Raw genomic sequence first — 142,324 nt, forward strand, 5'->3', positions numbered from 1 at the left:
CAGGGTCAGGCCCAGAGGGTCTTTTGTTTGTTTTGTTTTTGCTGGCCCCCAAAACAGCAACGTCTGCCCCCCCCCCCGAAAAAAACTCCTTTTCCTTTATTTATTTTTTTGGGTCCAGTCGTGGGGCCTGAACTCTGGGCCTGGGCGCTGTCCCTCAGCTCTTCAGCTCAAGGCTAGCGCTCTACCACTTGAGCCACAGCGCCACTTCTGGCTTTTTTCTTTTTGCTTATGTAGTGCTGAGGAATCGAACCCAGGGCCTCAGGCTTGCAAGGCAAGCGCTCTACCACTGAGCCACCTCCCCAGCCCTCCTTTTCCTTAAAAAAAAGAAAATCCCGGGGGCTGGGGGGCAAACCAGGGCTTTGCACATTCTGCCTCTGAGCTACATGCCCCAAACATGGCATTTCTCTCCTAAATGCCCTGGATACATCACGAGGGGGACGAGTCATGAATCGAACCCACCAAAGCGCTCCGTGATGTGCGCACCCTCCCCGACTTCTCAGAGCCTCAGTATCCCTACCTGAGCAGTGTGAAGGGTTGTTGGGGGGGGGGGCGGCGAGGCGGTGTCATCCATCAAAGGACTCGACACACAGCTGTGCGGGCGTGCAGCACGCCCCGACTCCCGGAGGCCCCGCCCACTGCGGGTTCCTCCAGGCCGACACCCACCGGGCGGTCACGTGCGCAGAGCGCGCTCCCGCGGTCATGTGACTCAGTCAAGATGGCGTCGCCCTGCTGGCTGTGGCTGCTCGCTGTCGCTCTCCTGCCCTCGTCCTGTGGCGCCCCTGCGTTGGGGCATCTCGGCGCGCCGGCGCCGGTGCCGCTGGTGATCTGGCATGGGATGGGTGAGTGACGGTGGGCAGTGGGGGTGTCGCTGCTGTCTCCTCCCAGCGTAGCCTCGCGGCCCCACAGTACGAGTGAGTAGGGTCGGAGTGTTCCCACAGCACCCCATGGGTCCCATTTCGTATTTGGTGGCGCGGCTCTGCATTGGGAGGAGGGAAAAGAGCTGTGCCCTGTGTCGAGATTTTGTCTTTGTTTGATACCTGCAGAAGTGGCCTCTGGCGCTTCGTCAGGCTAGCTAGTCCAGTGCCCACCTGAGCTAGCGTGTCTATTCATTCGTTTACGCACTGAACAGAGATTTGTTACACTCCTGCAGCTGGTTTATACATTTAACACATAGTCAGCACTTGAGGATACAGCGGTGACTGCAACGAACTAAATCCTTCCTCCTCACGTTAAGTGGCGATAAGTATATGGAGGAAAGAGGAAAAAGGGGAATGCAGACTGAAGATGGGGTTTGCACTTTTATAGAGCACAGGTCAGGAAAGGACTCACGGAGGAAGGGGCATCCAAGCAAAGATCTGGAGTGGATGTGGAGGTGCCATTTGGATGAGTGGTAAAAGGAAAGACAAATGCTAAGGCCTTGAGCCAGAAGTTTGTCTTGTATGTTCATGGAACTGCGTTGAGCTGTGAATAACTAGAGCTAAGTAAGGATAGGAGATTAAAGTTTAAGTTAGAGAGCTGGGTGAGCACAGATGTGTTTTAGCCTACTAAGGCTAATGTGAGGACTTTGCCTGCTGTGAGGTAGACACAATCTGACTTGCATTTTAAAAGGATCATTCTTACTGCTGTATTGAGAATAGATTGTTGGGAGACTTGGACAGGTGTAGTGAGACAAGAAGCTATTGCTATTTAACTTTTAAGAGATGATGGCTTAGAACTGTAGACACAGTAGAGGAATTAAAGAAGTGGCCAAAGTTTGGGTATATTTTGAGGGTGAAACGTAAGGGATTTAGATGTAATTTGAGAGAAAAAGAAGGGACACCGCAGGTTTTGGTCTGGATAATTTGAAGGGTGATGGTGCACTTTACTAATGTGGGGTAGCTTGTAAGGTGAGCACACTTGATCAAAAGTGCCTTTTTGTTGTTGTTGTTGGTTGTGAGGCTTTAACTCGGCCTAAGCACTGTCCCTGAACCTCTTGTGCTCAAGGCTAGCATTCTACCACTTGAGCCACAGCACCACTTCTGGCTTTTTCTGATTAGTTTATTGGAGATGAGTGTCACGGGGACTTTTCTGCCAGGGCTGGCTTCAAACCTCAATCCTCAGATCTCAGCCTCCTGAGTAGCTAGAATTGCAGGTGTGAACCACTGGCACCCAGCTCAAAGTACTTTTAGAGGATTGGCACTAGTGGCCCAGGTCTATAATCCTAGCCTCCTGAATAGGAGGCTGAGATCTGAGGATTGCAGTTCAAAGCTAGCCTGCACAGGAAAGTCCATGAAACTCTTATCTCTACTTAACCACCAGAAAACTGGAAGTGGTGCTGTGGCTCAAAGTGGTAGAGTGCTAGTCTTGAGCTAAAAGAGCTCAGGAGCAGTGCCCAGTCCTGAGTTCAAGCCCCATGACCAACAACAACAAAGAGTGCTTTTTGATGTACTAAGTTTGAGGTCCTTGCTGTAGAATGGTCAGTGTTTCAGGGGCATTTTGAGTGGACAGTCTAGGAGAGACAAACTGGAGGTTTAAGGTGAAGCTTTTGGTATCTTGGCTAGCATTTAAAGCCAGCATTGATGAGATCACTCTAGGAGTGTGTACTCAGAGTACTGAGCCCTGTGGGAGGCAGAGGAGATGAGGAACTAGCAAAGGTGGCAGTGACAAAACACCTGTGGTGTCCCTGCCATATCCTGGAAGTCAAGTCAAGTAGAAGGGAGTGTCTCCTAGATCATATGTTGTTGATAGGTCAGTAAGATTGGGCTTGAAAACTGATTATTGGATTCAACAATGTAAAGACAGGTACTAATACTTACAAAAGCAGTTTGGGATTGGGGTAAGAACCACAGCTTTATTGGAATGACCAGAAATGTTCAGAAAGGAGTTTAGTTAGCAAATTTACACAAGGCTTTGTTGTGCTATCTCCCCTCCCTGCAATCTCCAACTTACTTTCAACTAGTCATGTTAAAAGAGTAGGTAAGATAGATGCCTCACCTTCTCCCAGCATTCATAGTTCACAAAGAAGCAGTATTTAAGCAGTAATTACAGTTTAGTGTGGTAGATGTTGTTAGCAGTGATATAGAAGATTCTCTAGGCCAGAGCTTTTCCTTCTTTAAACAGAGTCTTAAGCTTCTGCAGATATTAAAAATAGGATGATTAAGTGCACCAGTGGAAGCTTGTTTCCAGTTTTTGTTGTTGTTGTTGTTGTTGGTTGTGGGGCTTGAACTCAGGGCCTGGGCACTGTCCCTGAGCTCTTTTGCTCAAGGCTAGTGCTCTGCCACTTTGAGCCAAAGCTCCACTTCTGGTTTTTAAATGGCATTTGGAGATAAGAGTCTCATGGGGACTTTTCTACCTGGATTGGCTTCAAACTGCGATCCTTAGATCTCAGCCTCCTAAGTAGCTAGGATTACAGGCGTGAGCCACCGGCTCCTGACTTGGTTCCTTCACAAGACAAGGAGTAGTCTGAGAGCAGCATAAAACAAGGGCACACCTAGAACACAAAGTTAAAGAGGCTTTTACCCAACTTTGGGTAAGTTCAGGGTCAGCAGCACTTATAGCAAGCTGAGAGTGAATGCCTCTTTAAATTTTGTGCCTTCTCTGCTTCTCATAAACCATGAGTTGGACAGCTTTCCTCTGGTGCTACCACTGTGATGTTCTTCCTCACCACAGGCTCCATGATCCTGTGGGACAAAGTCAATGAAGACTTAAACCATGAATCAAAATAAATTGTCCTTAAAAATAGACAAACAACAAACCAAACATGCTTTAAGGCTTTACTTGATGCATCCTGGCTCTGGTTGTGAAGAGAAACCTTTGAGTTTTTTCACCCTAAATGGCCTACATGACAAAAGAAGGGAAAATACCCCTCTTTTTATGTTTCTCTTGTAAACTTTCTGTCCCGGTTATATCAGATGAGCTTTTTGGGGGTAGTACTGGGAACTGAACTCTGGGCTTCTGGCTTGCTAGGTAAATGCTCTACCACTTGAACTATACCTAATCCTTTCTCTCCCCCCCCTCCCGCCCGCACCCCCATTCCTCAGTCCTGGGGCTTGAACTCAGGGCCTGGGCACTGTCCCTGAGCTTCTTTTGCTCAAGGCTAGCACTCTACCACAGTGCCACTTCTGACCTTTCTTTTTATGTGGTACTGAGGAATCAAACACAGAGCTTCATGCATGGTAGGCAAGCACTCTACCACTAAGCCACATTCCCAGCCCTCTTTTCCTTTTAATTTGTTTTTTAGATCGTGTCTTGTGCTTTTGCCTAGACCAGCATTATAGGCATGTGCCACCACGATCAGCTCAGGTTTTTGAAGCTTGCTATTATTTGATGAGCTAATAAAAGTGTTGTTTTACTTGATAAGAAATGTACTCACTATCTTGCCCTTTTGTAACCCCTCTGTATGGTATTTTCACAATAATAAAAAAACAAAAAAAGTTGTTTTACATTTTTTTGAAAGTGAAATTCATATAATCTAAAGTGAACCATTTAAAGTAGACAATTCAGTAGCACTTAGTGTTTTCATAGTGTTGCTCAACCACTATTTCTCTCTAGCTTCAAAACTTTTTATCACCCTGAAAAAACATCCATACTCCTTAAGTAACCATTCAGGTCTCCCTCTTATCATCCCTAATAACCTCTAGCCTACATTCTGTCTCTAGGGAGTCTCACTTTATCCCTTGGCTGTGATCCACTTATTTGTGCTTCTCTGTATCACTGTGGATGACAGGCATGTGCTATTACAACCAGCCATTGTACTTCCCTTGTGGCTGGGATAATAAGTTGAGAAATAGTCTTGTGAACTTTATTTTTGTTGGGGCTGGCCTTGAATAGTCCCAAGTAGGTAGGATTACAGGTGTGAGCCAAGATAGCTGAAAAGTTATTAAAACATTCCAGATGGATATGAAATGGTATGACATTGCTTTTATTTGTATTTCCTTAAGAACTTGTAATGCTTATTGTTGGATATTTAATGTATTGTTTGGAGAAATGTCTCTGAGTCCTTTTTCCCATTTGTTAATTGCATTGTTTGACTTGAGTTGTAAGAACTTACATACTCTGGATGTTAAGTTTATGTTGAATCTATTTTTTTGCAAATGTTTTCCTGGTTCTATATGTTGTCTTTTCACCTTGATAATGCCCTTTCAGGCACAGTAGTTTTCAAAAATCAATACTATTTTGATTTCTGAATTTTCATCACTGTTTCTAGGAGACAGCTGTTGTAATCCCATAAGCATGGGTATCATCAAGAAAATGGTTGAGAAGAAAATACCTGGAATTTATGTCTTGTCTTTAGAGATTGGAAAGACCATGGTAGAGGTAAGACCCTCCACAGCTCTGTCCCCTTTAAGGTTTCACATACAGTTTTATAGAATGTACTATGAGAGCCGGGTGCCCGTGGCTCACACCTGTAATCCTAGCTATTCAGGAGGCTGAGATCTGAGGATTGTGGTTCAAAGCCAGCACAGGCAGAAAAGTCCATAAGACTCTTATCTCCAATAAACCACTCGGAAAACCAGAAGTGGCAGTGTGGCTCAAGTGGTAGAGCACTCGCCTTGAGCTGAAGCACTCAGGGACAGTGCCCAGGCCCATAGTTCAAGCCCCACAACTGACCAAAAAAAAGTACTATTAGAATGATTCACCTTACATTTTTTTTAGACATTAAGTCATATAATAGCTTGGCACTGGTAGCTTACACCTGTAATCCTGGCTACTCAGGAGGTTGAGATCTGAGAATTGCAGTTCAAAGGCAGCCTAGGCAAGAAAGTCTATGAGACTCTTCTGCAATTAACCACCAGAAAACCAGAAGTTGTGCTGTGACGCAAAGTGGTTGAGCACTAGCCTTGAGCAAAAGAGCTCAGGGACAGTGCCCAGGCCCTGAGATCAAGCCCCACAAACTCAAAAATAAACACACACACACACACACACACAGACCCTCAGATTGGCTTGGAACTCACTAGCCAAGTCCAGAAACTTGAGATCCCTTGAGATCCTCCTGTCTCAGCCTCCTGAGTGCTGGGATTATAGATGTGCACAGCTACATTGGCTAATTAGCCCCATTCTCCACTGCTTGAACTCCAAGCTTTGTGCTTGCTAGGCAGGAGCTCTACATTTGAGCCATACCCTTAGCTGGTTTTGTTTTCATCATTTTTTAAAATAGGATCTTGCTTTTTGCCTGGGTAGGACTATAGTCCTATTTATACTTTCCATGTAGCTGGAATGACAGGTGTGAATCACTATGCGCTTTTTTTTTTTTTCTTGTTGATTGAGATGGGAAGGGGTCTTAAAGCTTTTTGCCTAGGCTGGATTCAAATTGCAGTCCTCCTGATCTCAGCCTCCTGAGTATATAGGATTACAGATATGAATTACTGTGCCCACTTATCTCCACTCATGAGTAGTTTGTGTCAGGGAACCAACACCAACCTGAGTGAGGTCACATCTTAGAGAAAACACAAGTGATTGCTTTCAATCCAACCCTTTCATTTCTCTGTATCTCTGTGACTTCTTTTTTAGGACGTGGAGAACAGCTTCTTCTTGAATGTCAATACCCAAGTATCAACAGTGTGTCAGATTCTCGCTAAAGATCCTAAATTACAGCAAGGCTACAATGCTATGGGATTCTCTCAGGGAGGCCAGTTTCTGTAAGTCTCTTTCTGCTGTATAGTGGCCTTTGCATTTTGCAAATTGGTTTGTTTCTTGTTGTTGTTTGCCAGTCCTGGGGCTTGAACACAGGGCCTGGGCACTGTCCTTGTGCTTCTTTTGCTCAGGGTTAACACTCCAGCACTTGAGTCACAGTGCCACTTCCGGCTTTTTCTGTTTATGTGGTACTGAGGAATTGAACCCTGGGCTTTATGCATGCTAGGAATGCACTCTACCACTAAGCCACATTCCCAGCCTTGTTTATTTCTTTTATTCAGATAAACTGGACTCTTAATTCTTTGGGATCTTAGTTATTCTGAAATGGCCTCATGTACTCAAACAAATCATGTTAAGTGAGGTAAGCCAAGCTCAGAGAAACAAGTGGCTTATTTTCTTTCTGATATGTGGAAATTAGATCTAAAATACACTAGGATATGATAAATTATACAGGATTTTAGAGACACACAAAGTAAGACCAAAAGAGGATACTCATAGGAGAGAAACACAAAGGCTCAATGCATAAGTGCCTCATCATATGTATATAAAATAATATGCATTTTGAAATGAACTCTAAGATATGGAAACAAGAGACCTTTCTTTTTTTCTTTTTCTGTTTTGATGATTCTGTCTTCATTATTTATAGTATATTTAGTGTATGTCTTTGGGAGGGTTGGGGAAGTTTTGGTATGATCTGTAGAAATAGGGAAAAAGGGTGAAAAAGTAAAGCAGTAGAGCTCACTGGAGGTTGATGAAAGTGAACTATACAACTATACAACTCATGGGTGGAGATGGGAGGGAGGGCCTAGGAGAGAGTGAGAAACAGAAGACACTGCATGAAAGGAAATGTACTCATTATCTGACTCATGTAATTGTAATTCCTCCGTATATCACCTCTATAATAACAATAAAGTAAATTAATAATAAAAGAAAATGGCCTCATATTGGAACCTTTATGGAAACTTAATTTATTTTCTATGAAAGAATGATTTGTATATAGACAGAGCAGAGGAAAATCCTATAACTAACTCTATGGCTTTGGAAAACCACAGTGGATCAAGATGCTTATTAATCTGTAAAGCCAACTGTTGATTCTTTCCCATCGTTCATTCAGAGCTGATAATCCCTTTTATTTCTCCAGGAGGGCTGTGGCTCAGAGATGCCCTTCACCTCCCATGGTCAACCTGATCTCAGTTGGGGGACAACATCAAGGTAACATTGACCTCTTCATCTCCTTGTTTCTTTTTTATAATTCATGTGCCCCCTTGATTTATTTATTTACTTTTCTTGATCTAGCAGTTCTATTTGCATAGTAAGCCAATCACCCTTGTAAAATCCTATTTCTACAGTTCATAGCAAAACTAGGCAGCCTTAATGAGGAGATAGGAAATGACTAAGGATTCCAGAGCCCTAAAACAGAGGTTAGCATCTACTGAATAAGGTTAACATCCTCTTTTCTCCCATTTAATTGAATTGATTTGTGGAAGAAAAGTGGTTGCAGCAGTTGGTGGAAGTTAAGAAAACATAATGACTTGCCCTATTTTCAAACTCTGTTAGCAGATAGCATTTTTTAGGTGGTAGGATGGTGGAGTACAATGGGGGATTTCAGCTCAGGGCTTTGCATTTCTTAGGCAGGTGCTCAACCACTTGAAGCATGTCCTGAGTCCTTGGGAAAAATCATGTATAAGTACCTTGGTCTATAAATTTAAACAGTAGCCAAATAAACTGAAAAGTAGAAGCTTTTCTATTTACATGGAAGTTCCTCTGAGGGGAAAGAATGTATTATATTAGGTATTATAAATAATACCTAAGCTCAGTGGTAGAGCGTTTGCCTTGCATGCATGAGGCCCTGGGTTCGATTCCTCAGCACCACATAAGCAAAAAAAAAAAAAAAAAAGCCGGAAGTGGTGCTGTGGCTCAAGTGGTAGAGTGCTAGCCTTGGGCTGAAGAGCTGAGGGACAGTGCCCAGGCCCAGAGTTCAGGCCCCACGACCGGGCCAAAAAAAAAAAAAGAAAGGTACTGGGGTAGATGCTACTTGAGACTGGCTTACCATAATTGATTTTCCTAAGCAAAGACTTAATAAACAAGATGAATACAGCTACTTGCTGTAGAGTATAAGCAGTACTCCTCCAGTATGGGTTGAGGCAGGGTGGGGCAAGGCAGAGACCCAGCCTTCTTTTTTTTTTTTTTTTTTGTCAGTCATGGGGCTTGAACTCTGGGCCTGGGTGTTGTCCCTTAGCTCTTTAGCTCAAGTCTCTATCACTTGAGCCACGGAGCCACTTAGGGTTTTCTGAGTGGTTTATTGGAGATAAGAGTCTCTTGGAGTTACCTGCCCTGCCCAGGCTGGCTTTGAACCATGATACTCAGATCTTAGCCCTCCTGAGTAGCTAGGATTACAGGCATGAGCCATCAGTGCCCTGCTTAAGCAGAGACCCTAAGCAGCAAACAATGGGAGTGTGTAGAGGAAGCTGTTTACACTCTTTCCTGGAGGAATGAATGATTGGGATGTGGCTTTTGCCTGTTTTGGTTTTTCACAATGCTTTGCACTAGTAGATATCTGTTATGATGATTAGAGGAATGGATGTTTGTCTTTTACCACTTCAGGTGTCTATGGACTCCCTCGATGTCCAGGAGAGAGCTCTCACATCTGTGACTTCATCAGAAAAACACTGAATGCTGGCGCTTACTCTAAAGTTGTTCAGGAACGGTGTGTATTTATAGCTGAAAAAGATACAGATCTGCCACTGTGTGACATTCAGACTAGCAGTGATTCTAGGAGGTGCTACTGATATTTGAGTGACATTTATTTTTTTATTTTTATTTTTATTTGTGTCGGTTGTGGGGCTTGAACTCTGGGCCTGGGCTCTGCCCCTCAGCTCTTCAGCTCAAGGCAAGTGCTCTACCACTTGAGCTACAGCACCACTTCCAGTTTTCTGGTGGTTTATTGGAGATAAGAGTCTCATGGACTTTCTTGCCCAAGCTAGCTTTGAAATGCAATCCTCAGATCTCAGCCTCCTGAGTAGCTAGGATTACAGGCATGAGCGACCGGTGCCTGGCTTGAGTGACATTTATTGTAACTTTCTGTACTGTCTTCCCACTTAAACTTGCTCTAGAAAAAAGCTGTTATCAGAGAGAGAGAAAAGAGAATGAAAGGAAGAAAGAGGAAGAAAAGATGGAAGGAAGTAAGGGAAGAAGGGATGGAGGGAGGGAAGAAAGAAGGAAGAGATGGAGGGAGGGAGATAGGTCTATTTTTCTATGTAGGAAGAATGCAATTATAATGAATATTCAGGGGCTAGGAAGGTGGCTCAGTGGTAGAGCACTTGCCTTGCATGCCTGAAAGCCCTGGTTTCGATTCCTCAGTACCACATAAGCAAAAAGAAAAAAGCCGGAAGTGGCGCTGTGGCTCAAGTGCTGGAGCGCTAGCCTTGAGCTGAAGAGCTGAGGGACAGTGCCCAGGCCCAGAGTTCAGGCCCCACGACCGGACCCCCCCCCCCCCAAAAAAATGAATATTCATCCTTAAAAAACAAAAATAGGGAGATATCTGTAGGTATACAGAATGGGTGTGAAAATGACCTCCCAAAGAACCTCTGTTCTATTTTTTCCAGATAGTTCTGGGTCTTTTAGCCTCATTTTCTTCTATCTCTAATGTGAGTTGGTGACAGTACCTTACTGTGGGCTGTTGTAGGTATTAAAACAAATGGAGTATAAAGCATTTAGTGTAGTGTTTACTTCTTAGGAAGCAGGCAGATTTTGACTGTCAAAACCTGGTGATAGCAGGGCACCAGTGGCTATTCAAGAGGCTGAGATCTGAGGGATCGCAGTTTGAAGCCAGCCCAGTCAGGAAATTCAGTGACTCTTCAATAAACTTTTCAGAAAAAGCTGGAAGTGGCACTGTGGCTCAAGTGGTAGAGCGCTCGCCTTGAGCACAGAGTCTTAGCGACAACACCCAGGCCTTGAGTTCAAGCCCCAGGATTGGCAAAAATGAAACACAAACAAACCTGGTGGTGGCTGGGTGCCAGTGGCCCTTGTCTGTAATCCTAGCTACTGAGGAGGCTGAGATCTGAAGATCAAAGTTCAAAGCAAGAAAGTTGTTGAGAGTCTTTAACCACAAAAAGCTGGGAGTGGAGCTGTGGCTCAAGTGGTAGAGTACCAGCCTTGAGCAATAAAGCTAAGAGATAGCTATCAGGCTCTAAGTTTAAGTCTCAGCGCTCTCTCTCTCCTCTCTCCTCTCTCTCCTCTCTCTCCCTCTCTCTCCCTCTCTCTCTCTCTCTCTCTCTCTCTCTCTCTCTCTCTCTCTCTCTCTCTCTCTCTCTCTCGGTGGTGCTTTTTTAATACTCAGTTTTAATTTTCTGTGTCTAAACTTCCTTCATATTATAATTATTTTGTTTTCTCTGTCTTTTAGTTGCAGTTTTAAGGTATTTCATAATTTCATCAAACATTGACTCACTGCTGTTTGCTAGACCTGATTGCAGGTTCTCTAGGCATCGTGCAGAAGACAGTTGGGATCCCTGCTCTCATACTGGGCAGACAGGAGATCATATCTATTTAGCATAAACCCATTGCATATTTCTGTATATAAGCAGGATGCACTGATGGTGGTAGTGGGGCAGGGATCTACTTTCCTACTTTGGATAGAATGGTCTTTGAAGACTTCTTTTATCTGGGATGCAAGGATCAGACAGGAACATGAGAAACAAGAGGAGAGGGAATCAGCCAGAGGAACCCAAAGGCCCTGAGGCTGGAACAAGTTTAGCTTTTCTAGGGTAAGCAGATTTTAATGAGAGTTTCAAGAGTGGCAGAAAAGCACAGACGACACTATGCCAGAACTTGTCGCCACATAAGTTGAGATTTTATTGCAAATAGTGTGGGAAGCTATTGGAGGTTTGGGGAAGGTTTTCATTCCTTTGAAACAGGAGGCCAGTGCAGAGGCTGTTGCAGTGGTCTTTGGGAGAGACAGTGGTGGCTGAGACACTGGGTTGTAACAGCAAGATGGAGAAAAGAGGACATTGCAAGTAAATCAGACTCATGGATGACATATTATCCATGGGGACTGCATTCTGAGTTCTCAACAGCTCAGGCACAGATTAACTTCTAGGATACTTTTCTAATTTTGTAGAGGTGTTTGCCTTTTTAAATGGTCTTTATATGAGTGAAATTGTCTTTTTTTTTTTTTTTTTTTGGTCGCTCGTGGGGCTTGGACTCTGGGCCTGGGTGCTCTCCCTCAGCTCTTTAGCTAGCTCAAGGCTAGTGCTCTACCACTTAAGCCACAGCACCACTTCTGGCCTTTTATGTTTATGTGATACTGAGGAATAGAATCCAGAGCCTCATGCATGCAAGGCAAGCACTCTCCTCTGAACCACCTCCCTGCCCCATCCTTTCTTTTTGAGATAGGGTCTTGCTATGTAGCTCAAGACCTCAAAAGGCCTTGAAATCAAGAAGTGAGAGTTAGAAGGAGTCAAGGTATTATTGTCCTGCTGTTTTCATTGCTTCTCTCTGTGCAGACCAGCTTTTCCTGCTCCCCACATGGTGAAAGTTGTTTTGCAAAGCATCCAAGTGTTTAATCTTCTACATGTGAGGTTATTGTGATTTGAGGCTAGAATTTCTTCATCCCAATTCAGAGTTTTAGGTAAAGAGTCATGTCCCAGCTCAAATAGGGCCTCACCTCTGCTCTCCTTAGCTATGACCAGAGATGGGGGACTATGTTCCAACCATGCCCACCTCCATAGTAAGTAGGGGACAGGAAGCAGTTCCCACAGAAAACAGAGACCTCAAAAAAGATCTTTTGTGTTCTTTAGGCAATTTAGCGTTGTTAAAGCAATGTGACATCCTGATAAAAAAATTATCATCCTGATATCCTCAGTGTTTTTCAAGCCCCAGCCCCTGGCTACACAGCCCTCATGAAGGCCACGAGCACAGGTCATGAGCATAACAGCTCTCTATCTTCCTTAGTGTGAAAGCTGTACTTCTTTTTCCTTTCACCTTGCAGGTGCTGGCAGCCCTTTGTGGCCTTTTTCCATTACTTTTCTCCCAGCCATCTCTGTGTCTCCTTTCCAGCCCCACATTCCCTGTCATAGGGTTGCCTCTAACAGCCTTGGACTGTTCTGGGCAAGGTCTGTGTCTCTCCCAGCCCTCAGGCTTAGAGCACTTTTTCCTCACTCATCCTGTTTTTCTGACTTAGCTAATGAACTTGCCACTTCTTTTTCTGATAATACTGTGGCATCCACTCATGTGCTTAGAAGAGTACCTGGAAAATACTTGGTATATATCAGCTGCTATCATGACAATCAATTATTAGAATATGCACTTTAAACGTACCATCCCTACCCAGTATAGAGTTTGTTTTCTTTTTTTTTTTTTTTTGTCGGTCATGGGGCTTGAACTCTGGGCCTGAGCGCTGTCCCTCAGCTCTTCAGCTCAAGGTTAGCACTCTACCACTTGAGCTACAGCACCTCTTCCTAGAGTTTGTTTTCTATTCTTACCAACTTCTGATCTCACGTTTCTCTCTCTCTTTTTCTTTGTCTCTTTCTCTCTCTTTTTTCCTTTTGCCAGAACTGGGTCTTGAATTCACGCCTTGAACTTGAGCTCAGCTTTAGCTTTTTCCTCAGGGCTGCTACTCTACTACTTGAGCCAAGCCTCCAGTTCTGGCTTTTTGCTGGTTAATTGGAGATAAGAATATCTGACTTAGTTTGCCTGGGCTGGCTTTGAACCTTGATCCTCAGATCTCAGCCTTCTAAATAGCTAGGTGTGAGCCACCAGGTATCCTGAAGCCATTGAATTGTTAAGTCTCAGTGAAAGTAAACACTTAAAATATTTTAAACTGTGTGCAGGTGGTTCATGCTTGCAAACCTAGCTACTTAGTAGGCTAAGATCTGAGGACCACAGTTCAGAACCATCTTGGGCAGGAGATAAGTGGAGCTGTGTGATAGAGTGCCAGCCTTGAGCACAAAAGCTGAGGGACAGTACCCAGGCCCTGAGTTCAAGCCTCAGGACCAGAACACACACATGTATACAAAAAATTAAATATGTTTGGCCTGGAAATGTAGCTTAGTGGTAGAGTGCTTGCCTAGCATGTATGAAGCCCTCGGTTCAATTTCTCAGAACCACGTAAACAGAAAAAAACCAGAAGTGGTGCTGTGGCTCAAGTGGTAGAGTGCTAGCCTTGAGCAAAAGAAGCTCAGGGATAGTACCCAGGCCCTGAGTTCAAGCCCCAGGACTGGCAAAATAAATATGTTTATAAGCAGTTAGATTATAACTACTATCTGTAGTCAGAATGTCCTAGGCTAGGTTCAACCTCCATCATAGTCTGAGGAAGGTAGAATAGGTAAGGAGATAGATGCTTGGATCAGAGGAAGAGGCAGGGGGTTATATTTGAGATGAATCTTGCAGGATGAGTGGGAAGCAAAGGAAAGCAAGGAAGGTGAGGTTGTGGGAGGGGACAGCATGTACCACCTAACTGAAAGATGTAAGGGTAATGATGCTTAATGGCATATGAGGGGGCCAACTGTTGATGAATCCTTTTCCTAAGTCTTTGCACCATTCTGTACTGTGCTGAATAGGCTGTCCTTGTCTCAGCATGGTATCTTGGTAAACTGTCATAGATAGAAGTCTTGCATTCCCTGTTAAGAGAAAAAGTCTTGAAAGTCTCTTGGTGGTCCAGTGCACTGGGGCATGGCCCAGGCATGCTGAATTGATAGGCAACATGGTCATCTTCATTCTTTTTTCTCCCTGCAGCCTGGTGCAAGCAGAATACTGGCATGACCCCATAAAGGAGGACGTGTACCGCAACCATAGCATCTTCTTGGCAGATATAAATCAGGAGAGGGTAAGCATCCAGCCAGGCTCCCAGCATTAGATATTCATTTTTCTCTTTAGAGCATCAGAAATTAGCAATGGCTGTTTACCCAAACTATCCTGGGTAGAACTGGGAACTAGAAATTCTGTGTTTGGGGAGGCAGTGTTTGGGAATTCAGCTCCTTGTAGAGAGGCTGGCATTCATTGGCCTTCCTCTCTGTTTTGTTTTTTGCTGTCGTGGGGCCTGAACTCTGTGCCTGGGCACTGTCCCTCCGCTCTTAAGCTTAAGGCTAGTGCTCTACCACTTGAGCCACAGAGCCACTTCTGGCTTTTGTTGCTTATGTGGTGCTGAGGAATCGAACCCAGGACCTCATGCATACAAGGCAAGCATTCTACCACTGAGCCACCTTCCTAGCCCTGGCCTTCCTCTTTGAAGTCCTTTCCCTTCTCTTGTGTGGAAGCAGCAGAACAAAGTCAGTAGGTTGCTAGCTGGGTAAAGTAGAAATCCCACAGCAGCTGCCTCCTGAGGGAAGCCTTCCTGGGAGGCCTTCTGGACAGATTTTCTCAGAAGAGAGATTTACCTAGAAGGGATATTGCAGTGGGCACTGATGATGCCTCAAAAATGAGCATGGCTTGGGAAGATCCAGGATATTTGATTTATATTAAAGTTATGTGGGTTTTGTTTTGTTTTTTTTTGTTTGGTCATGGGGCTTGAACTCGGCTTGGGCGCTGTCCCTCAGCTCTTCAGCTCAAGGCAAGCATTTTACCACTTGACCACTTGAGCCACAGCGCCACTTTCAGTTTTCTGTCAGGGGTATTTATATGGTAAAGGCTGGGGGGTCTAAGTTAAAGATAGTTTTTGTTCTAATCACTCCTGAGTTTCTGGATGTTTGGGGCATTTCTTCTAGGTAAGAATGCGTCCTGCCATAAAACAAATGCTTGCCAGGTGCTGGTAGCTCAAGCCTGTAATCCTAGCTACTCAGGAGGCTGAGAACTGAGGATTGTGGTTCAAAGCCAGCCCAGGCAGGAAAGTCCGTTAGACGACTCTTATCTCCAGTTAACCACCAGAAAACCTGAAGTGGTGTGGTGTCTTAAGTGGTAGAGTGCTTGCCTTGAGCTGAATTGCTCAGGGACAGTGCCCAGGTCCAGAGTTCAAGCCCCATGACAGACAAAAAACCAAAAACAACAACCAAAAAAACACCAGATGCTAGCAGGGTGCCTGTGGCTCACGCCTGTAATCCTAGCTACTCAGGAGGCTGAGATCTGAGGATTATGGTTCAAAGCCAGCCGGGGAAGGAAAGTCTGTGAGATTCTTTTTTTTTTTTTTTTTGGTCCGGTCGTGGGGCCTGAACACTGGGCCTGGGCGCTGTCCCTCAGCTCTTCAGCTCAAGGCTAGCACTCTACCACTTGAGCCACAGCGCCACTTCCGGCTTTTTTCTTATGTGGTGCTGAGGAATTGAACCCAGGGCCTCGAGCATGCAAGGCAAGCGCTCTACCACTGAGCCACCTTCCCAGCCCCTGTGAGATTCTTATCTCCAATAAACCACCAGAAAACCGGAAGTGGCGCTGTGGCTCAAGCCATAGAGCTGCTCACCTTGAGCTGAAGACTACAGGGACAGCGCCCAAGCCCAGAGTTTAAGCCCTATGGACCAACTGAACAAACAAAACAAAACAAAACACCAGATGCTTATCCTTGAGATAAAGAAGGCTTCCTATTGTCTACATTTTGGGTGGGAGGTTGCTTACAATTTGGAGAAGCACTTCTCAGGAAGGCATATATCCTGCCATATAAATGTTAATTCTTGGCGTGAGAAACACATCTCTCAGGAAGGAATGCATTCTGGTTATTTTGAGCATAGATTGCTCTTCTGTTTTAATACCTCGTTTCTGAATTGCCTCACAGGCCTCATTTTCTTCAACTTATCCTGCATCATTTTACCCTAAAATTACTTTGGTCCCTTAATCTTAAGGGAAATAGATGAATGAATATCCATATTTGCTCTAAGCTTACCATGCCTCATTCCCTCTAATCTGTCTTGCCTCCGTATAATAGAACAACTCAGAAGCTTCAGTTTGTTCTGTTTTCTTCCTCTGGTTAGTTCCCTTGAATCTGTGTGACTTAATGCCTATGGAATGTAGACTGTTAGCCCTGGTTGGTGACATGCCAGTCACAAGATGGTAAGAAATGGCAGTGTAAGGTATATTCTGGGCAGAAATCTAGAAAAGGAGCATATTATGTTCATGGGTCAGGGTAATCAGAACGCTGAAATCCCCCTGCTGGAACCTGATGGTAATGTCACTACTGTCTTTTTCTTCAGTATGTCAATGTATCCTACAAGAAAAATCTGATGGCCCTTAAGAAGTTTGTGATGGTGAAATTCCTCAATGATTCAGTTGTGGACCCTGTAGAGTCTGAGGTGAGATACTACTTAAGCTATAGCATGTCACGAGCCTGTAGGAGAAAATAGTTCTGAAATACAGCTAGCTACCTGCTGGGCAAAAGCCTCCAGTCCTCTCCACCACCCTTTATATACATCAAGAGTTCTGAGTGAGGTTCATAAATGGGACATGGAATTGGTTATTGTTGGGATCCATCACAACAATCCTAGGGGACTACATGGAGGCAGGCAGGCACTGGAGAAAGATTATTTTTGTTAATTTTTGTTGGTTGTGGGGCTTGAACTCTGGGCCTAGACTGTCCCTGAGCTCTTTAGCTCAAGGCGAGTGCTCCACTACTTGAGCCACAGTGCCACTTTCAGTTTTCTGGTGGTTAATTGGAGATTAGAGTCTCACAGACTTTTCTACCTGGGCTGGCTTTGAACTGGGATCCTCAGATCTTAGCTTCCTGAGTAGCTAGGATTATAGGCGTGAGTCACTGGCACCCAGCTAAAAAAGATTATTATAAGGTTTATTAGAGGGGCCATATCTCCCTAGGGAGAGGGAGCATATGGCATCTGCCTCTACTCAGGTGGGTAGCTTTGGGGCTAGTGGCACAGTATGTACACAGGTAGGTCTGGGTGGAGAGAGGGAATGGCCAGCCACAAGGTGGGAACTCTAGGGCAGGGAGGAGCTCAGGTCTGGGTAGAGCGAAGGACCAGAGGTAGGGATAATGCTAACAGTTAAAACTCCCAATTCCACTCCAATATCATATGCAAAATTCTATCATTATATTCTGTTGGGGGGAAGAGTCTATCATTTTAATGATTTTCAAAGAAATCTAGGATTCACTAGCCCATTAATCCTTAAGTTTGGTATTCTAGGCTTTGACCTGTCTTTCCAGCTTCATTTACCTAGAGTTCTACATCACTCAATCTTTGATCAAACCGTATTGTAGTACTTGAAATTCCCCAAATTTGCATGTGTTTTCTCTCATGCCTGAGTTCCTTCATGTTTTTTCTTTAGGATGCCTTTCCTTGGCTTTCCCACCTGAAAAACTCCCATTCTTTTTTTTTTTTTGGTCAGTCATGGGGTTTGAACTCTGGGCCTGGGCACTGTCCCTCAGCTCCTCACCTAAAGGCTAGCATTCTACCACCTGAGCCACAGCACCACTTCTGGTTTTCTGCATTGTTTATTGGAAATGAGTCTCATGGACTTTTCTGCCTGGGCTGGCTTTGAACCATGATCCTCAGATCTCAGCCTCCTGAGTAGCCAGAAATACAGGCATAAGCCACCAGGGCCCAGCAAAACTCCCATTCTTATGACAAGGCCATATGCAAATGCTACTTCCTATAGGACACTATCCCTCTTCCAGGCACAGTTTGCTTTCTAGTCATTAGTATCTACTAAAGTTCTGCTCACATTTACAGACCACCAGGTGTTGTCAGGTGTAGAGTAGATGTTGCTGGCCACATTTTCTTTTTTTGGTCCAAGACCAAGTCTAACTTGGTACCTGATGCTTTCATTCATTGGCTGGTGCTCTACCAACCAAGCCATGCCTCCAACTCCACCGATGACATTATTGAATGGTTTGAGAGCTAAGAATTTTACATGTTTAAATAATTGGGGAAAATTCCAAGGCTATTTTATGATACAAGTTAGAATTTGTTTGTAATTGAAGTTTCATTGAGACAGTCATACCTATCTTTCATATATTTCTAAGAAATGAGAGGCAAGCGGCCAATATGGGCTCAAGGCTTTATTGGGACAGACCTGCTGGGCTACTCCAGGCAGGAATGGAGGCAGCAGCAGTGGACAGGTGCAGGTGGAATTTCACATGGGTCATATTACATGGACTTTGGGAATTTGGGGGTAGAGTTGTTTTGAGAAGTGTTATGAAGGTGTTATGTGGTCTACAGGAATTGGGGGGATAGTTACATTCCTAAAAGGAGTATGATGATACTTTTAGAGCTGGGACAGAAATTTGTACATCACACCAGGAAAACAATACAGCATTGGGGAAATAGAAACTGATTTTTGTAAACAGGTAGGGACACAGGGAGGGGATGTAATTGCGAGCTGAGTCCGAGGCCTGAGATTATTTTGTCTGGCTACTTTTGTGTTACAGTGGAAGCAGTGAGTAGTTACAGCCATATAGCCATAAAGCCTAACCTACTTTGGGTCTAGCCTTTTGAGAAAAATAGCTTGCTGACCCCATGCTAGACTGTGAATGGTTCTGTGACTTGCTAGATGGACTTGCTAGATGGGAGCTTCTTGGGAATCTCGTAGAAACAAGGATCATAATCACCCTAGAATGGCTACAGAGTTTATTACAAGGATCTTTAGGGTTGGTATAATAAAAGCAGCAGAAATTTTTGGTAAATGGTAAACTCTTTAGAAAAACCAACTCATTCCTAAGGAATGACTTTTAAAATGAAGTGACTTGAAATATACCCCCATTTTTCCTTCTTGCTTTGTGTTTGTGTGTGTGGGGGGGGGAGGAGGAGTGGAGAGGGAGAGGGAGAGAGAGAGAGAAAGGAGAATGAACATGTGCATGACTTAGGGCCTGACTGCTTTCCCTGAGCTTTTGTGCTCAAGGCTAGCACTCTCCCACTTGAGCCACAGCTCCACTTCCAGCTTTTATATGGTCTGTTGGAGATAGACATTCTCTCCTAGCCTCCTGAGTACCTAGGATTACAGGTGGTAAGCACTGGTGCCGAGCTGTGTATACTTTTATGACAACTTGTTGGTGATCCTAGAAGGTAGTCAGTCTCAAATTGTGTGCTAGGTATCTTTAATATTTTCTTCTTTTCCTCCAGTGGTTTGGATTTTACAGAAGTGGCCAAGCCAAGGAAATCATTCCTCTACAGAAGACTGCTCTGTACACACAGGTAACTGACAGGCAGAGCTATTTCTGGAGAGGCTGGTGCTGTTTGTCAGCTGCTGGTTTCTAAAGGTGCTCAGTTTAGCTGCTAGGCTCTATGGTGTTACAGCTCTGCTTCATAGGCCCCACAATACTAGGTGCTTAGGAGCCATCTAACTCAATGAAGTCTGGTGCAAATGAGGCTTGTTAGACTGTTCCTTCTAACACTTATTTCTTAGGCACTGGTTTACAGACTTGTATCTTTGACTGGAGATGTGGCTCAAGTATTAAGAGTGCCAGCTGAGCAAAGCTGTGTTCAAGCTCTAGTACTGACACACACAACTCAAGCAAAATATAAGAGAAACATCACCTCTAAGATTTTATTTTGAAGGAAAGTTGTGGAACTGGCATCCTTCATGGTTTGTTACCAATGCAAGAGTGAAAACATAGATTACTTTACATCAGTCACAGATGTGGAGGTTCTGATTTTAAATTAAGGTAGCTTGGTGACAGACTCTGTGCTTAACATGCACAAGGCCTTGAGTTTGATTCTAGCACCAAAAACAAATTTGTCATTGACAAAGGGAGCTTCTGCTTCCTCTACACGAGCCTGAACAGAAGCAGAGATGTGAATTTTGTTTAGCAGAAGTTGCAGCATTTTACCACATCTAGTTGTAGGCCTGCCACATCCTAAGGAGTTTATATTGCAAGTAGACTGAAAAGTGCACAAGTGTACTGGGCACTGTGGCTCACACCTGTAATCCTAGCTACTCAGGAGGCTGAGATCTCTGAGACTTTTTTTTGCTGGGTCGGTGTGGGGCCTGAACTCTGGATCTAGCTATCCTTCAGCTCAAGGCTAATGCTCTACCACTTCAGCTACAGTGGCACTTCTTGTTTTCTAAATGGTTTATTGGAGATAAGAGTCTCACCAACTTTCCTGCCCAAGCTGGCTTTGAACTGCAATCCTCAGATCTCAGCCTCCTGAGTAGCTTGGATTACAGGTGTGAGCCGCTGGTGCCCAACTTCCATAAGACTTATCTCCAATTAACCACTAGAAAACCGGTAGTGGTGGTGTGGCTCAAGTTATAGAGTGCTTGCCTTGAACTGAAGAGCTCAGACACAGTACTCAGGCCCAGAGTTCAAGCCCTGCGACTGACCAAAAAAAAAAAAAAAAATAAGTTCACAAGTGCTACATCTGAACCATTCTAGTAAATATTCCACAGAGTTTCTGAGACCATTTTCTTCTATCTGAGCTTTTCCTCTTGGATTTGGTGTCCCAGCTTGGATAAAATAAAAAGGGAAGCTAGATTCTGTTAAGAATTTTAGGGATTACAAGAGCTGGGCATGTGGCTTAGAAGTAGAGTGCTTGCCTAGCATGCATGAAGCCCTGAGTTTGATTCCTCAGTACCACAGAAACAGAAAAGGCCGGAAGTGGTGCTGTGGCTCAAGTGGTAAGAGTGCTAGCCTTGAGCAAAAGAGGCTCAGGGACAGTGCCCAGGCCCTGAGTTCAAGCCCCACAACTGGCAAAAAAAAAAAAAAAAAAAAAGCAAACTGATTCACTTTCTGTGGATTGGGTGTTTTCTCTTAAAACATTAGCTAATTTTCCCTTGTCTTTTGACTTTGTCTCACTTTGCTGTTTCAAGGCAGATTTATCTATAGCTTGTCCAATGTATAGGTAGTCCTCTACCTCTGGGAAACTTTGCAGAAAGCTGAATATAAGCACCGGGAGGAGGATTTGTGAGGCCCTAGGTTCAATTTCCAGCACCACAGTGGGAGCAATATAACCATACAGGACAGTGTAAACTGCACGTTTAACTCTTAGATACACTGGCATTTTCAACAATGCACTTCTATTTCATTTTTTAAAAGGGAAGAATTGCATTTTAACGATGTATCTTATTAATATTTTATTACTTCACTGTTTTACTCAAAAACCTTCCGTTAAGCCTCAAGTAATTATAGTCTTTCTCTCTGCAGGACCTTCTGGGGCTAAAGCAAATGGACAAAGAAGGACGGCTAGTGTTTCTGGCTGTAGAAGGGGACCATCTTCAATTCTCTGAAGAATGGTTTAATGCCAACATCATCCCCTTTCTTAAATGAAGCACTTGCAGTTTGCAACAGAGCTTGGGAACCCCTAGCTCTTCCAAACGAAGTAGAAGATAGTTTTCTTCATGCCGGACCGAGCTATGATCCAATATGCAACTAATCCTTCTCTCCTGTTATCATCTAACATGCCCTACTTGGAAAGATCTAAGATCTGAATCTTATCCTTTGCTGCCTCCTATCACCATATGGTGTTGAATTCAAGTTTAATTAGCTAATAACCAGGAGATTGTTTTACAACCTTGTGATGTGGTCAAACTCAAGTCTTAGGAAATGTCCAGGCCCAGAGGAGACTGATCTAAAGCAGCAAATAGATTGAGGACCATACCTAGTCACATTTCAAGCAAACCTGTCAAGCAAATCTAGGCTTAAGGCACTCACATAAATTCTGTGTTGCTGGTGCAAATAGTTTGAGAAAATACTGCTTGGAGGGTGTTTTTGCATCATTTCTTAAGGTTGCTTTCCTCTCTGACTATGTTACCTTCTTGTGGAACTTTAGCAATTATTAGATTGCACCGGCCTACTATCTTGCCTCTGTAGAATTCCTTGTCTCCTCTGATGATGAATTAATTTGTCCTTTTCTGTCACAAAATGAGGGAAGTAGCATCACACTAGGTTGGCTCACGAAAGGTACATCTTGGATAACTTAGGGCAGTGGGGATGGGGAGAATAATAATGGGAGTAGAAGTAAAAATGAGGCAGCTAGCTCTTTCCTCTTAATACAACAAGTGGCTTGGATGCCAATCACTCCATTGCTGGCTTTAGAAGAAAATGTAAGGAAGAATGTGAAGAAACTGGGCTTAACTTCTAGCCCCCCAGAATCTTTTTTTTCTGGTTGGTCATGGGTCTTGAACTCTGAGCCTGAGTGCTGTCCCTCAGCTCTTCAGCTCAGGCTAGTGTTCTCACTGAGCCACAATGCCATTTCCAGTTTTCTGGTGGTTAATTGGAGATAGGAGACTTACCAATTTTCCTGCCTGGGCTGGCTTTGAACCATGATCCTTAGATCTCAGCCTTCTGAGTAGCTAGGATCGCAGGCGTGAGTCACCGGTGCCCGGCCCCCCAGAATCTTAATTACGTGTACACTGAACTCCTGTTCATACATTCTGTAAGATTGCTTAAAAAGAAAATTGAGTACATTGTCTACTTTCCTCCTCCTGGAGATCACTCCAATCCACATTAGACTAAGGACTTTAAGCATTCTTCATAGTAAAGAAAATTAACTCAATCTGCAATTTCATGTTTTTGGGTTTTGGAATGGAGGACTGAACTCAGGATCTTGCACTTGCTAGGCAAACACTACCATTTCATCTGCCAGCAGACCTTTTGTTTTTGAGACAGGGATCTGACTACCAGGGCAGGCTACAAACATGTAATCATCCTTCCCTTGCTTCCAAGTAGCTAAGATTATAATTTTATGGCACCATGCCTGACCCTGTTTCTTACATATTTGAGCATGGAAGTACCTTGTTAGTGTTACAGTTTACCCTTTATCATTTTTCCTTTTCCTCTTTCAAGCCTTATTCTTCAGCTAAAAGATAAGGCTTACGGGCAACAAATAGAGTGTGTGAAAATAATTTTATGAGGCTGAAAATAAAGAGTACTTTCTGATTTTTAGTGTTATTTTCTTTTCAGTAGCTCCACATGTCTGTACAGTAAATATCGTAAGTAATAGGCAAGTTTGGTATTAACTTTATTCTATTTTCTGTATAACTTTAAGTACATAAAGGTTTATTTCCACAGGCCTTAGGAAATGGGTAGAAGTCACAGGACAATCTCTCTTCCCACCAAAAAAAATTTTTTTTGCATATTTTGGTAAGTCTTCAAGAGGGGAAAACTGAAATTTACACTTGCAGTGCTGTGCAAGATTCTTACATCAACACCTAAACCAGCCTGCAGTGGAAGTTTTTAGTCCTCTGTTCAGGTGCCTAGACCAAAGCCCTAAACTGTTGAGCATAATCGGCAGCCACAAGGACAGATGGCAGGCATCTAGCAGGAAGGGAGAAATGTGATTCTTGGAATGGCATGTTTTGTTATTCTAGTTTCCTGCTGGTTCTGGGGGCTTTAGCTCAGGGCCAGGGTGCTGTGCCTGAACTTTTTGCTCAAGGCTAGCATTCTACCACTTGAGCTAGAGTTCCACTTCCAGCTTTTTTAAGGGTAGTTTATTGGAGATAAAAGAGTCTTTTGGATTTCCTGCCCAGGCTAATATCTAACCGTGATCCTCAGATCCCAGCCTCCTGAGTAGCTAGGATTACAGGTGTGAACCACCAGCACCCAGAGTCCTTTTTCTTATTCTTAAAAATCACCTCTGTAGGAAGGTGGTAGGCAGGGATATCAGAGGAAACAAAGGGCACAAGACCCAGGGAAGTATGACTGCAGTTGGGACCCAAGAACCTAGTGTGTCATGGTTGATGTGGACTCAGGATGGAATGCAAAGTATTGGAACGCTGCTAGGAGACAAGTCTGCTTGGAAGGAATGCTAGATGGGCAAGCCTCAGCTTTTGGTCCAGGAAACCCTCCCCTCACTTGTTAACTTGAAGTCAGTATGATTGAAGAACCACCAGAAATCACACCAGCTTCTGCTATCTCCACTGTTAGAAAAAGATTCACTAGTGTGCACATTCTGTATTAATTCCTGGGACTGCTGTTCTTCCCAAAGGATGAGTTTGTTGGTAGAATAACCCTTTCCCTAAAAAGCTGAGAGCTGAAACACCCCAGAGTCCAGGTGTGCAGTCCCTTAAGACCAGAATGGTGGTATGGCCGCGCTGATGTGGAGAAGCTGTACCTTCCTGCAGAAGATCAACTGCCCTGCTGTCCCACCCCAAATCTCAGCCTGAGGTATATTCAGTGAAGGCAGGTAGCTGGGCTTCTCAGAGCAGAGAAGCAGTTAAGAGCAGAAAGGTAGAGGAAATCTAGAAAAGAATCGTCTTGATACAGATTTATCCCATGGTGTGAAGGGAGAGGGCAAAGAACCCACTGGCACTTGGCTTATCCAGCAATTTCTGTCACTGTGGTGACCAACTTTTGCCCATTCCATAAGGTCTTGAACTGCTCAGGGACTGGGAATTCATTCTGTAAAGAGAGAATAGGATGAAATCTGAGCTACAGAATGTACTAGCTCTACATTTCACACTTCCACTTAGTACTAAGAACATAGTAGGTTGAAGCAATACAAACAACCCACCCCATCCTGCTGTTGTACTGTTCTCTATTAAGTGATTTCAGATAAGACTGTTAGAAGAATACACATGGCTTTAGAATACCAGTTTGACAGAGTGCTAGGACTCTCCTTTGCTATCCTGAGCTCAATCTAAGAAACCCTTTAGCACATCACAAGACTGGATTACTTTGCTTTTTTTCTGTGTGCTGCTGCTTTTTTGGTGTGGAGTTTTAGGTTTACCTACTCATTGCAAACTGCCCATTGTAAGATGCTTCTATGTAGCTCAGGCTTGTTTTAAACTTCAAATCCTACTGCCTTTGCCTTCCAAATATTAGGATTACAGGCACTTGTCTAGCTAATCCCTTGTTTTTAACAAAAGAAACAACTTACAAAGTCACCGCCTTCTGTAGGAATGAGAACATTCATCTCAGAAGATTTGGCACTGACTATCTCACAATCCAGAGAACTCTTGCTCAGGTAAGCATGGCAGCCATCTGTTTTGTTAATGGAAATGGTTGGCACTTTACCCATTACCTGCAGAGAAAACCAAAAGAACTAAGTAAGTCCCAGCAGGTGGGAGAAGATACATGAGTAAGTTGCTGGAGACTCCAGCTTTCATTGTTTCACAAAATCCTATAACTACATGAGAACCTCCAGATGTACAACAGACATTAGATCCCAGGGGCAGGCTGGGATCAGTGTTGGAAGAGCCTCCTTGAAGAGCCAGCTCCTTTTCTGCCACAAAGTAGCCTAGCTCCTAAGATCAGATTGCTACTAAGCAACATCTGTGGGTCTACTGTAACTCTTTCAATGAATTTCCTCAGGGACCAAAGAAGGGGCCAAGATATAAAGTTACCTGAACTTTGACATCTCTACTATTGATTATCTCCACAATGCCCACCACATCATCGAATACCAGACCAAGTTTCTTACAGTTATCTAGAAAAAAAGTAAGCAAATTGACAGCATAACTTTAAAATAATATATATACTTAAGAAATCTTTAGGAAGAGAGAGGATAGGCAAAATGGTTCCAGCCCGTTCAGGCTCTTGAACAGAACTTGCCTAAGACAGTGATAAAAACTCACCTACTGTAATGGAGTTAATCTTGCCCTTGATTTGCAATGTTGTGTTGACACACTTGTATATGTAAACCACCTGCTTCAGCTCTGTGTCATCAATTACCAGGTTGGAAACATTCTCCTGATTTTCCTGTTAAAGAGATAAACCCTTACCATGAAAAACATGAAGACAAAAGTTATCCCAAACCTTTATTTTTGCACTGTGAACCACAGCTCTGCGCTCATTTGGTTGAACTCTCTTTGATCCCTTGTCCCCACCCCACTCCAGGTATTTTCAACTCACCACTCTCCATTTCTTGCCCTCCAATTCAAGTAGAGCTGGCTCCTTCTTTGTGGCTGGTTTGGGAGATGGGCTGGTTTGGGGTTTAGGTGCAGAGAATGGTTTGGGACCACTGCGTACTGGGCCACTCTGAGCTTTCAGGGCAGGGTTCTTGTGAGTCTTCATATCATCAGATACATGCTTCAGGGCTGTAAGAACAACAACTACCTTGCTCCTGTCCTTCATACAAAAGCTTTAGGCTGAGGCAACAACCAGCTCCTGTAAGCACTGATCCTTAGCAGAAAATTCAAACCAAGAACATGAGCAAGCAGTTTTGGATATTTTATCATTTCACTTGTTCCCCTAGATTACATAGCTCTATTAAAAAAATATAAAAAATGCGTATGTTGGAGATAGAAAGGTAATGCACAGAAAAAGATCTAAAAAGATATATACCAAATATATACCACTCACAAAATCTGTATGCAGTTTTTAAAGTAATCAAGGAAGAAAAATACATGGTAAGTAATGAAAATTTGGGAGAAGTAGCTTCACCTACAATTAACCCTCCTTCCCTTTCCCAAGTACTGACATTTGAAAATCTGTACTTTTTCCCCCTAGTAACTAGGATAATGAAATTTTTAAATTTATTTTTGGGTGCAATACTGAGGCTTGAACTCAGGACCTGGGCACTGTCCCTGAGCTTTTTTGCTCAGGGCTAGCTAGCACTCTACCACTTGGGCAGCAGCTCTACTTCTGACTATTTGGTGGTTAATGGAAGTCTTTAGAGTCTTACGGACTTTCCTGCCCAGGCTGGCTTAGAACCATGATCCTCATACCTCAGTCTTCTGAGTAGCTAGGATTACAGGTGAGTGTCACCAGTGCCCAACTAGTTTGGAAAAAAAAAAAAAAAAAAAAACTGGTTTACATTAGTTATACAGGAAGGATTTCATTGTTACATCTCCATATCCTGTATTTCTAGTGTGTGTGTGTGGAGGGATTTCATTGTTACATCTCCATATCCTGTATTTCGTGTGTGTGTGTGTGTGTGTGTGTGTGTGTGTGTGTGTGTGTGTGTGTGTGTGTGTGTGTGTGTGTGTGTGTGTGTGTGTGTGTGTGTGTGTGTGTGTGTGTGTGTGTGTGTGTGTGTGTGTGTGTGTGTGTGTGTGTGTGTGTGTGTGTGTGTGTGTGTGTGTGTGTGTGTGTGTGCTGTTAACAAATTCGGCCCAACCAGTTTGTAACTATGTTCTTTCTTTTCCGTTGTCCAAGGCTCAGAACTCTATCTGATGCTTGCTTTCACTCAGTGGATGATGCTCTACAACCTGAGCCACACCTCCAACACCCCCCCCCCTTATTTTTTTTTTTGCCAGTCCTGGGTCTTGAATTCAGTGCCTGAGCACCATCCATGAGCTTCTTTTGCTCAAGGCTAGCACTCTACTACTTGAGCTACCATACTTCTGGATTTTTCTATTTATGTGATACTGAGGAATCAAACTCAGGGCTTCATGCATGCTAGGCAAGCACTCTACCACTAAGCCACATTCCTAGCCCTCTTTTTTTTTTTTTTTCCAGGAAAAGATTCCATTACCACCTTTAGCAGACTGGCACTATCTATGTTGACCTATTTTTTTTTCTTTTTTGTGCTGGCCCTGGGGCTTGAACTCAAAGCCTAGATGCTGAGCACATTGACCTGTCTCCCCCACACCCCCCCCGCAATGTATGTGTGCCAGTACTGGGGCTTCAATTTAGGACCCTGAACTCTCATTCAGCTTTTTTGTTCAAGACTGAGGCTCTATCACTTGAGCCACACCTCCACTTCTGGCTTTTTGCTTATGAATTGGAGAAACCAGGGATTATCTGCCCAGGCTGGCTTTGATGATCATCAGATTTCAGCCTTTTTGGTAGCTAGCATGAGCCACCAGAGCCCAGATATATGTCATCTATTGGTACCAAATCACCTTTTTATTTTTTAACTCTACCACTGCTGATCGGTGGTTGTTTATTTTATCCCCCTCTCCCTGCCCCCGGGGTGAGGGAGGGGATTTGATTGAGAGATGATTTTACTGAGATTTATATTGGCAAGGACAATGACATATAACTTCTTCAGCTGGGTTGGCTCTACTCAGTCACACTGTTACTAGTGGGTATGGTTTACTAAATTTTTTCTTTACATACTAATGGAGGGACAAAGGGTGAACAAGTGCAAGAGTACTCACAGATCACCATGTTGAAAATGCATTAACTTTTGGGTGAGGATGAGAGGGAAAAACTCAAGAGAGAGTGAGGGAAGAGTTGACATTGTCCAAAAAAAAATGTACTCTTTACCTGACTGATGTAATTTTAACTTATTTTTTTTAAGGTCCAGTTGTGGGGCCTGAACTCTGGGCATGAGTGCTGTCCCTCAGCTCTTCAGCTCAAGGCTAGCGCTCTACCACTTGAGCCATAGCGCCACTTCGGGCTTTTTTCTTATGTGGTGCTGAGGAATCGAACCCAGGGCCTCAGGCATGCAAGGCATGCGCTCTACCACTGAGCCACCTTCCCAGCCCCCCCATTTTAATCAAGGCAAATGACACCTCAAATAAATCTTCCCATGTGCCCACCAGAGTTCTGGTTCTTAGAATGCTGTTGTGTCTGAATGGTGAGGTCTAGTCCAAACAATTTGCTGAACCAACTGTTCACATCACACTACTTACCATGTGTGATGCTCTCCCCCTGATTTATCTGCGCAAACAGTGCTGAGCGGGAGGCAGAGTCATCAGAGCTTGAACTGGTAGGAACAGGTGGGGGAGGTGGGCCTGGTGGAGGTGGAGGGGGACCTGATCCAACAGAGGGTCCAGATGGCAATCCACTCAGTTCTTTTGCCACGGGCCCCTAGAACAACAAGTTTAAGTAAAACGGTTACTGTCTCCACCCCTCTATATCATTCCCAGTGGGATGTCCAACATACATGAAGTCCCTCCATAGCTCTTGAGGTAATGATTAATGCTCCCTCACCAAACCCAACATGGCTTTAATTCCTTCTCATTCTCTTTCAAGGATCCAACTCATACCTTCACATTTTCCTTCTATTTCTCATTGTAGATCTAAACTCCTATTTCTAAACATCTACTTTTCATCATCCTTGGTGTGTTACAAGAGCCTCAGAATCAACAAGTTGGAAGTTGATTTCATCATCTCTTGCCCACTCCTCATCTTGTAACAATTTTACCATCCAAATTTGACTATTTAATCTTCTTTAAAGCTTCCCACTTCCTTGGCCTTCAGGAATCTATTATCTTGGTGTAAGTGCTTTTCTATCAGCCCCTAGTATCATGACAATGGTCATGGTCTGAGCATGAGAACTTACTCTGAACCTATGCATAGAGACAGATCTGGCCATTATAATATCCTTAACTAAAAGACTTAGTCTAAAAATCTCAGCATATCTTCCTTCCAGACTTTTCTCCTAAAAATCTCTGACCACTTCCCCTTATTGAAGCCATTGAAGGGCACTATCTACATTTACACTGCATGTACTTTGTTAGGGTTGTTCTTCTTAACATCTCATTTCTCCCATGTCTCATCATCCTGTACTCATCTCTCTCATCACCCGTTCAAGCCGGTCCAGTTCGGAGTATACCTTTCCAAAGTATAAACTCTTCCCATGACACTCACTCTTCTTCCTCATACTTGAAGGAATGTCTTTTTTTTTTTTTTTTTGGTTAGTCATGGAGTTTGAACTCAGAGTCTGGGCACTGTCCCTGAGCTGTTTTGTTCAAGGGTAGCGCTCTACCACTTGAGCCATAGTAGTGTTGTGGCTCATGTGGTAGAGTGCTAGTCTTGAGCAAAAGAAGCTCAGAGATAGTGCCCAGAGCTTGAGTTCAAAACCCAGGACTGGCAAAAATCTCAGACTTTCCTGCCTAGACTGGTTTTGAACTTTGATTCTCAGATGTCAGCCTCCTGAGTAGCTTAGGATTACAGACATGAGCCAATGGCACCTGGCAACAGGGGAGTATATCTTTATTATAGCATTCAGCTTGGTGATTTGTACTGGGAATTTGTATCCGTATTTTCGAGAACTAGTGTAGTGTGATTCATCTGTGTGTCTTCCCTCCATCAATCCTTGACCTTTGTTTTTGATTTTTGTCCCTGTACTGGAGCTCAAACTAAGGATCTTAAGCTCTTGTTTAACTTTTTCACTTAAGACTGACACTCTACCATTTGAGCCATGCTTCCTCTACTTCCAGATTTTTGTTGGTTAACTGGAGATCAAGAGTCTTACAGACTTTCCTGCCTGGGCTGGCTTTGAACTACAATCCTCAGATCTCAGCCTCCTGAGTAGTTAAGATTACAAGCACTTAGCTCATAACTTTTATTTTTAAAAATTGAATATAACTCAAGTCTCTGACCCTAGGTTTCTGTATTCTCTTCTCTTTTTCCCTTTTACTTCTAACCTACCAATAAATAACTAGCATTCTTTTTCAGGCCTTGGTGATTGTGAAGTCTAAGAAACTTGTGGATAATTTTTTGGAGAGATAAAGAGAGAAACGAAAGACTCACTAACCGTTTTGTTCCAGGCCAATCCAGTGGTATGGAACTCCTTGATATATGCCTGCAGCTCTGTCCATATACTCAAGTAGGCTTTGACCCAGTCCACATGTTTCTTATCCCTGAGAAGATTAAACAACTTGTTAAGAGGCAGTCAGGCTACATTATAGTAATACTTCCAGAGCCTCTCTTGTTTGTGGACTCAGATCTCCCTGTTGATGGCATTTCTTAGGCTCTGCTCAATAGCAGTTGTTCTATTATCACTGGACTTCAAACAAAACACAACAACACAAAATCTATTATTCTAATTAGACCAAACTCTTTTAGGACAGGAAAACTGAATTATATCTCCTTATATCTCATATCATCAGTGTTTCCCAAACTTTTTTGGTACCTTGATTGTCCTACCTACCATCACCTATATATCTGGGATTACAGATACCTATCAACAGACTTGGCTTATTTGTTGAGAAGGGTCATATGGTAACTTTTACCCAGGCTTCCTGGAGCCATGATCCTTCCCATCTCTACCTCCTCAGTAGCTGGGATTACAGGGCATGGACTACCATGCACAGCTCTTACTATTTTAAGAGTAAAACTTAAAACATTTATCTTTTAAATTTTTATATCTTTATATATAAACAAGCTTTATGTATAGAGCTGATAAAAGAAGACATTTTGTGTGTGAAGTCATGGAATAGCAGAGCTTATTCATGTATTACCTGGAACTCAAAGACTTCAAGAAACTCAACTACTTTATGAGCCAGTTCCTATGTCAAAACATGTCCCTCCAAGAAATTTTAAATAAATTAAGAGGAAATAATAAGCATTAAATTACAAAATAACACTGCACTATGACTCAGAATAATCACCTCTCTTCCTACATGTTAACTTCGAAGACCTATTTTCTTCAACTGTAATGAAAGGGTAAATTCAAAACACTTAAAGAGTGTTTAATTAGGCCTGGGAAGGTGGCTCAGTGGTAGAGCGCTTGTCTTGCATGCTTGAGGATCTGGGTTCGATTACTCAGCACCATATAAGCAAAAAGAAAAAAGCCAGAAGTGGCACTGTGGCTCAAGTGGTAGAGCGCTAGCCTTGAGATGAAGAGCTGAGGGACAGCACCCAGGCCCAGAGTTCAGGCCCCACGACCAGACCCCCCCCCCCCAAAAAAAGTGTTTAATTAGATTGCTTGAAGGATCAAAGAATGTAGTATCTAGGACACTTTTCACACAAAAGAAGAGAGTAGGTCCTCTTGAACAGTAATTACTCAACAAATGACCAGAGGAAGGGTTTGGATAACTATGCAACTAAGTAATTGCCACCTACAGTCATATCCAGTTCAAAACTAGCACACAGAAATCAGAAAAGAATAATGTACACATGCACTTAGAAAGCAATGACTTCCTTTATTACTTGCATAGGCTCGCTCTACCTGACTGTAGGAAGAGTCAGGGTCATTTTCTAGTGAAGACCTACTGAATTCCTGCCATGGTACCAATAAGACATTTTTAACAGGAACAGGGAATTAAAAGGCATTAATCCATGTTACCTTCAGCAAAACCTCCTAAACCTGGAAGGATAAGAACTTAAAATATTAAAAGGGCCTCTACCAACCCACAGATAAATAAGAAGTGGGTGCTTACAAATGTAGGCTCTATGAGCCAGCTTTCCACAAAGCAGTCTGAGATGAAGGAATCTACTCAGAAGCCAAGCACTGCCTTAATTAACCCCTAGTGCTATTCCAAGAAGTAACAAGCTGGTCCTTTACCCCCCAGGAAAGGCAAGACACAAGACTTACACATCTTTGTATTCTTTGAGGACTCGGTTTGTATAAAACATTGCAGCATCATTCATTTCTTTCACATAGGGGGCAGGTTTGGGAGCCTGGAAAAGAAAGAAACTGACTCACAGCCTCTCCAGTCATATATCTATACATCTATCTATACATCTATCTATCTATCTATCTATCTATCTATCTATCTATCTATCTATCTATCTATCTATCTATATCTATCTATCTATCTATCTTTTGTCAAGTCATGGGACTTGAATTCAGGGCTTGGGCGCTGTCACTGAGCTCTTTCACTCAAGGTTAGTGCTCTACCACTGTGAGCCATAGCACCACTTCCAGTTTTCTGGTGGTTAACTAGAGATAAAAATCTCAAAGAGGGGCTGGGAAGGTGGCTCAGTGGTAGAGCACTTGCCTTGCATGCATGAGGCCCTGGGTTCGATTCCTCAGCACCACATAAGAAAAAAGCCCGAAGTGGCGCTGTGGCTCAAGTGGTAGAGTGCTAGCATTGAGCTGAAGAGCTGAGGGACAGCGCCCAGGCCAGAGTTCAGGCCCCACGAAAGGACCCAAAAAGAAAAATAAATAAATAAATAAATCTCAAAGACACTGGGTGCTGATGGCTCACGCCTGTAATCCTAGCTACTCAGGAGGCTGAGATCTGAGGATCACAGTTCAAAGCCAGTCCGGGCAGGAAAGACCGTGAGACTCTTGTCTCCAATAAACCACCAGAAAACCGGAAGTGGCACTGTAGCTCAAGTGGTAGAGCTCTCGCCTTGAGCTGAAGAGTTGAGGGACAGCGCCCAAGCCCAGAGTTCAAGTCCCATGACCGACCAAAAAACAAAAAAGAATCTCAAAGACTTTCCTGCCTTGGCTGGATTTGAATCTGATCCTCAAATCTCTGCCTCCTGAGTAGCTAGGAATACAGGCCTGAGCCACGGGTGCCCAGCTAGCCATACATGCATCTTTCTCTCCTTCCTTCCCTCTCCATCCCTGCTCTCCCTGAAAGATGCAATGCTTACCATAGCCACCCAGCCCAGGGCCTGGATGCTCTCGCTGACAGCTGACAGGTGATTGAACAACTTGCTGCCTCGGTTCTTCTCCCGAAAGGTGATCACTTCTTGGATCTGCTCTGAGATGGGTGCCAACAAATCTGTAAGCTTATTCTGGGAAAAGAGGTAAGAGGAAATTCTGGTTAGAGTCCTATAAAAGCTATATATGAGTTGAGCATGGTAGCACATGCCTGTATCCCAGAGCTTGGGAGATAGAGGCAACCTGGGCTACATAGTGAGATGTGTCTCGAAAAACCCTACATGGGGCTGGGAAGGTGGTTCAGTGGTGGAGTGCTTGCCTTGCATGCCTGAGGCCCTGGGTTCGATTCCTCAGCACCACATAAGCAGAGAGAAAAAAAAGCCGGCAGTGGTGCTCTAGCTCAAGTGGTAGAGTGCTAGCCTTGAGCTGAAGAGCTGAGGGACAGCGCCCAGGCCCAGAGTTCAGGCCCCTAGACTAGACCCAAAACAAACCAAAACACACACACACACACACACACACACACACACACACACACACACACACACACACACACACACACACACACACACACACACACACACACACACACACACACACACACACACACACACACACACACACACACACACACACACACACACACACAAAATAAAAAGACAAGAAAAGACAGAGGCTAACCAGGCACTGGTGACTCACAACTATAATACTAGCTTCTCAGATAACTGTGATCTGAGGATCACCATTTGAAGCCAGATCATCAGGAAAGTCTGAGAGACTCTGCTCTCCAATGAGGTATGACTCAAGTGATAAACTCTAGCCTTGAGCAAAAATTCTATCCCTGTTCAAGTGCCACTACTAGGGAAATAGAGAAGGAGGGAGGAGAGAGGGAGGAAGGAAGGAAAGAAGTAAGGAGAAAGAAAAAGAAAAAGTAGAAAGAGAAGACAAAGGTTTGGGGGAGGAAAAAGATTTAGATAAAACACCTTAATAATTCTGGACAAACTAAAGATCAAACACTGATGTATTTAAATTATATTACATTATTTGGGCATGCCAAGAATCAAGGGCTTTAATGCAGAATTACCAAGAAAAAATTTTTATTATTCCTCTATGACTAAGAAAGCCTAATATTAGCATAAGAAACAAATCTTTTTTTTTTTTTTGGGTCGGTTCGTGGGGCCTGAACTCTTATTCTGAAGTTAAGAATTATGTATGGAAGAAAATAAGCATAGAAAGAAATTTTGAATTTATCCTGCAAATTACTGCTCATCTTCTCACCTCTATATAAAGTTCCAATTCCTTCAGCTGATTTTTGTGGTTCCCCATGATTAAGACCCATACGTCAGTTACACCACAAAATCCCACAATTTGAGCCACTTGTCTGGTTTCTGTCCCCCTAACAGGAAATACTAGTCTATTTCTGTACCTTTACTTCGTATACTCCTTTTTGTAAATATTATAGGAAACTGGTATGACTGGCCCTCCAACCCCAGCCATACCAGTTTCCTATAACATGTATTGTCAGCATAACCAATTCTGGCACTTTATCAGGCAGCAGTACAAACTATTAATGGACCCACATGAATGTTTTTTTTTTTCTCATTAATTTTTCAAAGGCAAGGGCTTTGTCTTGCCTCTCCTTTGTCATCATTATAAGCGCTCAATGCATTGTTAGCCATATAGCAGCTGCTGAGTAGAGATCTGATTAATCAAATGCAATTATCAAGGCTGGCACTAAAGCAAGCAGCTCAGCAAAATGGATAAATCTTGTGTCTCTGTGTTTTTGATCCTTCCTTCAAAGCTTAGTTTTCTGACCATTTCAGTTCTCAGGCCTTAGCATGAAAAATTTAGCCAGGAATATGCCAACCTTTCTTCTTAAGTAAATGTTTGTTCCAGAAAAACTTAATTTACATAAATGGGTTGCAAACCAGATTTGGCTTGCAGGCTATGGTTTGCCAAGCTCTGGTCTAATACAAAAGAAAGGCAATAATGTCTCAGCAGCTTGAATTATGGGGAAAGAGTAGGTTTAGGGGAGGAAAAATATTTAGATAAAACACCCTAATAATTCTGGACAAACTAAAGATCAAACACTGATGTATTTAAATTATATTACATTATTTGGGCATGCCAAGAATCAAGGGCTTTAATGCAGAATTACCAAGAAAAAATTTTTATTATTCCTCTATGACTAAGAAAGCCTAATATTAGCATAAGAAACAAATCTTTTTTTTTTTTTTTTTGGGTCGGGTTGTGGGGCCTGAACTCTGGGCCTGGGTGCTGTCCCTCTGCTCTTCAGCTCAAGGCTAGCAGTCTACCACTTGAGTCACAGCGCCACTTCTGGCTTTTTTCTGCTTATGTGGTGCTGAGGAATTGAACCCAGGGCCTCAGGTATACAAGGCAAGCGCTCTACCACTGAGCCAACTTCCCAGCCCCAAGAAACAAATCTTTTATTGTGGAAAAAAATCTAAATTTTCTGTAATCCAACTTTTCATACCTTGCTGCAAAAAAATGTTTAATTAGTTAAAGGGAGGGGAGTTAAAAGTTGAAGGAAGATTCCATTCTTTAGGCATTTTAGGATTTCCATAGCTGTTTTTTGCAGGAAGGAGCAAAGTCCCAATGGTAACTAAGGACCTAAGCTTAAGATGACAGAAGGAAAAAAAGGCTACTGGAGACCAATCAACACTCAAAGCACATTCATTCCCATGAGGACACTGTTAAGTCTCCTCTAACCCTGAGACTTGGCATAAATGTACATAATCATGAGCCTGTTCATTTTAATATGTTGTGACAGTTCGGTAGAAGTTTCTCAGCTTATTGCTGTCACCAGACCAAAACTACACCATCTATCAGTCAACTTACATTGGCTGGCTGCTGGCACTGAGAAGCTGTAACTAGGAGAGCTCGTTCCATCTTCAGACCTGTATGGACCATCTCCGCCTGAGAGAAAAAAGCAGAATCAGCTATCGATGACACATTACAACTGGAGAGGTCCTGATAAGAATAACTTGAAACCTCCATGTCTGTGTACTCTGGTAGCACCCAGGCACTTGTGGTGTTTTTCTGATGGAATTAAGATTCCAGGGACTGATACCATAATCACATATACTATTGTTCCTAATGGAACTAAGCAGGGATGAATTAGAGTTAGAAATAAAAGATAATTAGGGCTTAGGGGAAAGTCAGGTTAGCATTCACATGAAGTGACCTTTTTTTTTTTTTTTTAAAGCAGTGTTGGAATACAGAGCCTTATACATGCTAGGCAAGTGCTACCCTAGAACTACATCAACATGAAGCGTTTTAGACATGCACAGAAAAGTCTAATTTCCTATGTACAACAAACTGGTTTTCTGTAACACTAGAAGTAAAGGCAAAAGTCGAAATTTAGGCCTAAAATTCTCAACGTATTTCACTTTTTTAGATTAGAGCTATTTCTCAAATGCTGGATCATGTAGATTATTAAATAAATTTAGTAACCTCTAACTAGAATTTGGTCATGGTGACAATGTAAGAGGCAGTGCATGAAGGGAGGTGGGTGGACAGGCACCTGTCACTGCCTACTTCATATTGCAGTGGGCTAAGTGTGAAAATAATCCATATTAGCATAGTTAATAACTATCAAGCCAAATTTTATAAATGTTAAGCAATGATAATGATTCCTTTCAATAAGCCACCCTTGGCTTGGTTATATAACATATTGGGATCAAACTAGTAGCATATTCTTTACCACTAAGATGTTTGACAGCCTTATTTTTTGCATAAAAGAATCACATATAGGATATAATAAAAGCAGGGGACCTCGCCGGGCGCTGGTGGCTCACGCCTGTAATCCTAGCTACTCAGGAGGCTGAGATCTGAGGATCGAGGTTCAAAGCCAGCCCGGGCAGGAGAGACCGTGAGACTCCTATCTCCAATAAACCACCAGAAAACCGGAAGTGGCGCTGTAGCTCAAGTGGTAGAGCGCTCGCCTTGAGCTGAAGAGCTGAGGGACAGCGCCCAGGCCCAGAGTTCAAGTCCCATGACCAACAAAAAAAAAAAAAAAAGCAGGGGACCTAGAAAAACAAAGACTCCCCCAACCTTTTTTGCCAGTCAGGGCAAAAACTCAGGGCCTGGGCGCTGTCCCTGAGCCTTTTTGTGCTCAAGGCTAGCACTCTACCACAGTACCACTTCCGGCCTTTTCTGTTTATGTGGTACTGAGAAATCAAACTCAGGGTTTCATGCATGCTAGGCAAGCACTCTACCACTAAGCCACAGTCTCACTTCACAAAGACCCATTTTTATGGCCTGACTGTGCTCCTTAGTGCAGTATAGGTAGAGCAAAAAAGTCAGAAACCTCTTAAAAAGGTTTTTAATCAAGAATAAATGGGACTGAAGAAAGCCCTCAGTCCTTAGAAGCGGGAAGCAGCAACTTACATGTTTCTGCACATCTCCTCCGATCTCTTTACTGATCTTCAAGTACTCTGCCACAGGACCAGCAAGCAGGGAGTCAAAGGCTTGCACATATGGAGCTGTTCCTAAAGAGGCACATCAGAAGGAAAACAAAAAAAGCAGTCATGCACTGGACAATCTTCTTTTTTTATTTGGTGCCAGTCCTGGGGCTTAACCTCAGGGCCTGGGCACTGTCCCCAAGCTTCTTTTGCTCAAGGGTAGCACTCTGCCACTTGGGCCACAGTGCCACTTTTGGCTTTTTCTGTTTTTGTGGTACTGAAGAACTGAACCTAGGGCTTCATGCATGCTAGGCAAGCACTCTACCACTAAGCCACATTCCCAGCCTGGACAACGTCTTTTAAGTACACTTCCACGTAAAAATGGGAGGCAAGGGAATACAGCACCCAGAATAATGGACACCAGGGTCTACTTCCAATACCAACACTAACTGGTTATATGACCTTTTTCCCCACTGAGCTTAATTTCCATTGATCCTCCAAGATTCCTTTTAGTTCTAACATTTTATGTTTTGATTAATACATGTACAAAATGGCTGTCTTGTCAGTCATTAGGAAAGGAAATTCTAACTTGTCACTTGACTTCAACTGGAAAATTTCAGAACAGGAAATATCACACAACAGGAAGTTCTTGTGTTAAAATAACTTACCCGCAGGCCTCTCTATGCAAGTCACTTCCTTATCTGTTCTGTTTCTTTTTTATCTGTTTTGGAGCTGGGACCCAGCTCCAAAAGAGAAACTTCACCATGATTACAGAAATAAGGCCAAGCCAGGTGCCAGTAGCTCACACCTGTAATCCTAGCTACTCAGGAGGCCGAGATCTGAGGATCGTGGTTCAGAGCCAGCCTGGGCAGAAAAGACCATGAGACTAATCTCCAATTAACTACCAGAAAACTGGAAGTGGTGCTGGCTTAAGTGGTAGAACACTAGCTTGAGCTGAAGAGCTCAGGGACAGTGCCCAGACCCAGAGTTCAAGCCCCACAATGACAAAAGAAAAGGAAATAAGGCCAAGACTCTCTATAGGCATTATTGGGCTGTGGACTGCTTACCTTTTGAAGGATTGTCTCCATACCCACGGTGCATGTCAGAGGTATGGGATACTGCTTCCAGGCGGCCCACTGCCCTCTCCAGTCTTTCTACAAGATTTTGCATATCAGCCATTATGTACCACCTGCTGAACAGATCAAATGTTATTTGCTATTTTAATATTACACACAACACCTAGATAGGACTAGAGAGGATGCCAATTCTGTGGAACAGAATTTAATAATAAAATAAAACGGAAAAGTAGTTTAGCTAATTTGCAAAATCATACAGATCTCATTAAACCAAAGATCTACTCAGGAAAAGGTGTTCACTAAAGCAAATCTTATACAAATACTTACTGAACATTTATTACACACTAACAAATATTTGTATAGGAATTTAGAATTTACAAACTATGGTCAGGAATTTCTTCCAACTATTCAGCAATCAAAGATAATGACATTTGTTTTTCAGTGATATAAAATAGAACCTGCATCTTCATGAATGCTAAGCAAGCACTCTATCACTGAGCTATATACCATCCCATGAATATATTCTTTTTTGGGGGGGTGGGAGGGAGGGTCTGGTCATGGGCCTGAACTCTGGGTCTGGGCGCTGTCCCTCAGCTCTTCAGCTCAATGCTAGCACTCTACCACTTGAGCCACAGCGCCACTTCCAGCTTTTTTTTTTTTTTTCTGCTTATGTGGTGCTGAGGAATGGAACCCAGGGCCTCATGCATGCAAGGCAAGCGCTCTACCACTGAGCCACCTTCCCAGCCCTGAATATATTCTTAAAGATAAAAAAGTTAATTTCAATGACATTAAATAATTGCCTATAGTTAACAGAGAATTCAGTACTTAATTCAGGTCTGGCTTTAAGTTCACTTTGGTTCTTCCCAGCCCAACTTGCCTGCAATAGGAAGCCTCAGAGCAAAATAAATAGGTTACTTACCCTGCCCTGACCTCAATTATTTATAGTCTAATGGGAGAGAAGGGGCAACGCTTACACACCAACAACTTACACACACCACCTATAACATAAAAGAGGAAAAGTTTAAAGTGATCTAAGAAAGCTGCAGATAATGGCATGCGGTTTCAGAAAGAGGAAGAGTATATCTGCTGGAAGGATCAGATAAGGACATCTTGGAGAAGCTGCCACCTGAGCCATACTTCAAATGAGGATGGGTAGGACCTAAACACCCAGAAGACTAGAAGGAGACCAGATATATCCTAAAGGGGTTGTTACAGATCTTTCTCAAGTACTAATTCATCTGAACTGCATTCAATGTATAAAGTCCTAAAGAAAAGTAAGCTTGAGAGAAAAGGACCTTATCTAATCTGTTTCTTGTTATACTCTACTATGTAGACCTCTACTTGATAGGTGGTAGGTGGTCAATTAGTATTTAAAGTTAACGAACCAAAAGTATATAGTATTTGAAAATTCCACAGGGAGTTCTGAAAGCTATTAATACTATACATACAAGTGTAAAATGTTACCAATATGCATCTATATAAAGTATGAGCAATGAGTGATTTATAAAAATCACTTACTATAACTGAAAGCCTTGGATTAGATTCCATTTAGAATCCATAAAAAGGGATTGGAGCTGTGGCTCAAGCACAAGGCTTTAAGTTCTATCCTCAGTACAGCAAAAAACATATTAAGTGTACCTAATATTTGGGGCTGGGAAGGTGGCTCAGTGGTAGAGTGCTTGCCTTGTATGCATGAGGCCCTGGGTTTGATTCCTCAGCACTACATAAGCAGAAAAAGCTGGAAGTGTGGCTCAAGTGGTAAAGCACTATCTTTGAGCTGAAGAGCTGAGGGACAGCACCCAGGCCCAGAGTTCAGGCCCCAGGACTGGCCAAAAAAAAAAAAAAAAGTATCTAATATTGGATTGGGAATGTGGCTTAGTGGTACAGTGCTTGCCTAGCATGCATGAAGCCCTGGGTTCAATTCTTCAGTACCACATAAACAGAAAAGGCTGGAAGTAGCACTATGGCTCAAGTTGTAGAGTGCTAGCTCTCAGGGACGGTGCCTAGGCCCTGAGTTCAAGCCCCAGGACTGGCCAAAAAAAAAAAGTATCTAATATTTAAAATAACAATAAAAATTTTAAGCATTCAAGAAAAATACAAGAATAAGAACCCAATCAGCTTTTCTATTCCCTTGAATGGAAGTAAGCAGCAGCAGCCTCTAGGCCTATGGACTCACTCACTCACAAAAATAGAGAAGCCTTCCCTTATGTTATGTAGGATCATTATTAGTATCCACATTGCTGCCATGTTTCATTCTGGGAACTGACCAGAGACAGACTCCAAAAAATTCAAGGGGGAAGGCAAGTGATATAGTTACCTTTCATGATGTATAGATACCCAGTTCTGTTACAAAATGTGTTCCTTCATACACAATTAAGACCAGTGTTGTATGGCAATACAAGTTGTATAGGTTGTATAAGTTGCCAGGGTTCTGAACACTTACCTGTTTTTGTTTTGTTTTTTGGTGGTGGTACTAAGGCTTGAATTCAAGGGCTTGTGCTTGCTAGGCTCTACCACTTGCTCTACCGCTTGAGCCATACACCACCAATAATCTTTTGCATCAATAATTTTTTGGATAGGTTTTTGTGCTTTTTGCTTGAACTGAATTTGGGATTGCAATCTCCATCTCCACCTTCTATTTATAGATATGTTCCATCATCCCTGGCTTACCAATCTTACATTTCACTTGTGCTTATAGACTCTCACTACTGAACAAGCTACAGTTCTGAGGTCTGAATTAAGCAGAATGAGGGAAGTATACAGCTACTATTGATGGTTAGTGTCATTCTATCTCAAACCAAATATAGAACAAAACCTGTCCTTTTGTTTTATGGTGAAGGTAGAATGAGATTGGATATATCATTGGAAAGAATGTACTGAGCTGGGCACTGGTGGCTCATGCCTGTAATCCTAGCTACTCAGGAGGCTGAGATCTGAGGATCATGGTTCAAAGTCAGCCCGGGCAGGAAAGTCCGTGAGACTCTTATCTCCAATAAACCATTAGAAAACCGGAAGTGGTGCTGTGGCTCAAGCGGTAGAGCGCTCGCCTTGAGCTGAAGAGCTGAGGGACAGTGCCCAAGCCCAGAGTTCAAGCCCCACAACCAACAAAAAAAAAAGAATGTACTGAAAGACACACCTCTGGGGCTGGGAAGGTGGCTCAGTGGTGAAAGACACACCTCTTTCTCACCCTCTACACACATACACATACTCTTTAGGTAATAAAGTTCACTCCTCCCAAGATTCAGCTACCATTACTGCAGTAACACCCAGCCCACTTTCAGATGCTACCACTGCAACCACTTATAGTCTAGAGACTCCTGAAGTAGCATATCCAGCTCAAACTATTCTTCCAGAATTCTGAATCTCTTTTTTTTTTGTCGGTCGTGGGGCTTAAACTCTGGGTCTGGGCGCTGTCCCTCAGCTCTTCAGCTCAAGGCGAGCACTCTACCCCTTGAGCCAGAGCACCACTTCCAGTTTTCTGAGATGTTTATTGGAGATAAGAGTTTCACAGACTTTCCTGCCTGGGCTGGCTTTGAACCGTGATCCTCAGATCTCAACCACCAGCACCCAGCAAGAATTCAGAATCCTGAATCAAGTTTTTACTTGACATCTCTTCACTCTTCACATCATTTTATTTAGACATCTCTCCCTTATTGTCCCCAAAGCACCTTAAATTAAAATGTCTAAAACAGAACTCCTCTTACTAACAACATTCCTCATAATCTAACCCCACCATCCTAGTGGTGTAGAACAGCCAGCGATCTCATAATTAGCCAAACCAATAACCTGGAAACCACTAGGCAATAGAGTAACCATAAATAAGAGTGGTTTTCAGAAAAATCACAGAGATGGGTGTTATCAAACTTTCTAAGCCTTAGTTTCCTTATCTACATAATGTAGAGAATGAAATACAAAATCCAGGGGGTGAGAGGAAAAATAAATCCAAGTGGAAGTACTTGGTAGTTCTGAAAGATAGTAAAGATTCCATAAAAATTTAAAAAGTTGCTGGGCGCCGGTAGCTCACACCTGTAATCCTAGCTACTCAGGAGGCTGAGATCTGAGGATCACGGTTCAAAGCCAGCCCAGGCAGAAAAGTCTGTGAGACTCTTATCTCCAGAAAACCGGAAATGGCGCTTGGCTCCAGGCAGAGCACTAGCTTTGAGCTGAAGAGCTCAGGAACAGGGCCCAGGCCCAGAGTTCAAGCCCCTCGACCAACCAAAAAAAAAAAAAAAAAAATTTAAAAAAGTTACCTTATTCCTTATTCCCCACATCTAGTCATCAAAATCTATGGCTTGATTTTTTTTATTAATTTATTCTTATTATAAGAGATGATATACAAAGGTGTTAAAATTACACGCGTCAGGCAAGGTATATATTTCCTTTCATACAGTGACTTCTATTCCCTCATTCTTTCCCAGTCCCTCACTCTGGTCTCCACCCACAAGCTGTATAGTTTACTTTCATCAATGTCTAGTGAACTCCACTGCTGCACTTTTTCCCTCCTCTCCCCGCAAACCTTCTGAAGATGTACTCTAGAATATACCGTACATAAAGACAGAATCATCCAAAAGTAAACAACTAAGAAAAAAAGAAAGGGGAAAAAAGAAGCTTCATTTTCCTATCTTAGAGTTCATTTCAGTTACATACATTATTTTATATAAGTATGAAGAAGCACTAAGGCCCTGCAACTTAGTGTTTCTACCCAGAGTATCCTCTTTTGGTCTCACTGTGTTTGAGTAGCTACAATCCTGCATAATTTATCATATCCCAGTACATTTTAGATCTAATTTCCTCATATCAAAGAGAACATGCACTGTGGCTCTATTTTGCATACCATACAAATAGATACCCCTTGCCACTATCCTGACATTAAAAAAAAAACAAAACAGGTTATCAAAACTTTGCATAGGTACTACAAAAACTTCCCAGCTAGTGTTTGTTAATTTCAATAACACATCTTTCTTTGCCCATTCTTCATATTATTGCCAGTGATCTGTCTCAAATGTCAATATGATTAAGATTTTTTTTTGGGGGGGTAGGTCACAGGACTTGAACTCAGGGCCTGGGTGCTGTCCCTGAGCTTTTGCTCAAGGATAGTGTTCTACCACTTTGAACCACGGCTCACTTCTGCTTTTTTTGTTGTTAACTGGAGATGAGAATCTCATGGGATCTTCCTGCCTGGGCTGGCTTTGAATCTTGATCCTTAGATTTCAGCTTTCTCAGTAGCATGAGCTACTAGCACTTAAGATATTCTTTTATTTGATACTGTTAAATACTTCCCACAGAGTTCAGAGTAAAGTCCAAATAAGGGTTTCCATAACCCCCTCTCTTATTTCCTAAGCCCCTGTCCCATTTTAATTCTTACTGTACCTTTCCCTAAAGAAACCCAGGACCTACTTGCATATTCCAGAAAGAGTTATGCTTTCTCATACTTCTGAGCCTGCTGAGTGGCAATCTGCCCCATCTCTGGAACTCTTAATTTATTTTATTTTTTTGTTGGTCCTGGGGCTTGAACTCTGGGCCTGGGCGCTGTCACAGTGCTCTTCAGCTCAAGGTTTTCAAGTGGTTTATTGGAGATAAGAGTCTCACAGGCTTTCCTGCCTGGGCTAGCTTTGAACCATGATCCTCAGATCTCAGCCTTCTGAGTAGCTAGGATTACAGGTGTAATCAGCAACCAGCGCCCAGTAAAGCATTTCATAGATTTGGTAAAGCATTTCATAGATTCATGGGGATTTTTTTCTGAAATTTTTTCTTTTTTTGGTTGTTCGTGGGGCTTGAATTCTGGGCTTGGGCACTGTCCCTGAGCTCCTCAAGGCGAGCACTCTACCACTTGAGCCACAGCACCACTTCCTCTTGAACTCGTATAGTCCTCAGCTAAGATATCACCTCTCCAAGAGGCAACTCTAGTATGCGTTTCTATGACAAAGTGCAGTAGTCTCTACCACATCAGAGGTTTAAAATAATTTATAGTCAACAGGCAATTTGCCATCCTAGGGCAGGGATCTTGTCTTGCCTTTGTAATTGCAGTACTCTAAATGTAGTAGGCACTAAAGTAGAGGATAGTAAGGGTCTTTGGATTGGATGAATGGGTAATTAGGATGAATTTATGTATTAGGTCTACCCAGGAGAAAAGCGCCACCCTGCCACCCCACCCCCACCCCCAACACACACTTTACCTGCCTGAAACTAGTAATCACCAGACTGTCAATCACCTGACTGAGAGTCAGGAAATGACCCAGGGGTAGGGGCTGTTTTCCCTGGCAGACCTAACATTATGCATGTATATAAATGAGCCTTTATCATTTCTTTTTTTGTTTTGTTTTTGTTGGTAGTAGAGCTTGAACACTGGGCCTGGTTGTTGTCCCTGGGCTCTTCAGCTCAAGGCCAACGCTCAACCACTTGAGCCACAGCACCATCTGGTTTTCTGGTGGTTAACTGGAGCTAAAAGTCTCATGGACTTTCCTGCCCAGGCTGGCTTTGATCTGTGACCCTCAGATCACAGATGAACCACCAGCGCCTAGCTTTATCATTTCTAATTGATAACACTTCAACCCAAGTCTGGCTATCTATTTTCTGTCAATCCCAAAAGGAAGTATCTGTTGCCCTTATTTTCTAATTTTCACCTATCTGCTTTTACAGATCCTTAGAATACTTTCATCTTCTCAGGAAGATAGGGAAAATGATCTTTTTATTAGAAAATGTATTATTATTTTTGCCAGTCCTGGGGCTTGAATTCAGGGCCTGGGCACTGTCCCTGAGCTGCTTTTGCTCAAGGCTAGCACTCTACCACTTGAGTTACAAGGCCACTTCCAACTTTTTCTGTTTATGTGATACTGAGGAATCAAACCCAGGGCTTCATGCATGCTAGGCAAGCACTGTACCGCTAAGCCACATTCCCAGCCCTATAGTATTAATTTAAAAACAATGATCTTACAAAGCTATGCTTTACTTTATTAGTCTGTTGCTTCTTACTTTTCCCTTTGAACCAGGGTTTTGCATGCATCACCCAGTCCCATCTCAACCTGCTGCTTCTTTTGTACCTTAAAATAATTCTTTTTTTTTTTTTTTTTGTCAGTTGTGGGGCTTGAACTCTGGGCCTGGGTGCTATCCCTCAGCTCTTCGGCTCAAGGAGAGCGCTCTACCACTTGAGTCACAGCGCCACTTCCGGTTTGAGTGGTTTATTGGAGATAAGAGTCTCACAGACCTTCCTTCCTTCCCAGGCTGGCTTTGAACTGCTATCAGATCTCAGCCTCCTGAGTAGCTATGATTACAGGTATGAGCCACCGGCGCCCGACTCTTAAAATAATTCTTGAGGTGTGTTATGCAGATGTTGGTTCTGTTTTTATTATTTTACTTTTGGCAGTTTCAGGCTTCAACTCGGGGCCTCAGGGCTCAACTGCAGTGCTTCCACTTGAACCATGCCTCCAGTCCGATTCCCATTTTCAGAATGAAGAAACTGTTATTAATAGAAGTTAAAAATCTTGCTGGAGGGCAACCAATGTAGTGGAGAACCTAGGCCTTAAGCACAAATACTATGAAGTTGGGCTCTTCCTACCAGTCCACACAGCTTTTAAGCAATTAAGTGACTGGTTTATCAGTTGTTTGCTAAACACAGCACTGTGGGGTCAAAGTTACCTTCTTATCTCTTTATATTACTATGAGAAGCCTTTAAATTTCCCTACTTTCAATTCTCTCTATAAATTAGTTTCTTCCCAATCGCATTGAAAAAAAATCATGTATTTTCAGGATAAATGACATATTTGTTTCAAATAAGGATTTTTCCCCAAGAATATAGATCAGAGCAGAAAACTAGCTCTGTAGAATCTTGTTTGTCGCTTTTTCTAATTAATAACTGCCAAGAGCTGTCTGAAACTTCCATAAATGAATGTACAAATTCTTACCTAAACAATCATAAAAGCTTCAGGAATGTAGGTTCCAGGAGGTGGGTATTCATTGATTCTGCCTGCACTCACTCTACCTCCTACCTCCTAAGCATATAGAACAAGGAATACAGAAGATGCTCATAAAAATCAGTGATTAGCACTGTAATGGCTACTTTAAAAAAAAGCAAGGAAGATACATGGTCATTCCTATTGAGAAGGCCAGCAAAATCTAACATCGATGGACTACAGGAAACTACATTTTTATCAGTTTTCTAATTATCTAACTTCAGCTGGAATAAAGTACCAGCCAATATATTAGATTTTTCTTTGTAAAATGCTGTAGCTGTGGGTTATCAATTATACAGAATAAATGACTCTTCCCTGAAGAAATGAAGGTAGACTGTAAGTAGTTTACTTTCAGGAGACAAGTGAGTTGTCATGATTGAAAGAACAGTAAGAAGAAAAAAAAAAAGAAATTCCAGAGCAATAAAAAGCAAAATGGACACACAAAGAGTGGTAGAAGAAGGTTATGTATAGAAAGGGTAGTTTGTACTGAGCATTACAGAAAATAAGGCTAGATAAGCCAGCTTAGCCAGATAATGAAGGGTAGTGAAAGCTGGGCAGTATTTTGATTTGATGTTGTGATGAACAGCAGAACCCTGTCAAGGAAAAATGGTTTACAAAGTACTACCTGATATACAGGATGGGATTTGAAGAGAAGTGAAAGTATTATGGTCTGAAAGTTTAAGGTAAGAGTTACTACTCATACAGCCATAAAATAAAAAGGCTATTGCATGGGCTAGAAATGTGGCTTGTGGTAGAGTGCTTGCCTAGCAGGAATGAAGCCCTGGGTTGGATTCCTCAGTACCACATAAACAGAAAAAGCCAGAAATAGCACTGTGGCTCAAGTGGTAGAGTGCTAGCCTTGAACAAAAGAAGCTCAGCGACAGTGCCCAAGCCCTGAGTTCAAGCCCCAGGATTGATGGGGGAGACACAGATTGATGGGGGAGACACACACACACACACACACACACACACACACACACACACACACACACACACACACACACATACACACACACACACACACACACACACACACACAGAAAATTATCAATTAACCTACAAATAATTCCCTTTAAAGTGACCATCACCTAAATGAAATGCCATGTAGAATATGAAAGAAGGATGAGCTGGGTGCTGCTGGTTCCTATCTATCATCCTAGCTACTCAGGAGACTGAGATCTAAGGATCAAAGTTTGAAGCCAGCCTAGACAGAAAAGTCTGTGAGACTCTTATCTCCAATTAATCACTGAAAAAACTGGAAGTAGAGCTGTGGTTAAAGTGGTAGAGCACTAGCCATCAGCAAAAGAAGCTCAGGGACAGCATCCAGGCCTTGAATTCAAGCCCCAGGACTGGCAAAAACAAAACAAAACAAAAAAGATGAAATAGCTTCCTTGCTCTACCTTCTATTGAATCAGTTTCTTCATTAGAAGTGCTTCTAAAATCATCTCAGAAAATCTGGTAACAGAATAGTCCTTTCAATATTCTGGGCAATTCATTGGGGTGTTATCTGATCAAACACCTTAAGCAATGGAGAACCTGAGATTTTTGAGACAGCCCATTCCATTCAGACAGCTCAAAGTATTAAAAAGCTCTTCCATATATGGAGGCAAATCTGCTTCCCTGCAACTTCCACCCACTGATCTTAGTTCTGCCCTTGGAGGTCATACAAAACAAGTGTGAGTTAAATGGAGAATAAGTATAACTGTGTGGTACTGACTGAGAGCACAGTAGTATTCAGAGAAGGGAAATAAAGATGAGTTCACAGTTGCCTTTAGAGAATGACAACATTATAAGCAGGCATAGGTTCTAGCATGTTCTAGTTAGGGCAAAAAGATTAAATCAATTTTGGATGTACTGAGTTTGAAGAGAAGATGAAGCTTTTTAAATGAAAATAGCCAGCAGTATTCAGAAATAAAGCTTAGGAAAGGATCAAGACCAAAGATAATGTTTGCAAGTCATCCTGAGAGCAAAAGGAAACTATGTGCTTGATTCTCCAGAAATTATTTTGTGGTTTGAAATGTGTATGTGTGTTTAATTCTCATCATTCTATTTTTTTTAATTAAAAACTTTTTCTGCCAGGTACCCATAGATCATGTTGATAACAAAAAAGCCAGAAGTGGAGGCATGGCTCAAGTGGTAGTCTCAGCCTTGAGCAGAAAAAACTCAGTAAGAGCTTGAGGCTCTCAGTTCAAGCCCTAGTAATGGCACAAAAAAAAAAAAAAAAAAAAAAAGGGACTGGGAAGGTGGCTCAGTGGTAGAGTGCTTGCCTTGCATGCCTGAGGCCCTGGGTTCAATTCCTCAGCACCACATAAGCAAAAAGAAAAAAGCCGGAAGTGGCGCTGTGGCTCAAGTGGTAGAGCACTAGCCTTGAGCTGAAGAGCTGAGGGACAGTGCCCAGGCCCAGAGTTCAGGCCCCACGACCGGAACCAAAAAAAAAAAAAAAAAAATTTCCCATTTTCCAAACTTTAAGATAAAAAAATTTACTTAATGAAAGAAAAAAAAAATTAAGGCAGAGGCTGGGAATGTGGCTTCGTGGTAGAGTGCTTGCCTAGCCCTGGGTTTGATTCCTCAGTACCACAGAAACAGAAAAAGCCGGAAGTGGCACTGTGGCTCAAGTAATAGAGTGCTCACCTTGAGCAAAAGCAGCTCAGGGACAGTGCCCAGACCCTGAGTTCAAGCCACAGGACTGACAAAAAAAAAAAAAAAAAAGGCAAATAAACCATCTCTTCCAAGCTATCATTATGTACATATTAGTTCCATCCCTAACAATATAGAACTCCTCATTACTAGGTTCTTCTTTTTTTTTTTTTTTGGTCAGTCATAGGGCTTGAATTCTGGGGCCTAGGCACTATCCCTCAGTCTTCAGCTCAAGGCGAGCACTCTTACCACTTGAGCCACAGTACCACTTCTGGTTTTCTGAGTGGTTTATTGAAGATAAGAATCTCATGGGGTTTCCAGCTCCAGCTGGCTTTAAACCTTGATCCTTAGATCTCAGCATCCTGAATATCTAGGATTATAAGCATGAGCCATTACTAGATTCTTAACATGTCACAGAGCAAAAACTTAAACATGCTAACAGGAAATATATATTGGCTGGTTTAACCCAAAAACTGTTAAGAATAGACATCACAGCTGGGCACCAGTGGCTCATTTGTGTAATCCTAACTACTTAGCAGGTTGAAATCTAAGGACTGCAGTTTAAAGCCAGCTTGGGCAGGAAACTGTGACTCTTACCTACAAAAAGCCAGAAGTGCAGTTGTAGTTCAAATGGTAGAGTGCTAGCCTGAAGCAAAAAGAGCTCAAGGACAGCACCCAAGCCCTGAGCTCAAACCCCAGGACATACACCCACAAACCCATACCCACACCCATACCCCCCCCACACACACACATTCTCTATCTCTGTCTGTTTCTCACTCTCTCACAGAATAGATATTACTTTGCCCCAGTAAAGATGTCATCTGAATCTAACCCAAATCAGGAGCCACTGTTCTTCCCCAAGCATTTGGTTTCACTGATAAAACCAATGACATTTAGTGTCTAAGTCACAGCCACCTGAGATTTAGATTAAAAGAGAAAGAAAAACCTATCTTCTAGGGAGGAAAAGAATCCAACACAGTATCTGTGCTTGTCTCCTGTTCCTGGCTTACACACAGTCTTCTATCTGAAACTCCAAGAGTGAGTAAAGTGAATAATGTACAAGCTGAAGTCAGACTTGGGAACTAGCTATTTAAACAGTCTAGAGCAAACAGATAACTTTTTGTGGCCATAGGCTCCCCTCTTCCCTAAATTCAAAAAGATTATTGGGAAGGCTAACTGCACTGAACATTCTCCATGCTTTACAATGCATAAGGAACAACTATAGCAATTGCTTTTAGCATGGATAGTTGATTCAATAGAACAGCATTATCTACTCTCATATGTAAAGATAGACTCAAGAATGACATTTGTCCTTAGCTATGATTCAGTCACAACTAGAGGTATGAAAAGATCTGTGATTACAAGACTATAATTAACTTAAATATAGCAGTTTTAATGGCCTCTGAAGGAAAATACAAAAACAAAAACAAAACCTCAAAACAAAAACAGCAAGCCCACTCATTCCTTCCACTAAACATTTCAACTATTTTTCCAGCCAAATGGAAAAGTTTAGCACAACATGTCTGGTAATACAAGACAAACAAAGCTGCATTAAAGCAGAGGAATATTTTGGGGGTTTTGATTTCAGCTTTTTTTTTTTTTTTAGGTTTACATGATGGTATATCATAATGAAGTCATGTAGCTGCAATTAAAGACAATGAAACTATGGCAAGTTGATTAGCTAAAATAAACTCTATAAAAACTCTATATACGGGCTGGGAAGGTGGCTCAGGGGTAGAGTGTTTGCCTTGCATGCATGAGGTCCTGGGTTTGATTCCTCAGCACCACATAAGCAGAAAAAGTCCGGAGTGGTGCTGTGGCTCAAGTGGTAGAGTGCTCGCCTTGAGCTGAAGAGCTGAGGGTCAGTGCCCAGGCCCAAAGTTCAGGTCCCAATACTGACCAAAAACAAACAAACAAAAATGCTACATAAACTCCATAAACTATAAATTAGACTATACAAAAGTTAAAAATAAATAATACTCATCTACTAAAAGCAAGCAGATTATATGCAAGCAATAGAAATGGACAGAATAGAAATTTACATATCCACAATGCAGGGAGGGAAATCTGCTTATATGCTGTCAACTAATACAAAGCTTGCTTCTATGCCAACCACTGGAATTTCCACAATAATACCACATCCGAAATTTGGCCATGCATGTATGTAACTATCACAATGAAACCACTATGTACAATTAATTTATGTTAACAAAAAAATTTAAGCAAGAGTTTGAGTGGGGAATAAGAATAATTAAATGTGATCAAAGTACATTATGTGAATATATGGAAATAACACGATACTCTTTTGTACAATTAATATATGCTAATAAGAAAGTTTAGTGGTGGAGGGAGAGGGAAATCCTTTAAGGACACCAAAGGAATTTCTTGACAGCACAGTAATTTCTTGCTGTCCCAATAAAAACAAGTGATTCCCCCTCATTGTAGGATAACTGAGTACTTATACATGCACTGTGCTAAGTATGTCTGTGGAGCCTGTTTTTGGATAACTTAGCTAGGGAAGTACAATCATAGCTACTTCTTTGTTTTATTTTTTTGATCTGTCATGAGGCTAGAACTGAAGGCCTGGGTGCTATCCTTAAGCTCTTTTTGCTCAAGGCTAGTGTTCTACCAATTTGAGCCACACCACTACACTTGATTTTCTGGTGGTTAGTTGGAGATAAGTCTCATGGGGATTTGGGTCCAGGCTGGCTGAGATCAGAGGATCTCAGCTTCCTGAATAGCTAGGACTACAGGTGTGAGCCACTGGCACCCAACAAAGCTGTAATATTTCTAATCCAATAGTTCTCCAAAGAGGCAATTTTGTCCTCCTGGAAACATCTGGCAATATCTTAAAGACATTTTTGGTTGTCACAACTGAGGAAGTTACAACTGAGGTGAGGATGCTACCACCGTTGAATGGGTACAGGCTAGGGATGCTGCTAAACATCCTACAACGCACAGAACAATCCAAAGTGAAGAATTATCTGGCCCAGGATGACAAGTGTACCAAGATTGAAAAACCCTGTTCTAATTAGGAAAATAAAAGAAGTGCAAATGAGTTGGACAAAATACTATTTTAAATTAGATAGTCAATCTGTACCACCTAACCAAAAAGGTTATTTTATTTTTTTTGTCGGTCGTGGGGCCTGAACTCTGGGCTTGGGCATTGTCCCTCAGCTCTTCAGCTGAAGGCTAGTGTTCTACCACTTGAGCTTCAACCCCACTTCGTTTTTTTCTGTTTATGTGGTGCTGAGGAATCGAACCCAGGGCCTCATGCATGTAAGGCAAGCACTCTACCACTGAGCCACCTTCCCAGCCCCCAAAAAGGTTCTTTTTAAAGACCTTCTAAAAATCCATCTAGTTGCATGGTGCCAGTGGCTCACACTGGTAATCCTACTACTCAAGGAGGCTGAGATCTGAGGATCGCGGTTCAAAGCCAGCCCGAGTCTGTGAGACTCTTATCTCCAATTAACCACTCAGAAAACTGGAAGTGGTGCTATGGCTCAAGTGGAAGAGTGCTGGCCTTGAACTGAAGAGCTGAAGGACAGAGCCCAGGCCCCATCACTGACCCCCTCCCAAAAAAAAAATCCACCTAGTTATGGAAATCCAAGTATTAGGTATGGATGACAGGGTAGTAGTAAATAAAGAAAATGATATTTCAAAGGAATAAATCACTAACACCAGGTAAAATACAATTTAAGAATCCTCAGATTTCAAACGGCAGCATTAAATTTCTAATCAAGGGTTCAACTTCCAAAGACATGTTGCATTTGCTTTTTTAAGCAAAACAAATTCTGGACTCAAAGTCTCACAGAAAATAGAAAGGAGGAAGTCACTTTTTTTGTTGGTGGTGGTGGTAGGGCCTCTGTTGGGCGTTGTCCCTGAGCTCTTCAGCTGAAAGCTAGCATTCTACCACTTGAGTCACAGTGCCACTTCCGGCTTTTTCTGCTTATGTGGTGCTGAGGAATTGAACCCAGGGCCTCAGGCATGCAAAGAAAGCACTCTACTACTGAGCCACCTTCCCAGCCCTGCAAGTCACATCTCGCCTGTAATCCTAGCTACTCAGGAGGCTGAGATCTGAGGATTGTAGTTCAAAGCCAGCCTGGGGAAGAAAGTCCATGAAACACTTTTTTTTTTTTTTTTGGCAGTTGTCGGGCCTGAACTCTGGGCCTGGGTGCTGTCCCTCAGCTCTTCAGCTCAAAGTTACCGATCTAAACACTTAAGCCACAGCACCACTTCTGGCTTTTTCTGCTTATGTGGTGCTGAGGAATAGAACCCAGAGCCCCATGCATGCAAGGCAAGCACTCTACCATGAACCACCTTCCCAGCCCCATCCATGAAACTCATCTCCAATTAACCACCAGAAAACTGGAAGTGGTGCTGTGACTCAATGGTAGAACGCTCGCCCTCAGCTGACCACAACAGACCAAAAAAAAAAAAGGCAGGGTTGGGAAAGTGGCTCAGTGGTAGAGTGCTTGCTCTCTGGTCACAAAAATAATTATAACTAAACAAATGTATACATAACCAAGAAAACAGATGAAAAGAAAAGGTGACCTCTATGGATGAAAACAAAACATTTTGCAAACTCAATAGCCAATCGCAGGAGGCTGAGATCTGAGGATCATGGCTCAAAGCCACTCTGGGCAAGAAAGTCTGTTTGAGAGTCTTTTCTCCAATTAACCACTTGGGAGCAGAGTTGTGGCTCAAGTGGTAGAGAACTAGCCTTGAGCAGAAAAATCTCAGGACAGTGTCCAGGCCCTGAGTTCAAACCCCCAAGATCCCCAAACAGACACACACACACACACACACACCCCACCCTGGCAAAGCCATTGTTTCTGTCGAACTTCATGCTCCAGTAATTCACTGAACAATACAGGCCTTCTTGCTTTCATATCTCCCCTTCTTGCTTTCATATCTCCTGTGTTTTCTCTAGCCAGAACCTTATTAGGTATCTTTGCTATATTCTAAGAACACCTCAAAGCATGTCCAAAATCCATATTCTAATGTCATCTCCCTCATATTACTTATTACCTATCTGAATGGTACTACTTAGTTCCCTAGGCAAAACAAACAGGTTGTTTTTCTTGGGTGCTGGGATTTCTTATGTATACTAAGCAAGCGTTCTATCACTGAGCTAACACCCCAAGCTTACTTCTTCATTCCCATAAATAACCAGTATTTAGTTCCTTAGAAACCATCTTTTATTTTCATGAGGTTTGAAATCAGAGCCTGGACACTGTCCCTGAGCTCTTTTGCTTAAGGTTAGTGCTCTACCATTTTGAGCTATAGTTCCACTTCCAGTTTTCTGGTGGTTAATTGGAGATGAGTCTCACTCACTTTATCCAGGCAGGCTTTGAACTTGGATCCTCAGATCTCAGCCTCCTGAGTAGCTAGGATTATAGGCATGATCCTCCAGCTTCTGGCTCACTAGATAGCATCTTCTTAGCATTACTCAAACACAATTCCTCCTGGCTATTTACACTTCCTCTTAGTTCAGACCATGACTATGCAATAGCTTTCCAACTTCCAAACACAGGTTCATTTTTCACTGTGGGAACTGAGAATCCTCCATGTCCCATAGATTCCAGGGTAAAAACCCAAAGTCCTTCGTAGTCTTTAAATCTCTCCACAGCAGACACTTTTTACCACTTCTCCAAGCATTACTGGAATTCCAGATTACTAGTTGTATAGACTTCCACATGTCTAAGTCTCCATGACCTTGTACATTTAATCCTGGGAATCCCTTTCCTAGATTTGGTAGGTAAATAAATATTGGAAGACTTAACTTCACATTTCTGCCTGGAAGCCTGGATCAGGTATTTCTCTAATGCTCTCAGGCTTGCGTTCACACAAGTACACACTGTAAGCCATACTTCTCTGCTCTCTCCCATATTGTAAACTCCATGGGAACAAATCTTTTCTTTCTTTCTTTTTCTTTTTTTTTTTTTTTTGTTGGTCGTGGAGCTTGAACTGGGGTTGGGCGCTGTCCCTGCGCTCAAGGCAAACATTCTACCACTTGAGCCACAGCGCCACTTCCGGTTTTCTAGTGGTTTATTGGAGTTAAGAGTCTCAGGACTTTCCTGCCCAGGCTGGCTTTGAACCGAAATCCTCATATCTCAGCCTCCTGAGTAGCTAGGATTACAGGCTTGAGCCACCAGCGCAGGGCCAAATCTTTTCTTAAAAGACTTAAGTGCCTTCTTTAATAAGTGTTTCACACATATTAAGGCCCAATAAAAGTGTGGGAAATGATAAATGTGCTAGTCCACCCTCCACCTCTGATTTGCATTTAGAAATTCCTATTGAAGAGCTACAAATGGCACAATTCTGATGTTCACTGTCTAAATAATTTTCCCATTCCTTCTTCATCGCACTTACTTTATCCTTCAAATTTTTTCCAAACCCCTTGTACATACTGTCACAGTAGCCTCTTCTTCCCTAACACTCATCGCAGTTAAATTTTTTTTTTTGATAGTACTCCGGATTGAACCCAGGGTCTTGCATATGCTTGACAAGCACTATACCACTAGCCCTTAGCCTATATAATTACTTCTTCAAAGTCTCTGCAAACACTGTTAACTCCATGAGCTTGTTTTGTTTCCAAGCCGCATTTCCTGATTCTGCCAGAATGTGGCACAGAATAAACTCGGTTACCCACTGGATTTAACTCTGTGAGGTGAGAGCAGAGTTCACTTAAAAGATGACCAAAATGAGGCATTAAAAAAAATTAAATAAGGGCTGGGAAGGTGGCTCAGTGGTAGAGTGCTTGCCTTGCATGCCTGAGGCCCTGGGTTCGATTCCTCAGCACCACATAAGCAAAAAGAAAGAAGCCGGAAGTGGCGCTATGGCTCAAGTGGTAGAGCGCTAGCCTTGAGCTGAAGAGCTGAGGGACAGCGCCTAGACCCAGAGTTCAGGTCCCATGACCGGACCCCCCCCCCAAAAAAAATTAAATAAATGACCATTGCCAGATATCAACAGGGCCGGTCCTAACTTGAGCCATCTGATTTCAGGTCCAGCTATAGACAACATCGCCAATAAAGTTACCTTGGTTTTTCAGAATAAAAGCAGTAGACTAGAAACAAGAGGAGGCAACCTGAATACCTGGACTTGCCTGCTTCACTCAAACAACAACAACAACAACAACAGAAACCCAACTCTCTAGGTGTTCCAAGCAGCTGAACGTTCGAGCAAACAGAGTGCCTTTAACCTAAGCTGTCTGGCCAGAAAATTACCCCCCAAGTTAAAGAGGCTGCAAGGAAACGAGCGAAGGAAGTATCTGGGATAGTCATTTGAAGAAGTGGGACGGGACAATAATGGCCCATTCTTTTCCTCCCAGGTTATCCTCTTCCCGAACAATTTACCCATCCGTGCAATGGGAGCGAGACCGAGAACAGCTTAGACTCTAAAGGTCTCCGAGGTTTCTTTCCGTCAGGGCACTGCAGAAATCAGGCCTCCACTACAGCTGATGGACAGGGAAGTGAAATCGAGCCCAGAGCCTCCCAGGACCGCTGATCACCCCGGCCCCACCTCAAGAGACCGCACCCAGGAGTCTGGGTCGGTCTAAGGGCCCCAACCCGGACCCCCTCCCCACGCAGAGCACACCACAAGCAAGTAGGTCAAGAAGGCCAAGATCAATGCCAGGAGCCCGTGGGACCCAGAGGCGACCCTGGGGTCGCCGCACACCCTCACCTTAAGAGTTGTGCCTCACCTCGGTTCAGCGATCAGCGGCTCTCCACTTCCGGTAAGAACCGCCCAGCAATCTCCGCGCGACCCACTTCCGGGCCCTCCCTGGGCGCGGTAACTCCCCCGCCCCCCCCACCGGAAATGAGCCGCGGGATTGAAAAGGCTGGCTAGACTCAAGCTCTGGGAGAAAGGCCGCTGAGATCCTGACTCCACCCCTACTCCCCACACCTAGGAGACTCGAGGCTGGCTCAAAGGTCACAAGGGAAAGGGATCTACCTCCTAGGCGAGAGCGCTCCCCAGAGGGGCTTGTCCACTAGCAGGTCCCGCCCCTCGACGGGCAGTACCCAACCGAAATCGCCCCCTGAGGCCAGCTGCAAAGAGGAGCCGGAATCACCGGCTAAGCTCCGCCTCCTCCTGGAAAGCGGACAGATAAGTGGCTGATGCTCCTGTCAGTTTGATTCCTGCAAAGGCCAGTTCATGTTCACTGAAAGGGTCTGGGTAAGGCTTGGTGGCGGGCGGGAGTCTCTGAGGGCGGAGAGGTCCCCTCGAGGCAAGCTCCGCTTCTCCCCAGGCTTGCACTCTTCGGTTGCCCCGCCTGCAAGGTGGAGGGCGGTAGCGGGTGGCCGCACGGTGAGAGGACTCCCGGGGGCTGGACGCTGGAGGCCGGCCGCCGAGCGCGCGCCGTGGGCCCCTCCCGGAGCGTGTGTGCGTGCCCGGCCCGCAGGGCCCAGGGCTGGAAAGGTGGAGAAAGCACTCCACTCTCGCCCCATTTCCTGTTTGCTCAGTGCGCTTTGTGACCATAGATGGTCAGGTCAGGGGACCGCGCGGAAGCCTCTGCTCTGCGGCTTCCGTGTCCTCCTCCCTCCCCGCAGGGCGCGCGGGGTGTGGTCCCTGTGAAATGAGACTTACGCAGTGAGTCGGCCTCGGATCGCAGTCTTCTGAAAAACGGCTCTTGACGCGGCTTCTCCCTGGGCGAGGCTTTCCCTCCAGGCTGCCGGTCAGCCCAGGGCTCCTTTCGATCGGGGGCTGCAGCCCGCCGGGAGACCTCGCTTCCTTGCCCTTAGACTGGAGACCACATCTTTGTTTCGTCAGGACTGACTCCTTCCAGCTGGTCATTATCTTCCCACAATGATTTATTTCTAGAAAAAGATTGGCGTGTGTTACAAACCCCCACCCACCCCGGACTATGACAGCACAGTGTTCGAGCTGAATGCAGGCGTTATATGCCAGAGTCAATCATTCAAATACCGTTCTTATAATAGCTACCATTACAAGCCAGGCTTGTACTGAGCACCCGAGCGCATTTTCATTTAATACTAACAGCAGCTCTGCGGTAGGTACTATTATATCCTCCGGGTTTCAAGCGAGGAAGCTGAGCCAAGGTCGCAAAGTACATGCTGGAACTTTGAAGGGAACACACTTCTGACTCAAAACACCATGAACTTAATTAAATCCTATAATAGACCATTCTGGAATCAATTTGAGGTAGAATGGTCCAGTGCCTTTGGCCCTGAAGACAAGCTGGGTTCTATTTCTGACTTGGGTCAGGCTTTGGTCAAGCCAAATGGGAAAACTTACCGGGCCTCTTGCCAGTTAAACGACTTCCAGTATCTGTAATGAATTGAGCCAGGTGCTGGTGGCCCTGCCGGTAATCCTAGCTACTCAGGAGGCTGAGATCTGAGGATCATGGTGAAAGCAGCCTGAGCAGGAAAGTCCATGAAACTTTATCTCCAATAAACCACCCAGAAAAAGGCAGAAATGGTGGTGCTGTAGCTCAAATAATAGAGTGCTAGGCTAGCTTTGAGCCAAAGACTCCGCTCCCTGTCCAAGTTCAAGCCTCAGCACCAAGGAGGGGGGAGGAGGGGGTTGAAATCCATTGGTGCAATCGTTTAAAGATAAAAATAAATTTCATAAAAAATAACATTAAGTATGGTACAAAAATCACTATATTTTAAAATATTTGCATCTTAAAAAATGCTCTCACTGGGCTGGGAAGGTGGCTCAGTGGTAGAGCACTTGCCTTGCATGCCTGAGGCCCTGAGTTCGATTCCTCAGCACCACATAAACAAAAAGAAAAAAGCCGGAAATGGCGCTGTGGCTCAAGTGATAGAACACTAGCCTTGAGCTGAAGAGCTGAGGGACAGTGCCCAGGCCCAGAGTTCAGGCCCCACAACCAGGGACCCCCCCCCCAAAAAAAATGCTCTCACATGTGCATTCATGTGTGATTACAGTCTTAGGCCTGTGATTAAACCCTCCAGACTACAGGCTCATCTCTGTAATCCTAGCTACTCAGGAGGCTAAGATCCAGCCCGAGTCTGTGAGACTCTTATCTCCAATTAACCACACACACACACACACACACACACACACACACACACACACACACACACACACACACACACACACACACACACACACACACACACACACACACACACACACACACACACACACACACACACACACACACACACACACACACACACACACACACACACACACACACACACACACACTAGCCTTGAGCAAAAGAGCTCAGGAACAGAACAATGCCCAGGTCCCAAGTTCAAACTCCAAGTTCAAACCGCCCCCCCCCCAAAAAAAAAGAATGTATCTGAAACCTGAAACCAGCAGTCAGTTAACCTTGATGTTAGGCTGGACAATTGAGGATTTTTTTTGGGGGGGGGTGTCATTCTAAGGCTTGAACTCAAGACTTCTCTCTTGCCACTCTACTTTGTGCCACCCCCTCCCCTCATGCACCTCCTTCCCCTAACCTTCAACTAGTCCTCCTAAATCTCTTTGGAGTACTGTGGAGAAATGCATAGAGAAAGGGAGAGGGTGTGGGGCAGGGAAGGAGGATGAGAAAGAAGGAAGTTTCCTTACCTATAAAATGGGGAAGATAACTCATGGGATTATGATAAGAAATGGGAGCAATAACCTCTGAAGTCCCTTTGTAAAACTGCAGTAAAGTGTGCACACACAAGTCAGCCCTTTCCCCTAAGGTTCTTCTTTTAAGGATTCTAGACACCCATGCTTGTAAATTAATTGTGCACTTCTTATGTTATAGGCACTATAATATTTTATACCGGGCACAACTAGGGATACAGCAGGAGACAAGGGACACTCTGTCAATATCATCATGGAACACACAGCCTATTTTGGAAACAGGTGTGACCATCAGAGGTGGTTGAAGATGTTCTGACTTCTGGCTTCCAGCATTTTTTTTCCCTCATTGGCCTTGCCCTGTTTCCAGTACCAAGTACCTCAGCTATAGTGAATTTTCATTTATCATGTGTTCATTAAGTACCTTGAGTTCAGAAGACTCATTTCCTAGGCTGATATGGATGGGTAGATGATGAAGAGAGGGCTGGGCATGTGGCTTAGTGGTAGAGTGCTTGCCTAGCATGCATGAAGCCTGGGGTTCAATTCCTCAGTACCACATAAACAGAAAAAGCCAGAAGTGGCTCTGTTGCTCAAGTTGTAGAGTGCTAGCCTTGAGCAAAAGAAGCATAGGGACAAGGCCCTGAGTTCAAGCTCAGGTCTGGCAAAAAAAAAAAAATGTAGAGAATGGATAAATAGTAGTGAGTATGGGAAGAAACTGCGCCAAGTTCAGATGAGAGGTTTCTATAGGAGAGGAATAAGAGATAAGGCTAAGAAAAAGAGACATATTTCTTTTTTTATATACTTTTATTTTATTATAATGGTGATGTACAGAGGGGTTACCATTTCATAAATCAAATAATAAATTCTTTTTGGACAATGTCACCCTTTCCTTTGCTCTCTGTTTTTCCCTCCCATCCCTACACACACCTCTTAGCTTTTTTTTTTTTGGGGGGGGTCCAGTCGTGGGGCCTGAACTCTGGGTCTGGGCACTGTCCCTCAGCTCTTCAGGTCAAGGCTGGCGCTCTACCACTTGAGGCACAGCACCACTTCCGGCTTTTTTCTTTTTGCTTATGTGGTGCTGAGGAATCGAACTCAGGGCCTCATGCATGCAAGGCAATCTCTCTACCACTGAGCTACCTTCCCAGCCCCAAAAAGACATATTTCCTATATGAACTTTGGAAGAGACACAAACATTCAAACTATAGCACTTTGGGGACAGATCTAGTTTGAAGGGTCATATTAAATCACCTCTTTTCAGTTATCCACTTTATCATTCCTTTCATAAAATAGTGTCGGCTGAGCTGGTGCTAATGGCTCATACCTGTAAACCTAGCTACTCTGGAGGATGAAATCTGAGGATTGTGGTTTGAAGCCATGAAAAGTTCATGAGACTCATGTCCAATTAACCACCAAAAAGGCAGAAGTGGAACTGTGGCTCAAGTGGTGGAGCAGCAACTTTGAATGAAAAAGCTAAGGGACAGCACTCAGGCTCTGAGTTCAAGTCCCAGTACTAGCACCAAAAAACAAAAACAAAAAACACTCAAACAACAACAATAACAAAAGTCTCAGATGTTTTGTTATAGTTTTAAGAAGTGTTAAGAAATCAGGCAAACATTCTCATTCAATTCAATACTACTTTTCCTTCTTAGCAATATTATAATCCTAGTTATTTGTGCAGTTATATTTTTTTTTTTGTGTGTGTGTGTGTGTGTGTGTGTGTGAGAGAGAGAGAGAGAGAGAGAGAGAGAGAGAAAGAGAGTGAGAGAGAGGGAGAGTGTTATGGGGCTTTAGCTCAGGTTTCCTGGTGGTTAATTGGAGTCTCACAGACTTTTCTGCCTAGGCTGGCTTTGAACTGTGATCCTCAGATCTTAACCTCCTGAGTAGCAAGGATTACAGGAGTGAATCACCAGCACCCAGCGTACAATCATCTTTAATGTCTTTCTCCCTTATAAGTTCCTTTTTCCCCATGAATCCTTATGTATCTGGCATAAAATTAACACTTAATAAATATCTGTAAAAAAATGGATTAAATAAAAGCATGAGAGAGGTCAGGGTATCTGTAAGACTTGGAATGTGGATGATAGAAAGTGACAGGAGCTCTGGATCCAAGTTTGGGGACTTTATGAGTCTCAGACCTCAAAATCCAGTTTGATAAGGAAAGGCGAGAAAGGAATGCAGTTAATCAGTTTACAAGCAAGAAATGCAACAGAGAGACCATTGATTCTCACATATGCCCCCTGTTCCTATATATCATTACCTTTTCTTTTTTTTTTTCTTTGCCCGGATTTCAGCACATTCCAAACCTGCAAAATTGTTTTGTCTTAGAGGGTGCTACCCTAGTTTCCTCCTTATCTCTCAGGGTTTCAGACACTAAAGTCTGGCAGTTCATCTGGAGCATTTCCCAGCCTGGCTGAGAGCACTGTGTGCATCTGTGCAGCTTGGCTCAGAGCCTGACTGCATTTGGGCAGATCCTATATCCCCTGCCAGAAGGAGCTGATGACAGTAGTCTATAAGAGCCTGACTTTGTTCCCTTCCTAAGGTAGGGATCCAAGCTCCAGCCTGAGCTAGGGATCCTGGGCCAAAATTTAAAAGTTGTCAAAAGAAATAGCAACAATATAGTTTGGTAGTTAAGGACTGGCTTTGAGGTCACCCTGACCTAAAAAGAATCCAAACTCTGCTACTTACTAATGTAGGATTATCCTCATTTAACCTCAAAGTAGGAAATTAAAACCCATCATGAATGGTTGACATGAATTAAAAAAAGATTAAAAAAATTATTTAAAAAGCAACTCACAGCCGGGCGCTGGTGGCTCACACCTGTAATCCTAGCTACTCAGGAGGCTGAGATCTGAGGATCGCGGTTCAAAGCCAGCCCCGGCAGGAGAGACCGTGAGACTCCTATCTCCAATAAAACCACCAGAAAACCGGAAGTGGCGCTGTAGCTCAAGTGGTAGAGCGCTCGCCTTGAGCTGAAGAGCTAAGGGACAAGGGACAACGCCCAGGCCCAGAGTTCAAGCCCCACGAACGACAAAAAAAAAAAAAAAAAAAGAAAACCCAAAACCAAAACCAAAAACAAACAAACAAACAAAAAAGCAACTCACAGAAAACAATGAATTGTAACAATTATTTTTCTTTTCTTTTTTTTTTTTTTGTCGGTCATGGGGCTTGAACTCTGGGCTTGGGCGCTGTCCCTCAGCTCTTCAGCTCAAGGCGAGCGCTCTACCACTTGAGCCACAGCGCCACTTCCGGTTTTCTAGTGGTTTATTTGAGATAGGAGTCTCACGGTCTTTCCTGCCCGGGCTGGCTTTGAACCGCGATTCTCAGATCTCAGCCTCCTGAGTAGCTAGGATTACAGGCGTGAGCCACCGGCGCCCGGCCTTTTTTTTTTTTTTTTTTTTTGGGGGGGTCCGGTCATGGGGCCTGGGCGCTGTCCTACAGCTCTTCAGCTCAAGGCTAGCGCTCTACCACTCGAGCCAGAGCGCCACTGCCAGCTTTTTTTTTTTTTCTCTGCTTATGTGGTGCTGAGGAATCGAACCCAGGGCCTCATGCATGCAAGGCAAGAGCTCTACCACTGAGCCACCTTCCCAGCCCTGTAACAATTATTTTTCAATACAGAAAATCTATTGTCTGTGTCCCTAATGAAGACCACTAGAAGTAAAATAGTCTGAAGTGTCAAAATACAATATGGTATCACTTTTGTCCCCATCACTAGAAAATTCCCCCAGAATCCCTGTTTATTAATTAAAAAAAAAATTTTAGGTCATGGAGATTGAACTCAGGAACTGGGCACTGTCCTTGCTCTTTTTTGCTCAAGGCTAATATTCTACCACTTTGAGCCACAGCTCCACATATGGTTTTTAGGTGGTTAATTGGAAATAAGAGTCTCACAGACTTTCTTGTCCAGGCGGGCATTGAACTGTGATCCTCAGATCTCAGCTTCCTGAATAGTTAGGATTACAGGCGTGAGCCACCAACACCTGGCCGTAAATACTTTTATTGCTAATGTTTTGGTTTAAAGTTAGGACCTATGTCCTTGACTACAAGGACATGAGTTAGTAACATGGATGCTTTTCCCTAAAGATAACAGAAAAATTGACCTTAATGACATCTTCTAAAGTATGTGTTTCACATATAAAAATGTGAAGGCTGGCAGTTGTGTGGCTCAGTAATATCAAAGATGAGCAGCTCTGATACAATGTTAGTGACTCCCTTCCCTTCTTTCCTATACAGTTGCAAAATGGTTGTTGAAGTCCAAGCTGTCACATCCTCTTTCAGGAAAGAGGAAAGAAAGATCCAGTATCTGAAATTGGGAAGCTAAAATTTTCTTGAGAACCCACAAAATGTACTCTCCTTCCTGTCTCATAGCCATAAAGAATTCAGCTTCCTTGCGGGGCGCAGATGGCTCATGCCTATAATCCTAGCTACTCAGGAGGCTGAGATCTGAGGATTGCTGTTTGAATACTACTCAGTATTTATTAATAAACTACTCAGAAAAAGCCAGAAGTAGCTCTATGGCTCAAATGGTAAAGCACTATCCTTGAGCACAGAGGTTCAGGGACAGCATGCAGGCCATGAGTTCAAGCTCAAGGACCGGTTCAAAAAAAAAAAAATTCAGCTTCCTTGTCTCTTAAAGGGGACTTTTCTTTTCTTTTCTCTTTCTTTCTGTCTGTCTTTCTTTCTTTCTTTCTTTCTTTCTCTCTCTTTCTCTCTCTTTCTTTCTTTCTTTCTTTCCTTCCCGTCCATCCATCCTTCTTTCTTTCTTTCTCTTTCTTTCTTTCCTTCTTTCTTTCCTTCTTTCTTTCTTTCTTTCTTTCTTTCTTTCTTTCTTTCTTTCTTTCTTTCTTTCTTCCTTTCTCTCTCTCTCTCTCTTTCTTTCTTTCTTTCTTTCTTTCTTTCTTTCTTTCTTTCTTTCTTTCTTTCTTTCTTTCTTTCTTTCTTTCTTTTGTGGTCGTGGGGCTTGAACTCTGGGCCTCAGCGCTGTCCCTCAACTACTCAGCTTAAGGCTAGCATTCTACCACTTGAATCACAGCACCACTTCCAGTTTTCTGGTGGTTTATTGGAGATAAGAGATTCACAGACTGCCGGGCGCTGGTGGCTCACACCAGTAATCCTAGCTACTCAGGAGGCTGAGATCTGAGGATCGCGGTTCAAAGCCAGCCCGGGCAGGAGAGACCGTGAGACTCCTATCTCCAATAAACCACCAGAAAACCGGAAGTGGCGCTGTAGCTCAAGTAGTAGAGCACTCGCCTTGAACTGAAGAACTGAGGGACAGCGCCCAAGCCCAGAGTTCAAGCCCCACGGCCGACCAAAAAAAAAAAAAAAAAAAAGAGATTCACAGACTTTCATGCCGGGGCTGGCTGTGAACTGCAATCCTCAGATCTCAGCCTCCTGAGTAGCTAGGATTATAGGTATTAGCCACCAGTGCCCAGCTTAGAGGGACATTTCTAAGGTGCATTTCACAATGTTTCTGGGAGTCCCAAGAGGGCCTGAGACCAATTGTCCATAGCAGTAACCTCTTATTAACAAATCCATATAAGCTCTTCTCCCTTGCCCAGTTCACTTATCCCTGGAAACCAAACTAAAGAGATTGGAATTGGCCGGGTTTGCTGCCCTAGACAAGTAACAGTGAGCACTGTCAGCTCTGATAGCAAAAGATTCTTTTCATCTGGGATATTTCCCAAACCTATGAAGAAGATGCAGAGAGGCTGGGAAGGTGGCTCAGTGGTAGAGCGCTTGCCTCGCATGCATGAGGCCCTGGGTTTGATTCCTCAGCACCACATAAGCAGAAAAAGCCGGAAGTGGGGCTGTGGTTCAAGTGGTAGAGCACTAGCCTTGAGTGAAGAGCTGAGGGAGAGCGCCCAGGCCCTGAGTTCAGGCCCCACGATTGACAAAAAAGAAAGAAAGAAAAAAAAAGATGCAGAGTGTCCAATGAGAATGACAGATGTGACCTTTGTTACAATCCAGTATAGATCCAATATCAACATGTACACTATTAGGGCTTGAACTCAAGGCCTAGGTACTGTCCCTTACCTTTTTCACTCAAGGATGGTACTCTACCACTTGAACCACAATTTAACTCTGGCTTTTGAGTGGTTGATTGGAGATAAGAGTCTTATGGACTTTCCTTCCCTGGGTTGGCTTTGAGCAGAGATCCTCAGATCTCAGACTCCTGAATAGCTAGGATTACAGGCATGAACTACTGGCACCCAGCTTGTACCCTTCTTTATAAACTTCAAAAACTAAAACAATTCTGAACTCAAACACCTTTTTTATAATCTAAATAGTATTCCCCACCCTTACCTCCTACCCTGAATAGGAATCAACATGAAATCTCTTAAGCTATTTTACCCAGGAACAAATCTCTGCATGTTTGTTCTTCTTCCAGTTCCACAGTGACCTGCCTCAATATTCTGTTGCCTAAGGGATACACTTTAAAGTTAACCACTACAACATTCCATACCCTACATTTATTGAGGGCTGGAATGGGAAAAAAAGAAAGAAGCTTAGACATGTAAATATTTAACTGTCATGACAAGAAACCTTCCAGTGGTTGATCACAAGCCTTTAGTTGGTAGCTTTTTTTATTTTTTGCCAGTCCTAGGGCTTGAATTTAGGGCCTGGGCACTGTCCCTGAGCTTCTTTTGCTCAATGCTAGCATTCTACCCTTGAGCCATTTCTGTTTTTTTCTGCTTATGTGGTATTAAGGAATTGAACCCAAGGCTTCATGCATGCTAGGCAAACACTCTACCACTAAGCAACAGTTGGTAGTTTTGACTACACCAATCTACTACCCATTCTACATTGTGTGTGTGTGTGTGTGTGTGTGTGTGTGTGTGTGTGTGTGCTGTACTGGAGCTTGAACTGAAAGCCTTGGCTTCTTCCTTCCCCCCACTCTCTCAAAAATAGTGCTCTGGGTGACATTGTGCAAGTATATATATACATATATATAGATATGTATATATATATACATATCTATATATATACTCTTTACCTGAGTTATATAACTGTAATTCCTCTGTATATCATGTTTATAATAACAATTTTTTTAATGGAAAATGGGCTGGAAATGTAGCTTAGTGGTAGAGTGCTACCATGCATGAAGCCCTGGGTTTGATTCTTCAGTATCATATAAACAGAAAACCCCAGTAGTGACGTTGTGGCTTAAGTGGTAGAATACTAGTCTTGAGCAAAAGAAGTTCAGGTACAGTGCCCAGGCTCTGAGTTCAAGTACAGGACTGGCAAATAAAATAGGAAAAAAAAATAATGCTTTTACCAGGCGCCAGTGGCCTACCCCTGTAATCCTAACAACTCAGGAGGCAGAGATCTGAGGATGGCCATTGGAAGCCAGCATGATAGGAAAGTCTGTGTGAAACTCATATGTCCAATTGACTACCAAAAAGCCAGAAGTGGAGCTGTGACTCAAGTGGTAGGTAGAACTCTAGTGGGTTTTGTTGTTGTTTTTTGCTTGAACTCTGGACCTGAGTGCTGTCCTTCAGCTCTTCAACTCAAGGCTAGCTCTCTACCACTTGAGCCACAGTGCCACTTCCAGTTTTCTGGTGGTTAATTGGAGATAAGAAAGAGTCTTCTGGACTTTTCCTGCCTGGGCTGGCTTTGAACCACGAACCTCAGATTTCAGTCTCCTGACTAGCTAGGATTACAGGCGTGAGTTACCAGTGCCTGGCTAGAATTTTAGCTTTGAAAAAAAGCTCCTGGACAGTTCAAGCCCCAAGACTGGCGCACACCACACACACACACACACACACACACACACACACACACACACACACACACACGCGCTGTACTAATATAGTAGGCAGAAAAATGCTTACCCAAAAATGTCCCTATCCTGATCTCCACACTTGTGAATATATTACCTTATATGGTAAAAGGTATTTGCAAATGTGATTAAATTATAATATTAGATGGGAAGATTAGTATGGATTATCCAAGGAGGCCCAATATTATCACAAGGATCCTAATCCAGGAAGAAGGGGGATGAGAGAGTCAGTCAGATGTGGCAAAGAGGTATAGCGATGTGGATTAGCAATCCATTAGTGTGCTCAAGGCCCTAAATTCACTCCTCAGCAATAAAAAAAGAGATAGATGGAATAATGGAAATAGAGGTCTGGCAGCAGATACTACCAAGATTGTTGGAAGTCTCTAGAAGCTGGAAAAGGCAATTAACCGATTTTTTCCTAGAGCCCCCTGTAGGAACACCATGGAACTGTGGCATGGGGAGTGAGTATTATAAATGATGTGGAGCAGGTAGGGAGAAAGTGAATAATGATAAAACAAAAGAGCCAAGGAACAGGTGCAGCACTCTATTGAGGTACATATTGCCAATTATTCTGCTGTATCATTTATACTGAAGTAATCATTGACTATAGTTAAGGCTATCTCTTGCTACTGCAACCAACACTCCCCAGCAATGCCATTAACAGGGACTCTTCCAACTCTAGAAGCTAGACAGTGACCTCATTTGCATCTCATTATACTGAGATTATACACACCTCTGCTCAAATGGCCATCTTGGCTTTGAGGATATCCTATTAGGTTGAATCTCTCCCCAAATCCTGGTTCTTGGAGATACTCCTATTTCTTGGGAAACTCAATAATTATGAATATATCCTTGGCATAATCACTAAACCCCATTCATAAAAGTGTCTTAAGGCTACAGGCTTGGGGTGCTTAAGTGCTTGGTCAAGCCGCCAACCCTCAGTTTTCTTAGGGCATGTACTATTGCTTTATAATCAATTCTGCTTTAATAAAACTTTGCTTTTGCTTAAATAAATAACACTGTTAAAGATACTTCTAGGTGTCCATCCTTAAATGTGTTCTTGAGTGAAACCAAAGAATTGCCATATGTCTTTTCTGTTATAAGGATGATCATATTGGCTGGATTTGCTAATGGCTTTTGAAATCTTGAGAAAGAAGTGATAGGGGCAGCTTAGCTGCCAACTCAAATATATGTCAACCTTGAGTGATAACACTGGTTTGTCTCTCCTTCATTAGTTACTTCTTTCTTTGCTTTCCCTGATTCTCTTCTGGATGTGATGGTTCCTAAAAGTTCTACCTTAGGTCCTTTATTCCTTGCTGTTTCCAGTGATGGGTTAACTTTGTCTCAGGTTTTTAGTTATCTTTATTCAAATGACCCTTTGGTGTGGCTGTAATTCTTTTGTGTAGCTTTAGTATCTTGAACATCTTTCACTCCACATTGGACAGTATGTCCGTAAGTCACCACAAGATGGCAGCCTTGCCAATTCTGGCTGCTTTTAATTGGATTTTCCATTTCTTCAAGGGTATCTGAAAAGTTTAAGACTTTAATCTTACTTAGCATGTCTTGAGAGCCTGTTGAATCCTGAGTTTTTAGTACATTAATGATTTTTTTCTAAAGTTGCAAAAGTTGAGTATTATCCTGTTTTCACATGAGAAAAACGAAAGTTGATTTTAGTTAACTTGCTCAGTCAGGACATAAATTTGAAACCATAGCTTACTTATTCCAAAGCCAATATTCCTCCCATTACATAAGTGAATCTCAGTCTGCAACAGTGTTACTTAGTGGGTTTTTTGTTTTATTTTGTATTACAATTTTAAAAACCAACTTGAGCCAATTTGACAGCAACAACAGGACAAAGCATTTGTGAATGCCTCATAGAAATCTAGGACAGAAATGATGCTCTGGCTTTAGAAGAGCGGGTAGAGCCAGAAACTGGAAGGCCTTCAAGTCTTGGGAAAAGAGGGACAGAAAATGGGGGAGGGAAAGGAAGAGGAAAAGCTAGAGAGGCCCAAAAGATTCAGCTCTTTTCCATCCCTCATTCTACTAGGAATGCTCTATTTATTTATGAGTCCTGTTTATATATGAGTCCTGTATGAGTCAAGTGTGGTATCATATGCCGGTAATAACAACTCTTAGAAAGCTGGAGCAGGAGAATCATGAGCTTGAAATCAGCCTGGGCAAGATTTTGTCTAAAAAAAAATAAAACAAGGATTCATTATATCAGCTAATGCTTTTAAACCACAAGTGTAATACATTAAGGTATTCCTCCATTTTTAAAAGACATTCAGGGCTCTTGATTTAGTTTTATTCTTTTTTTTTTTTTTGGGTCCGGTTGTGGGGCCTGAACTCTGGGCCTGGGTGCTGTCCCTCAGCTCTTCAGCTCAAGGCTAGCGCTCTACCACTTGAGCCACAGCACCACTTCCGGCTTTTTGCTTATGTGGTGCTGAGGAATCGAACCCAGGGCCTCATGCATGCAAGGCAAGCACACTACCACTGGGCCACCTTCCCAGCCCCAGTTTTATTCTTTTTAGTTGTTCATTTTGTGTATTTTTAATTTGAGTTTGTTTGTTTGCTGAGATCAGGACTCCAACTAGACAAATGATGTTTTCATTCATTAGCTGGCATTCTACCACGTCTCCAACCCCTAGTTGTTTATTTTGGATTGTTTTGGACCATTGCCTGGCTATATATCCCAGGATGGCTTAGAACTTACTATGCAGCCCTGGCTGGCCTCAAAGCTCAATCCTCCTGCCTCAGACTCATGTATGCTAAGATTATAGGTATGTATCACCATGCCCAACTAGGATATTTTTCTTCTAATTGTTCTTTTTTTTTTCCCTCCGTGGTGGTTACTGGGGCTTGAATATAAGGCCTCAAACTCTTGCTCAGGGGTGTGTGTGTGTGTGTGTGTGTGTGTGTGTGTGTGTGTGTGTGTGTGTGTGTGTGTGTGTCAAGGCTGGTACTCTACTACTTGAGCCACATTTCCATTTCCAACTTTTTGTGTGTATATATGTCAGTCATGGGGCTTGAACTCAGAGCCTGGGCATGGTCCCTAAGCTCTTTTTGTTCAAGGCTAATGCTCTACCATTTTGAACTATAGCATTACTTTCAGTTTTTTAGGTGGTTAATTGGAGATAATCTCACAGACTTTCCTGCCCTAGTTGGTTTTGAACTGAGATCCTCAGATCTTAACCTCCTGAGTAGCTAGGATTATAGGCTTGAGCCACTGGTACCCAACCCTTCTAACCTTTTGATGGTTAATTGAAAATAAGAGTTTTGTGGATTAGTCTGCTCTAGCTGACTTTGACCCTTGATCCTCAGATCATCTCCGGCTTCTGAGTAGCTAAGATTGCAGTCATGAGCCAACAGTGCCCAGTTTAACATTTATTCTTCTTTTTTTCTTTTGTTGGTCATGGGGCTTGAACTCTGGACTGGGGCGCTGTCCCTCAGCTCTTCAGTTCAAGGTGAGCACTCTACCATTTGAGCCACAGCATCATTTCTGGTTTTCTGGTGGTTAATGGGAGATAAGAGTCTCACAGCTTTCCTGTCTGGGTTTGAACTACTACCCTCAGATGTCAGCCTCCTGAGTAGCTAGAATTATGGGTGTAAGCCACCGGCACCCAGCTAACATTCTTTAAAAAGTTTTTTTTTGTATTGTTATTATAAAGGTGATATACAGAGGGGTTACAGTTATATAAGTCAGGTAAAGAGCTTATTTCCTGCTGGGTGCTGGTGGCTCATGCCTGTAGTCCTAGCTACTCAGGAGGCTGACATCTGAGGATCATGGTTCAAAGCCAGCCCAGGCAGCAAAGTTCTTGAGACTCTTATCTCCAATTACTCACCAGAAAACCAGAAGTTACACTGTGGCTCAAGTGTTAGAGTGCTTGCTTTGAGCTGAAGATCTGAGGGACAGCACCTAGGCCCAGAGTTCAAGCCCCACAACTGACAAAAAAAAAAAGAGTATATTTCTTTTTAAAAAATGTTACTCCTTCCCTAGTTTTCTCCTAGTTTTTCCCTTCCATCCCTACCTACAAGTTGTATAGTTCATTTTTAACATATTGTCCAGTGAGTACTGGGCTGGCTTTGAAGCTCAATCCTCAATTCTCAGCCTCCCGAGTAGCATATACCACCAGTGCCTGGCTTAATGTTTATTCTAATGAATAAAATTGGCAAACATTTTTTCATGCTGTAATAGTGCATGAAGTCACAATATAATTGTTGGCTCTTACACTTTCCCTTAAGGAAGGAGGAGGTATAATTTCAGACAGTTCTAGCCTGCCCCCAATCCAACACTTAAAAACTTTCCCTGATTTTCAATTAGTCCAAAAATACTCAGTAAGAATCTAAACTACATGCCAGGTACTAGCAGACACTATGGAAACAATGGTGAATAAAATAGGCACAGTCTGTCATCATAGAGCTAACAAAAGTAATGAAGGCAGACACAAAACAGACACTTTTTAAGTAACTACCAGCATCATAAGGAAACTACTGCCAACAGAAGTTTGGGAGGTTAAGTAAGGAGGTTAAGTCAGAATAGGCTGACTTAATCTGGGATGATTAGGGCCTGCCGTCCTGAGGAAATGTTATTCAATATGAGACCTGAAGGATGAAGAAGAGTTAGCCAGATGAGCAGGATACAGAAGGGTTATATGAGGAGAAAGAGAAAAAGTATGAATTCTTAGAGGTGAGAGAAAGCACAGTAGATTCAAGGACCAGAGGAAAGATCAGTGTGGCTGGGCTCAGAAAACAAAGGGAAATGGTAATGAGGTGGAGGTAAAGGGAATGGCAGCATCCAGATGGTGCATTCTTATGGGCTGCATTAAGGCTTTGGGAATATATTATAAGGGAGACAATTGAGAGACTTTAAGAAAATACATGTTCCTGATGATGATTGAATCAAACATCACAGTGGACACATGGAGGCCAGCAAAGGGAGCTGAAGCAGAAATCGAAGGAAGAGATGACAATGGCTTGGAATGTGATGAAAAGAAATGAATATATTTGAGTTTGAATGATTTAAGAGGTGGAGATGACAGGAGCTATGATTGATTGTTTCTGGGTGTGTGTGAGAAAAAGGTGAAAAGTTCTGTAGACTCAGCTTTCTGGCTTGAACAATAGGGTGGATGGTATTTCCTTACCAAGACAGGGTACATTCAAGGAACAGTAAGTTTGGTGTGGGAAAAAAGTGATGTTTTATTCAGGACACGTTCCATTTTAGGATTCCCTGAAAATGTAGGTTAATATATAGGGGTTGGAGCTCAGAAAACAAATCTGGTCAGAAAGTATGGACTGGACTTAGGGCTAAAAAGTATAGAGTAACAGGGCACCAGTGGCTCACACCTATAATCCTAGCTACTCAGGAGGGTGAGATCTAAGGATTACAGTTCAAAGTCAGCCCTGGCAGGAAAGTCTGTGAGACTTCTACCTCCAATAAACTACTCCAAAAAGCTGGAAATGGCGCTATGGCTCAAGTGGTACAGTGCTAGCCTTGAGCAAAATCTCAGGAACAGTGCCCAGGCCCAGAGTTCAAGCCCCAGCCTGGAGAGAAGGACAGAGAGAGAGAGAGAGAGAGAGAGAGAGAGAGAGAGAGAGAGAGAGAGAGAGAGAGAGAGAGAGAGAGAGAGAGAGAGAGAGAGAGAGAGAGAGAGAGAGAGAGAGAGAGAGAGAGAGAGAGAGAGAGAGAGAGAATAAGACAGAAAAGGATCATTCTGAGATACTAAAAAGAGCCTTATCAGTAGTAAGTTAGTAAAAGTGAATTAGAAGAAGGTAACAAAATACTGGGTGTCAGTGGCTCACGCCTGTATAATCCTAGCTTCTCAGGAGGCTGAGATCTGAGGATCACGGTTCAAAGCAGCCCGGGCAGGAAAGTCTGGGAGACTCTTATCTCCAATAAACCACTAGAAAACCAGAAGTGGCACTGTGGCTCAAGCGGTAGAGCACTGGTCTTGAGCTGAAGAGCTGAGGGACAGCGCCCAGGCCTAGCGTTCAAGCCCCACGACCGACCAAAAAAAAAAAAGAAAGGTAACAAAATTAAAAAAGTTCCTGGTTAAAAATTGTCAAAGGAAGAAAACAAAACAAAACAAAAAAGCAGTGGGTACCTGTACTAAATATAACAGAGTGAAGAGAGGACAGAAAGTGTCCATTGGATTTAGAAATGCTGTAACCATTGAGAATATCACACTTTTTTTTCTTGGTAGAGTGGTGATAGAGATACCTAGAAGGAAGTAAGAAGATAGAAGCAGTAGTATTTGTCACTCTTCTAAAAGTTTTTATCTGAAAGGGGACAATCTTAAAGATTTAGAGAAAACCAACCTTCATTACCTAGTCTTTCAAGCTAATACTTGTGGAGTCATATTCAACCTTTCATTTACTCTCATGTCCTATTTCCAATACATCAACATAGCCTGTCTGCTCTAATTTCAAAATATGCTCTGAATTTTGTCAGTTAACCCTTTTAGCCATTGCTGCCTACTACAAGTCATCATTATCTCTCACCTATTTACCTAGACCTATTTTCTTTTCTTTTCTTTTCTTTTTTATTTAGTACTAGAGCTTGAGCTAGAGCCTTATACTTGCTAGGCAGGTACTCTACCACTTGAACCATGTTTCCAGCACTTTTCCTGTTGATTGTTTCCAAGGCCAGCCTGGACTGTCATCCTTCTATTTTGCTATCCCATGTTGCTAGCCATTGATTGAGATGGAGTCTTTCAAACTTTTATACCTAAATGCCCAAGTTGGTCTCAAACCAGGATTCACCTCCCAAGAAACTCAGATTATAGGCTTGAGCCATCACACCCAGCCTGCCTAGATTATTTGAAGAGCCTCCTAAGTGGACAGCTCTTCCCTTCATAGCAATTCTGTGAACAGAACATGCAAGTCATCTTCCCTCATACACAACCTACAAACAATGATGGGAAAGGTATTGAATAACCTCTCTTGTCATGCTCTAAGGTAAAATAGGAGGCACACAGCAGAGACAATTCTGAAATCCTAGAGCTTAGTTCAGTTGCCTGTCATTGACTGTGGTTTTGGCTCCTGTGTGTAGGTTCTTGGTTGTACCCTCTGAATCATCCTTCCTTTTATATAAGAAAATTGAGCTTGCATCTGAGCAGCATTCTCAGCCTGCTTCTTGCCTGTAAAAGGATAGGGGTCCCTTTTATATTGTTTATGCCTCAGCTGGTCCCAGATGATGAAGCTTTTGCCACAGCAATTCTCCTAAAAGTGTTGTGGGGTTTTTATGTGGGCTTTTTTTTTCTGTAAGGAAGATTTAGACACTTTAGACATTAAAGTCCTCCCATAAGCACATACTAAGGATAAACTTAGAAGTGCACAGGGAAATGACTGTGAAAGGTAAGCTGAGCAGAAGAGAGAGCAGGCAGGAACAGTCTTTGGATCATGATGCAGGACTGATACTTATGAAAGGAGAGAAAGAAAAAGGAGGATCTGGAAGGAACAGGTTTAGAGGCCACAGAAGACCTGAAAAAGCTTTGACTTGGCTATTCACTACTGATGCCCACATTAAGTGGAAATGGCCCAGTTGTCACATGCCCACTGAGCTCAACCACTGGCTGGAACTAATCAAGGGAGAGTATGCTTGGCAAGAATGTTCTATCTGTGGAAAATCCCAAAGATATGGTGATTGGAGGCTATGAGCCACCTATACACCTCCTAGCAGATGTGTGTGTGTGTGTGTGTGTGTGTGTGTGTGTGTGTGTGTGTGTGTGTTGGTACTGGGCTTGAACTCAGAGCCTACCATTCTTGCCTTACTTTTTTGCCCAAGGCTGGTACTCTACCACTGGAGCCACACCTCAACTTTTAGTTTTATGCTTAACTGAAAATAAGAGCCAGGGGCTGGGAAGGTGGCTCAGTGGTAGAGCTCTTGCCTTGCATGCTTGAGGCCCTGGGTTCGATTCCTCAGCACCACATAAGCAGGAAAAAGAAAGCCGGAAGTGGCGCTGTGGCTCAAGTGGTACGACTGGACCAAAAAAAAAAGAAAAAAGGAAATAAGAGCCAACCTGGGCAGGAAAACCGGTGAGTTTTTTGGTTTTTTTTTTTTTTTTTTGGGTCCGGTCATGGGAACTCTGGGCCTGGGTGCTGTCCCTCAGCTCTTCAGCTCAAGGCTAGTGCTCCACCACTTGAGCCACAGCGCCACTTCCGGCTGAGGAATTGAACCCAGGGCCTCATGCATGCAAGGCAAGCGCTCTACCACTGAGCCACCTTCCCAGTCCACCGGTGAGATTCTTCTCTCCAATTAACCACCAGAAAACCGGAAGTGGAGCTGTGGCTCAAGTGGTGGAGCACTAGCCTTGATCTGAAGAGCTGAGGGACAGTGCCCAGGCTCAGAGTTCAAGTCCCATGACTGGAAAAAAAAGAAAAAGAAAAAGAAGAATCTCATAGACTTTTTTTTTTTTGTCGGTCATGGAGCTTGAACTCTGAGCCTGGGCAATGTTCCTACAGCTATTCAGCTCTACCACTTGAGCCACAGTGCTTCTGGCCTTTTCTGTTTATGTGGTACTAAGGAATCAAACCCAGGACTTCATGCATGCTAGGCAAGCACTCTACCACTAAATCACATTCCCAGCCCAGAATTTCTCAGACTTTTCTGCCTTATTTGGCTTCTACCTGAGATCTTCAGATCTCAGTCTCTGAGTACAGGCTGTTAGGTAGGAATATATGTGAGAGCAACTAGTGCCTAGCTCTTCTGTCTATTTAAGTGAATATGAAGATGTAGTTCTTTGTGGTTCTAATTTGCATTTCTCCCATGACTACTATGATTTGTAGCTTTTTATTGTGTGTATATGTATGTATATTGGTGGTGACAGTTACCTTATTACAGTGACACAATATTTCTATAAAATATGTTTGAGTAAAAGAATAAAATATGCTGGGCACTAGAGGCTCATGCCTGTAATCCTAGCTACTCAGGAGGCTGAGACCTGAGGATCATAGTTTGAAGCCAGCCAATTAATCACAGAAAAATCCACAAGTGGTACTTTACCTCAAGTGGTAGAATGCTAGCCTTGAGCAAAAGGAGCTTAGGGACAGTGCCCAGGCCCAGAGTTCAAGGCCCTGGACAGACAAAAAAAAAAAAAAAGAAGAATGCAAAAACAAAAAAGATTCTGTTCCCTCCCACCTTTTTCATTCCTTGATCTTTCTCATAACAATCAATTTTCACTTCTTTATGTAGTTAGATAGGAGTAGTCTGAAGCCAGTGCTCCTGGCAAGTGAAATCTTTTTCTGTCCACTTCCACATAGCTATTTAAATCTGTTTGATCTGAAATAACAAAACATCACAGACTTTGTGGTTTAAACAACAGCAATGTATTTTCCTTCTGTTCCGGAGGTTGGAAGCTTCTTGATGAGGCTTCACTTCCTGGCTTGCACACCTCACCTTCCTTTCTCAGTTTGTGCCTGTGTGGAGGTGGGCATGTGTCCCCCCCCCCCCCCCCCCCCCCGCTCCCCGGGCTTGAACTCAGGGACTGAGCACTGTCCCTGAGCCTCTTTGTACTCAAGGCTAGCATGTGTTTTACAAGGACTTTAATCCTATCAGAGTAAGGCTCCAAGAGTGTGACTTTTTTTTTTTAAGTACTGTACATTGTACCTAATATGTACTCATGCTAGGTAACTGCTCTACCACTAAACCTAACTCCTTTGTAATCATAGATTACTTCTTTAGAGGACCTGTTCAACCACATTGGGGTTAGGACCTCAACCTATGAATTTAAGAGTACCTACCAATTTCCTATGACCTTCCTAAAGCAATCTTTTTGAGCACTGGGGTTTAAATTCAGGGTCTTACACTCCCTCTGCTTGCTTGCTTAGCTGGTACTCTATCTTTTCAGCCATACTTTTTTTTTTTTTGGTGGGTCGTGGGGCTTGAACTCTGGGCCTGGGCGCTGTCCTTGTGCTCTTTAGCTCAAGGCGAGCACTCTACCACTTGAGCCACAGCACCACTTCCAGTTTTCTAGCAGTTTATTGGAGATAAGAGTCTCATGAACTTTCCTGCCCCGGCTTGCTTTGAACCTCGATCCTCAGATCTCAGCCTCCTGAGTAGCTAGGATTACAGGTGTGAGCCACCGGCACCCGGCTCAGCCATATTTTCAAGCCTGGCTGTTTGCTGATTTTTGCAAGATGGAGCAAGATGGAGTCTCATGGATTTTATTGCCCATGTTGGCTTTGAACTTTGACTCTCAGAATCTCAGTATCCTGAGTAGCTAGGATTGTAGGTATCTGGCTAAGAAATAGTCTTAATGTTTCTTCACATTTTGATTCAGGCAGATAGAAATCAGTATGGACTGATGTGGTCCTGACTGCTTGCAGGTAAGCTCAGCCATGTGTTTGAGAAAACATTGAAAAAGGAGGCACAAAGCCAAATTCAGCACCAAGGACTGCATTGAAAAGGCAGACAGAGAGGAGTGTTAGGGCACCATTCACATTGTAATCTATGTGGATGCATTTCCTTCAAAACTTGTAAGGCCCTACCTTAAGTAGTAGTTCTGAAAAGTATTTGTTGGAAACTATTGGCACCTTTCCTGAAATCTGCTTCAATTCAGACACTCAGGGATATGTCTAGGGAGAAAATTGCCATATGCCTATGTTGAAAGGCTAGATTATTAAGCACCATTTCACTTTGTTAGGCAGCTCTTCCAATCAAGCTAATACCAAGAGATTGCCCACTAATTAAAGTTCTTGGCTACAGGCAACAGAAACCAACTCTGACTAACTTAAGAAGGAACATAAAGGAATTTATTGAAAGAAAATATGAAAATTCATAGAATCAAGACAAAATGAAAAATTATCAATAAGAATACTCAAGTAATAAGATACACAGGAATCATGGCAGTTTTGGATAAGTGGTAACAGAAATGAATATAAAATTACCTGATAAATGACTTTATCTGGTAATTACCTTTTTCGTGTTTATATTTCTCTATTGTGACAACCTTTTGCCCCAGAATTAATCAGCTTCAAGAATTTTCCGTCTTTCTCTCTTTCACACACACACACACACTCTCTCTTTTCCCAGAGAAAGTAGTTCAGCCTGGTTAGGATAGAATGTCATCCTCTGACAAGGGAAGGGCATTGAACCGTGATTGACAGCCCTACTAAGCCAGTGGGTGGTGGGGGAGGGGATTTCTCCAAAAGAAAGAGATAGAATGCTGATAGAGAAAAACAACAGATGTCCTCTGTATTCCAACCATGGGTTGCCAAGCAACATCCTCCCACTTTTAAAATACCATATACAATTTTTAAAATGCCTCTGCCTAACAAAACATAATGATTGCAAAGGCAAACAAAGGATACACTCAACTCCTTCCAAAAGAACACAGCCCATGTCCAGTGATGGTATTCATTCTTTCCTGGGTTCCATCATAATCATCTTCCAGAGTTTGCAACTTGTGGACATAATGACAAACAACCCTCTATAGGGGCAAGATTGTGTTCATAATTGTGTTCCTCTGTTTTCACCTCGAGCCTGCTATCCAGTAGATATTTATTACATGTTTGTTGAATGAATGAATGTAACCAAAGAAGGAATAAATGACAGAACTGGACAGGGGTTGTCTCCTTGTGGAAAAAGTGGATTGCATTTTTTTGTTTGTATGTGATAATTACATGAATTAATTAACAAATCAGAAGGCACACAGAAGACTTTGCTCACCGAACAAGATTCTTTTCAGAATTGTCTACAGCTAACCATTTAACTTTCACATTTGTCTTTTATATACCTTTGTTTGGCCAATGAACATAGTGGTCATTTGAGTTTTACTTCTATTTATTTTAAGCTTTGCAAGTCTCTAGGGGAAGGAGAAATTTGTTATGCTAACTTAGTTCTAACACTGACAGGACATGGGTAAATCATGTCTGGGGAAATGAAACAAACTTTATTTGTACAAATATATAATTTGCATTAGTGTTTATAGAACTTTTTATTCTATGTTATTTACTTATTTTTGGTTTCTTTAGAAGAAGTCTTGTTATATAGCCTAGGCAGCTCTCAGACTCGGGATCCTCCTGCCTGTCTTTCCCAAATGCTGGGATTATAGCTGTGCATAAACATACCAGGCTAGCCGGGCGCTGGTGGCTCACGCCTGTAATCCTAGCTACTCAGGAGGCTGAGATCTGAGGATCGAGGTTCAAAGCCAGCCCGGGCAGGAGAGACCGTGAGACTCCTGTCTCCAATAAACCACCAGAAAACCAGAAGTGGCGCTGTAGCTCAAGTGGTAGAGAGCTCACCTTGAGCTGAAGAGCTGAGGGACAGCGCCCAGGCCCAGAGTTCAAGCCCCACGACCGACCAAAAAAAAAAAAAAACATACCAGGCTACAGTTTGTGTCTTAATGGGTTAATATTTAGTGACTAACTTGAAAATTTGCATTGGTTAGATAGATATCTCATTAAACTATCAAGTTTGACCTGAACCATTTCATAAGCAGAGAAATAGTTTAGTTGGTTTGGTATAATTTCTGCATTCAAAAGGTTGAGGCTGGAGGATTGAAAATTGAAAGGCAGTCTGGACCACATAGAAGATCTAGTCTGGAAAAAACCCCAAATATTAACAACAAACAATAACCAATAAACAAAAAATTAAGTTAATTTTTAATGGACATTTTAAAAAAGTGAAGACATTAAAAGTCTATTGTGCCACTTGCTGGTGGCTCACACTGTAATCCTAACTACTCAGGAGGATGAGCTCTGAGGATCTTGGTTCAGAGCCAGCCTGGATAGTCTATGAGACTCATACTTTCAATTAACCACCAAAAAGCTAGAAGTGGAGCTGTGGATCAAGTGGTAGAGCATCAGTTTTAGGCTAAGGGACAGTGTCTAGGCCCTGAGTTCAAGCCCTCAGGAGGGGGTAGAGAGGTCAAGGGGGGGAGGGGAGAATCCAACCTCTTCTCAAAGTCCTTGATATCAAATTAAACCCCATTCTCTCTACATGATGACTCTAGTAGATGACTCATACCTGCTTTCACTCTCATCTCCATTTGAGTTCTCCTCACAGCAGCCAAATATAAATCAGCTCACGTTAGATTTAGTCATGGGCCCATCAAAAAGGCAGCTGGATGGTTTCCTTGCTACACATTAACTATGATACTTTTATTTTCTACTCTGTGGCTCTGTTCATGTTGTTCCTAATTTTATTCAATAATGCCTTAAGGAACACAAAAAAGAAAAAGAAAAAGGCAGCTGGAAACATAGCTCTGTGTCAATCTCTTGGCAGTGTAATAAACCTGGGGGCCAATCTCATTTAAATTAGTGTAATGTTCCATCCCTAGCAAATTGTTTGTTTGTTTGTTTTGGTACTGGAGATGAATTCAGAGGCTCACACATGCTAAGCACATGGTACATGGGCTCTACCACTGAGCTACACCCTCAACCCCCAGCAAATAGAATTGAAAAATAAAAAAGGAAGAGGATGTGGCTGCTATGGAAAACTATAAATAACTGAGCTTGGCCAGATCACCTTGGCTCTTCTCCACACTTCATTGTGTATCACAATCTCTGGGCAATCAGTGTAAGAATGCTGGGGAAATAGTCATAATAACCCGGATGTTTTCCACTAGGTGCTTGCCATGTCAACTTGCTTCTCTCATTTCAAAGTCGACCTTTGGTGAACTAATGAAAGGCTGGTTTCTATGACCCAGGCTTGTGCTCTGATGTTATGCCATCCATTCAACAGAAATGAATATTGTGAATTTTGGTTCTTTTCCATGCTGTCTTCCAGAAGGACTGATGGCCAGAAATACAGTGGACAGAAGACTTTCTAAATCTCAGGCATAATTATTGTGAAGTTAATGAAGTTTAAGATTTAAAACCACCATCACCCCTTCCTTACAGAATACCCTTCCAAGGCCCTGCAATTAATTTTGTATTCATACTTTTGTATTCTTTTTTTCTTGTGCTGATCTTGGAGCTTGAACTCAGGACCTGGATGCTGTCCCTGCCTTTTACCCTAAGGCTAGCACTCTACCACTTAAGCTACAGCTCCACTTCTAGCTTCATAGTGGTTAATTGGAGATAAGAGTCTCATAGACTTTCCTGCCAGGCTGGCTTCTAACTGCAGTCCTCAGATCTCAGCCTCCTGTGTAGCTAGGATTACAGGCCTAAGCCACTGGCACCCAGCTTTGTTGTTGTTTTTAAAGGACTTCACCATTTGCAACCAAGCTTACAGTTCTTTTTCTGAGGTTGTATGATGGCTACCAGGAATAGGAAATTCAGGATGTGGGTGACATAAGTGTAAGGGTTTTCTAAAGACGGGCTGGGAAGTGGCTCAGTGGTAGAGGGCTTGCCTTGCATGCCTGAGGCCCTGGGTTCGATTCCTCAGCACCACATAAGCAGAAAAAAAAGCCGGAAGTGGCCCTGTGGCTCAAGTGGTAGAGTGCTAGCCTTGAGCTGAAGAGCTGAGGGACAGCACCCAGGCCCAGAGTTCAGGCCCCACAACTGGACCCCCCCCCAAAAAAAAAGCGTTTTCCAAAGAAAACACCAGGCAGAAGAGAGTTTATTAGGAGAACCAAATCACTGGCTTGTACCCAATGTTGGTGTGCAGAGAAGGAACTAATGGTACAGAGAGATTATAAAGGAAAAGGGAAGTATGAGATGCAGAAGTGACCTCAGAGGATGAGGAAATAACCTCAGAACCTGGGAGACCTACCTCCCACTACCCCAGGTGCCAGTTACCAGGGTTACAGGTGCTGGGGATGGGGAGGGGGACTTCTTGCAAAGACCATGTGCAGTCTTGAGTGGAGAACAAAGGGGGAGGTGTCTATGTGTGGGTTTTGCATGGAGAGTAAAGAACAGAAAGGGCATTTTTCCTGGGCATACTTAACAATAAGCAGCTTAGGAGAGGACACAGTAAGTGTAGTTTTCCTGTGGCCTACCTATTTACTAAACAGAAGTTATGATTCCTCTGAGACACCTTCTTTCTTAACCAGTCCAAGGCACTCAGCATCTTCACCCTTCACTCAGCATATACTATTTTTCAACCTTGCTAAGACTCCTGAGAGATGGCCCATTGCATGAACATTGGCAAGATCTCATTGGAAAGGCATTTCTAAATATCTTGGCTATAAAACTGTATGGTAGCTTGATCTTCTCTTCTCTGCACAGCAGTGAGGAAACTGGTACAATCAGCAGTTCCGCTTAGTATTCGTTCTACCACTAGGATAGGAGATGTGATTCACTGAAGTCTGGGCATGACAAATTTAAATTTCTTAGAACATAGCAAGGTATCTGGCTCATTGGATTCATTGTAAGTGAGATCTTTGGCTTCGATCTCTGAATGATCTAAGATTTCAGGATTTGTAGTTATTTTAGGTGGTAGTTCCACTACACTTTAAGGTAAAGTTACACAAAGTGGCTAGTATGGTGAGTGTCCCCTAAAGGTCTGTGTATTAAAAGTTTGGTCTCGGGGCTGGGAAGGTGGCTCAGTGGTAGAGCACTTGCCTCGCATGCCTGAGGCCCTGGGTTTGATTCCTCAGCACCACATAAGCAAAAAGAAAAAAAGCCGGAAGTGGCGCTGTGGCTCAAGTGGTGGAGCACTAGCCTTGAGCTGAAGAGCTGAGGGACAGCGCCCAGGCCCAGAGTTCAGGCTCCACAACCAGACCCCCCCCCCAAAAAAATAAAATAAAATAAAATAAAAGTTTGGTCTCCAAAATGGCACTAGTAAGGGGATGGTGGAACCTTTGAGAAAGTGGGACTCAGTGGGCGTGTACTCTTGAAGGGGCTTATGGGCTCCTGGGCAGTTCTCTTTCTCATGTGTTTCCTGGCTCATGAGGAGGGTAGTTTGCTCCACTACTTACTTGTTCCTGCTATAATATAGTGCCATCAGGAGAGGCTACAAGCAATGTGCCTTGGAATGGGACTTTCAAACTGTGAGCTGAATAAACCTTTTTCTTTCTTTTCTTTTCTTTTTCTTTTTTTTTTTGTCAGTTGTGGAGCTTGAACTCAGGGTCTGGCTGGGTGCTGTTCCTGAGCTTTTCTTCTCAACATCACTTCTGCTTTTCTGGTGGTTAATTGGAGATAAGAATCTTGGGGCTTGGGGCTGGGAAGGTGGCCCAGTGGTAGAGTGCTTGCCTTGCATGCATGAGGCCCTGGGTTCGATTCCTCAGCACCACATAAGCAAAAAGCCGGAAGTGGCACTGTGGCTCAAGTGGTAGAGCGCTAGCCTTGAGCTGAAGAGCTGAGGGACAGTGCCCAGGCCCAGAGTTCAGGCCCCACAACTGGACCCAAAAAACAAAAAAACAAAACAAAAAAAAAAAGAATCTTGGGGCTGGGAAGGTGGCTCAGTGGTAGAGTGCTTGCCTTGCATGCATGAGGCCCTGGGTTCGATTCCTCAGCACCACATAAGCAGAAAAAAGCCAATGGCTCAAGTGGTAGGGTGCTAGCCTTGAGCTGAAGAGCTGAAGGACAGTACCCATGCCCAAAGTTCAGCCCCTAAAAAGACTGACAAAAAAAAAAAAGAATCTTATGGCCGGGTGCCAGTGGCTCACTTCTGTAATCCTAGCTACATAGGAGGCTGAGATTTGAGGATCATGGTTCAAAGCCAGCCTGGGCAGGAAAGTCTGTGAGACTCTTATCTCTAATAAACCACCAGAAAACCACAAATAGCACTATGGCTCAAGTGGTAGAGCGCTAGCTTTGAGCTGAAGAGCTGAGGGACAGCGCCTAGCCCAGAGTTCAAGCCCCATGACCAACCAAAAATTAAAAAAAAAATTTAAAAAAAAGCCTGGGCTGGCTTTGAACCTCGATCCTCAGATCTCAGCCTCCTGAATAGCTGAGATTACAGGTATGAGCTACCAGCACACATCTAACTTTCTTTAAAATAAGTTCATTTCCTCAGCTATTTTATTATAGTGATGGAAAGCTGACCAATATAGTGATTTAACACACTCTCCTTCATCATTTCTATTAGCAAAATGAGCTCCCTTCCCATAGCTTAGTCCACTCCCTCCCCTCTCCACAGCTTAGCATGCTCCCTTCCTAGGCAACACTAGGCCCATTTAGTAAAGGCAGTAAATAATCAGCCTCCAACCCCCTTTACCTTGGGATGGCACTTCTCTGGGGCAGCTACCACCATATAAGGCAGCAAGAGCCCTTTAGAGTGACCTTCAGGTCTGGGCAGCTGCAGGGCTCCTTATCTACTATTTGGACAGCAGCCATAAATCCTAGTCTGCCATGATGAAGCCCCTGGCCCACTCATCCGCACCAGGGTCTCCACCTCCTACCCTCTTCCAGCCTCTCCTAAACCTCCTAGGTTATATAGGTCACCTCAGAAAATAGCTGATGCTTCTTCTCACTTCTCCCTTGTGAGAAGGGTCTTGCCGGCCCCTTTCCCTGCAATAAACCTTTCTTTGTTCTCTGTACCTGGATGTCTGCATGGTTTTCTGGCAAAGTCTAATTTACCCTATCAATTTCCAAAGCCAGGCATCTGTGGCTCACGCTTGTAGTGCTAGCTACTCAAGAGATTGAGATCTGAGATCCCAGTTCAAAGCCAGTCTGGGCAGATAAATCTGAGACTTAACCACCAAAAAGCCAGAAGTGGAACTGTGGCTGAAGTGATCAAGTGCTAGACTTGAGAGGAAAAAGCTAAGAGAATGTGCTTGGGCCCTAAGTTCAAGCCCCCCTCCCCCCCCCCCCCCCACAGAATTAGAAGTTCTGAATTGAGGAAAGCTAAATTGCTCTGTATAATAGATGAAAGTAAATTTGGAGTACAGAAGGTAGTTCTAGAGAGTACAGATGGAAAGGAGAGAGAAGGAAGTCAGAAAAATTGTGAATGAGCCGGGCACCAGTGGCTCATGCCTGTAATCCTAGCTACTCAGGAGGCTGAAATCTGAGGATCGCAGTTCAAAGCCAGCCCAGGCAGGAAAGTCCATGAGACTCTTATTCCAATAAACCACTAGAAAACCAGAAGTGGTGCTGTGGCTCAAGCGGTAGAGCACTTGCCTTGAGCTGAAGAGCGCAGGGACAGTGCCCACGCTCAGAGTTCAAGCCCCACGACTGACCAGAAAACAAACAGAAAAGAAAAGAAAAGAAAAATTCTGAATGATTAGATATATAGTGGGTTAAATGCCAGTGAGAAACCTTAGAATGGTTAGATAACTGAAAAGCATTTTAAGAGTGGAATTCTCCCAAATTAATACACTGATTTAGGGTGGGGATGCAGCTTAGGGTGGTAGTTTACCCAGCTTGCCCATGGCCCTGGATTTGATACACAACATTACAAAAATAAACTAACCAATAAACATTTGCTTTATCTTCTGGTCCTTGATCCTCAAATCTTTTAGAATACCTGCCACCAAGTGGATGTTTGGAATGGTTAGTACTGTAAAGCTTGAGTTGAGATCATACATATGGAAGAAATACAAGCTGGGGCTGGGGATCAGTGGTAGAGTCTGCCTACAATATCCAGAACTATAAAGCAAAAAACCAAAAGCAAACATGCACACATATACATAAAACAAATTTCAAGAAGAAATCCTAAAACCAGAAAGCAGAGGGATGACAGGAGAATGTAATTCCTGGGAAGTCTCAAGATCCTTAAGAAGTCTGGATTCCTTCCATGGAGTTTGGGATTTGAAAATTATAGGATAGGCCTAGCCCTGGTGGCTCACACCTGTAATCCCAGCTACTCAGGAGGTTGAGAGCTAAGGATCGTCATTGAATGCCAGCCTGGGCAGGAAAAGTCCCTGAGACTATGATCTCCCATTAGCCAGCAAAAAGCCTGCAATGAAGCTGTGGCCCAAATGGTATAGTACCAGACTTGAGTGGAAAAGCCAGGCTACATCATGAGGACCTGAGTTCAAGTCCCAGTACAGTAGAAAGCTTTTCTCATTCCATATTGTGTGTCTGAAGAGGATATGTCCTGGGTATCACCACCATGTGCTACCACCACTTGGCTTACTTCTGCTGGCAGCTATTTCTTGCACCAGCCAACAATTTGGAGTGTGATTCAAGGGCTGCTAATCATGAAGTCATACAGTACACAAATGCCTGGCCCATACTCTCAGCAGGAAGAGATGCCAGTCAGAGAGGGGGCACATTTTTATAACTTGCACCAAAAGGCCTGGTGGGCCAGAGGTTGATCTGCTGTCACTGGCTGCATGAGAACAGGAAGGGGACCTACACTCCCCACTCATGTCCTACATTAACACCTCCTCCCCTACCTTCCCCTGGGGTTCAAACAATCCTGCATTTGAATTTCCAAGTTTGTTCCTGCCCTAGCAACCTCACTGCTGTTACTCCCTCATTTGCAAAGCTGCCTCTCTCACAATGGACTTAGGACTAGTCTTTGCAAGGAAGAACAGTTTTATTTCTTTGATCCTTGTCCTTTCAAATTGTGCTCTCCTGGGCCTGCTGGAAATAATGAACAAGCCTATTGAAGAGTCAGGTACCTCTTAATAGCTTCTCTTTTTTCTACACAATGACACAAAGGCCCTGCCAAAGCTTTGAAAACTAAACCCCTTAGTCTCCTCCAGGCTGTACTGGGGCCTATTACGTAAAAAGAAGAAAGATGGGGACAAAGAGTGTGGTTTTCTATTTACCACACTTTGCATTTTCTGATTTTTCTGAAATAAGTACACAGAGGCTCAGAGAGGTTATATAATTTGCCTGAGGTTATAGAGTTAGCAAGATGTGGTTGGATTCCAGAACTTCAGATTCTAGGGCAAGGCTCGTTCTCTATGGCTGAGCTGGCCTTGAAAGATACATTGGTTGCTAAGTTTGGAGTTGAAAGAGGTTTTCTCAGAATGAGAGACATATTTTGCAACCAATCCCTCAGTAGGTAAAACAACAACACAACAACATGGGACCTAAATGTCTCGATAATAAGTATCCACCCCTGAGGTGTCTGCCTGCTTCAGCTGCAAGTACAACACAGCTGCTCCTTGTAGCTGTGCTTGATTAGACTAGCAATCACCCTCTGATTCTAACTAGGCTGATAAGGACATATTCTCTCTCTCTCTCTCTCTCTCTCTCTCTCTCTCTCTCTCTCTCTCTCTCTCTCTCTCTCTCTCTCTCTCTCTCTCTCTCACACACACACACACACACACACACACACACACTGGGAATATCCAATTCAATGTGAGAAGGATGAACAAAAGAGATACTTGAGAGCTGTAGATAGGCCATCTTCTACTTTCCATAAGGAACAAGAAACAGTAATGATGTGTAAAGAAAAAGAATGACATGGGAATGACATGGGAATTCAAAGCCACAGGCCCAGTTCTAGGGGGTCAACAGAATCAGGTTTGGTCATTTAACCAACATACCCGCAAAAGAAACCAGAAGTAAAAGCTCATGCCTAGCTACTCAGGAGGCTGAGATATGAGGATCCCAGTTCAAAGCCATGCTGAGCAAACAAATCCAGGAGACCTTTATCTCTTTTTTTTTTGGGGGGGGGTCCAGTAGTGGGGCCTGAACTCTGGGCCTGGGCGCTGTCCCTCAGCTCTTCAGCTCAAGGCTAGCGCTCTACCACTTGAGCCACAGTGCCACTTCCAGCTTTTTTCTTTTTTCTTATGTGGTGCTGAGGAATCGAACCCAGGGCCTCGAGCATGCAAGGCAAGCACTCTACCACTGAGCCACCTTCCCAGCCCCACCTTTATCTCTTATTAACCAGCAAAAAATCCAGAAGTAGAGGTGTGACTCAAGTGGTAGAGCACCAAACTTGAGTGAAAAAGCCTAACAAGAGAGAGGGTGAGACCCTGAGTTAAAGCTTTGTTCTTGTGGCACAAACACACTATGGGAAGAGGTAGAGTAAGTGCTTCAGAGGTACAAATGAGCTTTAGGTTTAAACGGGGAATTGGAAGTCTTTTTTCTTCATTCAGCAATAAGGATCAGGGCTGGGATCTCATAAATGCTAAGCAAGTATTCTACCTCTAAGACAACTCTCAGCTCCTATGTTGTATGTTCGATCCATTACTGTGTCTCATGGACTTTCCTGCCCAGACTGACTTCAAACTGAGATCCTCAGGTCTCAGCCTCCTGAGTAGCTAGGGTTACAGGTGTGAGCCTCCTGTGCCTACCCCTTTTGTTATTTTTTTTGAGTAAGGTGTTGCATTTATGCCTAGGTTGGCCTATACCATAATCTTCCAGTTTATACTTCCCTCATAACTGGAATGAGAGCTATGTGCCATTGCACCCAACTTTTTATTAATTGAGATGGAGCCTTGCCAACTTTTTGCCTGGGCTGGCCTAGAACTGTGATCCTCCTGATGTCACTCTCCCCAATAGCTAACATTATAGGCCTGAGTGACTGTACCCAGCAAATTTCCAACTTTGACATACAAATTTTAAAATGCCAGTTAGTAATGGAGGGAGGGAGGAGAGAGAGAGGGGAAAGAAGGGAGAGGGGTATAGAGAGAATGGAAAGGCTCAGGAGAGATTATGAGAATGAATAGTTTGGAAAGCATCTGGGCACTTAAATCCATGAGATCAGAGGAAATCAACCGGCCTAATGATTCTCTACACACATGACTCACCCATTAGAAAACAGCTAGAATATATTTTTGGTGGGTGGTGAGGTGGAAGTTGTAATGATTAAAGTGGGGAGCACCACAAGGTTCAGTGAGTGGGGCACAGGTTGCCAGGTGTCCTGAAATACATAGGACCACCCTGAACACCCAAAACTATTCCACACTCCACAAGACTTTCCCATGTCTTATTAGACATTCACTTGATGTAAGTATGTTTTTTATTTAACTCCACCTAGAATGGAACTCTGTTTTGCATATGAACACCGAGTATTTTAAAATATGTTTTTTGTTTGTTTTGGTTTTGTTTGTTTATTTGTTTTTGTCGGTTGTGGGGCTTGGACTCTGGGCCTGGATGCTGTCCCTCAGCTCTTCAGCTCAAGGCTAGCACTCTACCACTTGAGCCACGGCACCACTTCCAACTTTTTCTGCTTATGTGGTGCTGAGGAATTGAACCCAGGGCCTCATGCATGCAAGGCAAGCACTCTACCACTGAGCTACCTTCCCAGCCCGGATATGGTTTTCATATACACTGAGTTTCCCAGAAATACCACTTTCACACAAATGAGCAACATGGCTGCTAATGAATTGAGATGCCAGCTCACTTGTCTGATGGCTTCCAGTTGGGTTCAGCCACTCCCTATCTTGTCCCTTCAGGCCTGGGGGTGGCAGAGACTCCCTCCATCTTTCTTTGTTGGTTTCCTTAATTTTGCCTGCAACTTTGGCAATAATTCCTTCATTAAACTGGTCTCAATTGGACTCAATTTGAGTGTGCCATCTGTTTCCTGCCAGAACCTAACTAACACAGTGGTTACATTATCTCAAAGGCCAAGTTACAAAAGATTTCCTTAAAAAAAAGGAGTCAATCCAGAATGGTGGAACATTTTACAGGACAAGCGAGCTGATTTTGTACTCCAAATAAAGAGAGGGTGTGTGTATGGGGGTGGAGGTGGGGGAGGCAACTACAGAGTAAAGAGATTGCAAGGGCACCACAAAATACCATGTGTAGACCTGCTCTGCATCCAAATTTGAACAAACTCAACCAGATAAGACATATCTGAGACACTAAGAAAAGTATAATTATATAACTATTCAGTGACACCAAAGCATGTGTGTGTGTGTGTGTGTGTGTGTGTGTGTGTGTGTGTGTGTGTGTGTGTGTGTGTGTGTGTGTTCTGGGGCTTGAACTCAGGGCCTGAGCACTGTCCCTGAGCTCTCCAGCTCAAGGGTAGCACTCTACCACTTTCAGCGACAGCACCACTTAGTTTTCTGGTAGTTAATTGGAGATAAGAGTCTCTAGGAAGCCAAACACTGGTGGCTCATGCTTATAATCCTAGCTACTCAGGAGGCTGAGATAAAAGGATCACAGTTCAAAGCCAGCCCGGCAGGAAAGTCCGTGAGACTCTTATCCTCAACAAACCACCAGAAAACTGGAAGTGGTGCTCTGACTCAAGTGGTAGAGCATTAGCTGAAGAGCTCAGGAACAGCACCTAGGCCCAGAGTTCAAGCTCTACAACTGGAAAAAAAAAAAAAAAAGAGTCTCCTGGACTTTCCTAGATCTCAGCCTCCTGAGTAGCTAGGATTACAAGTGTGAGCCACTGGCACCCAACTCCAAAGAGCTGTTTTGAATTATGTTAGGTACAATCACAGTAGTATAAACATGCAAGAATATGGGCCTGTGTCTTTAAGAAATACAGAGTAATATAGAAATACAGAGTAATATAGAAATGAAATGATATAATGCCTAGAGTTTGCTAAACTTTGGCAACATGAGTCCTGAGGCTGAGATCTGTCTTTTTCTCTACCACCTTCTTCTTGCCCAGAACTGGATTAAAAGACACTCCAGTAAAACACACACACACACACACACACACACACACACACACACACACACACACACACACACCTTTTGGTAATAAAAAAAAAAAAAAGACAAAACTTTGAAAAATTGGGGGGAAGCCAGGCATCAGTGGCTGGCTCAATCCTAGTGACTCCAGAGGATTATAGTTTGTTTTTGTTTTTTGTTTTTTTTTGGGTCTGGTCGTGGGGCCTGAACTCTGTCCCTGAGCTCTTCAGCTCAAGACTAGCGCTCTACCACTTGAGCCATAGAGCCACTTCCGGCTTTTTTCTTTTTGCTTATGTGGTGCTGAGGAGTCGAACCCAGGGCCTCATGCATGCAAGGCAAGCGCTCTACCACTGAGCCACCTTCCCAGCCCCAGAGGATTATAGTTTGAGGCCAGCCCAGGCAGAAAAATACAAGATACCCCATCTCCAGCAAAAAGCTGGGTTGGAAGTGTGGCTCAAGTGGCAGAGCACACAAGCAACACAAGCAAAGGAAGCAGTGGCAGGTATGAGTCCCTGAGTTCAAAGAAACAAAAACAAACAAAAATAAAGTGAATTTAGCCAGATTGCTGGATCTGAGATAAAACAAAACAAATGTATATCTATAAAGAAGCAATAAGCAACCGAGAAATAAAATTTACAGGATATTATTTATAACATTATGAAAAACTTTAGGCAGGAGTGTGTCAAGTGGTAGAGAGCCTGCCCAGCAAGCTGAAGGCCCTTAATTCAAACCTCAGCAGTGACATCCCCCCAAAAGAAAAGGAAGGCCAAGTGCCGGTGGCTCATGCCTATAATCCTAGCTACTCAGGAAGCTGAGATCTGAGGATTGCGGTTCAAAGCCAGCCCAGGCAGGAAAAGCTGTGAAACTCTTATCTCCAATAAGCCACCAGAAAAACTGGAAGTGGTGCTGTGGCTCAAGCGGTAGAACGCTAGCCTTGAGCTGAAGAGCTGAGGGACAGCACCCAGGTCCAGAGTTCAGGCCCCACAACCGACCAGAAAAAAAAAAAAAAAAAAGAAAAAGAAAAAAAGAAAAGGGAAAAAAATTAAATCGATCACTTGAACAGAATAAAGCATCAGAATAGGCTGGATGCTAGAGCTCATACCTGTAATCATAGCTAGTCAGGAGGCTGAGACCTGGAGAATCATAATTCAAAGCCAATCTGAGCTAAAAACTCCCTAACTTTCTATCTCCATCTAGCCAGCAAAATGACTCACAGAAAGGTGTGAGTCAAGTGGTAGAGAGCCAGCTGAGAGCAAAAAAGCTGAGTGAGAGTTTAAGGTCCCAAGTTCAAGCCCTGGTACTAGCACACCCACAAAAAAGTTTCACATATACATGCTCTTGTGATTTAAATCAAAGACATCATTATAATTAAGAAAGGTAAGGATGAGTATTTAATAAAAAGGCATTACAACAATTGGATATGTCTAAAGAAAAATGAACTTTGACCTTTTAATTTTTTTCCCCCTAATCTGATATTGGTCCTTGAACTCAGGGCTTCCAACTTTTATTCTTTCTTTCTTTTTTTTTTTTTTTTGGGGGGGGGTCCAGTCATGGGGCCTGAACTTTGGGCCTGGGTGCTGTTCCTCAGCTCTTCAGTTCAAGGCTAGTGCTCTACCCCTTGAGCCACAGCACCACTTCCAGCTTTTTTCTTTTTGCTTATGTGGTGCTGAGGAATCGAATCCAGGGCCTCATGCATGCAAGGCAAGCGCTCTACCACAAGACACCTTCCCAGCCCCGGCTTCCAACTTTTATTTGGCTTTTTTCACTCAAGACTGGCACTCTACTACTTGAGCTATACCTCCACTTCTAGCTGCTGCTGCTGCTGCTGCTGCTGCTTTTTCTTCTTCTTCTTCTTCTTCTTCTTCTTCTTCTTCTTCTTCTTCTTCTTCTTCTTCTTCTTCTTCTTCTTCTTCTTCTTCTTCTTCTTCTTCTTCTTCTTCTTCTTCTTCTTCTTCTTCTTCTTCTTCTTCTTCTTCTTCTTCTTCTTCTTCTCCTCCTCCTTCTCCTCCCCCCCCCCTCCTCCTCCTCCTCGTCGTTGTCGTCGTCGTCTTCTTCTTCTTCTTCTTCTTCTTCTTCTTCTTCTTCTTCTTCTTCTTCTTCTTCTTCTTCTTCTTCTTCTTCTTCTTCTTCTTCTTCTTCTTCTTCTTCTTCTTCTTCTTCTTCTTCTTCTTCTTCTTCTTCTTCTTCTTCTTCTTCTTCTTCTTCTTCTTCTTCTTCTTCTTCTTCTTCTTCTTCTTCTTCTTCTTCTTCTTCTTCTTCTTCTTCTTCTTCTTCTTCTTCTTCTTCTTCTTCTTCTTCTTCTTCTTCTTCTTCTTCTTCTTCTTCTCCTTCTCCTCCCCCCCCCCTCCTCCTCCTCCTCCTCGTCGTTGTCGTCGTCGTCTTCTTCTTCTTCTTCTTCTTCTTCTTCTTCTTCTTCTTCTTCTTCTTCTTCTTCTTCTTCTTCTTCTTCTTCCTTCTTCTTCTTCTTCTTCTTCTTCTTCTTCTTCTTCTTCTTCTTCTTCTTCTTCTTCTTCTTCTTCTTCTTCTTCCTTCTTCTTCCTTCTTCTTCTTCTTCTTCTTCTTCTTCTTCTTCTTCTTCTTCTTCTTCTTCTTCTTCTTCTTCTTCTTCTTCTTCTTCTTCTTCTCCTTCTCCTCCCCCCCCTCCTCCTCCTCCTCCTCGTCGTTGTCGTCTTCTTCTTCTTCTTCTTCTTCTTCTTCTTCTTCTTCTTCTTCTTCCTCCTCCTCCTCCTCCTCCTCCTCCTCCTCCTCCTCCTCCTCCTCCTCCTCCTCCTCCTTCCTCCTCCTCCTCCTCCTCCTCCTCCTCCTCCTCCTCCTCCTCCTCCTCCTCCTCCTCCTCCTCCTCCTCCTCCTCCTCCTCCTCCTCCTTCTTCTTCTTCTTCTTATTCTTCTTCTTCTTCTTCTTCTTCTTCTTCTTCTTCTTCTTCTTCTTCTTCTTCTTCTTCTTCTTCTTCTTCTTCTTCTTCTTGTAGTTTAGTGGAGATAAAATCTTATGGACTTTCCTGCCCAGGCTGGCTTTGACCTTCAATCCTCAGATCTCAGCCTCCTGAGTAGTCTACTGAATAGGATAACAAGCATGAGCCACCAGTATCCGGCTTATTATATGTTCATACATTAAAATATTACAAATAATAAAAATGAAAAGAACTGAGTGGTGGCTCATGCCCGTAATCCTAGCTAGTCAGAGCACTAAGATCTGAGAATGATGGTTCAAAACCAGCCCAGACAGGAAAGTCCATGAGACTCTTATCTCCAATTAACCATGAGAAAACTGAAAGTAGTGCTGTGGCTCACTGGTAGGGCACTAGCCTTGAATGAAAGAACTAAGGGATAGGGCCCAGGCCCTGAGTTCAAGCCCACGACCAACCAAAAAGAAAGAAAGAAAAGAACTATAAATACATAGAACAATTTGTCTCAAAAACATTATACTGGGAGAAAGAAGTCAGACTCAAAAGAATATTAACATATGATTCTTCATTCATGAGAAGTTCAAGACAAAGAGAAACCTATTAAATAAATTGTTACCACAGTAAATCAGGCATTGATTAAATAGAGGGCAACAGCTAGGAGTGAAGTTCAATGGTAATGTTATGGAGTCCTAAGCCAGAGGTCCAAACTCAATGGTCTTAACACATCAGGTCTCGGACTTTCCCAAAAACCAATCAGAAAAGGTAATGGTGAAAACAAGAAAAGGAATTTAATGAGTATCACTATACTGGGAAGACAAAGGATACCACTGTAGACTGGGATGTAGCTCAGTGGTAAAGTACTTGCCTAGCAAGTGCAAAGCCTTGGGTTCGAAACCCCAGGGCCCTAGAAAAGAAGAAAAAAAAAAACTACAGTTAAAAAAAACAAATAAATGAGCTGAGTGCCAGTGGCTCTTACCTGTAATCCTAGCTGAGCAGAAAAGTCCTCATGGAAATTCTTATCTCCAATTAACCATTCAAAAACTAAAAGTGGAGCTGTGGTCCAAAGTGGTAGAGCACTAGCCTTGAGCAAAGAGTTCAGGGACAGTGACGGGGCCAAGTTCAAGCCCCACAACTGACCACACACACACACACACAGAGGACACCATCATCCTTATCTCTATCTTCAAGAATACTGGCAGGAATACCAGGTTATAGAGAGAAACCACAGAAATAGAGTAGGGGGCAAGAAGCATGCATAGTTAATCAGTCTGTCAAACTGTGATACAGTTGACCTCAGTATTGATCAAGTAGGACCTTGTCACAAAAGTCACAAGTCATTAATTATAGAGGAGGTTACTTGTCAAAAGATGTTTATCCAGCACAGCTGTTGTTCCTAGAATTCAAGATGACTGAAGAAGAAATCAGAGCAAAGGAGACATGTAAAATGGCAACAGAGAAGCCAAGCTTTTATCCTGCATTTTGTTACCCATGGGACTTTATAGGCCCAAGTGAAGAGTTGGTGCTTTAGCAAAAGCAACCTCAGTCCTTGTTATAGTATGAGCAAATTCCGGTATTGGTAATAAATAAATAAATAAATAAATAAACAAACAAACAGGAAGCTGGGAACCAGTGGCTTATACCTGCAATTCTAAAGCTATTTAGAAAGCTGAGATCTGAAAATCATGGTTCAAAGTCAGCCTTTGCAGGAAAGTCTGTGAGACCTTTATCTCCAATTAACCACCAAAAAGCCAGAAGTGGAATTGTGGTTTAAATGGTAGAGCACCAGTCTTGAGTAAAAAAAGTTAAGGGACAGTGCCCAGACCCTGAAATTTAAGCTCCAGTACTGGTATGCACATTGACCCTCACATGCACATAATAATAATAATAATACATTAAATTAAATTAAACAGGACACCTTGAGCTTTTCAGGGTTTATTCCTTTCTTTGGGGGGGGCAGTACTAGGGACTGAACTGGGTCCTCATGGTACTTGTTAGATAAGCATTATGCTGCTTAAACTATGCCCCTGGCTCCACCCCACCCCTTTCTTTTTAGAGAAGGACTTTCTCTTGTTCTCACTTTCTCCTTGTTGGCCTCAGACATACAATAGCCCTGCCTCTGCCTCCTGAATAGCTGGAATTACAGGTATGCAGTTCACATTCAACTTGGAAATGTTCCATAGCTGGACCTAGAGGGAGGTCCATATAAGTTTACATGTAAAACATTCAGACAATGGTTAAGATGTGTGTCTAAATTAAACTGCAGAGGAAATTTAAAAATAAGTTTCTTAAAGTATGAAAGCAAAATGTTTGTAGTTTGTGTGTTTTTCCCCCCAGAATTTTAAAACAAGTATAACTAGAAGAATGACTAACCTTGCTTGCATTTCTAAAGACACATTCTATCTTCAGTTTTCAAGTCTTCAATGGAACTGAGGGAAGGGCATTTCCACGAGAGGCCAAAAGAGCAACTTTGGGTATAGGCTGGAAAGTTATCATTTCCATTTAAGGCAAGGAAGACCATGTTTATACCTGTCTCCAGAGCTGAAATAAGCTACTTCAAACCCTATAGAGCTCTGCCATTGATGTGTATCAGCCAAAGGCCACAAGGTGGGGATGTTTGCAAGTTTGGGTTAGACAACCTGGATCCCTTTAGGAACAGCCAAGTGAAAAGGCCCCTCCTACAAATGGTGTTGGCTTTGGGGATTTACAGAAATGACCCAGCCAATCTGCTGGAAGCCATAAACTGCTAGGAATTAGCTCTAGGATCTAAGTCCCATAGAAATGAAAGGAGTGAGGAGGACCCTGGAAAGAAGTCTTAGATGTCATAAAACTGACTAATAGGGTGGGACATAAAAATGAACTGAGCAGGGGAGTATGACCTGGTGTCGACTCTGCTTTTGCTTTTGGCTTCAGTGTGATCTTGTGTAACTCCTTGCCTTTTCTAGGCCTGGAGTCTAGGTTCCTGTGGTTTCTCTAGTTTTAGCATCCCTTGAAACAGCAGGAGTGGGGAGTGAGGGGTGTCATTGAAGGCGAATGTCCTGGCATGAATGGTTGGTTGCCAGGACTTGGTCACAGATAGAAGTCAGAGAGGCTCCAGTCTAATTCTTTGCAAGCAGCTATGGGGGCACACAGTCTTGTCCCTTCCTATTCTTTTGATCTTAGGTTGTCCTAGGTCATCACAGAACTCAAACCACTCAGACAACCTTGGGTTACCTGCAAACAGTGACCCAGTCCACTCACCCCAGACCAGCCTCAACAGAATTTTGCCAGACTGAAGGCAATTTCCTGAATGGTGAGCAATCAAGGCTCACCCAGGGCTGGGCCTTTTTAGGGTGTGGGCCTCTTCTTGGAAAGGGCCCTGCAGACCACAAATCAAGGACTTCCTTAATTGTCCTAGAGATGAGAGCCCCACCCAGCTCTGTCCAGCTGCCCTGGAAGAGAGAAGCTCTGAGCATAGTCCAAAACCCAAACCTGGCTACCTGTCTCTCTAGCCATGGCTGTTGCTTTCTCCTCCGACGTCTTGCTTTTTTTCAATGTGTAGGGTGACGCCACTGTGAGCCAAGCACCAAGTCACACACTACAGACACTGAGATGTGTCATCTAAGGGCTTCACAGTCCAACCAGATGTACAGTTGATTCCTATTATTTGTTTTGGTTGTCTTCTATAGTCACTGCAAACACCGGTTAGCAAACCCAACACCATTGATCCTGGGAGAAATGAAAAAGTAGTTCCTGCAAATGCCACATGATTGTCAAATAATCTGTATAGACTTGTTTCATGTGTGCTTCTATTTAAAGACACATTATTGAATACGTATTTTGACACATTATGTCCTGTAACTCATGCCTGAATGAGGCTAACTAACAAAGTGTTTTCTCTGTAAGACAAGTCATAACTTTCTCCTTTCCTTCCTTCCTTCCTTCCTTCCTTCCTTCCTTCCTTCCTTCCTTCCTTCCCTCCCTCCTTTCTTTTCTTTCTTTTTCTTTCTCTTTCTTTCTTTCTTTTTCTTTCCTTCTTTCTTTCTCTCTGTCTGTCTTTCCATCTTTCTTTCTTTCTGTCTTCTTTCCTTCCTTCTTTCTCTCCCTTCTTCTTTCTCTCTTTCTTTCTTTCTTTCTTTCTTTCTTTCTTTCTTTCTTTCTTTCTTTCTTTCTTTCTTTCTTTCTTTTCTTTATTGCTTGCTTTCTTGCTTGCTTTTCTTCCTCCCTCCCTCCCTCCTTCCTTCCCTCCCTCCCTTCTCTCGATCTCCTGTCCTGTCCTGTCCTGTCCTCTCTTCTTCTCTTTTGTCAGTACTGGTGAGGCAGGGAAAATGAGGCGAATGACAGCCAGGAATTTATAAACTGTATTTAGAAACATAGCACTGTCTTCTTTGTTTTAACCCTTGAACTCCTTCATTAGCTGCAGTATTAACACAAGGGGAAAAAACAAGAGCAATTTTCTCCATCTGACTGTGCCTGCTGGCCCAAACAATCAGTGTGCTCTAAAAAGTGAGAAAGGACATCATAAAAAAGACAAATGCTTTGGAAAACAGCTCCTCCTGGCACAAAGAGCTTATCTCAAAGGATAAACACCAGGAAGCACACTATCTCAAGGATAAGCACCAGTTTTAAAATATATGGCAGAATGCATTCTTTCCTAAAGAGATGCCCAAACATCATGGCTATATATTTAAAGTACAGGTCAGTCTCAGAGACCCTGAACTCCAGTGGTAAAAGTGTAACACCAAGAGTGATTAGGATCAAAGATAAATACCTAACATGCATAAGTCAGACCCTGCCTTGATCGTATAAATATCCCTGCTGTCAAAGAGCCCAGGGTGTCTTGCTCCCTTTGAGAGCACCCATACACACTCTGTTAAGAGTGTGACCCTGCTTTTCTTGCTTGTCTGTTTGTCTACTTTTAGTCTGCTTGTCTGCTTGTCTGCCTGCCAGGTATTCTACCACTTGAGCTAGCCAGTGTTTTTGCTGGATATTTTGGAGATAAGACTCTCACAGACTTTTCTGCTCAGGCTGACTTCAAACTATGATTCTCTAGATCTCAGCCTCCTGAGTAGCTATGATTATACCTGTACATTACAACCTTTTGTCCTCCCCCTGCCCCCCAACCAGTCACTGGGCTTGAACTCCAGTCCTGAGTACTGTCCGTGAGATTTTTGCTCATTAATAGCACTCTGCCACTTTGAGCCACAGTGCCACTTCTGGTTTTCTGGTAGTTAATTGGAGATAAAAGTCTCACAGACTTTCCTGCCTGGGCTGGCTTTGAACCATGATCCTCAGATCTCAAGCCTCCTAAGTAGCATGAGCCACCAGTGCCTGGCGCTTCTGGCTTTTTCTGTTTATATGGTACTGAGGAAGGGATCCCAGGGCTTCATGCATGCTAGGCAAGCAGTCTACCACTAAGCCACATTCCCAGCCCTCTAATTGTGTGTGTGTGTGTGTGTGTGTGTGTGTGTGTGTGTGTGTGTGTTTGTGTGTGTGTGTGTGTGTGCTGCTTACTGGGCTTGAATTTAGGGTCTGGGCACTGTCCTTGAGCTTTTTTGCTTATGGCTAGCATTTTGCACTGGAACCTACTCTCTGCCTTTCTTTTTTTTTTTTTTTTTTTTTTTTGGTGGTTAATTAAAGATTCTTTTTTTTGGTGGTTAATTAAAGATAAGAGTTTCCACAGACTTTTTTTTTTTGCCTGGGGCTGACTTAAAATCACAAACCTTAGCCTCCAGAGTTTTCAGGATTACAGATGTAAACCACATGCCCCCAGCTAAGGAAGTCTTTCTACTTCTCTCATCTCCTTCAATCTTTCATCCACAGAGCAGCTGAAGTGGTCTTTATAGGCCTTCATCTAGCATGTGACCATCTGACATAACTATTAATGGCTTCAGGCTAATCTTAGAATAAAGACCAAAATGGCTACAGGGCCCAAAAGTCAAATGTGTATCCTCTTCCTCTGCCTCATCTTGTATTCTTGCTTCTGATATTTGTGCTTTAACACAAGTCAGCGGGCTGGGAAGGTGGCTCAGTGGTAGAGTGCTTGCCTTGCATGCATGAGGCCCTGGGTTCAATTCCTCAGCATCACATAAGCAAAAAGGAAAAAGCTGGAAGTGGCACTGTGGCTCAAGTGGTAGAGCTCTCTACCACTGAGCCATGTTCCCAGCCCTCCTGCTTTGCTTTTTTGTTCAAGGTTGATGCTCAAGGAGTTGAGCCATGCCTCCACTTCCAGCTTTTTTCTAGGTAATTGGAGATGCAAGTCTCTTGGATTTGTCCGTTTGGGCTGAGTTGGAACTATGATCTTTAGATCTCAGGCTCCTAAGTAGCTAAGATTACAGGCATGAGCCATCAGTGCCTCCTGCCCACCATCTGACTTGAAAGAGGCAGAGCCATTAGGCTGAAGGGTAGATGAGAAACTATTGGTGACATGGTATGTGTCCCACTTCATCCTGAGCCACCAACAATCTCCCAGGGACTGTTACTTAGTCTTTTACTCTGTATCATGTTTGCCCCTTAACACAGTAGTTAGGACACAGCAGGCAAGAAAATGTTTTATAAGATACAGATCACTTTTTATCTTAAATATCTTTAATGGCTTTTTGGTCACTCTCAAAATTCAAATTCTTTTTTTTTTTCTTTTTTGTAGGTTGTGGAGCTTGAACTCTGGGCCGGGGAACTGTCCCTGAATGCTTCATCACAAGGCAATCACTTTACCACTTGAACCATAGCACCACTTCCGTTTTTCTGGTAGTTAATTGGAGATAGAGTCTCACAGGGACTTTTCTGTCTGGGCTGGCTTTGAATTGTAGTCCTCAGATCTCAGTTTCTAGAGTAGCTAGGATTACAGACATGAGTCACGGGCACCCGGCTAAAATTCAAATTCTTATGTGAGTAACAAGGTTCTGGAGGAGCTGGCTTCCCATCCCCAGCACCACTTGGCCACTCTGGTCTCTTACTGTCCTTTGAATACACGAGTCTCTTTAGAAACTCAGGTAGTACAGTAATCTGTGTCCTCTACCTGCAGAGATTCCCTTCAAGCTCTTTGAACATTTGGATAATTGTCTTCCTTCATAATTTAAGTCAAATGTTGGGCTGTCAGGATATTCTTACTTGGACACCTGCCTGAAAGTGTCTATCATGGATTTTACCAAGGATTTGAGCTCTATGCTGTTCACCAATATCCTCAGTGCCTCGCAGGTGCAGGATAGATAGTTGACTAATGGTAAATACCTGTTCTGATCCATAATATCCAAGTTGATCTGATAAGTCTTGTGATGTTAAGGTTTTGCTCCTTCCTTCCAGAAGGTGGCGCCAAAACCACACCTGGTCCTAAGCAGAGGTATTGGGGATGTGGTTGGCATGATTGAAGGCCAGAATCTAGTGGAGAGACAGGGTTTGTTGTGGTAATGCTGGATCCACCTGTAGAAGAAGTAGAGATGGCACTTCTCCAAAAGATGAGTAGATATGAACTGGGATTCTGGATTGTCCTTCCCCCCCTCCTCCACCTATCTCTTCGCTAAGAACTCCACAGAGGTAGTTTTTGAAAAGCACAGAAATTTCCTGTGAGCCTGGAACTGGAGAAAGGCAATGTTTTCTAAATCTTCATGAAACATTTGGAAGAAACTAAGTCCCAGGCAGAAACAGGCTAATGGGTCAGTAAGAATAGAGGTTGACAGCACGGTGCCGGTTGTTCATGCCTGTAATCCTAGCTACTCAGGAGGCTCAGATCTGAGGATTGCAGTTCAAAGCAGCCTGGGCAGGAAAGGCCATGAGACTCTTCTTTCCAATTAACCACCAGAAAACAGGAAGTGGTGCTGTGAGTCAAATGGTAGAGCACTAGCCTTAAGCTGAAGAGCTGAGAGACAGCGCCCAAGCTCAGAGTTCATTCAAGTCTCACAATGGACAAAAAAAAAAAAGAGGTCATGGAGTCTCCAGCTCTACAAAGGGGAAGAGAGGCAGGAATCACTCAGAAGCTTGCCAGACAGCTGAAGAAGTGAATTCTAGAATTCAGATATGGCCTCTAAGATGGGCTATCTGTAGATCTGGGCTGGGGAGGTTAGCAGGACTCAGAATCCTTCTAGAAAGTAATGGAGACTCCTAGAGGGTTCCTGCACAGGGGAGTGACCTTGGAGAAGACTCACATTCCACAGAGGGAATGTGAAGAGATCCAGCCCCAAACAAAAAAGATCACCAGCTTGCTGATGCAATCATCCAGGTGAAAGAAGAGGATGTGAGAAAATAGAAACCGGGAGACGGTGGCTCACGCCTGTAATCCTAGCTATTGAGGAGGCTGAGATCTGAGGATCACGTTTCAAAGCCAGCCCAGGCAGGAAAGTCCGTGAAAATCTTATCTCCAATAAACCACTAGAAAACCGGAAGTGGTGCTATGGCTCAAGCAGTATAATGCTCGCCTTGAGCTGAAGAGCGCAGGGATAGCGCCCAAGCCCAGAGTTCAAGCCCCACAACCGACAAAAAAAGAAAAAAAAGAAAGAAATAGAAGACCTGAGAAGTCACTGTGAGGAAAGAAACAAGAAAGCTTATATATTTTCAACATTTAATTAAATTAATTAATTTTTTTTGTCAGTCGTGAGGCTTGCACTCTAGGCCTGAGCGCTGTCCCTCAGCTTTTCAGCTCAAGGCGAGTGCTCTACCACTTGAGCCACAGCGCCACTTCCGGTTTTCTGGTGGTTTATTAGAGATAAAGAGTTTCACGGACTTTTCCTGCCCAGGCTTAGCTTTGAACCGTGATCCTCAGATCTCAGCCTTCTGAGTAGCTAGGATTACAGGCGTGAGCCACTGGAGCCCCGCTTCAACATCTAATTTTTATTTGCTTTTTCAGTGTAGGGGATGGAACCCATATTCCTGTGCACACCAGGCATTCTACCACCTAGCTGCATGCCCAGCTGTAAAATAATTTTTTTTGGTAGGCAGAAGGGGATTGGAGCTTGAAATCAGGGCCTTTTACTTTTGCACAAGGCTGATGTTCTACCACTTATGCCATAGCTCACTTCCAACTTTTTGGTGATTAATTGGAGATAAGATAATTTTCCTTCCCAGGCTAACTTTGAACCCTGATCCTCATCTCAGCCTCTTGAGTAGCTAGGATTATAGACTTGAGCTATTGGCACCTGGTGCTAAAGGGTTAATTTTGCTTTGTTTTTTTAGACAAGACTTAGAAACTATTGATTAGAGGAAGAAGAAAGTGAGAATGAGTGGGCCTCTGCAAACATTCACAGAAGTCAGACAGCGCTGCTCCTGCCTTGCACAGGTAACTTCTGAGCAGAGGTAGCACCTCCAAAGGTGGTAAGACTGGCTCAGTGAGACCATACTCTTGGCTCAGGTGACAGCCTAAAGCAGAAGCTCCAGGCCCACGTCCCATAGCTTGACAGCTTGAATTTCAGTATCAACTCATCCACTTCCTTACTGGTTAACAACCTTGGGTTACTTTACTTCCCTCTATTTGCAAAATGATAATAGTACCTTCCTCATAGGGAAGTTATAAAGCCTAATTAGTATTTACGAACAGTCCCACAGGGCCCATTAGCTACTTTTTGCGGAACTGCTAAAAGTGACTTGGTAGAAAAGTTTATCCAAAAGGATAGAGTTCCTCTCCCATGCAGAACGGACTTCTCATCCCAGGTAAAAGCCAAACCTAGTCTCACAATTTCTTTTGGGGCCTTATTTATCTATGAAGTAACATTGACTGGTAACTCAAACCTGTTAGCCTTGCTTCCCTGGGATTTTTGGGGCCCAGCCTAGGGGTGTAAGGACAAATGGTGTTCTAGAATGACTCTACCAATGTGTGAGAACCAACAGTTAATTTTTCAGGAAATTGATAATGTAACCATTGCTTACCTGAATTGCCCTATAGTGGAAGTTTTATAGTAATGGGACCAGTGCTGCAGCTAGGCCTTCTTTCACTCCTTCATCTAACACACACTTAGCCCAGTCCCTTCTCCCCTTTCAACACTGGCAATAATAGCTGTGGGATGGGGGAAGGGAGTGACAGGTCTCCAGGGACAATAAAGGGGCCCAATCACCATCTGTTTGGGCATAGCAAGGCCCACAGTCTTAGGCATAGACACATGAGCGTGTGCACGCTGCAGAGTAACTGTCTGCCTTTTGATTGTTCCTCAGTAAGTCTCAGACACAGAGAGTGGTGGATAAAGTCCTGGAGTCTCACAGAGCTGGGATGGAAATTCCAGGTAGGCCACTCCCAGCTCTATGTCCCTCTATATACTGGGGCTCAGTTTGGTTGTTTTTATTTTCCCTTGGAAGTACTGAGACTTAAACTCAGGGCCTTGCACTTTTTAGGCAAGCACTCTTACCACTTGAGTCAAGCTCCCAGCTTTTTAAATTTTGCTTTTGTTATTTTCCTAAACAGTTTTCTACTTTTGTCCAGGGTTGGCTTCAGACTATAGCCCCAGGGGGCTGGGAAGGTGGCTCAGTGGTAGAGTGCTTGCCTTGCATGCCTGAGGCCCTGGGTTCCATTCCTCAGCACCACATAAGCAGAAAAAAAAGCCGGAAGTGGCGCTGTGGTACAAGTGGTAGAGCGCTAGCCTTGAGCTGAAGAGCTGAGGGACAGTGCCCAGGCCCAGAGTTCAGAGTTCAGGCCCCACGACCGGACCCAAAAAACAAAACAAAACAAAACAAAATGAACTCTAGTCCCCTATATAGCTGAGATCACAAGTAGGAACTACCATATCCAACTTGCTTGTTGAGATGATGTCTCACTTACCTTTTGCCTAGGCTGGCATCAAACCATGAACCTGCTGAAGCATCGAGTCATAAGTCATCGCCTAATCCTGGAGCTTGGAAGTTGAGCTCAGCCTCATGCTTGCTAAGCCAAGCTTCCAACCTTTTATGCATTAGTTAGATGTAGAATTTCATTTTGTGTGGAGGCCTGTGCCTAGACCATGACACACCTATTTTAGGTTTCCTATCAAAGCTGGGATGACAAGCATGTGCCACCAGACCCACCTTCGTCTGTTGAGATGGAGTCTTGCAGACTTTTCTGACAGGGCTGGTCTGGAACCACAGTCATCCCGATCTCAGCCTTCTAAGTAACTAGAATGATAGGCATGTATCATTATGCCTAGCTAGGGGTTGAAAAGGAGGTCTTATAAACTTTTTCTGCTCAGGCTGTCCTCGAACTGCAATTTTCCTATTTTCAGCCTCACAGGTAATTCAGATTACAGGCATTAGTCACTGGCATGTGGCTTTGGTTTTCTTAGCTTTTTTTTTTTTTTTTTTGTCGGTAGTGGGGCTTGAACTCTGGGCTTGGGCACTGTCCCTGCGCTCTTCAGCTCAAGGCAAGCGCTCTACCGCTTAAGCCACAGCACCACTCCCGGTTTTCTAGTGGTTTATTGGAGATAAGAGTCTCACGGACTTTCCTGCCTGGGCTGGCTTTGAAACGTGATCCTCAGATCTCAGCCTCCTGAGTAGCTAGGATTACAGGCTTGAGCCACCAGTGCCCGGCGTTTTTCTTATCTTTAAAATGGATGCAATCCTGCCCTGGTATGATTTCATAGGCTAAAGTAGAATACCACAAAGTACACACAAAGCCTCCATATGGTGCTTGGTACAGAGTAGGTGTTCAGTAAATGTCAGCCAAGGTTATCACCCCCTCCCACCCCTTCAGACACATTGATCCCACCCAGTGGGACCCAGGCCGACTGGGACTGCTCATTATCTGAGTTGCCACCCAAGGGCTCAGTGAGTAGCTGAGGACACAGACAGGAGCAAGTAGCTCTGTTTTCCAGCTTTTATGAAAATTAATAACATTAATAGCTCACAGAAATATACATACACACACCTCACTATGTACATAGTCATTAAGTTATTAATTAGTCTCTGTATAAAAAGTTTCTACATTAGTATTCGGGGCTTGGCCCGCTCAGTCCTTGGCATATTCACAGTAGCAGCCCCAGGGCTTGGTCCTGTGGATGGGCATAAGGGTGGCAGTATGGAGCTCGGCCAGCTCTATGCAGACACAGATGTCCTGGGCTGTTTGCCTTTCAGTGCTTGGTCCCTGTCCTAGCTGGCACCTGAAGAACAGCTGTCCAGTGAGTGGGCAAACAGGTTCTGGTCCCTCATGTGGCCTGATGACCCAGGCCCTATGTATGGAGACATCATGGGTCACACAGGCCTAAAGGATGCTGGCCAACTCTGTGGAGTCTGAGTCGGAGCAAGCTGAACTGCTGGCTTCATCCCTGCAAGAATCAGAGGAGCCCGGTCAGATCAAGAGTTCAAGGGTAAGTCCTTACCCCTCCCCACTGCCACCTGCCTCCTTCTGGGATCTTGGCTCTGCAGTTCAAGCCAGGGGTGGGACTCGTCTAACTCACAGGACAGTTCACTCCCTCCCACTTTCAGTTCAGGAACTTCCAGTGTCTTTGTTTGCTGTTCTTGCTAGGCATAGGGCACCACAAACTTCAGTGCTACCTTCTGGCCTTGGCTGGCTGATAGGCTGGCATGACTCACTCCACATTGCCCTCTGGCCTCAGGCACACCTGAGCTCCTGACCAGGAGCTGCCAGAGCATCAGGCAGAGCTCAGAGCCCAACTCTACCCCTTATCCAGTGGGCACAGCTATACTCTTCCAGGTTAAACCTCAGTTTCTTCATCTGGACAATGGGAACCCTAAGAATCTTGGCCACCCAGGATTGCCAGAGGACTACACAGATTGTGAACGTACACGTTTAACAGGCAAAGAAGCGCCTCGAAGTCTGGGATTTTGGTGTGTTTTGGCACATGGCAGGCACCCAGAAAGTGTTTGTTGAGTGAATAAAGGTGAAGTCACTCAATTCAGTGGCCAGCATGTAGCTTAATGTTGGGGCTGTCAAGGAAGGATGTGTCAGTGGAAGTCTGGGCTTGGCCACCAGAGGCAAAAGTGGGGACTCAGACTAGATGACAACCCCCTCACTCTCACTGCAGAGCCTGAAGGGCCTTCTTATTCTGCCGCCGCTTCTCCTCGTTGATGGGGTACAGCTTGAAGAGGAAGAGGCCCAGCAGGATAAAGATGATGGGAGCCATGGTCACCAGCATCTTCAGGGTAAACTTGACCAGTGACGGCTGGGAGCAGCCCCGTGGCTTGTACCCGGCAAAGCTGTGGGAATGGAGCCAGTGATGAGAACATGATACCTGTGACCTGGGCCTGAACACCCCATAATAGCCCCCCCATCCCACTCACTCAAGACTGAGGGTGGAGATACCCAGCGAGACGCCGGAGGCAAACTTGGTGAAGAACACATAGAAGGAAAAGAAGATGGGCTCGGAGTCATGGCAGTTGGGGTGCTTCAGATGGAAGTCGTCGATGACATCGGGCAGCATGGACCTAGGGAGAGAGTGATGGTGGCCTTGAGCACCTCCCCCCACACACATAGCCGTCCCCAGGCTTCCACCAGCCTCCATGACCTTGGTGTTGGTAAGAAGAGGCAGTTTTCTAGGGAATGAGCTCCTTTTGCCAAGATGATCCCCATTCTGGGTGCTCAGCTTGATGAATGGTGTATAGGTCAGATTTTAGCCCCTATTTCTGTGAGTGGGTGCTTTTGCACAGTTCACAACCTTTGTAACTGTACAGGACAGTTCAATAGGTCCCTAACCAGTTCTATAAGACCCATTTATTTGGCCCTGTAGTAGAAGCTCCCAAAGAACTCTCTCCAGGGAGCCTTAGAGCTGAGGGTGGGAGGCTAGGAATATACCTACCAAGGTAACAGGAAGGCAGCTGCTACACTGACACCGGCTGCTATGGCCACCACATATGTGACAAACAGGTTACTCTCCATGAGGGCCACCAAGATAAGAAATGGCACTGCTGACTAGGGGAGAAGATGCAGGAAGATGGATTAACTGGAGGCTCTCACTGGCTATCCCTTCACGCCACCCAAGATCCTTGTACTCCACTCACCGAGATGCCAACATATACAGCTGTCTTCTTGCCAAACCGGGTTAGGAACCACTGCCAGATGGGAATGGTGAATGTGGCTGAGAGCTATGGAAATGGGTGAGAGGAATGAGTTAGTGCCACAGAATCTCTCCAGCCCTTCCCAAGACCCCAAAGATGCTCTATCCTTGCCAAGAGCAGCCAAGTGGCACCTATGGGCAGTAAGGAGGTGAAGGCGCATGTGTGAGAACTCCCTTGGGGAACTGAGAGATAGTCCAGCTTTTTAACACCTCTGAACACAAAGTTCCATAACCACCTTCTCCTCCTCCTCCTCTTCCTGTTCCTCCTCCTCCTCCTCTAGCCTTCCCAAAAGCTTAGATTACAGTCATGAGCCACAGGTGCCCAGCTCCATAAACTTTTTAGTATCTTGGCTTTTGCTCGGCTCACTAAACATCCACCCCAAACTCCTCTTACAATCCTCCCTAAGCAATTATAGGTCAAGTCCAACCAACTATTCTAGAAAACCTGCCTCATCCCTTCAGGACCATGGCCTAGTCAGGGGACATCCGCTGACTGGCAGAAGAACCATTCCACAGCCGTGCTATAACCGTCTAGTCTGCCCACCACCCTCAGTTCTCACACTCACCATGATGGCCAAGAGTAGATTCTGGAATTCATTAGGGAAGCCCAAGGTGTAGGTGCAAAACAAGGCGAAGTTTCCTTCCACCAGCTGGGGGATGGGTAGGGGAGGGGAAGGAAATGGCAAGGAAAGACATGATGTTGGGGCTGAGGCACCCTAATATATTCGCCATGCTTACCCCTCCCCCATTCTACCTGTCCCTCAGCTTAGTCATCTCCTGAGTCCTCTCCAACCCCACTCCCATTACACCTCCCCTCAGATTTCCCCAAGGACCAATAGTCACGTCCCCAACTCACCATAAAAGCCAGGGAGGTAAAAAGGAAGCCAGCAATGAGTTTTACATAGGGACCATGGCTCATGACCAGCCGGAGGCCCCGAACGAAGGACATTTGTTCAGTCTTCTGGGCCTCATATGGTTCTAGGGACCAGAGGACAATGAGGAGGGAGCAGAGAGCTAGGCAGAAAGACACAGCCCCCTTGTGGTAAGATCTGCACCTTTCCCAGGGCCCTACTTACCTCTCTGCTCCCGCACACCCAGGGTCAGGATGATGGCACAGATGACATAGATAGAGGCGATGACCCCTGCTGCCAGCAAGTATGCATTTTGCTATAAAAGAGGCAAAGGGCACAATATAGAGACAGTCTGATCTCATCCTAGCAGTCCCACTGCACAATCTCAGACTAGTCCCTTCTCCGCAGGCCTAACCGTCTCCATCTATGAACTAGAAGGACCATCCTGGGTCTGCAGTGGCTTCTCAAGGCTGTGCAAAGTTCAGGTGTACACAATGTTACAAAGCCAAAGCTGTGGAGTCGTGGAGCCTGCAGTTCATATCTGCAATCCATTAGCTCTACCACCCTGGGCAAATAGCACAAGCCTCTCTGGGCTTCAGTTTTCTTATCTGCAAAGTGGACATATTGCCATATTAAAAGTGTTAAAGGTTCTATGTTGGGCACCAGTGACTCATGCCTGTAATCCTAGCTACTCAAGATGCTGACATCTGAGGATCATTTCAAAGCCAGCCCAGGCAAGAAAGTCTGTGAAACTCTTATCTCCAGCTAACTACCAGAAAAGCTGGACGTGGAGCTGTGGCTCAACTGGTAAAACACCAGCTTTGAGCAAAAAAAGTTAAGTCTGAATAAAGGCTCTGAGTTCAAGACCAGCAGACACACAGAAAAATCATACATATCACATGCCCTATAGTTAGTAACCATTAGCTGTTATTACTACTTTTAGGATGAGTGCAAAACCTTTATAGTTCTCCATCCCCTCCAATCCCTGCCCTGCAAAAGGCCTCACCGTTTGTTTTAGTGAGGTGGTGCTGTGTGTTCGATTGGCACTTTCCGGGGCCAATGAAGATTCATTAGGGTAATGGAGACAAGGAGCATTTGCTTGGCCCACAATTTGCCCCTGGATCGCTGTGCCTAGCACTGTGCCCAGCACCTCCACGGTCATCCCTGGATAGTGAAAAGAAGGTCTTTATAGAGGGACTTGATTTGTAGGCCCAGAGGGAAAAGCCAGATGAATGGAGCTCAACTCTAGCTCCAAGTATGATGGATGTGAGGACAGGGCAGATGACACTTGGGCCTACATGTATGTGGTCCTGTGTGATCTCAGGTTAGTCCTTGAATCTTTCTGGATCTCACTTGAGCAGTAAGTTCTTTTTAAGATAATTTCATGGGATGAAGATGTAACTTAGTGGGAAAAGGCCTCATATGCAACATGTCTTGAGCAAGGAGCTGGGCCCACAATGGAAGAAGTATAGCAGGAGGATCTGGAAGTGAAAGACCCAGGGTCCCCTATGGGCAAGGTCAGGCCAGCTGAGGAGAGACTTACGATAGGCAGTGGCAGAGTCCCGCTCGCTCTGCTCCGTGCTGATGAACATGGTGAGCGCTGAGTAGGGAACGTGGAAACACTGGCATAGAACAAAGACCTTTGCCAGTCAGACAGAGGGCAGACAAAGGAGGGGGGCCCAGGGACTGCCTCACCCCTGCCCCCAGAGACACCCAGAAGTGTGGAGAAAGGGGAGGCTGGGGACATACTCACCGTGACCAGTGTCTCAAAGAGGCAATAGAAAATTAGGTACCAAAGGGTCTGGCCCTGTGAGAAGTCAGGCACGAACCAGATGAGGAAATAGGCGATGACTGCCAGGGGTGTGGAGAAGATGATCCTGAGGAAAGGGAGAGGGTTGAAGAGGAGGCTGGAAGCTACAACTCCCAAGAATTTGGCCCAGTCAGAGGCTCTACTGGGTACCCACCAGGAAGGCATTTCCTCTCCTTAATCTATCCATCTCAGGGCCTCTGGGAAGATGCTAATGGCCAAACCTGGAAGGGTCCACTGGGACAGGATCCCTGGCTGAAACCCTGAACATGAAGCATGAGAAGATCAAGATCAGACCTTGAGTTTTGCTAAGGTTCTAGCAGCAGGGACTTCTAGGGTAGGGGAGCTGAGAATGGAGGCCAAGACCTTGGTAGAACAGGGAGGGAAAGAGAAGGAACAATCTTAGCATCTAAATATTTTCACCTGTGTGCAGGCATCATTTGTACACAAGGAAGGAAGCTGGAGTGGGGTAGGGAAGGCCAGCTCTAGGTAAAGGAAGATGGAGGGGGCATGTGGGAGCATTAGGGGAAGGGAGGTCTGTCATATGTAAGTCTCACCTATCACAAGTGCTTAGACTCTATGGACTGATCTTGCAGCCTGTACAGTGACAGGCAAGGTATATAAAGGTTAAAAGGAAGGCCTGTGAATAACACTTTAGGGATCCAATTTGACTTCTCCCAACCAGCTACCAAAACTCTTGTCTGGGCACTGTGGCTCACGCCTGTAATCCTAACTACTCAGGAGGCTGAGATCTGAGGATTGCAGTTTGAAGCCAGCCCCAGCAGGAAACTCTGGGAGATTCTTATCTCCAAAACACTACTCACAAAAGCCAGAAGTGGCACTGTGGTTCAAGTGGTAGAGGGCTTGTCTTGAACAAAAGAAGCTCAGGAACAACACCTAGTACCAGAGTTCAAGCTCCAAGACCAGCAAAAAACAAAAACAAACTCTTAAGTTCTCTGAGGCTTGTTTCCTCATATGTAAAATGAGAGGAAAAAAAATAGCACATGCTTCCCGCTCAGTATTTACTTTATATATTAAGTGTCAATTATGCTATTTTAATTTCTTGGAGAGAAGAGTCGTTTAAAAATATATCAGCATTGGGCTGGGAAGGTGGCTCAGTGGTAGAACGCTTGCCTTGCATGCATGAGGCCCTGGGTTCGATTCCTCAGCACCACATAAGCAAAAAAGAAAAAAACCGGAAGTGGCGCTGTGGCTCAAGTGGTAGAGTGCTAGCCTTGAGCTCAAGAGCTGAGGGACAGCGCCCAGGCCGAGTTCAGGCCCCACGACTGGATGCAAAAAAAAAAAATATATATATATCATCACTCTTGTAGAACTTATATACTAATTGGCAAACAGAAGAGATAAACTTTATTTAAAATTATAGAAATCATGGCTAGGATGTAGCTCAGTGGCAAAGCGCTTGCCTACCAAGTGCAATGTCCTGGGTTCAATCCCCAGTACCAAAAAAGAAAAGACAAAAAAAATTGCAGCTAAAAAAAAATTATAGGGGCTGGGAAGGTGGTTCAGTGGTAGAGTACTTGCCTTGCATGCATGAGGCCCTGGGTTCTATTCCTCAGCACCACATAAGCAAAAAGAAAAAAAGCCAGAAGTGGCATTGTGGCTCAAGTGGCAGAGTGTTAGCCTTGAGCTGAAGAGCTGAGGGACAGCGCCCAGACCCTGAGTTCAAGTCCCAGGATTGGCAAAAAAAAATTCTTCAGGTTTAATAATGAAATGTTGAACCCATCCTATACTGGAGAGTACTGGGCTGAAAGGAAAACACAAAAGAACAATTGCACAATGTAACTTAGGAGGTGACCAAATCTAAGCACTCAACTTCATAGACACAGGAAGTAATGGTGGTTGGCAGAGGCTGAAAGGAAGGAGAAATAAGATTCGTTTAATTGGTGCAGAGTCTCAGTCCCGGAAGATTAAAAAAAAAAAAAACAGCACAGAGGAAAGCCAGGCACGGTGGTATAGGTATAGGCCTGTAATCCCAGGACTCAAGAAGTAGAGGAAGGAGGATGGCAAGTTTGAAGCCAGCTTGAGTTAGAGAAAGAGCCTGTCTCAAAAAGAAAAGTACTGGAGATGTAAGTGGTGATTGTCATACAAAGATGTGAATGGATTTAATGTCACTTTGCTGAACACTTTTAAATGGCTCTAATGGAAGCCATTGGCTCAAGCCTGTAATCCTAGCTTCTTAGGAGACTGAGATCTGAGGATCACAGTTCAAAGACAACCAGAGCAGAAAAGTCCCTGTGAGACTCTTATCTCCAATTAGCCATTCAAAAACCAGAAGTGAGCTGGGTGCCGGTGGCTCACACCTGTAATCCTAGCTACTCAGGAGGCTGAGATCTGAGGATCACAGTTCAAAGCCAGCCCGGGAAGGAAAGCCCATGAGACTCTTATCGCCAATAAACCACCAGAAAACAGGAACTGGCATTCTAGCTCAAGTGGTAGGGCGCTAGCCTTAAGCTGAAGAGCTGAGGGACAGCTCCCAGGCCCAGAGTTTAAAAAAAAACAGAGTTAAAAAAAGCAGAAGTGGTGCTATGGCTCAAGTGGTAGAGTGCTAGAGAGACTCTGGGACAGTTTCCAGGCCCTGAGTTCAAGCCCTACAACCAAAAACTACAACAACAAAAGTGGTTTTAATGGCCAATGTGTCAGGTTTTGCCAGTTTCTAAAAAGGTTATTGGGCTGGGAATGTGGCTTAGTGGTGGAAGAGTGCTTGCCTAGCATGCATGAAGCCCTGGGTTCAATTCCTCAGTACCATGTCAACAGAAAAAGCTGGAAGTAACTCTGTGGCTCAAGTGGTAGAATGCTAGCCTTGAGCAAAAGAAACTCAGGGGCAGTGCCCAGGCTCTGAGTTCAAGCCCCAGAACTGGCAATAAATAAATAAATAAATAAATAAATAAATAAATAAATAAATAAACAAAAAGGCAATATAAAATATTAGAAGGGTGGTAAGGGTTTATGGAGAGAAGAGATACAGCAGGATGCAGAGAATCAGAAATGAAAATGGTGTTCCATTTGCAGGGGCAGAAAATCTAGGCTTCACTGAGCAGATAGTAACTGCAAAGATAGATGAATCCAGGAACTTGTTTGGCAGATGTCTGAGGCAAGAGCAGGTGGGCTGGGGAATGGTCAGTGCAAAGGTCCTCAGGCAGAAGTATGCCTAGCCAGGTTGAGGAATATCAAGGTCGTGGGGCTAGAGCATAGTGAGCAAGAGAGATGGAATTAGAAGATAAGGTAGGAGAAGAAATGGGACACCTCAGAGGCTACTGGAAGGGCTTAGGTTCTACTTCACAGACTTTAAGAAGTCTTGAGACTTAAATAGGAAAATGTAGAACAGTGCTTGGGGTACTTAGTGTTTGCTGTGATCACCTCAACAGAGCAGCCACACACAGGGCATTGGGCTTGGGACTCAACTCAGGTCTAACCACAAGCCCCACCTACTGCTTCTCAGCCTCCCTGAGTCACACTGTTGAAACCTTGTCACTCACTGCTGGCTGAGAATGCCAGGAAAAGCAAATGTCAGTCTTTCTGCTCTGGAGGACAGGATCTAAATGAAGACTTAGAAGCCAGGCATCATTGTTCACACCTGTAATCCTATTGAGGAGGCTGAGATCTGTGGCTCATAGTTCAAAGCCAGCCCAAGCAGGAAATATCTCCAAATAACCATCAGAAAGCCAGCAGTGGAGTTGAGGCTGAAGTGGCAGAACACTAATTAGCCTTGAGCACAAAAGATCAGGGACAGAACCCAGGCCCTGAGTTCAAGCCCCAGGACCTGCACAAATGAATGAATAAATAGATAAATAAAAATGCAGGCTTAGAGCAAGAGTGATCTGTGACCTGGAAGGAGAGACAGTGCAGGATTTACCTTAACGAGCCCCCAATTTTCCTATATTGCATGTGAAAGGGTACCAGGTCCTCAACACTCATGAGGGGACAAGGGTTGTCAGTGTTATGTACATAGGAATGTCATGTACATAGCAGCCCCTTGGCCCCATGAGCCACCCAGTGAATGCTCAGACAAGCATAGAACTGAGGCAGAATGCATCCGAGAGGGCCCCAGGCAACTTTCTCAAACAGCTACCACACCTGCCCAGAGTACTCAGGTCCTCTCTCAGGCAGTGAGGGCCTGCTGGGCTCCGCCTCCCCCATCCCACACAAATCCAAATGAGTGTCTTTGCAGAAAACAAGGCTTCCTCCTGGCCTTCCCCAAACACTCCATCCGGGGTTGCAGGCATCTGAGCAGCGCTGAGGAGCCCCTTGTGACTGGGAGTAACCTCATGTGTTAGGCTGGTGGAGCAGCTGCCTCCCATTGGCCGTGCCTCATGAGGAGATGTGGCACAGAGTCCCGCCTTCCACTGGCTGCCAGGAGACGGGCAATGAGCCAAGTCTCACGGGCTGGTGCTTAGGGAGCCCTGAGCAGCCTGCCCAGGTAAGGCAGGCTATGCGGGCCGGGCCCTGGCCCTGGTCCTTCCTAATGCCTGGATCAAAGGCTCTAACCTGGGCCTTCGCCAGGGACTGGCAGGATTGGGGTGGGTGGGGGGCCTCGTGGGAAAGGAAGCTGTGGAGGTGTGGGGGCTGTGGGAAGAGCTTTGAAGGCCGGAGACCAGGTATGAGCGCCCCTGGGGCAGGAAGGCGCCCACTTGAGCTTGGATGGGCTGGAGATGAAAGGGGTGTTCCCCCCCACACTCCCTGAAGCAGGATGTCCTGGAGGGAACCAGAGGCCCGGCCTGGTCTGTCTCGTATGTGTCTCCCTTGCTGTCTGATCTATGGAACCGCCTCCACCCTCCTACCCCTTCCTTGCACCACAGCCTGAGACAGAGCAGTATAGGGGAAGTAACAATGAAAAATGTAGTTCACATCATCTAAAGCATTAGAGATTATGGGCCTCCAATCTTATTCCCAGTATTGTCCCTAACCCCTGCCCAACACAAACCTCCCTGAAGGAGTGCCAAGTTCTCTATTACTTAATATATCCTAGACACTGTTCTCATGCTTTTCATAACAAACATTTAGCTGGGTGCCAGTGGCTCATACTTGTAATCCTAGCTACTCAGGAGACTAAGATCTGAGGATCATGGTTCAAAGCCAACCCAGGCAGCAAAGTCCATGAGACTCCTATCTCCAATGAACCACCAAAAAGCTAGAAATGGAGCTGTAGCTCAAATGGTAGAGCCTTGAGCAACCCCAGTACCAGAAAAAAAACAAACAAACAAAAAAAATTTAATCCTTACTGTGGCCCTATGAGACGTTTCTTATTTTATCCATTTTCTAGATGAGGACACTTAAGGCTCAGAGACGTTAAGTGACTTGCTCAACATTGCACAGATACTTGTAATGAATCTGGAGTTCAAACCCAGGCAAGTTACCTGGAGTGCACTCTCCCCACTGTTCTTAAGACCTACCTCTGTCACTAGAGTAGAGGTAAGTAGAAGATAGAAGTCCAGGTTTGCTAAGAATGAATGGTCCAGGTTTACTAAGAATGAATGGACTTCAGGGAGCCATGAAGTTAGGCTGAGGAAGGCTAGCCAGCCTAGCACTTGGACCAGCCTAGGAATAAACAGGCTAGGTAGGTGCCCCATGACCATGTCTGGGCAGCTGAGGTTTTAGCTGGGGTTTCAACATTTAGGCTTTTACATCATCCCTTTTCCTTACCCCCTCCAGCCTGTGACAAGAGATAGAAGGACCAAGAAGAGGCAGATAAACAGGAAGCCTGGCCTTCTGCATCTTCCACTTACCAGGGCATGAGGCGACCCAACTGGGTCCAGGGGGACTTGCTGATGCAAAAGCCCACCAGAGGGTCAGTGACAGCATCCCAGGCTCGGCCCACAAAGAGGATGATGGAAGCAGAGAAAGGGGTCACCTACAATGGGGAAGACACAAATGACAACTCATTCATTCTACTCACCTCAGTCCTCACTTACAGGCAAAGGCAGCTGGGCCCTTGAGACCCTGTGCTGAGCCTCAGAACAGTGGGGAGATTGCACAGTGCAATCTCAGTGTGATGTTAGTGGTAGCTAGGTACTTACTGGTGGCTCATACTTGTAATCCTAACTACTCAAGAGGCTGAGATTGGAGGTTCATGGTTTGAGGTCAGCTGGGGCAGGAAAGTGTGAGACTCTTATTTCCAATAAACTACTCAGAAAAAGCCAGAAGTGGCACTGTGGCTCAAGTGGTAGAGCGCTAGCTTTGAATACAAAGAGGCTCAGGGACAGTGCCTAGGCCCAAAGTTTAAACCCCAGGATGGGGAGGGGGGTGGAGGAATGATAGTAGCAGGGATATAGCTCAGAGGCAGAGCATTTACATTGTATGTGTGAGGTCCTGGGTTCAATTCCCAGTAGTGTGAGGGAAAAATAAAATTACAATAGCATTTTCTCTGATAGTAACAGGCCTGTGTTAGAAGCTTTTCAACCTGCTGCTTCTCTTAGAAACATTCCATCAATGGGGCTGGGAAGGTGGCTCAGTGGTAGAGCGCTTGCTTTGCATGCATGAGGCCCTGGGTTTGATTCCTCAGCACCACATAAGCAAAAAGAAAAAAGCCGGAAGTGGCGCTGTGGCTCAAGTGGTAGAACGCCTGCCTTGATCTGAAGAGCTGAGGGACAGCGCCCAGGCCCAGAGTTCAGGCCCCACGACCAGACCCCCCCCAAAAAAGAAACATCCCATCAAATAGAATGAATCTAGAATCATTTGCTTCCTTCTCTCTCATGTGAGAGACCTGATATGAGAACTAACATTCACTGAATAATCACAGTGTGCATCAGTTTCTCCATGTGTGTAATGTGAATTATGCTACCCGTTTTACAGGGTCAAGCTCTGTCTTGGCTCAGCTGGGTGCTTGCCCATCAGCTGGGTGCTAGTGGCTTATACCTCTAATCCTAGGTTCTCAGGAGGATGAGATCTGAGGATTATGGTTTGGAGCTAGCTCATGCAGACAAATCCATAGGACTCTTACATCCAATTAGCCAGAACAAAACAAAACAAAACCAAACCCTGCAACTGGTGTCTCAGACCAAGTGGTAGGGTGCCATCATTGTGTGAAAAAGCCAGTGAAAACATGAGGCCCTGAGTTCAAGCCCCAGTACAGAGACGTGTATACATACATTTCCTCAAGTTATCCACTGCCAAACACTCTAGTCTCTATATTTAGATTCTCTGGGTTCCTCTGCATCCATCACAACCCTGCTATTGCTATTGCTCTAAAAATCTAGCAGCATCTTCCACACTGTAGCTCCCACTAATCAGATCCCCACCTTCAATTCCAAAACTGGCTACATACAGTTTAATGCTTCAGCTGTAGGTTTGTCAGAATTATACCCTAACCTGAACCTAACCCATGGGAATTACTCAAAAACTAGCTGTTGAATGAATCATTTATCCTTTCTGGGGCTTAGTGTTCCCCACCTGTAAATGGATACAATGAAGATGACCTGCCTGCCAAATCAGAGGTTACACAGAAAAGACAGCCAGGGCAGGAGCCCGGGCAGCCATGGCTATTCAGTCTTCCACTGTCCCCTCCAGACAGGGCGAATTCTCAGGATGCCAGGCTGCTGGCCAAGGCTTCTCAAAGCACAAAGTAGCCCAGCTACACCCAAAGCATCCCTCTCAATCAAAGCCCCTATACACTGGACAGTTTTAACTTAACAAAGCATTTGAAGGCCTCTCTGACAACTGACAGGCCACTGTTCCTCAGGTGAAGGCGGAATATACCTCCTTCACAAGCCTGGCAACGTCCACTAACCTCTGAGCCAAGCCAGCTGACTGTCTTCCAGCCAGGGACATGGTGTGACAGTATCTTCTGAGAACAGTATCACTAGTCAGTACCATTCTCCTTTAACTGCTGTCTACCACCTCCCACCCCCACCCCCAGAGGGCTCTATTGCTTTTGCCAGGCAACCAGGAATTGCCAGTTAAGTAAGACTCCTGAGGGGAGAGAGACTTCCCTTCCCTTCCTAGATACTCTGCAAAGTTTTATTCCCCCATTCACTGTGACTGGGAGAGTACAGTATGGATCTGGGGTATGTTTTACAGATGGGGAAAACTGCGGGGTACCTATCCTTTCCCATTTCAGAATGCTAGAAGAGCCTAGAGGGCTCAATCCACTTACCAGAGCCACATCCAACAGGTAGATCTGCAGAAAGAACCCCAGGGCACAGCCTGTCACCTGGTAGGGAGCACCTCCAACAGCATAGCAGAGCTTATTGCAAATGGACAGCTGCTGTTTCTTTTTCGGTTCCTTCTGGGAAGAGAAGAAAAGGATGAAAAGAAGCCCAAGATCCTGGTCTCCATAGACCATTCCTCCAGCCAACTGCCAGGAGGAACAACTCTCGGCTTTGCTGTGTACCCACCCAGAGAAATCTGACTTCCTGCAAAAGAAGAGAAAGAGATCCTCTGTTTTTAAGAACTTGGGGGAAAAGAAATTATACTGCAGAGGAAGTTACTCCTAATCCACCTCCTGCACACCATCTTTAAAGAACCACTCCCAGGACCTAGGCCACTGCTCCTTTCCAAATTCCAGAAGGCAGCAGACCTGTCCCCACCTGGTACTAGCTGCCACAACCTGAAAATCCTCTTGCTGCCAAAAGCTGCCTCAGCCCAGCCCAGACTCCTGCCCTGGCTCAGAGGCCAATATCCACCTGCCTCCTGGGTGAGAGCTCAGTTGCAGGGGCCCAGCCCAGCTGGCTGCAGACACAGCTGTTCATTCCATCTGTCCCAGAGCTCCCTGGTCCCTGTAGGCAGTCCCAGGATTCAATCAAATCCAGGAGTTGTCCTCCCCTCCAGCTCCCAGACATATACATCCCTTCCAGCTCCTAGGGGACCTTGAAGAGGGGAGGATAAGGCCTCCAGGTAACAGAATGGACCCTTTCTGGGTGGGGCAGTAAAGAGGCTTAGCGTTGCCCCAGGAAAGAAGAGATTGCTCATACATGGTAACAGCATAATTGCTCACTCGGCTCCTTCCTGGGATCAGTTAATAAAATTAGAAGGCGAGCACCTCACAAGTGGATCTATTGCCAGAGATCCCTTCCTGGGGTGTGGTGGTGGTGGTGGGGTCGTTTAATAAGTTCTTAAGATAGGCTGAGGCGGAGGGTTGAGGTAGATGCCCGCCACGCGCTCGAACACGCACATTTACACAAACGCCTCCAGACCGCGCGGCTCCTTTAAGAGCAGAGCCCTTGTTCTTATGAATGAACTTGAGTGGCCCCCGGCAGAGTTGAGGCGCGAGAGTAGGCGGGTGGGGTGGGGGTTCTAGGGAGTAGGGGGTAAAATACGGGGGAACCACAGGGGTCCCCATATTTCTGAGGTCCCTCCACCTTTTAAGGCGGTAAACTAGAACCGCTAAGCACTGAAGTACCAGTACAGGCTAGGCGCAGGGACTTCCGCGGAAATGCGGAAAGGAGGTGAGTGAGCAAAAGAGGGCGCCTCCTCTGGCTGCAGACCTACTCCATCTCAGCCTGACCCGGGGGCATGCTCCTTCCCCCCCCCCCCCCACCGCGGTCTCCCTTTTGCTTCTAGGCCTGCCTGCCCCCAGCTATCCCGAGTGTCTGTCCCAAGCCCAGATCTAACCTCTGACGCCCTCCTGTACCCCCGTCCTGGTCGGCCCAACACCCCCTGCCCTACTCCTGGCGCGCTGGGCCCTTACCTTCACCTGCGCCGGGCGTTCACCGGGTTGAAGGATGCCGGTGGGCAGCAGTCCTGCCGCGGAGCTGCTCTCGGCGCCCTCTCCTTTGGCCATGACCCGCGGGCCACGCCGTCTGAGGCCGGGACTGGGACGCCGGGATGCTCTCCTGCTCCGTGGGCCCCCACTCTCTCCGGGCTCGCGTCGTAGCCGCCGCCGCCACCACCACGATCGCCGGTCGCCGCGCACCAGCCGAGCCGGGAAGCAGCCCAGGCACACACTCCCTGCACGCCCCCCTCCGCGCCTCTTAAAAGCTACGGCCCAGCCCACCAGCCTAGGGCCAATCCCTGAGCCGCGCTGCCGTGCCACCAGCCAATCACAGCGCCCGCCGGCTCCCCCATCATGCCCCACCCACCCCACGGCGCCTAGCCACAGAGCCACGTTTTCTTTTCTTTCTTTTTTTTCAGGGCTCTTTATTTTGCTCCATTGGTCTACTTTTTCGTTCTTGCATAAATGTTGTATTCGCTTAATGAGTACAGCACAACTTAACACATTAACACTCTCAAGACGATATTATATGAATGTACCAAAACAACATTTATATTTCAATAGGCATTTCTAATAAAAAGTTAAATAGAAATCGTAGCAAACAGCTGAGCCTGAACAATCTATTACCTCCAAACTAGAGGTAATTACACTGATTTCCATTGCACTGAGGAAAATGACTCGAATCTTGTTATCACCACCTCATTCCAGAGGTTTTATAATAATAAGACTAATAAAATAATCACTATAAATATTCAGGATGAAAACAAGAACCGCATCCATTCGTTATTGACAATATTGATAGCCTAGGAGATGAGAAGTCAAGTGAAACATAAATTTTAAAACATTATTCTTTTGAGATATATTTTATAATAATGAAGACAGTGAATGCATCATATTTTAAAATTCAACTGGATAATATCACCATAAAGACAGATACAGGGCTGGGAATGTGGTTTAGTGGTAGAAGTGCTTGCCTAGCATAAATGAAGCCCTGGGTTCAATTCCTCAGTACCACATAAACAGAAAAAGCAGATAGTGGCTCTGTAGCTCAAGTAGTAGAGCGCTAGCCTTGAACAAAAGAAGCTTAGGGACAGTGCTCAGGCCCTGAGTTCAAGCCCAGGGCGGGCAAAAATTATATATATATATTTGTACCACAACCTGGGAGAAGTAAGACCAGCATGTAATAATATGAAAGGGATTACTACCTGGAATTTGTTTTTGGGGGATCGGTCATGGGGCTTGAACTCTGGACCTGGGCCCTGTCCCTCAGCTCTTCAGCTCTTCAGCTCAAGGCTAGCACTCTACCACTTGAGCCACAGTGACACTTCTGGTTTTCTGGTGGTATATTGGAGATAAGAGTTTCAAGCACTTTCCTGTCCAGGCTGGCTTTGAACTGGGATCCTCAGATCTCAGCCTCCTGAGTAGCTAGGATTACAGGCGTGAGCCACTGACACCTGGCTTACCTGGAATTTTATTTCTAAATATGACATATTTCTCTCAGAGAGCCACGTTTTCAAACCCTGGAACCGGCATCTGACTGTGCACCATCCTTGCAGCCTAGGGAAGGCTGAGAGACCTATCTGAGGTTTCCCCAGGGAAACTGAGGCCCAAGACTGAACATGACCTGCTCAAAACCTCCTGGCCCCCCCAGAGTGAGTTCTCCCTGAGTCAAGCCCGATGACTACGAATTCTTAACCCCCTCCCCTTTCAGGATATAGGAAAACTAGGGACTCTGAAGCTCAGTGTCCCTTCAAAATTTGGAGGCTGGTTGAGTGTCCCCCTCCCTTAAACATAGAGATTATAGACTGTTACTTTCCTGGCCTCTCTCCTAAGTTTCCCTACCTCCAGAAATCCACCATTCCCTCTTCTGTCTTTGGCAACTAAGGGGCCCTTCAGTGATGGGACCGGAAAAACTGAGGCACCCAGTGGCCACTCCTTCCCACTGGGTGGAGAAGAGCCAAGCCCACAGGCACTCTTACAATAAGATCAGCCTTTTATGGACAGCCTTCACCATCTCTATCTGAGGTTGAAACTATTATTATCCCTATTTTGCAGCTGAGAAAACGGAGACTCCAGGAAAAGGAACAGCTGTTATGTGACGGAGCAGGGACTGGAAGGTTTTGTCCTGTTCCAGAGTCTTTGCTCTTGACATACGTTACTGAAAACTGAAGGGTGCACAAGTACCTCGCCAACAAGACACTCTAGGAGACACAAAGCTACAGAGGCCCTTTGGGTTGAAACAGTCAAGGAAAGGATTTGTGAAAGAAGATACAGAGGAATGTGGCCCTTGAAAGAGGACCACAGACTAAAACAGAGGTCAGGCATAGATGCCAGAAAAGAACAATCTTTTCCACCTCTGCCAATATCACCACAGACTTTCCAGATACTTGGGGCTGGGTGAAGGCCAGTTCTCCCTGGTCTCTGAAGGGGTTACTGGGATTCTCACAGGCCCTTCATCCCAGTTCTTGTGGCTCTGTTGGGTTAGGCTTCTTTATTCTTTAACCCTGATTATATAGAAGATAAATGAGGTCTGGCTTGCCAGGATGGCCACACCAAGATTCCTCCTGTGCCCAGCAGATTCCATTTGGGCACACAGCTCCTAGTCCTTTGGTGAGCCAGAAGTAAGCCAAAGTAAAGCTGTGGAATACCATGCAAAGGTCATAATAGCCGGGCACTGGTGGCTCACGCCTGTACTCCTAGCTACTCAAGAGGCTGACATCTGAGGATCATGGTTCAAAGCTAGCCTGGGAAGCAAAGTCTATGAGACTTTTTATCTCCAATTAACCACTAGAAAACCAGAAATGGCACTGTGGCTCAAGCAGTAGAGTGCTCACCTTGAGCTGAAGAACTCAGAGACAGTACCCAGGCCCAGAGTTCAAGCCCCATAACCGGGGGGAAAAAAAGTCTAATGAACTGGCCCCCATATCTCTCCTATGTCTCCCTAGGTCCTTTCCACATCTCCCTCCCTATGTGACATGGTACTGTTCCTCTTCTCTCTCTCCAGACTCAGTTTGCTAAAGTGGACTTTATGAACCCTTCCAGTTTTAAAAACTTTACTCCTATAGGATCACACCATTCCACAAGTGATCTGTACCCCTACCAGATCACCCTTTCCTGGAAGGTAGCAAATACATCTTTTTCTTATCTAGCTACATATATTTGGGGCTTGCTTCATCATAGGGGGGAGAGAGAGGAGAGAGAGAGAGAGAGAGAGAGAGAGAGAGAGAGGGAGGGAGAGAGAGAATGCGCGCACATGTGCGTGTGTACATGCTTGCACTAGTAGTTGGGCAGGTGCTTTACCACTGAAGCCACACCCCCATTTTTGTTTTTACTTTTGTTTTTCCTTTCTGTTATGATTGGAATAGGTTGTTGTGTTTATGCCTGGTGACCTAGACCTCAGTCATTCTATTTATACTTCCTGTGTAGCTGGGATAACAGGCTTGTGCCACTGTGTCAGCTTTTAGCTTTTTTTTTCCAGTCATGGGGCTTGAACTCTGGGCCTGGGCACTGTCCCTCAGCTCTTCAGTTCAAGGCTAGTGCTCTACCACTTGAGTCACAGCACCACTTTCAGCTTTTTCTGCTTATGTGGTGCTGAGGAATCAAACCCAGGGCCTCATGCATGGAAGGCAAGCACTCTACCACTGAGCCGCCTTCCCAGCCCCAGCTTTTTTTTTTTTTTTTAATATTGGTTATAATATGAGATCTTGAGAACCTTTTACCTAGGCTGACCTCAAACCATGATCCTCCTTGTCTCTACCTGCTAAGTAGCTGCTATTTTAGGTGTGAGCCACAGGTGCCAGTTTATTATAAGAATTTAATAAATATGTGTGCAGTGAATGAATGATGATTTCAAGCACGAGAGGAGCCCATTCAGAAAAGCCCCCACCTTCTCCATGAACTGGCTGCGTGGTTGATCCTAGCTAATGCAACCTCCCTGTGTATAAGTTGTATACATTAATAGGACCTACTTAATAGGGTCGTGTGGGGATGAAACAAGAAAATGCACAGGAAGCATTCAGCACAAGTGCTTGGGAGCTGAGGCTAGGCTGGTCCCCCTCCTGGCCTGATTCCAGTCTGTCAGTGTAGCAACGCAAGATTCCAGATATGGCCTGACCAAGCCAGCACAATAGGCCTATTATTTCCCCCAGTCTGGACACGACACATTGTTAATGCAGCCTAAGACTGCTAGGCTTCAGAGCCTTTCTCTCTCATGATTAGTTCCCATCAGGTTGTAGTTAACTAAATCATTCAGATCCTTTTCACCAGAGCTGAGGTCAAGTCAGGTCTCTTCCCCCATCCTCAGCTTTGTGTAAGGTCTTAAAGCTCACAGTGGACCTTCATCTTGCTTGTTCCAATCTGTTGGAATAGTTTTGAATGCTGGCTCTATTGCTTAGAGATTTTTTTTTCTCTAAATTTAGATCCAATCTGCCCTTTGCAACTTCAACTCGTCCATCCATATTGTCTGTTAAGACAGAGCTCCTCCATTAACATGCAACTAACTGGAGACACTCATTCACTAGGAACTGAATCAGAGCACTGACTAATTATTGAACACTGACTGTGTGCTGGATAAGTACTGCACTAACTGATTTTGTTTTGCTTTGTGTATATCATGATAGTGGCTCCTCCTGGTGGGATATAGAGAAGCTGTTTTTATTACCACTTTTCTACAAATGATAAAGCAGGGGTTGAAAGAGGAAAAATAGGGATTACACTTTACAAACCCAGAGTCAAAGCTGGGCACTGGTGGCTCACACCTGTAACCCTAGTTACTCAGGAAGCTGAGATCTGAGGATGGTGATTTAAAGCCAATTTAGGCAAGAAAGTTTGTGAGACTTTTTGTTGTTGTTGTTGTTGTTGTTGTTGTTGGTCGTGGGTCTTGAACTCTGGGCCTGAGCGCTGTCCCTCAGCTCTTCAGCTCAAGGCAAGCACTCTACCACTTGAGCTACAGCACCACTTCCTTGTGAGACTCTTATCTCCAATTAACCAGCAAAAAGCTGGAAGTGGAGCTATAGTTCAAGTGGTGGAGCACCAGCCTTAAGTGAAAAAGCTAAGGGATAGCACTCAGGTCCTCAGTTCAGACTCCAATACCCACACAAACAAATCAACTCGAAACAAAACAAAACAGAAAAACAGGCCCCCTTTTTTAGGATGCAGTGCTTAGTTGCTGTTTTCCCAGGCTCCTACAGTCCTGACTATATGACTCCATTAAGCTCCTTGAGAATTTTCCATTTACCTCCTTTCCTCCTTGGCCTGGAGGCCAAGGGGCTTTGCTGAGACTCCAGGCCATGATGAGCAGATCTCAACCCCACCAACTGTACTAGCCCCTAGAGCCTGAAGTTGAGAAGAGGCCCTATTCTTCACAGAATTTTCTTTTTCTTGTAGAACAGCAGTTCTAACCAGCGCTTCTTCCTGAGGGGAAGGAAGCTCCATACTCTGTGGCTGTACCCTTCAAACCACACATTCCCTTTCTGGGTCCAGCCCACCCTCCCCGCTGAGGACTTAAGACCTCTCCTTGTTACCCTCTACCTGTCTGTGTCTTCACAAGGCACCAATCAACCCTAGCCTGGTGGGCTTCTTTATATATCCTACCATACTTTCCAGAGGGCTGCTGGAGAGGCTGCCAAATCCCCTAAGCTTCCTGAGGGGCAGAGAAACAGTATTGAATACAAACATATCAGAAATGGATTACCTGAATTTCATAGCCTGGTTCTACTGTTACTTTTTATTATTGGAGAAATATTCTTTGAGCCTCAGTTTTCCCACCTACAAATTGAGGATACTAATTGTACCTATCTCATTGCCAGTGTAGTGGCACATGAGCATTATTCCAGCACTTGAGACACTGAAGCAGGAGGATCATGAGTTTAAGACCCACTTATATTTTATAGCAAGATCCTGTCCTTCCCCTCCACCAACACACATGTGTATCATATATCATATAGTGCTATTCTATGCAAAGTGTGCTTGGCACAGAGTAATAAGGATTTACAATTTTTGTTTCTTGCTGGGCACTGGTGGGTCACGCCTTTAATCCTAGCTACTCAGGAGGCTGAGATCTGAGGATAGCAGTTCAAAGCCAGCCTGGAAAGGAAAATTCATGAGACTCTTATCTCCAATTAACCACCAGAAAACTGGAAATGGCGCTGTGGCTCAAGTGGTAGAGTGCTTGCCTTGAGCTGAAGAGCTCAGGGACAGAGCTTAGGCCCAGAGTCCAAACCCCACAACCCGTTAAAAAAAGAAAAAAAAAAAGGTTTCTTGGGGCTGGGAATGTGGCTTAGTGGTAGAATGCTTGGCAAGCATGCATGAAGCCCTGGGTTCAATTCCTCAGTACCACAGAAACAGAAAAAGCTAGAAGTGGTGCTGTGGCTCAAAGTAATAGAGTGCTAGCCTTGAGTGAAAGAGCTCAGAGACAGCACCCAGGCCCTGAGTTCAAGCTCCATGACCAGTCAAAAAAAAAATTGTTTCTTGAGTCAAGCACTAGTGGTTCCAGAAATCCTAGCTACTCAAGAGATATAAAGAACACAGTTCAAAGCCAGCCTGGGCAGGAAAGTCCATGAAACTCTTTTTTTTTTTTGGGGGGGGGTCGGGTTGTGGGGCCTGAACTCTGGGCCTGGGCGCTATCCCTTAGCTCTTCAGCTCAAGGTTAGCGCTCTACCACTTGAGCCACAGCACCACTTCCAGCTTTTTTTTTTGCTTATGTGGTGCTGAGGAATCGAACCCAGGGCCTCAGGCATGCAAGGCAAGCGCTCTACCACTGAGCCACCTTCCCAGCCCTTTTTTTTTTTTTTTTTTGGTCATGGAACTCTGGGCCTAGGCACTGTCCCTCAGCTCTTCAGCTCAAGGATAGCACTCTACCACTGGAGCTTCAGCGCCACTTCCAGTTTTATGAGTGGTTTATGGGAGATAAAAGTCTCACAAACTTTCCTGCCCAGACTGGCTTTGAACCATGATCCTCAGATCTCAGCCTCCTGAGTAGCTAGGATTACAGGTATAAGCCACCAGCGCCCAGCGTCAGAGAAATTCTTTATTTCCAAATAACCAGCTTTTTTTTTTCCTGGATAACGGAGCTGTGACTCAAGTGGTAGAATGCTAGGACTGAACAGAAAAAGCTAAGGGACAGCACCGATGCCCTGACTGAGTTCAAGCCCCAGACACATATACAAATGGTTTCTTATTGTTATCGTCCTCATTACTCATGTCCTGGGCAAAACCACACCAAGTAAAGCCGGAGAGGGCTAGAGGGGAGAAATTTTGCTTGTAAATAGTTAAGAGGGAAGAGTTACATCTGGAACACTGCAGAGACAGGATTACCTGGCGGAGCTAGTGAAGAGCTGGTGCTAGGATATGACTGCTGTGCCAAAGTGTTGCTGGGTACCATTGTTGCCAGGTGGAGGTAGTTTGCAGTCTGTCATCCAGTGGTGAGACAGATCTCTTTAGTCTCTAACTGGCAGATCTACCATCCTGATTTCTGGAGAAAAAGAACCAAGCCCCACTTGGCTTGGCAGCCACCAGCATATCTATATCTTGGGTGGTGGTTCTTGCTAACGGGGGAAGTGCCTGGAGCAGGGCTTCCTGGAACAGCCGCAGTGATGAGGATGCCACTGCAGGTTCCTAATCTTGTTCCTTTGTTTGTCCTGTGAGAAGGAGACAGAGCAGAAAATAGGAAGGAGGCCCCCCTCAGAATCCCAAGAGAGGCTTTTTAAGGAGGAAGTATCCAAGGGTCCTTGAAGCAACTTCAGGCTGCCAATTTTTGCCTTGCCTATTGGTTGGGCAATTGTGGAATGGGAGAGGCCTCAAGACTGATTCACCTGCCAGGTACTGGTGGCTCACATCTATAATCCTGACTATTCAGGAGGTTGAGATCTAAAGATCGTGCTCTGAAGCCAGTCCTGGCAGAAAAGTCCATTAGACTCATCTTCAATTAACTAGCAAAAAGATGGAAGGCAGAGCACCTGTCCTGTGTGAAAAAGTAAAAGGCAGGCCCTAAGTTCAAGGTCTGATTTGCCTGATTTCACGATGCAATAGCTTGTTCCACAGACTCCTGTGCTAGGCTTCAGGCTGGGCAGGGCAATGGATCTGACTTATGAGCCTTAGTTCTCAGGGACAAAAGGGCATAGAGAATGCCGAGTTGTTATTTGGGTTAGCTTGTGTGCATCAACAACAAGCAGTATCTCAGGGTCTTTTCATCCCACATTCTCCAAGTTCAAAGTCCTTCTCCCTAGAAGAACATGACAGCTCTACCCTGACTGCCAAGGAGGCATAAGAATGATGGAGAAGAAGCTGGATGATGTCACTCTTGGCTCAAAGGGCCACGCTGTCCAAGGCTGCACTGGAAAAGCTACCAGATGGCCCATGAGATCAGGTGAGAAACTCCTTGGGAAAGATCCCAAAGTCTAACTTCAGAGGAGAGGGTGGGGATTACTGGCCTGACAAATACTTCTCCCTTCCTGGCTGGCCAGAACTCTACACTCCTCATACTCACACCACCTCTAAAAGGAGGTGCCCTGCCTTAGGTCTTGCCAGCTCACTGGACTCAGGTCAGTTTGACGGGAGTAGAACAGGGCTTGGGGCATACTTGGAGTCCTGCCCACTCTTTGGGCTTTGTTTTTATCCATCTGCACTAGCTCAGTGTGTAATTTCTTTGTGATTTCTGTTTCTCATCTCTACTTTGGCAAGCCAGGATCTCTGGCTTTTAGTGACTGGCCCCACATTCTAGAAGATAATGCTGTGATCTCATATTAATTAAGAGCAAGAGATGGTGTAAGTGGCTCATGCCTATAATCCTAGCTACTCTGGAGGCTGAGATCTCAGGATTGCAGTTTGAAGCTAGCCCACACAAGAAAGTATGTGAGACTCTTATCTCCAAGTTATCACTAGGAAGCCAGAAATGTAGCTATAGCTCAAGGGGTATAGCACTAACCTTGAGCAAAAATGCTCAGGGACAGTTGGGGTGCTAGTGGCTCATACCTGTAATCCTAGCTACTCAGGAAGCTGAGATCTGAAGATTGAGGTTCAAAGCCAACTCAGGCAAGAAAGTCTGTGTGAGACTCTTATATCCAATTAACAACCAGAAAATCGGAAATGGAGCTATGGCTCAAAGTGGTGGAGTACTAGCCTTGAGCAGAAAAGCTCAGGGTCAGCACCCTGAGTTCAAGCCCCACAACTAACCCCTCCCCAAAAAAAGAAAAAGCTTAGAGACAAGGCCCAAGCCCTGAGTTAAAGAGCAAGAGATAATGGCAGAGGGCTGGGAATTAGCTTAGTGGTAGAGTGCTTGCCTAGCGTGCATTAAACCCTAGGTTCAATTCCTCAGTACCACGTAACAGAAAAGACCAGAAATGGCACTATGGCTCAAGTGGTAGAGTGCTAGCCTTGATAAAAAAGAAGCTCAGGGACAGTACCCAGGCCTGAGTTTAAGCCCCAGGACTGGCAAGAGAGAAAGAGAGAGACAGAGAGACAGAGACAGGTACAGAGACAGAGATGGAGACAGAGACAGAGACAGACACCGAGAGAGAGACACAGGGAGACACAGAGAGAGAGACAGAGAGATACAGAGAGAGAGACACAGAGAGAGACAAAGACAGAGAGACAGAAAAAGAAAGAGAATGACAGAGCTTGGATTTGGATCAGGTTCATCAGGGTTTGAGTCTAGTTCAATCAATGACTCCCTGTATGACTTCGGGCAGGTCACAACTTCTTTGAGTCTTGTTTATCTGATCTATAAGCTTAGCAGTATCCCAACAAGATAACACGCGTATACAAAACACTTACAGGTAGCTGTCAACAAATGATCATTTTTTTCCTTCAACTTTTGTCTAATTGGCAGGGTGTAACTCTTTGACTAACACATTCTGAGAAGACATGGTGATTTCTTATGTTTTAAGATTTAAGTGAAATGCAGGAGCTAAGGACACATGCACCTCCATGTTTATTGCAGTTTATTGCACTGTTCACAATAGCCAAGATGTGGAAACAACCCAGGTCCCCCAATACAGATGAATAGATCCAAAAATTGTGGTACCTATACACAATGGAATATTACGTAGCCATTAAAAAGGACAAAATAATGGCTTTCACAGGGAAATGGATGGAACTAGAACAAATGTTGAGTGAAATAAGCTAGGATCAGAGAAACAAACAGCACATGGTCTCCCTGATATGTGGATGCTAAATTCAAAACACAATGAGATATGACAAAGTAAACAGGACTCAAGAAACAAAGGACCTCTTCTTAATTTGTCGCATTGTTTTTGATGACTCTATGTTCTTGACCCCACATATGGTGTATACATGTGTACATAAGAGGGAAGCTCGGAGGAGAGCACAGAATCATAGGGAAATGGGGAGGGGGGGAAGCAAGCTAGTGCCAGTTACTAAGAAGCAGAAGTAGATGGATGGAAGTGTAAGGCAAGTCTGGGGCAAAATTGAGAGACATTATCTGAAAATCAGACTAAAAGCAAAGGATTAGAGTTGTGGTGCAAGTGAATGAGCAGTTCGATGTCTAATATCACCAAAGAAAAACGAATTTTCCAGTAACTTGATTGCAACCATATTAGCCAATTGTATTGTTCAAGAAAAATATTTTCAAGTTGGGCGCCGGTGGCTCATGCCTGTAATCCTAGCTACTCAGGAGGCTGAGATCTGTGGATCGTGGGTCAAAGCCAGTCTTTACAGGAAATGTCTATGAGACTCTTAACTCTAATAAACCATTCTGAAAACTGGAAGTGGAGCTGTGGCTCAAGTGGTAGAACGTTAGCCTTGAGCTGAAGAGCTGAGGGACAGCGCCCAGGCCCAGAGTTCAACTGCCACAACTGACCAAAAAGAACAGATAAGAAAAGGAAAGAAAAATATTTTCTGTTGTGTGTATAAAGTAATTGTCACAAATAAAAAAATAAATGCAGGAGCTTTAGCCAGGTGTGTTGATGTACACCTACATTCCCAGGACTCAGGATCACAAGTTCAAGACCAGCTTGAGATAGAGAAAGATGCTGTCTCAAAAACCAAACCAATTCAAATCAAACCATACAAATAAATAAACATACCACAGAGGCCATATAGGGCAGGGACAGGGTTTTTTTTGTTGTTGTTTTTTTGGGTCCGGTTGTGGGGCCTGAACTCTGGACCTAGGTACTGTCCCTCAGCTCTTCAGCTCAAGGTTAGCACTCTACCACTTGAGCCACAGTGCCACTTCCGGCTTTTTTCTTTTTGCTTATGTGGTCCTGAGGAATCGAACCCAGGGCCTCATGCATGCAAGGCAAGCGCTCTACCACTGAGCTACCTTCCCAGCCCCCCAGGGGCAGGGTTTTGAAAGGCACAAAAGGATGCTTGGAAGTATCAAAGTGGCCTTGTCAGTGCAGTTATTAAGCCTTCCCTGGTCCTATCCAGAAAGAGAGATACATGAAGCAATCTTGTCCTTTTGAGGAGGTCACATTTAGTTGTAGAGACAAATACAATACAGTCAGAATGTGACCCAATGAGGCGGCAAAGGCCTATGGAGCTCTGGGTACCTAGAATTGAGAATACTAGATTTGATTTGAGAGGTGGAAGTCAGAAGGCTTCACAAGGAGGTGATGATAGAGTCAAGCCCTGTAGGATGAGTAGGAGTTCCTGAGACAGGCAAGAGCATGTGAGGCAAAAGGAATACCTAAGACATCGTGTTATATACAGGGATTTGATCAGCAAGATACAGAGAAGCTACACTTTGAGAGGGTGTATCGGAAGTCTTTATTATACAGCTGGCAACTGCAAGCAGACTCATGTCTCAAAAGAATTCACAGCCTCAAATGTGGTTAATACAAAGCTTATTATGGCAAAAATCACAAGATTGGTAGGAGGAGCTAAACCTATCAAAAGTATGTTTGCAGGAGCAAAGCAAGTAAGGTGGAACAATCAGGGGCTCGGGACTAGAGCAAGACTTTTTCCTGGAGCTAAACCACTCATGACACGTGTGCAGTTCAAAGAACGAACTGTATTACCGCATAGCGCTGAATAACCCATAACATAGCTGCAGTTCACAGAATGACTTATAGCACCTCTAGAGATGTTGGAACTGTGTGAAAAGTCCCCATTGGCTATTAAGACACCAAGATGCTGTTACTTAGACCCAGTATCCATATTTCAATGGAAGTGTGATGATGATGGTGAATGAAGAACACTGAGCAGCTGGGGCTGACTGGGCTCTTGGTGGATGGGGAGTCGGTAAGCCATGGGGCTCAGATGGAAAAAGCCCTTGCATCTTCATCCTCCAGCGCGTTGAATGGAGTCATGGAATGAACTCTGAGTGGAGAGGTGAAGTAACTGATTCATTGGATCCCATGAGTCAATGGATCACTCCCCAGGGAAGCCTTCTGGGCTGGGCTTCCGGCCTGGGCTGAGTGATAAGTGACTTCTGAGCCTCAGTTCTGTGCTTTATGAAGAAGACACTAGCCAGGAGCAGGAACTCATGCCTGTAATCCCAGCTCCTTGAGAGGTAGAGATTGGGAAGATTATAGTTTGAAGTCAGCCTAGGCAAAGTGTGAGACTCCATCTCAACCAATAAAAACTGAATATGGTAATATTCTCCTGTTATCCCAGCTACAAGAGAGACTGTAAGTAAGAAGAACATAACCGGGAGCCAGTGGAGTGGCTCATGCCTGTAATCCGAACTACTGAGGAGGCTGAGATCTGAGGATTGCCATTCAAAGCCAGCCCAAGCAGGAAAGTCCGTGAAACTCTTATCTTCAATAACTACTCAGAAAACCGGAAGTGGCACTGTTGCTCAAGTGGTAGAACTCACCTTGAGCTGAAGAGCTGAGGGACAGCACTCAGGCCCAGAGTTCAAGCCTCATGACTGACAAAAAAAAAAAAAAGTAAGAAGAACATGATTCGGTCTTACTTGGACAGAACCAAGGAGACCATACCTGAAAAAATAAGAATATCGAGAACTACTAAGGTAGTGGCTCACACTGTAAATCCTAACTACTCAGAAGGCTGAGATCTGAGGATCATGGTTTGAAGCCAGCCCAGACAGAAGCATCTATGAGACACTTCTTTCCAAATTAACCACCAATAAAACTGGAAGTGGTGATGTGGCTGAAGTGGTAGAGTGGCAGCCTTGAATAAAAAAGCTAAGAGATGGTACCCAGGCCCTGAGTTCAAGCTAAGTTTCGAGCTGAGTTTAGAGTTCTAGGCCACCCTGACTGCTAGGCTAGACTAAGAGCTCTAGAGCTAAGATAGAGTCTGGCTGGATTCTAGGCTTTTAAATGGATTTTGAGCTAGACTTTGGCGGCTCTGGGCTCTAGACTTTGGTCATAGCTTCTAGACACTGAATTCTAGACTTAGGGTCTATGAGGTAGAGTATCAGTTTAAGTTCTGAGCCCTGGTCTTTGGCTTGGGTTGGACTTTGGGACTTGTCTGAGTTGTAGTCTGAGTTCTGCCATTTGGGTTCTGGGATCTGGACTTTGGAGTATTGTTGGAGTAGGGTTGGGCTGCCTGAGGCTGGCCTGGGCTCTAGATTCTACACTAGACTGTGTTGTTAGCACCAGAATGGCTTTGATCTCTGGGCTCTGTTTCTAGGCTCTGGATTAGACTTTGGGAATGGACTGGGTTTTTGTTTTTATTTATTTGTTTTGTGCCAGTCCTGTGGCTTTTACTACTGTCTCAGCATTTGGCGCTGTCCCTGAGCTTTGTGTATAAGGCCAGCATTCTACCACTTGAGTCATACCTTCACTTCAGGCTTGATGGTTAATTAGAGATAAGAGTCTCATAGACTTTCACACCCAAGCTGACTTTGAACTCAAAGTTGAATCCTCAACTCTCTGAGTAGCTAGGGTTACAGGCATGAACCATTGGTGCTTGCATTTTTAAATTGTTTTTCTTATTTTTATTTTTAAAAAATTAGCCAGGAATCTAGCTATTCAGGAGGTAGGATTTGAGGATTGTGGTTTAAAGCCTAAGCAGATGTCAATGAAACTCTTATCTCTTATTACACTAAAAAGCAGAAGTAGAGCTGTGGTTCAAGTGGTATAGAGCTAGACTTGAGCAAAAAGGAGCTCAGGAATTATCCGCTTCCTGAGCTCAAGCCCCAGGACTAGCACAAAAAAAAAAAAAACAAACCAAAAAACAAAAAACCTTATTTGGCAGTACTAGGACTTGAACTCTAGGCATTGCACTTTCTGGAAGATGTTTTACTACTTAAGCCATGCCTCTACCCCCTCTTTGCGCTAGCTACTAGGCACTGTCCCTGAGCTTCTTTTGCTCAAGAGTAGTGCTCTACCACTTGAGCAAGAGTCACTTCCAGCTTTTTCTATGTATGTGGTGCTGAGGAATTGAACCCAGGGCTTCACTCATGCAAGGTAAGCACTCTGCCACTGAGCCACATTGCCAGCCTGTATTAGTTACTTTTTTTTTTTTTTTGCTTATGTGGTGCTGAGGAATTGAACCCAGGGCTTCATTCATGCAAGGCAAGCATTCTACCACTGAGCCACCTTCCCAGCCCCTGCATTAGTTACTTTTGAGACAGGGTCTTGCTGTATGTCTAGGCTGGCCTGGTATGTGATCCCCCTACTTGTGTTTCTCTGTGTTGCTAAGAACAGGCATGCACTATTGCACTGAGCTATTGTACTATAGTTTAGGATAAAAGGCAGGCTCAACCATTTGGTTGAGATGGAATCTTTCAACTTTCTTTTTGCCCATGGCAGCCTTAAACCGTGATTCCCCCAATCTTTGTCTCCCATATAGTTAGACATTCAAGCTCAAGCCACCCTACCCAACTTAGATTGGGTTCTAGACCTTAAGCAGTAAAGTGCTAGACCTTATCAGTAAAGTGTAGTCTCTGAACTCCAGACTTTGGGCTTGGCTGGATGGGAATAGAGAGGAATGTCACAGAAAGGCAAGTTGCAGCTTTTCAAGTCCCCTTTTGACTGCACTCTTCCTGAAGACTCAGCATTGCTCCACCCTTGGAGAATAGTCCCCCAAAAAGGCAGCAATAAGTTCCTTGCGCTGCCTTAGGGTTTCCCTGGACACCAGGAAGAAGGGTGAAGGGCAGGGCAGGTTGCATGCAAAGTGTCCTCAGGTATCTGAGGACATCCTGCTTGTTAGCTGAGCAGAGAACAGTGAGGAAACCAAGGTGCAGCCCACAGCCGGGATTCTTGTGGGACAGCATGGGAGGGAAACAACAGCCAGGGCCTGGGTCTGAGTCTTTCCCCACCTCCTTCCTGGAAACTTTGCCTCACCTTGTGTTCCAACTACAAAGCTCTCAATTCCCAGAAAAAGCCATTCCCGGGCTCACTTGAGCTCAGCTGCTTGCGCTGATCACCTCCTTCCTTGTCATGGACCACTCCACATTTTGTTCTCTTCAAGGTCCCATCCCTCCTCCTACTTGTGCTCCAGGTGGTCACTCCCCAGTGCTTTCTTGACCTCCAGGGAAGATTGCTAGTGGTAGGCTGGTCTCCTTTGCTTACCCCACCCTTTCTTGTCCCCTCGTGCACCAGGGACCTGAAGCCAGACTTCACTGAGAGGACAGGAATTCCTACAGGGAACTGTACAAGAAGCAATGATCTTAAGTTATACACACAGCACATACCTTAACCTAAGGGGAAATCAATCAACACCTACTCACAGGATGTTGCCCTTTAGCCTTACCCACCCCAAGTACCTACACTTAGTTCCAAACTTTATTCCTCTGTCTTAGATCTTTAGAAAGAGACAACTTTTTCAAGTTCATGACAGGCAAAAAACAGCCATTAAGCTTTATGCAGTAAACACATATACAAGCCACATGGGACAAGATCAACAGGATCTGAAACAGTAGAACATTACCCAAATGTCTGTTAATCAATTTAGAATAGTATCAAGTGGGAAAACGGAGGGAACAGGAAATAAGTTATGGTCAATTGCCTTAGATTGGGCATGGCACTTTTGTTTGTTTGTTATGGGTTTGTGTGTGTGTGTGTGTGTGTGTGTGTGTGTGTGTGTGTGTGTGTGTGTGTGAGTGCGCGCATCTACAGGCTTGAACTCAGGGCCTGGACGCTGTCCCCGAGCTTTTGTGCTCCAGGGACACTTTACCACTTGAGACACAGCTTGATTTTTGGATTTTTGGTAGTTACACAAACTTTCTTGCCCAGCTGGCTTCAAACCGTAATTCTCAGATCTCAGCTTCCTGTGTATCTAGGATTACAGGTGTGAGCCATCAGTGCCCAGCAGACATGACAGTTTTGATCTTTCAATGTCTTTCTACTAATGAGAACTGACTTGACTTTTTGGATCAAGTGGGGATGATAGTGGGTAAAATGTGGACCAACCACAGTGATACTGTGCCCAGGCCTTGAGTTTAAGCCCTAGGATGAGCAAAAAAAAAGGGGCGGGGGGCAGAGGGTTGTGGAAATCTCATGAACTTTACTACTCTGCCTGGCTTTGAACTGTGATCCTTAGGTCTCAGCCTCTTAAGTAGCTAATATTACAACATGAGCCACTGGTGCCCAGCTGGAAGTGTGAGGCTTTGGGGTTTTTTTGTTTTTGTTTTTGTTTTTTGTGGTTTTTTTTGTTGTTGTTGGAATGTGAGTCTTTGGGTTATGTGTGTGTGTGTGTGTGTGTGTGTGTGTGTGTGTGTGTGTGTGTGCGTGCGTGTGTGTGTGTGTGTGTGTGTGTTGTCAGTCCTGGGGCTTGAACTCAGAGCCTGAGTGCTGTTCCTGACCTTTTTTGCTCAGGGCTAGCATTCTACCACGTTGAGCCATTGAGCCATAGCTCCACTTTTGATTTTCTGATAGTTAATTGGGGATAAGAGTCTCACAGACTTTTCTGCCCAGGCTGACTTCCAACATCAATCCGCAAATCTCAGTCTACTGAGTAGATATGAGCTACCAGTGCCTGGCTGAGTCTTTAATTTTTCAAGTACATCCTTATTTTTTCTGTCTCTAGATTCCCACTGACCACTGCATCATCCTTATGGCTCTGTCCTGGAAAAGCCTCAGGGTTGGGAACTGCTGGCCCTGTTACTTCTTCACTCGTTTTGTCTTGGTTCATTCCGTCTCCCCAGCCAGCTTAGAAGACTTACAATGTAGGAAGTTTATCAAAATCTTTTCCTGAAACCTAACCATGTGTCAGCCAGAGTGCTCCAGGAGTTCAGAGTCTGAGGGAGGCCTAAAGAGGTAAATAAATCATTATGGTAAGAATGAGATAAAAATTATGATAGAGAACAGGAGTATTATGGGAATAGTTGCTATGTTACACAACTCTGAGGGTCTATATGACTGTCTCCTCCCTTACTGAGTTGTGCAATGAGAACACCCTAGGCATGTGGGAATCTAGAGGAGGCATCTGACCTGCCTGGAGAGTCCAGGCAAGTGCCTTAAGGAGACTAAGCATTAGTTTAGCATGAGGACAAAGTCACCAGGCAGCTGAGGAGTGAAGAACTATCTAGGCAGAGCAAACCCCATATGCCAAGCCAAAGAAGGCTGAGGAACTGTGTAATACATTGGGAAAAAGCAAGAAACATATCTTCCCTGATGTGCAGGGCACATGGGGGTATGGGGAATGCCTAGAGCTTTTTTGCTAAATGAGTTAATAAATGGAAGGGCTACAATAACAAAAGTTATAATCATCAACATTTATTAACTGCATAATCTATGCCAGCCTTGGGCTAAGTGGTTTCCATGCATTTGTGTGTGTGTGTGTGTGTGTGTGTGTGTGTGTGTGTGTGTGTGTGTGTGTGTGTGCTGGTTCTGGGGCTTAAACTCAGGGCCAGGACTCTCCCTGAGCTTTTGTGCTCAAGACTGGTGCTCTACCACTTGAACCACAGCTCCAATACCCCCTTTTTGTTGGTTAATTTGAGATGAGAGTCTCATAGACTTTCCTGCCTGGGTTGGCTTTGAACTGAGATTCTCAGATTTCAGCCTTCTGAATAGCTAGGATTATAGGCTAGAGCCATTGGCACTTGGTTCATAAAGTAAGTTATTATCTTCCTCTCTGCAGTTAGAGAAACAGAGGCTCAGAGTATTTAATCTGTTTGAACAAGGTCACAAAGCTGCTAAACAGCAGAGCCAGATCTTCTGAGTCTAGAATCTTAAATCCTAGACCTCAGCTTCCCTGTACACCAGTGCCCTTGGGCCTTAGTAAGTTTGAGCCTTAGTGAACATATTGGGATTGAGGGGAACAGCAGCAGCATTGGGTCTTCTCTAAAGGGACTTTTCTGTGATAGTGTCCCCATTGGGTATTGTCATTGTGAAGGATCAACGGCACTGAGATATTTTATTTTATTTTTGTGTACTGATACTGGTTCTTGAACTCAGGGCTTGGGCATTGTCCCTTAGCTTTTTTACTAAAGGCTAATACTCTACCACTTGAGCGTCTGGCTTCTTTTGGTGGTTGGCGCCAGGCACCGGTGGCTGGCTCACACCTGTAATCCTAGCTACTCAGGAGGCTGAGATCTGAGGATCACGGTTCAAAGCCAGCCCGGGCAAGAAAGTCTGTGAGACTCTTCTCTCCAATAAACCACTAGAACAGCGGAAGTGGCGCTGTGGCTCAAGTGGTAGAGCGCTCGCCTTAAGCTGAAGAGCACAGGGACAGTGCCCAAGCCCAGAGTTCAAGGCCCATGACGGACAAAAAAAAAAAAAAAAATTCTGCCCTGACTGCCTTTGATCCTTTAATCTCATATCTCACCTTCCTGAGTAAGAGCCATCAGCATCTAGCTTAGATGAGATCTTGAGCAGAAATGAGATAAAGGAGAGAGCTTCATGAGTTAATTCTCCAAGCATCCATGAAAAGTCAATGGGCTTCTCAGACCTCTTGAGGAATTTGAAATAGGCTGGAGTCCAGCAGAACCAAACAAATGCTATTTGGTAAACTTATATTTGTCCTACACACTCTATGAACTAGTTACTATAAGTTACATCCTTAAATACATTAAATTTTTCTCCGCTATCTCATGCCTACATTCCCTCCCATGTCACTTGATGGGTTTGGGAAACACATCAGGACAGTTTCTCTACCCTTCTGTCTTCTCACAGCCTAACAGTCCTTCCCAGTTTCCTCTGGTCCCTCCATCCATAGGGCTGGCATGACTCCTGCCAATACTTTCTCCTGCCCCATTCCTAGGCCAGTCCCAGATGATTCTTTACTCATGTCCTAACTTACTGTGAGCTACACTAGGAAACCAAAAAACCATGTGGTCTCATGATCTCTCAGCCACTTGCTCTACTGCCTTTTGCCTAGATCTTGTGTGTGTGTGTGTGTGTATGTGTGTGTGTGTGTATGTGTGTGAGACAGAGAAAGAGAGAAAGAGAGAGAGACAGAGACAGAGAGACAGAGAGCGAGAGAATACTGGGAAACTCAGAGCCTTGTGCTCTTGTTTGGCTTTTTGGTCAAGGCTGGTGCTTTACCACTTGAGCCATAACTCCACGTCTGGCTTTTTGGTAGTTAATTGGGGATAAGAATCTCATAGAGCCTGGCACTGGTGGCTCACACCTGTAATCCTAGCTACTCAGGAGGCTGAGATCTGAGGATCGCGGTTCAAAGCCAGCCCGGGCAGGAGAGACTATGAGACTCCTATCTCCAATAAACCACCAGAAAACCGGAAGTGGCGCTGTAGCTCAAGTGGTAGAGTGCTCCCCTTAAGCTGAAGAGCTGAGGGACAGTGCCCAGGCCCAGAGTTCAAGCCCCACGGCCGACCAAAAAAAAAAAAAAAAAAAAAAAAGAATCTCATAGACTTTCCTTCCTTGGCTGGCTTTGAACCATGATCCCCAACCTTATTCAAAAGTTTTGTTTCCTTCAACATGACCTTAAATGATAATGCTCCAGGGAAACTCCTACTCTTCCTCATATCTTCCACTACTTTAATGTTCATTTTGTACTAGTAACTCCAAAAAGTTCTAATAACTCCAATTCATGTTTGAATGACTGAAAGTGTATTTTATACTTTTATTCATACAAATAACATTTTGGGAGTTGCTAAGACACCATACTTGGAAGATGACGTGGGTTCTGCCCTGTGCCCTTACAGTCTTCTAAGCAGATATACCAAGCAATTACAATTGAGTGCCTTTACAGGGAGAGAGCTGAGGAGAGAAAAGGTAACTGGTTCAAGAAAAATTAATCCATTAGTCCCAGATTTATTTGGTGGCAAGTGACCAAAAACCCCAAATCACAGTCATTATACCCAGTTAGAAGTGTGAGAATAACATGTCTGGAGCTAGTAGGGTGGATCTGTGATCGTCAGATCCTTCATGCTTTTCATTTTATTGCTCTGTTATTCTATGTCATCCTTAACACAATGTTCTACTTCATTGTCCAATACCGTTACTTAAGCTCTAATGATCACATCTGTGTTCCAGCTAGCCCACAGGATGAAGGAGTGAAGGAGGTAGACATTCTTAATCTCCTATAAATTTAGTTCCTAGAAGTGAGACAAAAGCATTTCTGCCTGCAAGCTGTTGCCAGTATCTGTTACGTAGCCCAACCTAACTGCCAGGAATTCTGGAAAAAAAGGGTTTTTGTTTTTGGTGTGCGTGTGCACACACACAGGCCAGTGCTAAGGCTTGAACTCAGAGCCAGCATGCTTTTTTACTCAAGACTAGTGCTCTACCATTTGACACACAGTTCTGACTTTTTGATGGTTAATTGGAGATGAGAGTCTTACAGACTTTCCTACGCAGGCTAGCTTTACAGACTTTCCTATGCAGGCTAGCTTCAAACTGCATTCCTCAGATCTCAGCCTCCTGAGTAGCTAAGATTACAGGTGTGAGTCATCGGCTCCCAGAAAAGAGTTTTTATTTCAGGCTGACTATAGTTGCAGTAAAATCCAGGCTTCAGTGATTAAGGACAGGCAAGACAATGGATATTAGAAGCTGCAGCCTCAGTAAGTCTCCTGTAGAGTCGATGTCTATTCTGAATTTTGAGACATGAACCCCACGTTAGCCAAGCAGAGAAGAATATTTTAGGCAGTGGCTAAAGAGGGTGTTTCTGGGAAATGCAGGTAGTTTAGGAGTTCTCCATGGAGTGAATAATGAGGTATGGCAGGAGACATAGATAGGATCACATTGTTTAAGGAGTCCCTTTGGGGGGGTGAGAGGCAGTCCCTTCTGAGAAAAGAGGCAGCCTTCTAGTTAGAATGGGGAGAGGCCTATCTCAATTAAAATTGAACCCTGCAGAGATCTGCAGCCTGGGTGTGTCTTGGCCCTAGAAATCCTTAGACTTGCCTCAGTCACCAAGAGATATTGATTTGCTGTGGAGCCAAGTGCTCTTGGCAGGAGTGCCCAGGAAAGGCCACAGCAGAGTGGAAAGGCTGAGGTAACTGGTCAGGGACAGCATGGCCATTGGCCCCAGAAGCCTCAGTTGCTGGTCAATGGCAGAGTACTTTGTGGAGGTGCTTAGTCCACACAAGCTGCCAGCTGGGGCCTCATCCTCAGGCCTTCCAAAGGTTGTATTTATTTCCCTGATGTGACTGCAGATATTGGGGCAGGGCAGCCGGCTGTGCATGGCGCCTCTACAGAAATGAACTCAGTCCCTTGGCTCTGCCCCTACTGTCTGGTACTGCAACAAGTGGACAATGACCTTAGTCTAGGTCACCTCAGAGAGTTCAGCAGGGAATCCCAAATATGCCAATACTGCCTGACAGACTTCTGCTCATAGGGTCTTTCAGCCACAACACCTTATGCAGGTCACCTAATGACCCAATACAGTTGGCTTATGCCACATATCTAGGTCATCTGCTATCTCCATAGACACAATTGTTCTCACTTGCAAGTCACATCTACCACAAAGCTCATATGGGCAGAGTCCTCCCCCTACTCACATACCACTTATACCTATGTTGCACGCAGAAATAACCGTACTATGCACATGATACTCGAACATGCCTA

General features: G+C 44.3%; 3 protein-coding genes across 12 annotated transcripts; 1 reads left to right on the forward strand and 2 right to left on the reverse strand.

Annotated features, from left to right (window-relative positions):
• Nucleotides 1-705: 705 nt before the first annotated feature.
• LOC138803479 (palmitoyl-protein thioesterase 1) lies at nucleotides 706-23,353 on the forward strand. The gene is made up of 9 exons (XM_069987565.1): nucleotides 706-839; nucleotides 5,186-5,295; nucleotides 6,490-6,617; nucleotides 7,754-7,824; nucleotides 9,217-9,319; nucleotides 14,344-14,434; nucleotides 16,722-16,820; nucleotides 19,599-19,670; nucleotides 21,620-23,353. Exons 1-9 carry the CDS (start codon nucleotides 716-718, stop codon nucleotides 21,740-21,742), a joined length of 921 nt encoding a protein of 306 aa, XP_069843666.1. The 5' UTR covers nucleotides 706-715; the 3' UTR covers nucleotides 21,743-23,353.
• Nucleotides 23,354-23,418: 65 nt separating this feature from the next.
• LOC138803477 (adenylyl cyclase-associated protein 1) lies at nucleotides 23,419-58,427 on the reverse strand. Of its 7 annotated transcripts, none has more exons than XM_069987562.1 (13): nucleotides 58,260-58,427; nucleotides 39,076-39,197; nucleotides 37,995-38,095; nucleotides 36,444-36,521; nucleotides 33,578-33,721; nucleotides 32,568-32,653; nucleotides 30,786-30,891; nucleotides 28,936-29,113; nucleotides 26,267-26,451; nucleotides 25,990-26,113; nucleotides 25,759-25,841; nucleotides 25,293-25,436; nucleotides 23,419-24,814 (listed from the first exon to the last, which is right to left on the reverse strand). In XM_069987562.1, the coding sequence occupies exons 2-13, from the start codon at nucleotides 39,185-39,187 to the stop codon at nucleotides 24,731-24,733; spliced, it is 1,425 nt and encodes a 474-aa protein (XP_069843663.1). In that variant the 5' UTR covers nucleotides 39,188-39,197; nucleotides 58,260-58,427; the 3' UTR covers nucleotides 23,419-24,730. The 7 variants fall into 7 exon arrangements, with proteins under 7 accessions (XP_069843663.1, XP_069843662.1, XP_069843661.1 ...); XM_069987561.1 differs by having other exon boundaries at nucleotides 39,076-39,200; XM_069987560.1 differs by lacking the exon at nucleotides 58,260-58,427 and adding an exon at nucleotides 57,357-57,487 and having other exon boundaries at nucleotides 39,076-39,200.
• A 47,528-nt stretch (nucleotides 58,428-105,955) lies between these two features.
• Nucleotides 105,956-120,710, reverse strand: LOC138803290 (sodium-dependent lysophosphatidylcholine symporter 1). Of its 4 annotated transcripts, XR_011364927.1 has the most exons (15): nucleotides 120,468-120,710; nucleotides 118,935-119,066; nucleotides 116,569-116,693; nucleotides 110,771-110,894; nucleotides 110,561-110,639; nucleotides 110,024-110,181; nucleotides 109,243-109,333; nucleotides 109,023-109,144; nucleotides 108,733-108,816; nucleotides 108,111-108,194; nucleotides 107,909-108,021; nucleotides 107,394-107,537; nucleotides 107,127-107,309; nucleotides 106,899-107,039; nucleotides 105,956-106,417 (listed from the first exon to the last, which is right to left on the reverse strand). XR_011364927.1 is itself a non-coding variant. In XM_069987111.1 (14 exons), exons 1-14 carry the CDS (start codon nucleotides 120,558-120,560, stop codon nucleotides 106,354-106,356), a joined length of 1,590 nt encoding a protein of 529 aa, XP_069843212.1. In that variant the 5' UTR covers nucleotides 120,561-120,710; the 3' UTR covers nucleotides 105,956-106,353. The 4 variants fall into 4 exon arrangements, 3 of the variants coding, with proteins under 3 accessions (XP_069843212.1, XP_069843213.1, XP_069843214.1); XM_069987111.1 differs by lacking the exon at nucleotides 106,899-107,039 and having other exon boundaries at nucleotides 107,133-107,309; XM_069987112.1 differs by lacking the exon at nucleotides 106,899-107,039.
• Between the last annotated feature and the right edge of the window lie 21,614 nt (nucleotides 120,711-142,324).

Source organism: Dipodomys merriami, unplaced genomic scaffold (genome assembly GCF_024711535.1).
Source record: "Dipodomys merriami isolate MVZ:Mamm:240054 unplaced genomic scaffold, mDipMer1.0.p SCAF_34, whole genome shotgun sequence".
Taxonomy (NCBI): Eukaryota; Metazoa; Chordata; class Mammalia; order Rodentia; family Heteromyidae; genus Dipodomys; species Dipodomys merriami.

What these genes read in the sequence shown, in the direction of transcription:
- LOC138803479 (XM_069987565.1), top strand. Translation starts at nt 716, where the DNA reads ATGGCGTCGCCCTGCTGGCTGTGGCTGCTCGCTGTCGCTCTCCTGCCC. An exon ending in AGTTGGGGGACAACATCAAG is followed by an intron (nt 7,825 to 9,216) that starts GTAACATTGACC and finishes TTACCACTTCAG; the next exon opens with GTGTCTATGGACTCCCTCGA. An exon ending in CAGATATAAATCAGGAGAGG is followed by an intron (nt 14,435 to 16,721) that starts GTAAGCATCCAG and finishes CTTTTTCTTCAG; the next exon opens with TATGTCAATGTATCCTACAA.
- LOC138803477 (XM_069987562.1), bottom strand. Translation starts at nt 39,187, where the DNA reads ATGGCTGATATGCAAAATCTTGTAGAAAGACTGGAGAGGGCAGTGGGC. An exon ending in GAGGAGATGTGCAGAAACAT is followed by an intron (nt 36,522 to 37,994) that starts GTAAGTTGCTGC and finishes TTTTTCTCTCAG; the next exon opens with GCGGAGATGGTCCATACAGG. An exon ending in CTACAGAAGGCGGTGACTTT is followed by an intron (nt 24,815 to 25,292) that starts GTAAGTTGTTTC and finishes CTCTCTTTACAG; the next exon opens with AATGAATTCCCAGTCCCTGA.
- LOC138803290 (XM_069987111.1), bottom strand. Translation starts at nt 120,560, where the DNA reads ATGGCCAAAGGAGAGGGCGCCGAGAGCAGCTCCGCGGCAGGACTGCTG. An exon ending in GGGTGTGCGGGAGCAGAGAG is followed by an intron (nt 109,145 to 109,242) that starts GTAAGTAGGGCC and finishes TCTGGTCCCTAG; the next exon opens with AACCATATGAGGCCCAGAAG. An exon ending in ATCTACTCTTGGCCATCATG is followed by an intron (nt 108,195 to 108,732) that starts GTGAGTGTGAGA and finishes CCATTTCCATAG; the next exon opens with CTCTCAGCCACATTCACCAT.